Below are 144,179 nucleotides of genomic sequence, written 5' to 3' on the forward strand. Positions count from 1 at the left end.
TGAGTGCAAAACAGGATTTTTTGAAATATTTATTGCACTCATGTTATCACAAAATAAGGGTATGCTATTGATCTTTAATTTGTAATCTTCCAATTGAGTTTTTAACCAAATTAATTGCGAACAACAAGCAGATGCGGATATATATTCAGCTTCAGCTGTGGATAGAGCCACTGTGGCTTGTTTCTTGCTTGACCACATGTTGAGTGAGCTTCCAAGGAAGCAACACATGCCCGAAGTGCTCCTTCTATCCACTCGATCTCCCGCATAATCTGCATCACAAAACCCTACTGCACAAAAATCATCAGATTTTGGATACCATAAACCATAATCACATGTTCCCTTAATGTACCTAATGATGCGTTTAACTACCGTTAAATGGGATTCTTTTGGGTGAGATTGAAATCTTGAACATACACCCACACTTTGAACAATATCCGGTCTAGAGGATGTAAGATACATTAGTGAACCAATCATTCCTCTATACCGTGTCTCATCCACATCTAGGCCATCATCATCTTTATCAAGTTTAGTATTAGGATGCATTGGTGTTCCCATTAATTTGGAATTTTCTAAGCCAAATTTCTTTATTAATTCTTTTGCATACTTGCCTTGGTGAATAAAAGTACCACTAGGAGTTTGTTTAATTTGGAGGCCAAGAAAGAAAGTAAGCTCTCCCATTAAACTCATCTCAAACTCACTAGTCATGAGTTTTCCAAACTCTTCACACAAGGATTCATTGGCCGATCCAAACACAATATCATCCACATAAACTTGAACAAGAAGGATATCATCATTAGAAACTTTAATGAACAAAGTAGTGTCGGTGGTTCCCCTTTGAAAATGATTTTCTAATAAGAAGGCACTAAGCCTTTCATACCAAGCTCTAGGGGCTTGTCTAAGGCCATAAAGAGCCTTTGAAAGTTTAAAAACATGATTAGGAAAATCTTTATGTTCAAAACCGGGGGATTGAGCCACATACACTTCTCTATCAATAAAGCCATTAAGAAAAGCACATTTAACATCCATTTGAAACATTTTAAAACCCTTATGGGCAGCATAGGCAAGAAGCAACCTAATTGCTTCCATTCTAGCTACCGGAGCAAAAGACTCATCAAAATCAATTCCCTCTTCTTGATCGTAACCTTGGGCCACTAATCTAGCCTTGTTACGAACAACTTGTCCAACCTCACCAAGTTTGTTTTTAAATACCCACTTAGTACCCGTTACCTTCTTACCATCCGGATGAGGTACTAATGTCCAAACCTCATTCTTGTCAAATTGAGCTAGTTCCTCTTGCATGGCCTTGACCCATGATGGATCTTCAAGAGCTTGTTTGACATTGTTAGGCTCCATTTGTGACAAGAGAGCAAAATTGCTAGGTTCGGTTTGCCTTTTGGTGGAGGATCTTGTGGATATGCCTTGAGAAGGATCACCAATGATGAAGTTATGAGGATAACCTCTCATGGATTTCCATTCTCTAGGCTTTCGGACAGGTGTTGTGCTTTGATGATCGTCTGATGGTCTCACTGTTTCAGTTTCTCGTGTCTGCTCAGGAGACAAAATGGAAGTTTCTCCTTCAATCTGACGAGATAAAACAGGGCTGACAGATTCTTCATTCTCCACAGTTTTGGAATTTTCTTTACTTGTTCCATCCTCTTCACAATCTGAATCACTATCCTTTACAATACTGGGAATTAAGTTAGAATCACAAAAGGTAACATGTATGGATTCCTCTATGGTCCTATGTTCTTTGAGATAAACTCTATAGGCCTTGCTTGTGGTGGAATATCCAACAAACATTCCTTCATAGGATTTTGGATCAAATTTTCCAAGGTTTTCCTTATTGTTAAGTACAAAGCATTTACATCCAAAAACATGAAAGTACTTAAGATTTGGAGGGGTTCCTTTCCATAGCTCATAAGGATTTTTCTTTAACCCTTTTCTAATGATTGTTCTATTCAAAATATAACATGCTGTGTTCACAGCTTCAGCCCATAAAAATTTGGGAATTTCATTCTCACATAGCATGGCCCTAGTCATTTCTTGAAGGCTTCGATTCCTTCTTTCAACCACCCCATTTTGTTGGGGTGTTCTAGGGCATGAAAAATTATGAGAAATCCCTAAGTCATCACAGAATTTTTCAAAATCTTGATTTTCAAATTCTCTTCCGTGATCACTTCTCAAATGGGCAATTTTCAAATCCTTTTCATTTTGAATTTTCTTACAAAGGGTGGAGAAGGCATAAAATGCATCATTCTTATGAGCAAGGAAAAGTACCCAACCAAATCTAGAGTAATCATCTACCACCACAAGACCATAGTGTTTACCTCCTAAACTTTGAGTTCTAGTAGGACCAAAAAGATCAATATGCAACATTTCTAATGGCCTTTTGGTTGAGATTCCATCTTTTGATTTAAAAGAGGATTTTACTTGCTTGCCCAATTGACATGCATCACAAGTAAGATCCTTGTCAAACTTGATGTTTGGAATTCCTCTAACCAAATTCTTTTTGACTAGCTTAGAAATTTGGTACATGCTAGCATGTCCCAACTTTCTATGCCAAAGCCATTTTTCAGATTCAAAAGATGTAAAGCATGTTACATTTTGTTCTTTTAAATCCTCAAGAGTTAATCCATACACATTGTTGCATCTTTTAGCTTCAAATAAAATATCCCCAGTTTTCTCACAAACAACCAAGCAAACAAACTTCTTGAAGATAACATCAAAACCTAAATCACACAATTGACTAACACTAAGCAAGTTATGTTTCAATCCATGTACAAGAAGGACATCATTTATACAAGATGAGAGATTTTTACCCACTTTCCCAACAGCTACTATTTTTCCTTTTGCATCATCACCGAATGTGACAAATCCTCCATCATATTCATCAAGCTTTATAAAGAAGGCTGTCTTTCCGGTCATATGCCTAGAGCATCCGCTATCCATGTACCATGTGTTCTCTTTTCTTTTGGATGCTAGGCACACCTGCAAAACAATGCTTAAGAGACCTTAGGTATCCAAATCTTTTTGGATCCTTTAACGTTAAACCATCTTCTATGTCCTAAGCCATTGTAATCAAAAATAACTTTACAAACTTTGTCACCAATCATTCTTTCACCAAAGAAACATTGGATAGGAAAGTGTCCATTTCGATTGCATAGTCTACAAAATCTTGGAGTTGCTGTTTTGTTAAAGCAAGTTGGGTCTTGATACTTTGCATCATTTGAAGATGAAGCAATGTTTTCAAAATGTGATTTTTCAGATTTATAAAAGCCCAACCCAGCTTTGTCATAAAGAGGTTTTTGACTAGCCAAGATTTGATTCAGATTTTCAGAACTTTGGGTGAACTTGGCTAAGTCTTCTTTAAGTCTGTTAACCTCTTTAAGCAACTCTTCATTTTGCTTAAAACAATTCACATATGCAAGGACTGAATGGTCACTTTCACAATTTTTAATTTGGGCTCTTAACTGCTTATTCTCTTCAACAAGATCACAAGCAGTTTCGGCCTCTCTCACTTTTTCTTTTAGAAAACTGTTTTCAGCTTGAAGAATGGTGATTTGTTGTTCAAGTTCTTGATTTTCCAGCAGAAAGCATCTTATTTTTTCAGAAAGGTGGTCTATCATAAGATGAAGATCTTCAGTGTCAGGGTTATGAAAGACTACCTGATTTACATGATCTGCCATAAGGCACTGTTGGGACTTGGTTTCTGATTTTTCATCATCATCATCTGAGTCATTTTCCAACTCTTCCCATGAAGCCATTAGTCCTTTCTTCTTTCCTTTTCTCGGCTTTTCTTCCTTCTTCAACTTGGGACAATCAGATTTGAAATGCCCCATTTCCTTGCAATTGAAACAGGTTACTTTGCTAAGATCTTTCTTTATCCTCCTTGAGCTGCCGCCTTTGCTTTTGAGCTTTGCCATTTTCCTGAATTTTTTTGCAAACAACACAAACTCATTTTCAGAAGAGTTATCACTGGATTCATCATCCAGAGGGTTAGTAACAGAAGAAAAGGCAATTCCTTTCTTTTTTGAATCTTTTTTCAAATAGGAGTTTTCAAAAGCAAGTAAATTTCCTCTCAAATCATCAAGTGTCATGGAATCTAAGTTGCTACTCTCAGAAATAATTAAAGCTTTTGTTTCCCACTCTTTTGTGAGACATCTCAACACTCTTCTCACTAGCACAGATTCTGAATGTGTGATTCCAAGAGCATCTAAGTCAACAGTGATGATATTGAACCGTTCAAACAGTTCATCAATGGACTCTCCTTCCTTCATTGTAAACATCTCATATTCCCTGTTTAACATGTCCGTCCGAGTTTTCTTTACAAGAGTAGTTCCTTCATGAGTGATTTGTAACTTGTCCCAGATTTCCTTTGCCGTTGTGCATCGTGATACTCGTCGGTACTCCTCAAAGCTGATAGCACAATTGAGCAGATTGGTTGCCTTGGCATTTAACTCCACCTTCTTCCTATCTTCCTCGGTCCAGCTTGCTTCTGGTTTAAGGGAGGTTACTCCTTGAGCATTTGTGGTAGTTGGAAATTTAGGACCTTCCAAGATGATCTTCCAAAGTCTGTAATCTACAGCTTGTACAAATATCTTCATCCTCTCCTTCCAATAGGTATAATTTTTCCCATTGAAAAGAGGAGGTCTGTTGCTTGATTGTCCTTCGGTCAGATTATAAGACACCACATTTGCGCCACTGTTTTCCGCCATTAGGATCTTTACTCCAAGCTGCAAAGCTTGATCTCTTTGAGACCAAGCTCTGATACCAATTGATGGTTTCAGTGGCTAAGAGAAGGGGGGGTTGAATCTTAGCCCCTTTTTGCTTGCTGATACTTGCTGGACTTAGAGGAAGCTTTTCTGTTTTTAGCTCGTCCCTAGGCACGAGACATTTTCATTTTGTCTCGTCATTTGACACGAGACATTTTTGATTTTTCATCTTGAACAGTAAAAACAGAATTGAAGTAGGAAGAGAGAGAAGATAACACCCAGATATATCCTGGTTCAGCTGCTAAGTGCAGTGCAGCCTACATCCAGTCTCCATCACAACAATGATGGAATTTCACTATAATCATACAGATTACAACTTGTAAAGTGCTAACCCAACTTACAAGGGGATTCCCACAGAATCATGAAACACAACACAGATGTACAAAGGAACTCTAAGACATCTATGGCTTTTTCTTTTAATTTTGCACTCTCTGCCTTTTTCCGCTCTATGGCTTTTTCTTACAAACCTCACTGTTTGCCTTTTTCCATGAGACTCAAGACATGACAAAATTAAACAGAAAAATACAAAACAGAAAACATTGAAGGAGAAGAGAACTGCTAGCTTAGGTAGCTCTGAGAACTCTGTGCCTTGCACTCTCAAATCTTACTCCTTGAATCAAACCATGACTGTTCACCTCTTTTATAGAGAAGTGAAGCCTTCACAGTTGAAACCCAAAACCTGAGCTCAGTTTCTTCCCTTCAACAAAAACCGGTTCGGCCACACAGAGAGAAGAGATAACTCATGCAAAAACCAACATGCAAATACCTCTAGTCCTTCCTTGGTCACCACTCTTCATCAATCCGAGCTCTCCATCGTTGGCTTCCTCTCCAAGATGGATTTCTGGCCCTTGATGCTTCATGATGATGATGACTTCATCTACTTCAATCTCTGCCTTCAACCATCACTTCGCCACTTGATGAGCGGATAATTTGTACGCTTTTTGGCATTGTTTTTAGTATGTTTTTAGTATCTTTTAGTTAGTTTTTATTACATTTTTATTAGTTTTTAGTTAAAATTTACTTTTCTGGACTTTACTATGAGTTTGTGTGTTTTTCTATGATTTCAGGTATTTTCTGGCTGAAATTGAGGGATCTGAGCAAAAATCTGATCCAGAGACTCAAAAGGACTGCAGATGCTGTTGGATTCTGACCTCCCTGCACTCGAAGTGAATTTTCTGGAGCTACAGAAGCCTAATTGGCGCGTTCTCAACGGCGTCGGAAAGTAGACATCCTGGGCTTTCCAGCAATATATGATAGTCCATACTTTACCCAAGATTTGATGGCCCAAACCGGCGTTCAAAGTCACCTCAAGAAATTCCAGCGTTAAACGCCGGAACTGGCACCTAAATGGGAGTTAAACGCCCAAACTGGCATAAAAGCTGGCGTTTAACTCCAAGAAGAGTCTCTACACGAAAATGCTTCATTGCTCAGCCCAAGCACACACCAAGTGGGCCCGGAAGTGGATTTTTATGTCATTAACTCATCTCTGTACACCCTAGGCTACTAGTTCTCTATATATAGGACTTTTTACCATTGTATTTTTCATCTTCGGACATCTTGAGATCTTAGATCATCTTTAGGTCTTTGAATCTTTTGATCACTGGGAGGCTGGCCTCACGGCCATGCCTAGACCTTGTTCTTATGTATTTTCAACGGTGGAGTTTCTACACACCATAGATTAAGGTGTGGAGCTCTGCTGTACCTCGAGTATTAATGCAATTACTATTGTTCTTCTATTCAATTCCGCTTGTTCTTTGTCCAAGATATCACTTGTTCTTCAACTTGATGAAGGTGATGAACCGTGACACTCATCATCATTCTCACTCATGAACAAAGTGACTGACAACCACTCTTGTTCTACAAGCAATCAAAGCTCTAGTGAATATCTCTTGGATTCCTGATAACACGATGCATGGTTGATCGCCTGACAACCGAGTGCTCGCCTGACAAACGAGCCAGCCATTCCGTGAGATCAGAGTCTTCGTGGTATAGGCGAGAACTGATGGCGGCATTCAAGAGAATCCAGAAGGTCTAACCTTGTCTGTGGTATTCTGAGTAGGATTCAATGATTGAATGACTGTGACGTGCTTCAAACTCCTAGCAGGCGGGGCGTTAGTGACAGACGCAAAAGGATCGATGGATTTTATTCCGGCCTGACCAAGAACCGACAGCTGATTAGCCATATGCTGTGACAGAGCATGGGAACATTTTCACTGAGAGGATGGGAGGTAGCCACTGACAACGGTGAAACCCTACATGAGCTTGCCATGGAAAGGAGTAAGAAGGATTGGATGAAGACAGTAGGAAAGCAGAGAGACGGAAGGGAAGGCATCTTCATTCACTTATCTGAAGCTCTCACCAATGATATACATAAGTATCTCTATCTTTATCTTTATGCTTTATTCGTTTATCACTATACTCATTTGAGTCTGCCTGACTGAGATTTACAAGGTGACCATAGCTTGCTTCATACCACCAATCTCCGTGGGATCGACCCTTACTCGCGTAAGGTTTATTACTTGGACAACCCAGTGCACTTGCTGGTTAGTTGTGCGAAGTTGTGTTTATGCCATGGTATTGAGCACCAAGTCTTTGGAGCCATTACTAGGGATTATTTGAGTTGTGAAAAGTAGTGATCACAATTTCGTGCGCCAAGTTTTTGGCGCCGTTGCCGGGGATTGTTCGTGTATGGACAACTGACGGTTCATCTTGTTGCTTAGATTAGGTATTTTTTTTTTCAGAGTTCTTAAAAATGAATTCTAGTGTTTCATGATGATCTGTTGAAATCTGGCTGGCTGAGAAGCCATGTCTAATCTGATTGGACCGAGGTTTCAACTAATCATCACAATAGCTTGTTGATCTCTATCAATCTTGCTATTGGAGCAATGATCTGCTAAGGCTTGGCTGGCCATTGGCCATGTCTAGTGTTTTGGACCGAAGCTTTCTTTGAAAGCTTGGCTGGCTGTGAAGCCATGTCTAGTTCCTGGACCAGAGTCTTAGACTAGCATTGCAATGATTCCTGGAAATTCAAATTGAGAATTCTGAAACCTTTATTTTCTATTTTCATATAATTTTCGAAAAAAGCACAAAAAAAATTTTTAAATCATAAAAACCAAAAAGATTTTATGTTTTCTGTTTGAGTCTAGTGTCTAATCTTAAGTTTGGTGTCTTGCATGCCTTGTTTATTTGATCTTGGTTCTATTTTCAAGTCAATAGTACAGGGAACTGAAGATTCAGAACATGCAGCAGAGAAATTACACAGAAAAAGCTGGGCGTAGAAAACGCCCAGTGAAGAAGGACAGACTGGCGTTTAAACGCCAGCCAGGGTACCTGGTTGGGCGTTTAACGCCCAAAAAGGTAGCATTTTGGGCGTTAAACGCCAGAATGGATACCATTCTGGGCCTTTAACACCAGGATGGCACTAGGGGGAAGATTTTGTTTTCAAAATCAAATCTTTTTCAAATCATATCTTTTCAATCAAAGGTTTTCAAAATCAATTTCTTTCTTTTTTTTCAAAGATACTTGCTAACAATTAATGATTTGATTGAACATCTCAAGTTTGTTGCCTTTTCTGTTGAGAGAGGTTTAATGTTTGAATCATATCTTTCCTTGTTAGGCAAGTCATTAATTTTTGAAATCAAATCTTTTTAAAAATTGTTTTTCAAATCATATCTTCTCAATCACATCTTTTTAAAAAAACCAATCATATCTTCTCAATCACATCTTTTTCAAAATAAGTTTTCAATCAAATCCTTTTAATTTCTAATTTCAAAATCTTTTTCAAAAATCACTTGATTTCTTTTCCACTTTGAATTTTCGAAAATTATCAATCAATTTTTCAAAATGTTTTTGACATCTTTTTAATTAATTTTCGAAAATTCTCTTCCCTTCTTCCCACATCCTTCTATTTATGGAGTACTACTCCTTCTTAATGCACAATTCGAACTCTATCTAATCAAGTTCGAATTCTTCTACCCCCTTCTTCTATTTTTCTTTTTCTCTGACACCTCAAGGAATCTCTATACTGTGACATAGAGGACTCCACATTATTTGTTCTCTTCTCTTTCATATGAGCAGGAGCAGAGACAAAGGCATTCTTGTTGAAGCTGACCCTGAACCTGAAAGGACCTTGAAGCGAAAGCTAAGAGAAGCTAAGGCACAACTCTCTGTAGAGGACCTAACCGAATTCTTTAAAGAAGAAGAACCCATGGCAGCCGAAAACAACAACAATGCCAACAATGCAAGGAAGGTGCTGGGTGACTTTACTGCACCTACCCAATTCTATGGGAGAAGCATCTCTATCCCTGCCATTGGAGCAAACAACTTTGAGCTTAAGCCTCAATTAGTTTCTCTAATGCAACAGAATTGCAAGTTCCATGGACTTCCAATGGAAGATCCTCATCAGTTTTTAGCTGAGTTCTTGCAAATCTGTGACACAGTCAAGACTAATGGGTTGACCTGAGGTCTACAGACTGATGCTATTCCCTTTTGCTGTAAGAGACAGAGCTAGAATATGGTTGGACTCACAACCTAAAGATAGCCTGGACTCTTGGGAAAAGCTAGTCAATGCCTTCTTGGCAAAGTTCTTTCCACCTCAAAAATTGAGTAAGCCTAGAGTGGAAGTCCAAACCTTCAGACAGAAGGATGGAGAATCCCTCTATGAAGCTTGGGAAAGATACAAACAATTAATCAGAAAATGTCCTTCTGACATGCTTTCTGAATGGAGCATCATAGGTATTTTCTATGATGGTCTCTCTGAACTATCCAAGATGTCTTTGGATAGCTCTGCTGGAGGATCTCTTCATCTGAAGAAGACGCCTACAGAGGCTCAGGAACTAATTGAGATGGTTGCAAATAACCAATTCATGTACACTTCTGAAAGGAATCCTGTGAACAATGGGACAAGTCAGAAGAAAGGAGTTCTTGAGATTGATACTCTGAATGCCATACTGGCTCAGAATAAGATATTGACTCAACAAGTCAATTTGATTTCTCAAAGTCTGTCTGGAATGCAAAATGCACCTGGCAGTACTAAGGATGCTTCATCTGAGGAAGAAGCTTATGATCCTGAGAACCCTTCAATAGAAGAGGTGAATTACCTAGGAGAACCCTATGGAAACACCTACAATTCTTCATGGAGAAATCACCCAAATTTCTCATGGAAGAATCAAGAGAGACCTCAACAAGGTTTCAACAACAACAATGGTGGAAGAAACAGGTTTAGCAATAGCAAACCTTTTCCATCTTCTCAGCAACAGACAGAGAATTCTAAGCAGAACCCCTCTGACTTAGCAACCATGGTCTCTGATCTAATCAAAACCACTCAAAGTTTCATGACTGAAACAAGGTCTTCCATTAGGAATTTGGAGGCACAAGTGGGACAGCTGAGCAAGAAAGTTACTTAACTCCCTCCTAGTACTCTCCCAAGTAATACAGAAGAAAATCCAAAAGGAGAGTGCAAAGCCATAACCATGGCCGAATCTAGAGAGGAAAGAGAGGAAGAGGACGCCACTGAGGAAGACCTCAATGGGCGTGCACCAACCTCCTCTGAGTTCCCCAATGAGGAACCATGGGAATCTGAGGCTCAAAATGAGACCATAGAGATTCCATTGGACTTACTTCTGCCTTTCATGAGCTCTGATGAGTATTCTTCCTCTGAAGAGGATGAGTATGTCACTGAAGAGCAAGTTGCTAAATACCTTGGAGCAATCATGAAGCTAAATGACAAGTTATTTGGAAATGAGACTTGGGAGGATGAACCTCCTTTGCTCACCAAAGAACTGGATGACTTGTCTAGGCAGAAATTACCTCAAAAGAGACAAGATCCTGGGAAGTTTTCAATACCTTGTACCATAGGCACCATGACCTTCAAGAAGGCTCTGTGTGACTTAGGGTCAAGTGTGAACCTCATGCCTCTCTCTGTAATGGAGAAGCTAGGGATCTTTGAGGTACAAGCTGCAAGAATCTCACTAGAGATGGCAGACAACTCAAGAAAACAAGCTCATGGACTTGTGGAGAATGTTTTGGTAAAAGTTGAAGACCATTACATCCCTACTGATTTCATAGTCCTAGAGACTGGGAGGTGCATGGATGAATCCATCATCCTTGGTAGACCCTTTCTAGCCACAGCAAAGGCTGTGATTGATGTTGATGGAGGTGAACTGATCATTCAAGTGAATGAAAAATCCTATGTGTTTAAAGCTCAAGGATATCCCTCTGTCATCATGGAGAAGAAGCATGAAGAGCTTCTCTCAAATCAGAGACAAACAGAGCCCCCACAGTCAAACTCTAAGTTTGGTGTTGAACCCCCACATTCAAACTCTAAGTTTGGTGTTGGGAGGTTCCAACATTGCTCTGAGTATCTGTGAGACTCCATGAGAGCCCTCTGTCAAGCTACTGACATTAAAGAAGCGCTTGTTGGGAGGCAACCCAATGATTATATTTTATCTATTTTCCTTTGTTATTTTATGTTTTTTGTAGGTTGATGATCATAAGAAGTCACAAAATCAATTGAAAAAGCAAAAACAGAATGAAAAACAGGAAGAAAAACAGCACACCCTGGAGGAAGAACTCACTGGCGTTTAAACGCCAGTGAAGCTAGCAGTTGGGCGTTTAACGCCCAGTCTGGCACCATTCTGGGCGTTTAACGCCAGAAAGGGGCACCAGACTGGCGTTAAACGCCAAAAAAGGGCAAGAACCTGGCGTTAAACGCCAGGAATGGGCACCAGCCGGCGTTTAACGCCAGAAATGGCTCAAAACGTGATTTGAGCAACATGGTGCAGGGATGACTTTTCCTTGACACCACAGGATCTGTGGACCCCACAGGATCCCCACCTACCCCACCACCACTCTCTATCCTCCCCCATTCACAATCACCTCATTACCTCTTCCCCAAAACCCTTCACCTATCAAATCCCATCCTTCTCTTCACCACTCACATCCATCCTTCATAAAACCCCACCAACCTCACCCTTCAAATTCAAACCACTTTCCCTCCCAAACCCACATAATGGCCGAACCCCATCTCCCTCTCCTATAAATACCCTTCTTCACTCTTCATTTCACACAACCTAAACCTCACTTCCCCCTCCTTGGCCGAATACATAAGCCACCCCCCCTTCTTCATCCTTTCTTCTTCTACTACTTTCTTCTTTCTTCTTTTGCTCGAGGACGAGCAAACCTTTTAAGTTTGGTGTGGTAAAAGCGTTGCTTTTTCGTTTTTCATAACCATTTATGGCATCCAAGGCCGGAGAAACCTCTAGAAAGAGGAAAGGGAAGGCAAAAGCTTCCACCTCTGAGTCATGGGAGATGGATAGATTCATCTCAAGGGTGCATCAAGACCACTTCTATGAAGTTGTGGCCTTGAAGAAGGTGATCCCCGAGGTCCCCTTTTCACTCAAAAAGGGTGAATATCCGGAGATCCGCCATGAGATCCGAAGAAGAGGTTGGGAAGTGCTTACCAACCCCATTCAACAAGTCGGAATCTTGATGGTTCAAGAGTTCTATGCCAATGCATGGATCACCAAGAACCATGATCAAAGTGTGAACCCGGATTCGAAGAATTATCTTACTATGGTTCGGGGGAAATACTTGGATTTTAGTCCGGAAAATGTAAGGTTAGCATTCAACTTGCCCATGATGTAAGGAGATGAACATCCTTACACTAGAAGGGTCAACTTTGATCAAAGGTTGGACCAAGTCCTCACAGTCATATGTGAAGAGGGCGCACAATGGAAGAGAGATTCAAGAGGCAAGCCGGTTCAATTGAGAAGGCATGACCTCAAGCCCATGGCTAGAGGATGGTTGGAGTTTATCCAACGCTCAATCATTCCCACTAGCAACTGGTCCGAAGTTACTCTAGACCGGGCCATCATGATTCATAGCATCATGATTGGAGAAGAAGTGGAAGTTCATGAGGTTATAGCCCAAGAACTCTATAAAGTGGCGGACAAGTCTTCCACCTTGGCAAGGCTAGCCTTTCCTCATCTCATTTGTCACCTCTGTTATTCAGTTGGAGTTGACATAGAAGGAGACACCCCCATTGATGAGGACAAGCCCATCACCAAGAAAAGGATGGAGCAAACAAGAGACCCCTCTCATCATGAGATCCCTGAGATACCTCAAGGGATGCACTTTCCTCCACAAGACTATTGGGAGCAAGTAAATACCTCCCTAGGAGAATTGAGTTCCAACATGGGACAACTAAGGGTGGAGCACCAAGAACACTCCATTCTCCTCCATGAAATTAGAGAAGATCAAAGAATCATGAGAGAGGAGCAACAAAGACAAGGAAGAGACATTGAGGAGCTCAAGCACTCCATAAGACCTTCAAGAGGAAGAACAAGCCGCCATCACTAAGGTGGACCCGTTCTTTAATCTCCTTGTTCTTTATTTTCTTGTTTTTCGAAAATTGTGCTTTATGTTTATCTATGTTTGTGTCTTATGATCATTAGTGTCTTAGTGTCTATGCCTTAAAGTTATGAATGTCCTATGAATCCATCACCTTTCTTAAGAATTGTTCTTAATTGAAAAAGAAAAGAATTGCATGAATTTGGAATTTTATAACAGTTTAATTATCTTGATGTGGTGGCAACACTTTTGTTCTATGAATGTATGCTTGAACAGTGCATATGTCTTTTGAATTTGTGGTTCATGAATGTTGGCTCTTGAAAGAATGATGAAAAAGGAGACATGTTACTGAGGATCTGAAAAATCATAAAAATGATTCTTGAAGCAAGAAAAAGCAGTGAATACAAAAAAAAAAGAGGAAGCAAGCAAAAAAAAACGAAAAAAAAAGAGAAAAAGAAAAAAAAAAGAAAGAAATTAAGTTGTGATCCAAGGCAATAAGAGTGTGCTTAAGAACCCTGGACACCTCTAATTGGGGACTTTAGCAAAGCTGAGTCACAATCTGAAAAGGTTCACCCAATTATGTGTCTGTGGCATGTATGTATCCGGTGGTAATACTAGAAGACAGAGTGCTTTGGGCCACGGCCAAGACTCAATAAGTAGCTGTGTTCAAGAATCATCATACTTAACTAGGAGAATCAATAACACTATCTGGATTCTGAGTTCCTAAAGAAGCCAATCATTCTGAATTCCAAAGGATAAAGTGAGATGCCAAAACTATTCAGAGGCAAAAAGCTAAAAGCCCCGCTCATCTAATTAATACTGATCTTCATAGATGTTTTTGGAGTTCATTGCATATTCTCTTCTTTTTATCTTATTTGATCTTCAGTTGCTTGAGGACAAGCAACAATTTAAGTTTGGTGTTGTGATGAGCGGATAATTTGTACGCTTTTTGGCATTGTTTTTAGTATGCTTTTAGTATCTTTTAGTTAGTTTTTATTACATTTTTATTAGTTGTTTTTAGTTAAAATTCACTTTTCTAGACTTTACTATGAGTTTGTGTGTTTTTCTGTGATTTCAGGTATTTTCTGGCTGAAATTGAGGGATCTGAGCAAAAATCTGATCCAGAGACTCAAAAGGACTGCAAATGCTGTTGGATTCTGACCTCCCTGCACTCGAAGTGGATTTTCTGGAGCTACAGAAGCCCAATTGGCGCGCTCTCAACGGCGTTGGAAAGTAGACATCCTGGGCTTTCCAGCAATATATGATAGTCCATACTTTGCCCAAGATTTGATGGCCCAAACCGGCGTTCAAAGTCACCTCAAGAAATTCCAGCGTTAAACGCCGGAACTGGCACCTAAATGGGAGTTAAACGCCCAAACTGGCATAAAAGCTGGCGTTTAACTCCAAGAAGAGTCTCTACACGAAAATGCTTCATTGCTCAGCCCAAGCACACACCAAGTGGGCCCGGAAGTGGATTTTTATGTCATTAACTCATCTCTGTACACCCTAGGCTACTAGTTCTCTATATATAGGACCTTTTACCATTGTATTTTTCATCTTCGAACATCTTGAGATCTTAGATCATCTTTAGGTCTTTGAATCTTTTGATCACTGGGAGGCTGGCCTCACGGCCATGCCTAGACCTTGTTCTTATGTATTTTCAACGGTGGAGTTTCTACACACCATAGATTAAGGTGTGGAGCTCTGCTGTACCTCGAGTATTAATGCAATTACTATTGTTCTTCTATTCAATTCCGCTTGTTCTTTGTCCAAGATATCACTTGTTCTTCAACTTGATGAAGGTGATGAACCGTGACACTCATCATCGTTCTCACTCATGAACAAAGTGACTGACAACCACTTGTTCTACAAGCAATCAAAGCTCTAGTGAATATCTCTTGGATTCCTGATAACACGATGCATGGTTGATCGCCTGACAACCGAGTGCTCGCCTGACAAACGAGCCAGCCATTCCGTGAGATCAGAGTCTTCGTGGTATAGGCGAGAACTGATGGCGGCATTCAAGAGAATCCGGAAGGTCTAACCTTGTCTGTGGTATTCTGAGTAGGATTCAATGATTGAATGACTGTGACGTGCTTCAAACTCCTAGCAGGCGGGGCGTTAGTGACAGACGCAAAAGGATCGATGGATTTTATTCCGGCCTGACCGAGAACCGACAGCTGATTAGCCATATGCTGTGACAGAGCATGGGAACATTTTCACTGAGAGGATGGGAGGTAGCCACTGACAACGGTGAAACCCTACATGAGCTTGCCATGGAAAGGAGTAAGAAGGATTGGATGAAGACAGTAGGAAAGCAGAGAGACGGAAGGGAAGGCATCTTCATTCACTTATCTGAAGCTCTCACCAATGATATACATAAGTATCTCTATCTTTATCTTTATGCTTTATTCGTTTATCACTATACCCATTTGAGTCTGCCTGACTGAGATTTACAAGGTGACCATAGCTTGCTTCATACCACCAATCTCCGTGGGATCGACCCTTACTCGCGTAAGGTTTATTACTTGGACGACCCAGTGCACTTGCTGGTTAGTTGTGCGAAGTTGTGTTTATGCCATGGTATTGAGCACCAAGTCTTTGGAGCCATTACTAGGGATTATTTGAGTTGTGAAAAGTAGTGATCACAATTTCGTGCACCACCACTCTAGCTACTCCCTGTGGTGGTTGATCAGAAACGAAGACAAGTCATGCCTCCAAGATCTTTCTGCTGGTCGAATCTTCTTCTTTCTTTTTGGGTATGGAGGATCCGAGATTAACTCACCAAATCTAACCATATTTGGTGATTATCTCAGCCACTACATACTTTTTGTTTTCTTGCCATCATTGTGATGGACTTGTAGCTTGTCCTTCCTTCCTTTCGGTAGCCTACATTTGCTTCCATGGAGGCCATTGTTTCCTGTGTATTAACCGAAGAGAAGGAGGAAAGAGATGAGAGAGAAGATAGAGGATGAAGAAAAGCAATAAAGTGAGTTTGAGCGAATTAATCAAAATGAGTTGCTTTTACTTCCCTTTGCATTGAGTAGCGTATACTCATAATGATTCCCATCAAATCAAAGTCAATTTCTCTCTCATAGTTCCAAAGCTAGCATATTAAATTTGAAATCCATTCTTAGCAAGCAATGGAATCCGTTGGAAGCTTCATGGACTTGATGAATGCATGGAAGCATTAATAATTTTGGGCTTGGTTGCAATAAGGATTGTTCTTGGCCCAAATAAAAGCATTTGCTTTCCTGATGCATATTGGATTCGGATCATGCATGGAAACAACTTTGGGCTTATATCAATAATGAGTAAAGCTGGCCCAGATAAACTCAACAAATAATTCAGCCTCATAGTGTGGGAAATATTCAACAAGGCTGAGATAAAATTATTCCAATGGGCTTGCAACATGTTATTTAATTTTCGGCCCAAATAAAACCTGCATTACAAAATTAAATTAATCAATATTAGATCAAAAATTAATTTTGCAATTAATCAAATTAATAATGTTTAGTCATCACAAATATTAATTTAGAGTTTTCCAAACTCATCAGCTTCTTAAATTGATAAAATTCAAATTGTGATCTGATCCACCACCGAACACCTAATCACTACATTACGACAGTGCAGTATGGGAAATAAGAGGAAAGAGACGGATTGGAGAAAACAGAATGCAGAAGATCGTCGTAGAGGGGTGGTATTTCTTGGAGAAGAAGATATCAAAGAAGGGGTTTAGACTTGCGCCAATAGCCTGACAGGCAAACTCTTTGCTAATAGACAATTCACAACTGGCACCATGGAGAATGCGTTAACAGCAATATGAGGTAAGGCGAAAGGATTTAGAGTTACTGAAATAAAAACTAATGTCTTTCAATTCTTTTTTGATATGGAAGAAGAACTACTGAAAATTGAAAAAAGCTCTCCTTGGTTATTCAAGAATTTTGTTCTACACATTAGAAGATGGAATGTCCAGGAGGAGGTTACTGACAATGTAATATCTGAATTCCCAATTTGGATGCAATTGTGGGGGATCCTAAAAAAGTTCAAAACAATGAAAGCAAGGAGGAAAATATGAGGAAGCCTGGGAAAGGTGTATGATTTGGATTTTTTTGAGGTTAGGGGAAAAGAAAACAGAATCCTCAAGATTAGGGTTGATATTTGTGATGAGAAAGAAGTAAAAGACAGTCTGCTGATTGTTGGTCCAGATAAGAATACCATCGAAATAGGTCTCAGGTATGAAAGGCTAGGCACCTTGTGCACTTATTGTGCAAATTTAGGTCATAAGTTCAAAAACTATTCACAATGGTTAGAAGATTCTGTTGCTGGTCATATTCAGGAAAATAAAATTGGAGACTGGGTGAAGTCTGATCAAGTGGGGAGAAGAATTGCAGATAATGAAAGGAGATTTTATAATAAATCAAACCCAGCAAGCTCAATGCCGCCTCACCCAAAGAAGAAACCATCCCCAGCTTGACTAATGGAAGGCTTCTCAAAACTTAGCATGTCAAAATAGGAGACACAAACTAAGGACCCAACAAGTAGCAATGCAGAGGCTAGTGCGGAGGACTCAAATGAACGTATTGATGATTCTTGTATGCCTACAAATGACACTACGTCCCCGATGATTAAGGACGAAGTTCCTATAGCTTAGATTGATGCTAATGGAAATACAAGTAATGCTACTGTGGCTGCTAAAAAAAGGAAGATCCCTAGGCTGAAGCAAATGATAAGTGAAGGAGGTAACTACATCAAACAAGCTAGAGAGAAAAGGAGGAGTGTGGATAAAGAAAATAATGATCAGCAAAAAAAAGTTTTGTCTTAATATTAATCAGATTTTGAATGATCAGGTGGAGGGTGCCAGTCTTCAATTGACATTCAAGGAGATATGAAGCTATTATATTGGAACTGTCAGGATTGGGAAGACTCCTGATAGCCCATCATTTGAAAAGAATGTCAAGATCCCACTTCTCTGAGCTTGGTTTCTTCTGCGAAACTAATAACCAGGCTTGCAATGTGGAATAAACATTAAGGGTATCTGGCTTTAGTAATTGGTTTCTCGTAGACCCTGATGGTGCAGCGAGAGGAATGGCGTTGGCTTGGAGGAAAGGAGTGACAGTGCAGGTTGTGCCATTGTGCAATCTAACCAATTTTTTATTGCAGCAAGAATTACTTATCAGGGTCTTAATGAGAGTTGGGGTTTGATAGGGATGCACTTAAACACCAATGAGTAGATACGTTCATTGCAATTCTCCCAATTACAAATGGTTATTCAACAATTTGGAGAAAAGGTTGTAGTATTCGAAGACTTTAATGCCATCACTTCATAAGTTGAGAAATTGGGAGGTATTGTTAAATTAGTATCTTCTATCACTGTATTTCGCAACTCTTGTTGACTTAGGGATGATAATTATACATTATTACTTAAATGTTAATTATAGTATAATTATAATAAAGATATTTTTATAAAATAAACTTAGAAGAGAAAATAGTGCATTTATTTTAGCGGAAAAATGGATTCATGAGAAATCGATACTTCACTTCCATTAATTAAAAAAAATCCAATTTTAATATATTAAATAGATAGATTATGAACACAATAACTAAAATAACTTAGGATCATAAATCATGTGTCATAAACTTATTATGGGTTTTTCATTCATGATTATATATTAATAATGTTGGATCATGTCTTGGAAAAAAATAAATAAAAGAAAATAGAACGAGAATGTGGATCATAGATTCATATTTAATTTGATTGACTTGGTTATAGTAATAACACAACGAAACACCACTATGTCTCCACCCTCCACCACAAGTCCTTTGTACAACAACCTTCTTGACCTCATTTTATTTTGTCGTTCAACTGTGTTCTGTGGGTCACCACCTCATTTGGACAGGTACACCTCATTTGGACGTCTACTTTTCCAACGTGAAAGTGGGCTTCCATGGAAATTGAAGAAAGTCTCGTATAGTGGAGTGAAGAGCTTGGAGTAAAGTTTAGATTTAACTTTAATTTTATCTATGAGTTAAAATTTATATATATTTTTTATTTTATTTTATTTTATTTAAGGGTTAAGAACTTAATTTTATTCTTATCGATTTTTTTCAAGTTACTAAAAAATGTAATATTATTATATAATTTGATAATAATATAAAATATAATTAATTTTATATAAAAAATATATTAAATTATTAATTAATAATATTTTTTTAATAATTAAAATTTTTTTGTATTTAATAAAAAATTTTTTGATTTAATATTTTTTTTAAAATATATTTTTATATAAGTCACAGACAAATATAAGGAGGGTGAGTGGAGACTTTGGTCCTTTTTTTTCAAATTGTTTTAAAAAAAATTAATAGTAATAAGTTATTAAGTATGATTTAATTTTTTAAAAAAATTATTTAATATTTAGTCTAGTATAAATAAAAATAAAGTTCAACTTAAATATTAATAATTTCTAATATCTAAAAAGTAAGTAACAATATTTAAAAAAAATCTGAAAAAGATATTATTACTAATATTTTTTAATTAAATAAAATTTTTTAAATCCCATAAAGTGGATTCCTCTTCTTCGTGTGACCATCCTTTTTTATTCATTTAGTATTAATTCTCTTTGTTTTAACTGCTACAATTGAGAGATTTTGTTCAGATATGAATATTATAAGAATAACTAAAAAACAAAATAAAAGATAAATTTCTTACTAATTGTCTTTTAATTATATTGAAAAAAATTGTTAAAAAATTTGATACAAATTCTATTATCGATAAATTTTATGGTACAAAGAATCGACCATTTCATTAATAAAAAGTACATACATATTTTTTGTACTTTAAAATATATTTTTTATCGATATATTTTTGTAATATATCTTACATTATATAATTTTTTACATAATTTTTTAATATTATATATATTATTAACTCTCTTGTGATAATATATTTTAGATTTATTTGTAATATAAATATATAATATATATATATATATATATATATATATATATATATATATATATAGAGCGTAAATTGATCGAATAAGATTAAAGTCAATTCGCACCTTATTTGATTAGCGCAAAAATCATACCCGCACTTTATTCTATTCAAATTGCAAATTAAATTAATAATTTTATTTAATTAAATTAAATTGAATTTAATATTTATAGATAACATGCATATTGCCATCTCTAATAGAGTGGGTCTCCTCAAGTCTTCATATGGACTTGGAGACTTCGTGGAATTGTTGTATTTACCTAAAACATATTATAATCAATTAATCATTGGTATTCCTTTGAATCTTTGATACGTGTATGCTGTGTGTCTAAGTTTGTTAAAAGATTAAAAAAACTTCTCTGGAGAAATAAAATCACATGGTAAATATCAAACCTTATCTTTAAAAAAATATATATATTTAGACAATCTTCGAACACGGTAAACGTCAACTTCAATTTTAAATTAAAAAATAAATAAATAAATTCAGATATGCTTTTTTTTTTGTTGACTGAAATAAAAATATGTTATGAATATATTAGTACTAGAGTAAGGAAGAGAGAGAAAAAACTAAAGAAAAACTTCGGTCAATAATTGAGGGTGTGAAACTTAAACAGTAAACAATAACGTATATTTATTTAAATTAATTTGGATTGTTTTAGTGATTAATTTATTATTTTATTTAAATAAATATTAGGAATTTAAATTTTATTTATATATAATAATTTAATAATTAATAACAAATTTTTAATAAAGTTTAAATTTATGATGAATTAATTATTGATCTATGAATATCAAAGATAGCATTAAAAAATAAAACTACAAATTGACTTATTCAGCCCATATATATGTCTATGATTATATTTAAGTGAAAGAAAAAATATATAAAACTAATTCTAAATCAGTCAAGAATAAAACAATTTAATTAATTATAAATATAATAATTAGTTTTATTTATTTATGATTTAAAATATTGGTTATTAAATGTTTTACCACATTTAAATTAGGAAGAGATACGTTCAGTATCATTGCAACGTGAATCACGGAAATTGATTCAATTAGCTTCCGTCTCTTCACCCTCATTTCCTCTCCAAATGCCTAAAACATGATAAATCAGAAAATAGATTCAGAACTATCCAATGTACAAAAAAAAAAACATCATAGTGCCTAGCATAAGCACTATCCACGTAAATGTTTTGGATTCACCTAAAGACATTTTGTTGGTTTTTGGCTGAAATCATCTTGGTTCCCTAGCATTATTGTAAGTGAAAACTCAAGTGCAGTCAACTTTATATAAAGTTGATAGTTGAAAGCCGTTAGATGAAAATTTAGTCAAATCAGTCAAATCATTTAACGGCTCTTAATTATCAACTTTACGTAAAGTTGCCTGCATCTGAGTTTTCACCTTATGTTTATGTTACTATATTTATGGGTAAAAGGCTCTAAAAAACAGATAGTTTGAATTAGTTGGACATTATGACTCATCCAAAATGATAAGGAAGTATTGAATTTAAAGATCTTAAAATTTAAAATTTGGCGTTATTAGGCAAACAATTTTGACGATTTGTACGCAACCTACTCTATTTTGCCAGCAGCTTTCGCACCTCTACGTTGAGGCCATCGTCAGCTTCTGTCACCAGTCGCGCCGTCGAGTTCGAGGAAGACGTAGATTTGAGGCTGCAAATACAAGAGCTCACCCGCAGCCTTCACTAATAGACTTACAAGCTTAATGATTATTGGGAGAGGTATCAGAAGATCCTTACACGCGTGATAGATATGGATGACCTTAGGCTGTAGTAGAGGGAGCAGCTAGAACGGCTTCAGCGGATGGAGGCTCAGATGGAGATGTACCAGACTAAGATGCGCGCCGCTGGCATTATCTCTACTGGTGGCAGCGGTCCTGCGTGATGGTGGCACACAAACATCACCACCTTCTGCGCCGCCTCATCAGGGCCACAAAAACGACAACGACGAGGACTACCTAGATCTTTAGTTATTAGTATTTTGTTTAATTTTATTTTTCATTGTATTTATTTGATTTACTTGACTTTTAATTTATTTAAATATTTTATTATTTATTTTAAATAATATGTTTCTATTATTTATAAATTGACCATTAATTGCGTGAAAAAAATTAAGTAAAAAAAGTAAAATTGATAATTTATTTCACAATTATTTTTTAAAAAAATTGACATTACCGTCAAATTTACTGAGAGAATAATTTGATGGTAATAGTGGAGGAAACAACATATTGTAGCGCCAACATTACCGTAATCTACAGATGATCAAATAATTTTTCGAGCAGGTAATCCGTCACAGAATTCGACAATAATTATCGTCGGACGAAAAAATTTCAACTGTAAATATTTACCGGCGAGGTTTATACCGACGGTAATTTAATTACTGTCGGATTTTGTTCACTTTTATGACAGAAAATCTGATGGTACTAAGTATTTTTTTTTTTTGTAGTGTCTGATGTCATGAAACAATAGAAACACTTATTCATTGTTTGCTTCATTACGCTACAATTAAAGAAGTATGGTCTCAGAGTTATCTTTGTGACGATCTTTTCTCTAAGAATTTTAATTATTTCTGTACATGGTGGACTGCAGCAATGGAGATGCTTAATCTGTTAAAGAATGCTAACCGAAATTTTTAATTGCTTGTCATTATTTGTTGCCACTATTGAAAAACTCACAACCAGTTAATCTTTGAAGGTTCTACTTCGTTGTCGTCTGCTATTCTTGCAAGTTCTGCCAAGTTACTGTGTAACATTCATAGAACCCCATCTTAACTCACATTCTCCATGAGAAAAACTCTTAGATCCAGTTTGGGTAACCAACTTAATTAAACTCCTTTTGATAAAATAACTTAAACAATAAATGACTCTGTTAAAAGTAACTTATAAATAAGTTATTTTGTGTTTGAATTTTTAACTCTGCTTATTTTATAGAAATGTGATGAAAAGTAGAAGTATTATGAGAGAATTCATTTTTTTAACTTTTCTATAAACTCCTAAATAGTTTCCTAGAAAGTTGCAATTTGGTTTTGAAAATTACACCAGACATTAATACTACTACTTTTCATAAGTCAAAAATTAAAAAAAAGTTACTTCTAAAGTTTCCCAAACAGGCTCTTAGTTTCATTCAATTCGACTTATTATTCTTTCTCCTTCTAAATTCTTCTTAATTTTTGACCATGCTCAATTAGATAAATATCTTTAATGTATTATTTTAAAAAAATCTCATTTTTTATTATATTATCTTACTTTTAAACATTCTTATATTTTATTTTTTAATAATTAATAAAATATAATTTACTATCTTTGAAAAAAAAAACTGTCTAACTGGTAGCATGAGTGATTTACAACCATTTTCATTAATAAAAAAATTTTAAGAAATAAATGAAAAATATTGTTTGTTTTGTTTGGGTCAGATATAAAAAAAATCACATTAAATACCTAAACCTTTTTTTCAGGTGAGGTGAAAATATGAAAATCCCACCCGATTTTACGGTTCTGGGATTTTTGTTTTTATATTTGTTATTATTAATCTATATTATCTTTTAGTAATTAAATTTTTATATATGATTAGTAGAAAGCCTTTTAATAAATATAGTTTATTTTAATTTGATTAATTTAAAATTAGTAAATTTTATTAATACTTAATTAGTTAATATTATTTAATATTTAAAAATTATAATTAAAAACTAAAATCTATTTAATTTGAACTAATAAAATACTAAAACAAATATAAGTTCACAATATTAATTGAAAATTAGAATTTTTTGTTTTAAATTGGATCGCTTTATGTGGTTTCGAAAGAAAAATGAAATGTTGAGTTTTTAATATTTTACTTAAATGAATGTTTGTGAATGTAAATGGATTTTTATTTTGTTATCACATTTATAAATTTTAATTAATTTTATTTTTCATACTCAATTTTAAATTCATTTTATTTTTAAAACTAAATAAAGTGATCCAATTCAAACTACAAAATTTTAGATTTTTATTTTTATTTTTATTTTTATTTTTATTTTTATTTTGATCTCATATTTTTCAATATATTTATATTGAGTGTAGTATTTTTTTAGTTTAAACTAAAGTGTTTAATTTTAAATTATAATGTTGTATATCATAAATAATATTAACTAATTGAATATTAACAAAATTTACTAACTTTAACATTAGAATAAACGGTCATTTCTGTTTATAAAAGTTCGGATCATTGATAAATTTACTCATCATAAATATAATAATATGAGAAAGTATGAGAAGCCAATAAAATATTTGTATAATATGTATAATGAAGGTTTATGGAATATTAGAGATATAATTATTAGTGTTATTTTTTTTATTAGTTGAAACTTTTGGGATGAGTGGTATCATGATATGATATTAGAGTGCTAGATCTGAAAGGTCAAGAGTTCAATCTTTAGTGAACCCCAAAATCAATTTAATTTTTTGAGAAGATGTTTATTATCCCTAATACTCGAATGGTTATTCTAGATAATATGAAAGATGTTCATTTTATAATTCAATAACCTATTATACACATTGTATAAATAGTCCATTGTCTTCCTAATAGAATCCTAATATGATCTATGTATTTACAATGGATAAGTAAATTGTCATTTTTTATCATAAAAATTCAAAATTCTAATAAATATACTCACAAAATGTTCAAGGTTCTTAGTTTGGTGGAGTGTCTAGTCTCAGCTATTTCAATGACTTGAGAAGACATGAAAAAATAATATTTAATATTTTTAAGTTAATATAATAATTATTTATATCATGATCCAAAATAAAATTAGACCCAAAAAAAATTAAAGGTTCACATAAAAGATTATGCTTCCTCTATACCTATCCAATTTTTATAAGTTCGGACGCAACGACAATAGAGTAGTTTTATTTATCTAAAAAAGTAACAAACTCTTAAAGATATTTTTTATTTATCTAAAAAAAAAAATTCAACAACTTTCTTAAAAAAAGGAATGGTTATCCACATTCAAGGTGGGACTACTCCAAAAGGTTATTATCTCTTCTACTATAAATACACCGACACATTCAAGTATATTCAAGTCTCAATCTACTAAAAATTTACTTAAAATTTTTGTTAACTTAAGTATCAGAATTTTTTACAGATATTATCCCTCACCTCCTCAAGAGGAACTTGGATAGCAATACCTCAGCGGAGTCTAAACCTTATGTCTAGGTCCAAAATATAATCTAGTTTCAGGTAACTCTCAAAACAATATTTAAACTAGAGTAAAGTATCATTTTTGTCTTCAACGTTTGGGGTAAATCCTATTTGTGTTCCTAACGTTTAAATCGTTCTATTTGTATCCCTAACATTTGAAAAGTAATTCAATGTTATCCTGCTGTCAATTACACATCACGAACGCTTTAGTTTGAGTTTTAAAAATCTCTTCTTGAAGTTAGAATACAAATGTCTGGGATAGAATCGATAATTCACTCCGAAAAATAGCTCATCAAAAGTTGAAACTAATTCCTACTACATTTATATAATTCACTTTTCTAGGAATATAATTGAATCTAAACAAAAATAGTGAGTATAATATTAAAATCGAACATATCAAAGTGAGACTTAATTGAGAATGAATACATCCAAGTGAGAATAATTAAAAAATATAATCTGATTTGTTAGTATAATTGATAGTAGGATAACATTGAATCAGTTTTATAAACGTTAGAGATACAAATAGGACGATTTAAACGTTAGGGACACAAATAGGACTTACCCCAAACATTGGGACAAAAACGATACTTTACTCTTTAAACTAAATATTGTTTGAGAAAATTAGTAAAATATATAAAATTAAATAAACGTCAAAAAATAATAATATCTATTTATACACTTATTTTATTAGTCCCAATTTTCATAATTTTTGAGAATTAAACATAGATATTTTAAATTGAACTAATATATATTGTTGTGTATTTTTTTTAATCCTTATTTTTTACATGATTTTTTATTTATTTTTCTTTAGAAGCTATCTTTTTCAGTCAAATGTAAAATATATATTAGCGTAAGATATTATTAAATGAAAAGATTAAAAAAATTTCTCGTGAAAAATAAAATCACCTGTAAATATATATCAAACCTTATCTTAAACTTAAAAAGAGAAAAATGTATTTAATTATTTATTGATTGGTAGGCCTTTCGTACAAATTGAAGGTAAAGTATTTATTGATTGGTAAGGCTTTCGTATTGAAAACAAGTTAAATGTTCCACGTCCAAAAACAAAATAAGTTATGTTCGTGGGGTCTCCATTATTATTTTAGACTTGTGTTTACTGTTTTCAGCCACGTAATTGGTTAGCCTTTCGTAGAAATTGCAAATAAGTTATGTTAGTGGGATCTCCACCATTTTCAAGTTTCAACATGATGATTTAATTCTCAATTCATTTCTTCGTCCATTTTTGTTTGAAAGTGGTTTATATTACCACGAAGATTCTTCCTAATTATTTTGATGTAAAGATGCTTTATTTTAATTATTAAATAGTAAATTATAAAAATTAATTTTAATATATTATGAAAATTTTATTTTTATTTAAAATATGATTAAATAATTGATAATAATAAAATATATAATTTTCTATTTATAAAAATTAAGAGAATAATAATATTTCTTAAATAAATGACAATAGTAATAATAACATATCAATAATAATAAAAAAATACACACAAAAAATAAAAATAAAAGACAAAATAAAACGCATAAAAAATTTTAACGTAAAAAATCTTTTAAAAAATTACGAGTTACCAACATTAGAAAATAGTTTTACTATAATTAAAATTAAGTACAAGACCATCACAAATTTATTGTATAAAACATACATACAATAAGTCAAATAACTCAAATATCAAAATTTACAAAACAAAAACTAAGAATATAAAAATACCACAAAAGTAGAATTATTGGCCAACATTTTGAACTATAGACCTTATATTAAAGATCCAAACTCTTAAAACAAAGAATTAAGTGTCTGGAATATACTGTTTAAATTTGAGTTCAATCCAACTATTAACAAATCTGTAACAACTAATTTGTAGAGACAATTTTGTATATATACAAAAATATTTTTTTCTCTTTTCTTTTCTATAGTATTTTAGTGTTTTCTCAAATAAATTTTTTCTCTTATAATTTTAACTTAATCTTAACCACTTCACTCTTAGTTAAGAGTAACTATAGGTTTAAATATTAACATTTGAATTTTTTTATATGATTAAATAATTGATAAAAATAATATATAATTTTGTATTTATAAAAATTAAAAGAATAATAATATTCACTTTTAAATAAATGACAGTAGTAATAATATATCAATAATAATGAAAAAATACACACAAAAATAAAAAACAAAGACAAAAATCACACAAAATTTTAATGTAAATTTTTTTAAAAAAAATCACTAGTCACTGATATTAAAAAATAGTTTTACTATGATCAAAATTGAGTACAAGATAATCACAAATTTACTGTATAACACATATATACAATAAACCAAACAACTCAAGTATCAAAATTTATAAAACAAAAACCAAAAATATAAAAATACCACAAAAACAAAATTATTGGCCAACATTTTCAACTATAGACCTTATGTTGAATATCCAAACTCTGAAAATAAAGAATCAAGTGGAACATACCCTCTAAATTTGAATTCGATCCAACAGTCAACAAATTTACAACAATTAATTTATAGAAATAGTTTTTTTTTTGGGTTTACCCAAACGGTATTCCCCAACCCGACAGGTTAAAGACTAATCTGTCGTGGATCTGAGCTCCATTTAAAAGTCTGTCGCTGGCCAATAAATTGCTGCATGTACAAGGGTTCGAACTCCCGACATTTGCTTAAGCGAACGAGTAAGCTGACCATTCGACCAACCTAAGTTGGTTTAGAAATAGCTTTATGTATGTACAAAATACTTTTTCTATTTTTTTTTTATAGTATTTTGGTGTTCTCTCAAATGAGATTTCTCTTTTACAATTTTAATTTAATCTGAGCAACTTTATTCTTAGCAAAGAGTAACTATAAATTTAGATATTAATATTTAAATTTTTTGATATAAAAAAAGAATTCAAAAACTCTAGTACAAATAAATCACTTTTAAAAATTTTTATAAAAGCTATTTTTAACATTTTTATTAGAATAAGTAACTTATTTGAATATCAAATAAACTAAAACAAGTATGCGGTTAAAAAATCAATATTTTATATAAATTAGAAGAGTAAACTAAAAATAAATGGTAAATGGTTTTTTTGGTAAATGGTTTGATCTAATGAAAACTATTATTAACCAGTGAACTTGTTTAAAATTGTAATATAAAAAAATTTAAAAATTAAATTTTGACTTTATCTGTACCTGAATGAATTACATGGTGAGAGACAATGAGCTTTCAAAGAAATATCCCAAATTCAAATAAAACGCTAAAAACTAATCACTAATCTGGTAAGTATGAACTCAATTGTTTATTTATACATCTCAACTATGTGTTAACTACAATTTTTTTTTAGGTAGTTTCTAATAAAAAAAAAACGAAAAATTAATCTATTATAAACCAAAATATTGATCAATAAATTATTAAATTAAGAACATTAAAAAAAATCAAAACTTATTTTATCTAATATTTATTAATTATTAATAAATATTGAATAAAATAAATTTTAACTATTTTTAATTAATTTTTTTATTATAAAATATTTCTGTTACTACATATACAAATAAAATTCAATTTTTTTACACTTAAACAAATTAATAAACTTACTACTCAACTTGGATTACTCCTTTAATTCCATCTATTCTTTAATTCTTGTCTCGCTAACTATTTCTTGCTTTCATTTCCACACAGTAATTTCTCTTGAAGCTTCCCTTTCCCTTTTCTCGTTGACCATTAAACCAAAAGCTAATAACGAAGCTACAGAAGCACCACACTTGCCTTTTATAAAAGAGTGTAACACTAACCAAACTTCACAAATCACATTAGATAAGCATAGCCACACACTCTTCTTCTCTCAATTCTCATTCATTATCCCAAACCACCACAGTCATATCAATCATTTCTTCATTGATCAATGGTGCAAGAGAAAAAACTTGTGCAGAATGTCTCCGGTTGGCTCAGAATTTACGACGACGGTTCAGTAGACCGTACATGGACCGGTCCACCGGAAGCGAAGTTCATGGCCGAGCCAGTACCACCCCATGAAGAATTCATCGACGGAGTTGCCACCCGCGACATAATAACCGTCGCGGAGAGCAACCGCTCCGTCCGACTTTACCTTCCCGAGATTACATCTGCTGACAAGGAAAAGCTGCCGGTAGTTGTCCATTTCCAGGGTGGCGGGTTCTGCATTAGCGAACCGGACTGGTTTATGTACTATAACATGTACACCCGGTTCGCTCGAGCCGCTCGGTTCATTTGTGTGTCTCCTTTCCTTCGTCGTGCACCCGAACACCGCCTTCCGGCAGCCATTGAAGACGGCTTCTCGACTCTACTCTGGCTACAATCTGTTGCTAAAGGAGAGTCAAAGGAGTTGTGGCTTGAGAAACACGCGGATTTCAGCCGTGTATTTCTCATAGGAGACAGCTCCGGTGGGAACGTTGTGCACGAAGTTGCTGCCTTGGCAGGTAAGGCAAGTCTCGAACCGCTCCGGTTAGCCGGTGCTATCCCGGTTCACCCAGGATTTCTTCGATCAACCAGAAGCAAATCAGAGCTTGAAAAACCGCAATCACCTTTCTTGACTCTAGACATGTTGGACAATTTCCTGGCGTTAGCTTTGCCGGTGGGGAGTACTAAGGATCACCCCATAACTTGCCCGATGGGGGAAGCGGCGTCGCCGCTTAGCGGGCTGAAACTGCCGCCGTTTTTAGTGTGCCTTGCGGAGATGGATTTGATATGGGATACAGAGATGGAATACTATGAAGCAATGAAGAAGGCAAATCATGATGTGGAGCTCTTTGTTAGCAAAGGAATGACACATAGTTTTTATCTTAACAAAATTGCGGTGGATATGGATCCAAATACTGCTGCTGAAACTGAAGCTCTTATTGCAAGGGTCAAAGAGTTCATTGAGAAGCACTGATAAGTTAATTAAGGCCAGCGCCATACCTTAAATGAAATTCCGATCCACCAAGAATTAGTCCTTACTACTTTCCGCAACCAAAAAATAAGTTAATTAATCATGCTTTTATTAGCTACTATATTATTATTTAGTGAAAATAAAAAAAATTCTAGTTAGTAGCAGCCTTTGTGTATGTGGAGCCTCTCCGGACATGTCTCTTAGTAATAATTTTTGAATCACTGTACTCTATATAAAGTAGTGGTCGTATGAGAGTGGCATGTCTGTTAATAGTATCATCTCTTTTTATTATTTTGTTTGGTATTTTATTTTCGTGTGTATCTATTATGAAAATATTTGTTTGTTATATATATATATATATATATATATATATATATATATAATTTTTTCTTAAAAGACATAATAGAATATATATTTTTTCACCAAAATCTGAATTTTATACATCTAATTACCATAAAAGATCAAAATATTTGCTATGCATAGTAATTGATATACTATCCACATATTGATATATAAATAAAAAATGAAGTGAATATTAATCCACTAATCTTGTTAATTTTAATCCATTTAGGGAGAATACGAAATTGTGTCGCTGTATAGATATTTGTGATGAAATTCTATTATTAGCATGAGTGGAGTGCTAAAAGAATACATCTCTATTTTATTTTATTTTCTTTTCAATGCAAGTACAAAACTAGTCTCAATTATGAACGGGAGAAAATAAAATGAGGATGGTTAATTTAAACTCCAATTGTTGGCCTTTTGATGCCTTAGAAAAAAATGAAAAAGAACAAGTGGTACTCGAATGTGAAATTATTACGACTTATACACATAATATAAATATACTAATAAAATTAATTATAATAAAATGAAATATTCTTTTAAATTCACAATATCAATAACAAGTTTTCATCTATATCTACCAACTATGAACTATGTCATAACTTTTGTCTATCATTGTTAAAAACTCTAAACAAAAGAAGGAAAATGACCAAGCAACAATATTTGTTGGTTGCAATAAACGGGTATACAAAGTATATTAAGTTCAAAGGAAGCACGGTCCTTTCACAAACAAACAAGCACATGCTCATGAATAAGTTTTGAGTGAATTCACAAATAAACAAACACCTTCTATTTTTTATATTAAATTAATAATAATATTTTTTTAAATTGTAGATTACTGTGATATTTTTTAAAATATGAAATGATTTAATTTAAAGAATAAAAATTGGATCGTTTGACTTTTAAAAAATACAGAAATTAAATTATATAAAAATAAGACCCTCTCATTTATGTAATATAAATTTTATCTAAGCAAATTTAATTTTGTAGTTGTTCAATTTTTAATAATACAGTTTTAAATCGGCTTTTTTTTATAGGTTTATTTTGTTTTGCTACAATTGCAATTTATGTGTAACTATTATTTATTTTAACTTTTAAATATTTTGTTTCAGTAAAATTGTTTGACTCATCATGTGATATAATAATTTTCAATTCATATTTATTAATAACCTATGAAATTACAATATCAAATTGTCTATCGATCTGGTCCTTAATTATATTCTCCAACAAAAGGTGAAGATATTTTTATGAAAAGCAATACACAGAGAACTCCCTCTTAAGCTCAAGCTGCAATCCAGATCTCTCAATGTGAATCCCCAGTGCGGCAGTGCTTTAAATGCATTAATGAACCAGAATTAATTACTCATTGTTTAATTCATTGTCTTCAAGTTGAACAAGTATGAGGAAAATTATAGTGAAAATCAAGAAAAACGACCCCGGAGCCTGCTACAATCACCTTGGGAAAGATTTGGTTGGCGTGTAACTTGCGTCTTCGAAGATAAAACGTCCCCATGCGCTGAAATTGTCAATAGAACCAAGAAACTAATGGAGAAATTCTTCTCCAACAGGGCCCTCACCTCGCTCTAACTCTCTTTTCCCCAAATGTTATCTATTTTTTGTCTATTTCTTTTTTAAAGTTAATTTTATTTCATATCAATCAGTATAATTGGTGGAACCATCTTCTATTATTGTTGTCTACTTTAGACGATCTATTATATTTCAATAAATCAATAAAATCTTTCGTTGAATTAAAAAATATCAAATTGCCTATGTGTATAAACAGTTTGTTTATATAGTAAATCTATTACTCAAAATTTTATATGTAAAAATTCGAGTAAAGCTATATATATATATATATATATATATATATATATATGAAGAATTATTTTACTTAATATTAAGATAGATTAAGTAATTAATTTCTTTTATTTAAAAATTAAAAAAATATACTCTAATAGAATTTATTTTGAAGTTACATCTAACTTATTATATTTAAGTAATAATATAATTTAGTTATATTTTGTTTTGAAATATTAATAAGAATTTTTGTTTTGGACATAAATATGAATAATAATATTTATAAATATTTTATAATTGAACACTATATTCTTTTAGATATTAACAAATATAAGGTTATTAATTCACTAAAACAAATCTGTTTTTTATTACTTCTAATTTTAAATAGAAAATCATACTAAACAAATAACTTTTTATTAAAAAAATATAATTTAACAAATATTATTATTTAAATTCAAATTACCCTTTCTTACAAAATATTTATATAATCCAAAAAAGGTTTAGAACTTTCATAAAAAAAATATAAATTTTTTATAAATATTAGCGGTTATATTTAACAAAATTTTAAAGTTTTGAACAATGACATTTAATTTAGATGTATACAATTATAAACAAAGTTAAAGTTTTTTTTTTCATGTGCATTTAGATTAAGCATTCAGTCTTAAACCCACCACACGTAGGACTAAATATATGCATACAAAAACCAATCCACACGTAAGACTAAAGCTTAAAAAATATCAATCCTAAGCAAATATAGTTAACAATCAAATCCACGCATTGACCACCTTTTTTTTTCTTTTTTAAAGTTAGAAATGAGACTAAAATTCAAAATTTTTTTAAAAGAATATTAAGAGATTATGCCATTTAATTAAACTATAGCTCCTTGAAAATATTTTGACCACTTTCGATAACACATTCTTCAATATAATTATAATCTCGTTTCACTATCAAAAATTCACTCTCACAGAAGGTTAGTGCCTTCGTCTTGTGTGCTACCATTACTATAATACTACCGCTTAATTAAAACAAAATTAACATTTATCTAATTTGTTACATTCATTCCCACATAGTTTATTCCAATCTCCTGCCTATCTTGCTAAACACAAGTTCTACATATATCTAGAATGTCTTTGATCCAAATAATTCCATCCTAACAGTGATTTTTCTTTCAATTTTGTAGATTGAAAGGAAAAAGAAATCGTACTTCAAAAGAAAGAAAGAAAATAATGAATCCATATATATATTGAATAATTTAAATGCATATATGTAACACATAAAAAGCATGGTTAAGACAATATATAAACAAAAATGCTATTTGTACACTAAAATCAGCTATTAAAATTAGTCACCAATATATTTGTGTATAAATATATATGTGGTTTAATTTATGCTTAATGTGTATTTATTTTTCAGCATATACTTTATATTGGTGACTGATTTTAGTGGCTGATTTTAGTGTACACGTAACATAATTTATATATAAAATTCTATTAGCAATATCATAAAAAATTGTACTGAGTATGTTACTTTGCCATTAGTTCCATCACAGACTATACATTTCGATAATAGAGTAAAAACAAAAATTATTTCCTTCAAAAACTGAGGCCATACTGATCCATCAAAAAACGATAATTAATAGTTTTAATTTAATTATGAAGCCAACAACCATTATAAGCTAATGTTCAAAACAAAAGTTTGCTGAGATTAATACTTTTTAATGATAAAGATCAATTATGACTGATGAGCAACAAAACACAGACATCAATAATCACTCATTATATTTAACGAGCTTATTACTCTTTAAATGAGCTTAGTTAATGAGCTTATTATTTAATGAGCTTATTTGTAAACTAGCTTCTTGAAAATGAGCTTATTACTCTTTAAAGCTTTTGTATTGACTGCAGAATATTAATATTTGTTTCTTAATATCCATTAATTGGGAAAAAGAGCTTATGTTTATATGATTTTTTTTAGATTTTATATTTAATGTGTTGGCACTTGAGTTTTGGTGGATTTTGACTCATTTTAAGTATTGATTTATAATATTGCAATGATGGAATAGCCTTGTATTTTGCCCTACCACTTAATTATTGTCTTTTGATTTTTCTATTTCTTTGAATTCAACATTACGTAATATAGAACAATCTTTTGTGAAAAATATTCTTCTTCCCTTTTTTAACATTTTTATTAAAATAATTGTGTTATCTTTCTGATTTTTAATTAGTTCATAAATTATCTGCTTGAATTTTCTTTTCTTCTGCTATACATGCATGATGAATGTAGCTTTCAAATTTTTATTTTGCATTGCAATTTCTATTAACTCAGTATATACTACTGCTGTAGTTTTATGTTCCAGTTTTTTACTAATTTTTTAATTATTGAACCATGCTCTTGACTATTCTTTATCACTATAACAAATTGAAAATTGTACATATTTCCTTTCTCTCATTTTGTAAAACAAACATTTTTTTTTCTTTTTTAATACAGAAGGGAAATTGATTATGTGAGGGAGCTCAATATGCCATATGGTTCGTCCATCAAATATTTTTATTGTGTACAATTTTTTAACAAGAAATCAATTAGGAAAAATTTGTTGGAGTCTATTATTGTTGATTTCCATGTAGATGATGAAGCAATTAGTTTTTGTTAGAAATAAGGATAATGCTAAACTTATTTTGTAATGTACCTTTCTGCAGATCACCTTGGTCGAACAAATACCATCCACCACTTGAAGATGGATCCCTCCATTCTTAAGAGTTGAAGAACCTTGAAATTGAAGCAAATGATATATTTGCAATATATCGTGACCACCGAGGTCCTTTTTTTGCCAGGTCGCCGGCTTATATTTCCTGGTGTTGGAGCATTTGGTAATGCCATGGATGTAGGGGTGGCAACGAGGCGGGTAGAAGTGGATTTTCGCTCTACTCGATTTCGTCCCGCCTTACAATAACTCACATAAAACTCACATCGCTTCTACTTATGGGTAGTAAATGGTTGAACCCTAATTTGCTTCTACAGGTACTCGTCCCGCTTCTACCGGCCTCTATAATTATTAAAATCTAATAAATAAAATTAAATTTCAAAAATTATATAACCATTATCACATACATAACATAAATTAAAGTAAAATTTTAAATATGATACAATATTATTAATCATTTTACTAATTATTTTATATATATTACACATATTATATATCAAAATTATATATTATATAGATATTGGGGGCAGGTAGTACATAAGCCTGCCCCGCCCCGCTCAAGAACCCACCCCGCTAAAAATCTGCTCCAGTGCAGGACGGGTAATTACCCGCCCCGAGCGGGTAGAGACGGGATGGGTACTCGCGGGTTTGGGTGGTGTTACCATCCCTACATGGATGTGATGAGCAGGCTGGAAGTGAGTCAAGCCAACTCATGAGCCAGTTCGAGTTTGACTCGTTATTAGTTCGATAAGCTAAACTCGTGAGCTGGTGAACCAAGTTTAAGCTTGGAATTGAACTTATAAATTAAATGAGTTGAGTTTGAGTTTGGATAAGTTCAGCTTGTTAGCTCATGAGCTGGTTCAATTATATATATATATATTAATGATTTTAATTATTTAAAATTTTATATTTACTTTTTTATATATAGTTTTGATGTAGGATATAAATAAAAAATTTATAATTTATTGATAGATAAATAATATATAAAATTGATCTTTTTAAATATTTTTTAAAATATATTATAATTTATTGATATAGAATTATAGATTATGTTCCTATTATTTGAGTCCGTTGGTGAGCTTTCGATAAATCGAGCTTGAGTTTAAGAAATAGGCTCGATTGTTAATGAGTCAAGCCGTGAACCAAGCTCAATTTCGATGAGTGAACTTGAGTTTGAGCACATGGTTTTGAAAATCGAAGCGGACCGACTGGTCGGACCAATCCGACGATGAACCGACAACCTTACGGTTCAGTTCATCGCCTCGAATGGAGATTCAATCGAAAACCAGAAGGGAATCGCTGAACCGGATGGTTTCAGTAAAACGACGCCGTTTGGTTCGCTTTCAAAAGAAAAAAAAACCGGAGATGCCAACCTTCCCAAGCCCTCGCTTCCTTCAGTTTTCAGAAAGCAACAACAACGAGCTGCCCGCAACCCTAGCCTCCACCACCGCCGCAAGAAGTGAGCCATTGCCGCCGTCCGTCGCACTCGGGTGGCTTCTCTCTTCGTCCTGTCGGCGTTCTCCAAGTCTCCAACCCCTGTTCGCTCTCAGACTCAGCAGTTGCAGGCACGCAGCTTCTTCGTCGAGCGTCCGTCATTTTCGTCTGCTTGCCGTCGTGCTAGCTGTCGTCTTCGTATGCTCGCCGTCGTGCTCGCCGTCTCAGACCGAAGGTCAGTGCTCACTGCTTACTTGTTCTTCGTTTTTTTTTTAATGCTCTGTTCGGAAATCAAATTATTGAAGAAAAACCTTTCTCCATTCCAATCTCCTTCCTTCGAGTTCACAGAGCAGAAGCTCAACCAAGAGAAAAACCGTAGCCTCCACCACCGCGGCAAGGAGGAGCCGTGTTTGCCGCCGTCCGCCGCAGTCAGGGGCTTGTCTCTTCGAGTCTTCTTCCGCCGCAGTCAGTGCTCATTTGTTCTTCGTTTTTTTATGCTCTTTTCAGAAATCATTGAATGATTATTGAATGTTTTATGTTTTTATTAAATGATTATCTGACTAATGATTATTGATTAGCTCTGACTGCTCTGTTCTGCTGCTGTTTTGCGTTTTGTGATATTTTTGGGCAGTGATGTACTGCTTTGTGTTTTACTGTTTTGTGACTTGATTATGCATAGATTGTGACTGTCTTAATGATTACTTGAACTCCAATATTTTGTTCAAAACATCCCCAACCTTGCTGTCCTTTGAATGCTGGAAATAGACTGCTTCTACCTGGGTTGCAGAAATTAGAGGTTTTATTCTAGCACAATATCATTAATAAATCTGGCCTTTGAATTATTAGGGATCAGGTTATACTAGTGCTAGGAAATATGAATTGTGTTCTATGAGCACCTTTTTATTTGGGTCTTAAAACTGACCTTCGTGTGTCATTGAGCTTCACAAATTATGCTGGCATTATGATCTTTGTCTTAATTCAATTGTCTTAGTTTAAGGTGGATATATGAGTTTTTAAATATGGTGATATGGTGAAAAATGTTATTGCTTATCACTTGCACAATGCACTTGAGATTCTGATTTTTCTTCCCATTTAGAATGAAGTTGTGTTATGAGTCGGGTTTTATGTCCTTTATGGTGACTTATTACTATCCCTTTGAATGTGATTGTTGTTTTAAGACAAAAAGGTATACAGTTTTAGGTTCTATGTTCCAGTAATTTGAAAATATCAAGTAGTTTAGTTTATTTTTTATTGAAGCATAGTATTGTTTTGTTTTTTAATTTTTGTTTTTTGTGATATGAAAAGAAGAGTGTTTAGGATTTATGCCGTTTCGATATTGTATGCGTTATTATACTTTTAGTTGTCTTAAATACTTAATTTGTTGAGTAGAATATGTAGGATTCTTGTCATCCATGTTTCCCTAAGTTATGTCTGTTAGCACGTAACTGATTTGTGCGGAATGTGTATCTCAAGTTATGTTTCTGCTTTCGACTCAACACATGGTTCCACTCTTTATGGGTGCTGGGTGTTTATACCTTGTACTGTCTCCGAGTTTCAATGAAGTTTTGTTTAGCCAAAGTGAAAGAATGAAATTGATACTTGTAAACGCTAGACTGCAATATCTTGCTCTAAAAGTTTGTCCCCAAATTTTTCTATAGGTTGAATGGAGGAGCATTTGGTAAATGATGATACCACCATTGGTGGTGAAGCTGAAGATCTTAATGAGGAAAGGTCGGCATCAGAATCTGAATCAGAATCCGACGAAGATGTGAAATTAACTGAACCGTCTAAAACTGCAGTTTATAACAGAGATGCTCTGTTGGATAAACTTGGAGACATCAGTTGGCCAGAGAATGTGGGATGGATTCACACGCTCTCCATTGATATTGATCAAGAGCAAGAAGTAGATGTGAATGATGACTTAACACGTGAGCTTGCGTTTTACAACCAGGCATTTGAGGGAACAAAGCAGGCATATCAGAAACTCCAGTCACTGGGTCTCCCCTTTCTGAGACCTCCAGATTATTACGCAGAAATGGTGAAGACTGATAACCACATGCAAAAGGTGAAAGGACGTGTACTGGCAGAGAAGCGGAAGATGGAAGAGGCCGAAGAGAGAAGAAAGGCCAGGGAGGCCAAGAGGTTGGCGAAAGAGATTCAAGCCCAGAAGATGAAAGAACGGGCTAAGCAGAAAAAGCAAGACATTGAATCTGTTAAGAAATGGAGGAAGCAAAGGCAACAGAGTGGGTTTGCTGACCATGGCAATGATGCAGATTTAGGTTTTGACTTTGAGGATGGAAAGTCATTTGAGAGGTCAAAGGGCAAAAGGCCAGGAGTGTCTCCGGGTGATCGGTCAGGAGGGAAGGGGAAGCAAGCTTTTGGAAAAGGAAAGACACAAAAGAAAAGGGAATTTAGGAATTCCAAATTTGGCTTTGGAGGCAGGAAGGGAATGAAGAAGCAGAACACTGCTGACACGACTTATGATGTTAAGGGATTCAACAAGGGCGAAGGCAAAGGAAATAAGAAGAGAAAGAGGTAAGATACGCCCCGTTTTCATGTTTCTCGAGGGATGGATATTATGGAATCTGCCCATGCTGGTGGTACTCCTGAAATTTTATCTGCTCCAGTTCTATTTTAGTTTATCTCATTGTAACTTTTTTATCGACAATTACAAATTCTTAAATATTTACTCCAGTTTTGGCGTTTGGTAGTTCAATGATCTATTACTATATGCGGTCCTTTGCATGGCATGAATTAATTGTAGCTCTTTTTTGTGTTCAAGACAGTGTAACTTTTAGACGCATGTTGGAAGTGATTTATTTACTTTTATCTTTTGGTTCAGTTCTTATATTTGTTTAGCTGGATCAAATATATTTTGTTGTTTTTGCTCAGATAAAATATTTTTTTTTTAAACTTGACAGTTGACAGCATCCTTGAACTGTTTACAAACCCAAAATCAGATTGGATAAGAGTTATAACTTATAAGAGAAGTACTATTTATCGAAGAAAAAGTATAGGTAGACAACAATATTGCTGAATAATGGGGTCAAAAAAGTAAATTAATCTTAAATTTAATTAGTGGTATAGTGTGTTTTAGTTAAATTGGACTAATTATAAAGTCTATTATTCATGTTGTTCAAAAAAATTATTGGTTACCTAACATAACCCTTAATTAAATTCAACAGGTTGTTTGATGGTACATCGGATATCATAACATTTGACAGAGTAAAGATTGTAACAGTAGAGTATAGGCTAATAGGAGCTTTGGATGTCATTGTATAAGATATTACATTATATACTTAGTTTCATTAAAAGAGAAAATGTTTAACCAAGTTGAAATGATCTAGACTTCTAGGGGTGGCAATGGGTAGAGTAGGGTAGGGTTTGAATTCAACCCTAATCCTACTCGCGGGTTAAGATTTTTATATAAACTCAATCTTATTCTATTCGCAGGTTGAGAATTTTTCAACCCTAACCCTACCCACTCTTAACCCGCGGGTACCCGACTCTATCCGCGGGTTATAAAAAAGATACAATTTTATTATATAATTTAATGATAATTTAAAATATAACTGATTTTTATGTTAAAAAAATATTGAATTATCAATTAATGATTTTTTTTAATGGCTAATAATATTTTACATTTAGTGAGAAGTATTTGATTTAACATCCACTTAAAACATATTTTTATATAAGTATATAAGTATAACATATACATACATATATATATATATATAGTGTGGGTTGGTCGGATAGGATTGAGCCTCAACCCGCACCCTACCCGACCCGCACGAGAACCCTACCTGCACCCAACCCTACCCGTTGCGGATCGAGTTGGCAATCCCTATCCGACCGGGTGGAGTCGGGTTGGATACCCACCGGTACATATTGCCACCCCTACAGACAACATTATCAATGGCAACAACACTCAATTGAAGTAGATATTCAAAAGATCATCAGAAATGAAATTCAATTTTGAATTTGGCTTGTGAATTGATAGAGAATAGAGCGTTGAGAAGAGAGGGAGAAAGCTTCGCATCATATCATAACCAGTTCAGCGCGGCAGAATCCTTTGCAGCAATGTCAGAATCGTGAGAGGCTTTGGTATCACTGCAATCAATTTCGATAATGCTTAGTCATTCAATTTTAAACCGTGAACTTACTTAGTTCCTCCTTTCTGCCAGTTGCTAAGTTAATTGGTTGATGGAAAATATACGAATTATCTTAGATTATGGCCAAAACCCTAAAACATACTGTCACATGCATCTTGTTGTACAAAATACATGCTATAAATATATAACTTCTCCGCAAACAAAATTTCAAAACAATTAGATTAATCTAATTGTTATATCTCAACTGAGAGAATCTATTAGACTCTTATTATATCTGTGTACTATATATTTGGTTATCTAAATAAATCTTCTTTTATAGAAGGAAGTACCACATAAAAATAGGTTGTGTTTCTAGTCCTTTTGATGTGTTTATTTGTAAATTTTACTTATAGATTGTAACTTATTTGTTACAGCCTCTTTACACCAACATAAACCCAGGTAGATATCTAAAGTTCCATCCCAGGTATATGAGGACTGCGATCTGCGAATTTGGCCTTTATTAGCAGTATAGCACATGGTCTTTTTATTGGAAACTTCTGCTTAGATAATAGTTTTTTTTTCCGTCTTTTTTACACCCTTGTTTTAATCTTGCAATAGTAACTAATTGTATGCTTCTGATATTTCCAAAAGAAACACACCACAGTGGAAATTACGTCACAAAAACCTGTTGTTAGAGACCACTTTATTAATTTGTCTTACAGCATTAAGGGCATCATCAGGTTATTTAAATTCTCAATGCAGATTATGATATGAGACTAAACAAAGAGAATTTTTCTGGCAAGAAAATTGAACTTGCTAAAAAAGTGATCCTCCTACATAACGAATGTAAGTTAAAAAAACCGGCACATACAATAAATACCCTGTCTTGTTCAAGTTTTTTCTTCTCTAAAAGAACTAATAGAAGCAGTAGCTGCTGTTTCTCGTTCTTCTTCTGTTCTTTTCTTTTGGACGAATTTCTTGTTCTTCTCAGTGGAGTGTTTCTTCCTTCTTTAGCTTCTTGAGTTCGCTTTCCTAACCTATCAGCGACCAAAATGAAAAAAAGAGTAGAAGGTCGGAGGACGGCGATGGCGACATTGTTTACAAGCCAGCGAAGAAGTGGCGAGGACGATGCAATGACCTGCGCTGCCGAAGTGAAAAATTTTTTCTGGAGTTTTGCACTTCTGCAATTCTGATGTGATGATACTCATGAAAATTAGCAGAAACTGCAAACAACATAACGTTGCATTGGTTTTCCCCTTCGCAGACCCAAAACGACTGAATTTCAAAAATCGGTCCGTTTCTGGTTCAATCCAACGACCGGTTTTTAGACGATTTTCCAGTACGTCGACGGTTCTCTTGGTGTCCGTTTTTCTTAATAGCCCAAATTGCTATTTCAATCGGTTCCAGTTCGACTGGTTCAACCAACTAATTCCAACTAATTTTCAGAACCTTACTGTTTTGCTTCATGTTGCATTGATTGACACGTTGATTCATGTCATCCACTACACCTATCTAAGGGTGGCAAAAGACCAAAATCTACTAGGCCGGCCTGCATAACTCGCCAAAAAAGGCAGACCGAGTAAAAAATTTGAGACCGTATAGTAAAAATTTGCTTAACTTGTACCGTCTAACTCGGGAGTTTTAGCGGGGGCAGGACGGACTTATTCGGTGTGCCTTCCATTCTATGATTTTGCTTAAAAAAACTTGGTTAATAATTATGTTTATTAGATATTTAGAATTATAAAAATTTTAGTATTTATGACTTTAGAAATTATAATTTTTGTTTTTACAAATTATAAGTTTAGTAAAATGTTTGTGAAATTATATATATTTTTTAATATTTAATATTTAAAAAAAAACTTGCCAACTCGCCAATGTGTTGTTAGGAGGGGTAAGATAAAAATTTAGTACTATCTCATTAAGCCGAACGGAACGGGTTTTGGTTTGACAGGGTGGGTGAAATAGAGTGGACTAGCCTGTTTGCCATCCCTTACACCTCCCTATTTATACAACTCTTTGTGGTTAAATTTTTGTCATTTAAACTATAATTGGTTGGTCCATTATATCTATTACTTACTCTCCACGTATTTAAATTCCATTATAAACTGTTGTATGATATTTTATTTTATTTTTATTCTTATTACTCTCATTGTTTTCAATAACTATTCTTATTCCATATGAATCATTTACATGTGCTGTCTCTTTTAAAGTCATTCTATATTAATATATACAAACATGTAAATAAAAGTATTGATTGACTTTAATAAACATAAACTTTAATCATACGTATTAAATATGAAATAAAAAAAGTATTAATAAATTGTAATAAATATAAAATATATTAATAGGTAAATAAAAAAATAATTTTTTATACATAATTTAAACTAACAAATATAATTTTTTTATTTTTAAATAAATAAATATAACTTATAAAACCTCACAAAAATAAATATTTTTTATTCATTATCTATTATTATTTCGTAAAATTTTTATAACATTAAAAAAAATTTATATTAAAATGTTATTTTTAATTAGAAAGTATAAAATATAAAAAAATTAAATTTTAATTTATATTATTTGAAAAATGATTAGATTGTTTTTTTTTTAAAGTCAAAAATATATTAAATGACCAACTTTGTTAAATGGTGATTGCTTCGATATGTTTGTTAATTTATATTGAGTAAAGTATGGTTTTTGTCCCAACGTTTGGGTAAATTCTATTTGTGTTCCTAACGTTTAAATCATTCTATTTGTATCCTTAACGTTTGTAAAAGTGATTCAACCGGTCAATTACACATCATGGACGCTTTAGTTTGAGTTTTAAAAATATTTTCTTAAAGTTAGAATACAAATGTCTGGGATAGAATCTATAATCCACTCCGAAAAATAACTTATCAAAAGTTGAAACTAATTTCTACAACATTTACATAATTTACTTTTCTAAGAACATAATCGAATCTAAACACAAATAGTGGGTATAATATTAAAATCAAACACATCCAAATGAGACATAATTGAGAATGAATGGATCCAAGTGAGAATAATTGAAAAATATAATCTGATTAGATTTGGACCCTTTAAAGTTTGAATTTCACTTTAGAGAATAAAATGTGATTTCTCACTATTGATTTCATAAGTGGGACAAAAAATAAATATAAAAGGGAAACTATTTAAGGGTAGAAAATTATATTTTAGTCTTTAAAGTAAAATTCAAACTTTATAGAATCCAAATCCAATATAATTTGTTAGTATAATTAATACTTAATAGTAGGATAACATTAGTCACTTTTATAAACGTTAGGGATACAAATAGGACGATTTAAACGTTAGGGACACAAATATAACTTGTCCCAAACATTTGGGACAAAAACGATACTTTACTGATTTATATTATATTTATCTTTGGCAACATTTATTTTTTATTTATTTTTTAAAAATATTATATTATTATATATACAAAAATATCCTTATAAATAATTATAAAAAGATAATTATATTTTTAGAATTAATTTTATTAAATGGTTAAATAATGTTTTTTATTTATAGAACAAAAATACTCTTTTTCAATAACAATTAAAAATTTAAAACTAAAATCAAACCATCAAATTATTTCAAAAAACAAAGAAAAATAATCCTAATTTAAAGATGTTTGAGTTTATTCTTAATCAAGTTCTAGTCGGATCGAATAGTTTGACTGGGTTAACTGGAGACCGGGGCTTCTGTCCAGTCCAATTGACTTCCCCAATTGTTCTAGAAAAAAGGTAAAAAATCGGTTGAGCCAACTGAATTGGATCGGTTTTTTGAAGGTCCGGCTCTCCTTCAAATGAAGGGAAAAAAAAAAAAGCACCCTCAAACAGCAGAACACCCGACCGCCTCTCCTTTTTCTCTCACTCTCATATTCTCACCAAAATCTAATTTCACTCAATACCTAACCCTATCAGAGCAAACACCGCCGCCACCGTCAGCCCCCAGCCTGCCTGCTTCTCGTGAAGCCCCACCAGCCACCGTCAGCCCCCAGCCGCCGCCACTCTTCTCTTCCTCACCGTTCCTGTGTTCGTCGCGAAGCCCCACCAGCCACCGTCAGCCCCCAGCCGCCGCCACTCTTCTCCTCCTCACCGTCTCTGTGATCGTCGTCGTCGGCAGTGACAGAGGGTGCCGTCGTCGTCCTCGATCCTCTTCTCCTCTACGTCACGCGAACTGTTGCTCTATCCTCTTCAGGCGCGTCCTCTCCTCCGTGAATCTCTGCCCGGAGCCTCGCCGTGGAATCTCTTCTCGGCGCCTCGCCGTCGCAAACTGATCCACTCCCGAGGTCACTCTGTCACCGCCGTTCCTCCCTCGCCGTGTCTCCGGTAAGCCATTGCTTCTTCAGTTTCAATTTCTAAGATTCTGGCTTCTGAGTTGAGATTTTGTACTAGATTCTGAGTTGGCATCTTGTTCTGAATTGAGTTGTTGCTTATGTGATTCTGAATTTAGTTTGGATGTTCAGTTTGGATTTTTTTCTTAATTTTTCTGTTCCTGGATTCTCTGGATTTGGATGCTGAGTTTTCTGTATTATGAGTTTTTGTTGTTGAACAATTGATTGGAAGGTTTTTGTTAAAATTTGTTGTGATGCTGAATTTTTTGTTGCTGATGGTTTGAGTTTGTGTAAATTTTTTATTCTAAATTTTTGTTGTAATGAGTATTCTTACTGATTATTTTATTAGAATGTAGAAGTTAATTAAAAAATTTTTATTTTATAATTTTTAATGATAAAATATGAACAAATTATTATGTCAAATTATAAAAACTCTGAATTTTATTAGTTTAGAAATCATCGAATTTGTATATTTGAAATTATATATTGAAAACCACGTTCTTAATTGTTCATCATCATCCTCAAAATTGGTAAATAAACCCTAGCCCACTCAGAACCAGACCCCTCTCAAAAAATAGTCAAGACAATGGTGAAACAGTACATTTTTTTTTTTGAAAAAACAAAATCGTAGCCCCTGAACTGTGAACTGGAGAACTAGGATAATTCTTGGCCCTAAAATGCCAAATGCCTAAACGATACTTTGGCCCCCAAAATTTTTTGCTTTCTCCTCTGAGTGTTCTCCATCGCGCTTCAGTCTCATTTTCTCTTCGCTCATTCTGAGTTCTCTGAGTTTGTCTCTCTCACACACACTCTCTCCGCTTAGTTCCGCCTTTGTCTCAATTTCGGCAGCTCCTTTGTCCTGCCGGTGCCACTTCTCTCTAGTCTCGTCTGCCCTTTGGATCTCTGGTACATCTTCGCTGCTTCCCCTCTTCGGATGGTTAATTTCGTAATTTGTTAATTTTTAGTTTACTGTTTACTCTGTAATATGTATTTGAAACTTAAATTGTAATTTCAGAATTTGTTGAATTGTTATTTGTTTGTTGTTGCGCTATTATGTTATAAACTTTTGAGAATGTTTATTTGAGCCTAGGTAAACCTGTCGAACCCTAAACCTCTAACCTAGTATCCTGATCAAAGACTGGTTCGCTTTTCAGAAAGGGGCAGCTGCTAATGAAGTCAAAAGGGGATAGGGACAGGAAACGCCATGATTCTGAAGAAGACGATAGCAATCTGCCCAGGAAATCAGGAGGAGATATGGATAGGAATCAAAGAGCTGAAAAGGGACTACATACGACCCAGTTCAGAGGAGAAGAGAACAGAGAGCTGCAGAGGAAAACAGAAAGGGATGGGAATAGGAGGCATAGAGATGGAAGGGATGGTGCCCATCATGATTCGGGGGAAGAAGATGGGGAGCTGCCCATGAAATCAGAGAAGGATAGGGATGTGGTGCAAAGATTTGAAAGGTATGGTGCACATCATGATTCAGATGAAGAAGAGGGTGAGCTTCGCATGGACTCAGAAAGGGAAAGGAAGCGTCATGATTCGGAAGATGATAGGGAGCTGGTTAGGAAATCAAAGAGGGAAAGAGATAGGGATAGGACACGTAGAGTTGATAAGGATGGTGAGGAAAAAGATGATAGGAAGCATATCAGTAAATCAAGAAGGGAAAGGAGGCAAAGAGTTGAAAGAGATGGAGCAAGCCGTAATTTGGAGGGAGAAGTTGATAGGGATCAATTTAGGAAATCAGAAAGGAATAGGGATAGAAGGCATAGATCTGTAAAGGATGGTGCCAGGTATGATTCAGAGGATGATGATGAGGACCTGAACAGGAAATCAAAAAGGGATATGAGGTATAGAGGTGAAAGAGATGATGATGATGATGAGAAGGGTCAGAGAGATAATGGGAGAGAAGATAATAGGAAGAAAGAGGATGGACCTCGAAGGATAGTTGAAAACACAAGACATCAAAGACAGTCAACAATCCCAGAAGGTAACCTGAATGGTGATGCATCTAAACTGGGAAAGAGTGGTGGTGTTTACATTCCTCCATTTAAGTTGGCTCGGATGATGAAAGAAGTTCAGGACAAAAGCAGTGCTGAGTATCAACGGTTAACATGGGATGCTCTGAGAAAGAGCATTAATGGGCTGGTGAACAAGGTTAATGCTACTAATATAAAAAACATAATTCCAGAGTTGTTTGCAGAGAACTTGATTAGGGGAAGAGGCCTATTCTGTCGGTCATGTATGAAATCTCAGATGGCATCGCCAGGATTTACAGACGTCTTTGCGGCATTGGTTGCTGTTGTGAATACCAAGTTTCCCGAGGTAGGCGATCTTTTGCTTAGAAGGATTGTTTTGCAGCTCAAGAGAGCTTACAAGCGGAATGACAAGGTATGTATCTTTTCTGCTAATTTAATATTCGCTATGTCTAAGATCATTGGTTTCCTTCCAGTTTGCCTTTATTCTGTCTGTCTTTTTGTTTCTCCGTTAACAAAACCACTCTGATTCTAATTTTATTTTTATCTGGCTTTCATGATTTTTAGCCCCAATTACTAGCTGCTGTTAAATTTATAGCACATCTGGTGAATCAGCAAGTGGCTCATGAGATCATTGCTCTAGAGTTGCTCACAGTTTTGCTGGAGAAGCCTACGGATGATAGTGTTGAAGTAGCGGTTGGGTTTGTAACAGAATGTGGGTCAATACTGCAGGATCTGTCACCCAAAGGTCTTCATGGTGGGTATTCTCTCAATCTTTGCTGTTTCTCTGTTTTCGAAGTACCTTTTACACTTCTTATTGCATCATGAATCCCATATATGAAACCATTATACTGTGTATTCGCTTTGTTAATGGCAACTGACTGAGAGGTCCTAGTAGAGCATATCTTAGTGAATGAAATACTGGTTTCCAGAATCAGGACATTGAAAAAGCTTGAGTAATGCCATGTCCCCATTTGCACCCTGACTTCTCAGCCAATGCTGCAGGAATCCGTTTTCCTTTTTTTCTGTTTTTAATTCTTTTTTTTTTTACTTTATTCAGATGTGTTTGGAAATAAGAGAATCTGTGTAAGCTTGTTTATAATAATGTGTAAATAACATGATTAATTATTAACAAGTTACAGTTAAAAGTGCATCAACTCAACTTGGGTACTGTGTTGCTAAATACTTCTACAGATTCCTTGATGATTGTTGAAAGATTCCATTAGGAAGCACTGACAACGATTGATCTCGGTATTCAATAATTTTTCTGAAGTTAGATTTGTAATTTATAGGTATCTTTGAGCGTTTTCGTGGAATTCTTCATGAAGGAGAAATTGACAAACGTGTTCAGTTTCTGATTGAAGGCCTATTTGCTATAAGAAAAGCCAAGTTTCAGGTATATTCTTTTATTCTATTGTTCTGTAAAAAATATTTCGACACTTCTGCAAATCAGACTATAAAGAATGGTTTCAATTAACTTGACTTTTTTATCTTTGATTTCACAGGGTTATCCAGCTGTTCGTCCTGAACTAGACCTTGTGGAGCAGGAGGATCAATTAACTCACGAAGTCTCATTGGATGAGGAAATAGATCCAGAAATTTCTCTTGGTATGATTTTCTTATAGAATATATATATATATATATATATATATATATATATATATATTTGCACATTCTAATTTGTCTCTCTGTTTCTCAGATATTTTCAAGCCAGACCCTAATTTCCTGGAGAATGAGAAGCGTTATGAAGAGCTGAAGAAAACTATACTGGGTGAGGAATCTGAGGATGAGGAAGGCTCTGATGCAGAGTTGGACGATGATGATGTTGAAGATGATGAATCCAATGAAGAAGATGATGAGGAAAGCATGCAAATCAAAGATGAAACAGAGACAAACCTTGTTAACCTTAGAAGAACAATTTACCTAACAATTATGTCCAGTGTAGATTTCGAGGAAGCTGGTCACAAGCTTCTGAAAATCAAGCTAGAGCCTGGGCAAGAGGTTTGGAACCAATCTTGGGCTTTCTGTTACTATTCTATTGTCAAAATTTCTTCCAGCTGTTATGTTATTCTGATCTTTTCTTTTTTGGTACATAAACTTTCAAGTTATTTGAAGGAATGAACAGAATCTAGTTTAATGCAAAGATATTGAACAAGTTGAAGGCTCTCTATTTCACTCTCCTTTTCTTTTCTTTTTTATTTTTATTTTTGGTCTGCAATTTAGTGTGCTTCAAGAGCATTTTCTATTGTGGGCGAAGTGTCTATCTTGGCAATCACTGATTTTCAGGTTGGGTTTAAATAGGAATCAACTGGGTTCAATGCTTCTGGCTCTTTTCTTTTCATTATTATCTGATTTTGATGTATTTTTGGAGATGTGGGGCTTTGATTACTTCAGTTTTGACTATTAAAAACAGTAGCTACATTGGTTAATCTTTATTGGCTTTTTAAATTGTTTGTTTTCACGAAAATTATGCTCCCTCATACCAAGAATTGCTTACACTTCTCTGATTGATGGCAGATGGAATTATGCATTATGCTTTTGGAATGTTGCAGCCAAGAGAGAACATATCTCCGATATTATGGTCTTTTGGGGCAGCGTTTCTGCATGATCAATAAAGTATATCAAGAGAATTTTGAGAAGTGCTTTGTCCAGCAGTACTCAATGATTCACCGGCTTGAAACAAACAAGCTACGAAATGTGGCTAAATTCTTTGCTCACCTACTTGGGACAGATGCTCTACCTTGGCATGTTTTATCGTACATACGCCTGACTGAAGAGGACACGACATCTTCCTCCCGTATATTCATCAAGATCCTCTTCCAGGTACCATTAGTCAAAATCAAATGTTACCTTCCTTTTCTGCTTGTACTTGCTCTATGATTTCAACTAGTTTCAGTTGCGTTTTTGAAATACCATAGTATGTCTGTCTGTGCGGAAGATGTTGATTTTACTCTATTTCTTCTGCAGGAATTATCAGAGCATCTTGGCATCCGACTGCTAAATGAGCGGTTAAATGATTCAACAATGCAGGACTCCTTTGAGTCGATCTTTCCGAAAGATAACCCAAAGAACACCCGGTTCTCCATTAACTTCTTCACATCCATTGGACTTGGTGGTCTTACAGAGAACTTGCGTGAGTATTTGAAGAATATGCCGCGTCTCATCATGCAACAACAGAAACAAGTTTCAGATTCTGAATCTGATGATGAGTCAGGGAGTTCAAGTTCATCTGATTCAGGAACAGCTAGTTCTGAATCAGAGTCTGACTCATCAAGTTCTGATGAAAGTGATAGTGATAGGGACAAAAGGCGAAGAAAGCGGAGAAGAAAGTGAAGCAAACGAATTTATTTCCTTGTCCAGGGTCCTTGCTTCTGTAAAACTGTATTATGAGGGCTTAGTATGCTGTCCGGTTTTGAATTTTGTTAAGATCATATTTTCATAGAACTTGCTCTGCTTTGATGTTTTCTCATCCCAAACCACCGAAGTAGAATTTGTAAGCTGTAGTAACTTGGGGTGAAATAATAATTTAGTTGATCGTAGTGTTCAAGCCGTTTTTTTTTGTCATGCTTAGTTGCTACAGATGAGGTTCTTTCTTCCTTGCACTGTCATCGTTTCTAACATTGGTCATTAGTTTTGCTCGAGGCTTGTTGACGTGATGTGATGATTGTGTTGCACAATTATATTTCAGTTCTTTCGGCATTTTCATGTCTTACATGTATGTTTGCATTAATTATATTTCATATGATTTTTAGTTTAGTTTTGAAGCAAAGTAAATTAAATATATTTTGAATGGCAGTACCATCAATGGTTGGATCGTTGGGACATAGGTCATTCCTATGTTTCAGGGTCTTTTAAAACTGAATCTGATTCAAGGTTAACCATAAACTGGGTTTAGGTTGAATTAGTAACTGGGTTTTCTTTCTCAAGCTTTGCTGTGCCGAAAGCTACCCCCATTAAAACTTTAACCTTATCTTCTCACCTTATTGTAAAGATATTTTGTCCCAGCCTTGCTCTTTCAACCTCAGACCGATTCCAACTTTATTACATTTTATTCTTTTATATCTAATTTATGATTTTAGTTTTATATAAAGTCAGTGTAAGAGTCGCTCATCCACAATTATAAATGGCCATACTAGTTGCCAAGTTATTTAAAAGAATCACACATATGGTGGCATATAATTAGATAAATATAAATTGTTATTCTAATAACACATTCAAATTAATTTCTTTTAAAAAAAAATAACTTCTCATGAAGCTTACATGAAAAAAAATACAGACATCTTACGAGGTAAGTAGTGTACTAAAATAAGTTAGTGGGACAAATTTGAACCAACAGATTATCTTGATAGCATCTTGTTCTCTATAACAATTTCTTCGAAGCTATCAAATGTCCATAACCAATCAAAACACAAATAATATCAAGAGTCGGTAATGAAACAAAATTCATAAAGGATAAATTTCAATTAAAGAGTTCATTTTGTAGTGTAGAACAAACATCACTAGTAAAATGCATTTCACGTTACATAGCAATTGGACAAAGAAGAAACTTCCAAGTTGGAACATAGTCCCCTAATTACATTATTGCCCTCCCTCATAGGTCAGGAAATTGTTGTGTTACTTACCAAGAAAGAATTAGGCTTCAAGACTACGAAGAAGGATTCAGATTTCTTAGCTTGGCTTTGACTGAATCTAGTTGCTCTAACCAACATAAATTCAGGGGGAAAATATGTTATTAGAATTGTTTGGCACCTTCAAACATGGGTATCTCCTAAGAATTACATAAAAACATGTGAGAAAAACAGAGTCAAAGGTGAATAATTCTTACTTTGTTCAGTTGTTGTTGCTTTCTGGATGGTTGTGCGAAAATATAAGTTGCAATTTTTCTGATACACAGCCTGCAGCAAGAAAACAAAGCATGTCCTTTTAGACCTATTGGGTAATTATTTTAGAATAGAAATTGCCATGAAATATAGAAATATTAGAAGACACAAATTTTTTTAGAGGCTTCCTTCATACATGTACGGATTTTGTATAGAATGACTAAATTTGTCAAGTAATGATCAGGAGGATGAGTCACCACTCCCAATTATTTTTCAAATTCGTCACTCTTTTTTCAAAGGTAGAAACTCAAGTACAGTTAACTTCATGTGAAGTTAATAGCTGAGAATCGTTAAATAATTTGATAGGTTTGATTAAATTGTCATCAACTTCATATGAAATTAACTACAAATGAGTTTTTACAATAAAGGACGAATTAAAATTGCAAAGAACCACTTTATCCTCCATGTTCTTTGGTCAGGGACAAAATCAGAGGTTTACTCTTAAATTAACCTCCTAAGGACAATGGTTACAAATTTGATAAAAATGTGAACTAGTGCTACATAACATTTCTCAAGGGAATAAGAGGATAAAAGTAAGTCACAGAATAAACACATAGAATTGAATTCTCATTGCAACTAAACTAGTTTTCCTAACTCAAGAAATAACCCAATAGCAAGCTAGCAACATATGCTCCAAAATTGTAACTATTCTTATTCCAATTAATTTGTATAACTACACTTAGGTCCAGTACAGTTCCAATAGAAGCCAGAAAATAATTTGTTGTTCCCATCAAACTCAAGAAAGTGGGAAGCATAAAAACCCTACTTGAATATCAACACCCTAGAAGTATGGAGAAAGAGTAAAAAGGGGGTAGTAAGGTAATTACGGAGGAAGAGGGAAGGTTGTTGAGCTCAGCAATGGCAACTTCGTGGCGCCTCAGTTGCTTCGTGCATTCAGCAATGGCATTCGTATTATCGCTTGAACTCATCGTCTTTTTTTTTTTTTTTTTCCGATTGAGATTTTGATTTGAGGGGTGGATGGGGTTTTCCAAGGTTCTGAAAACCGAACCGGTCATCGAACAACTCTAATCATTGGTTTACTGGTTCATTGGTCTAACCGGTTCAACCGTAATCTAACCCGAGAAACTGTATATAATAAAATAATAAATAAATTATAAATAAATACTCTAAAATATAATTATAGTCTAATATAAATTTTAAAATGTCTACCAAATATAAAGTACTACATCAAGCAAAATCTAATATAATTTTTGATTTCATTAATTATTAACAATTTATCACTTATTAGTCATTATATCACAATTGAACTCATTAATATAGTTACAAGAAACAAAAAAAAAAATTCATTGAATTAACCAAACCAATAATAAAATATTCCATCATCTATTTATCTAGTTAATTAAGTTAATTCAATTCATCTATTTCTTCATTAAAAACAAAAATGACAAATTTATTTGTTCTATAACAAAAGACTAATCATGATGAACAAATAGAAGCTCTCACAAACTTTTAACAAAGTTTTCAGTATAATTTTAATAAAGATCAACAAGATCTTCAGCTGATTATAATTTTAGCCAAATTTGCGTACAATTTTAACAAAGATTAACAATTTTTTTTCCAAAAATTAACCAAGAAAAAAAAAACAGCAGTGAACTAATCATTCAATGATTCAATCAACACCAAGAATACAGAGTATAGACCATAGAGTACCGAACAGCACTGGAGTATAGCTAATCATTTAATGATTCAAGTTATGGAAGGAAAAGCTCTAAGATGGTTCAATCATCGCTAACAACAAGATATGTGTTCAATCTTGCTAGAATCAAACAACAATTCAACAATCATCAACCATCAACCACAATCTCAAATCTAATATCAGCAACAACAGAAATTATAGATTGCAAATTAGTAATTACGATGAAGCAGCAACACAAATTTGGCAACAGAACCAACTGCAACAACTAAAAAACTGCAAGCCAAAATTCAAAAATCAGAGATGCAGTAGAAGTAATAGAACTGCACATTGAGAGTTTAGATCTAAGAAATTCAATTGAGCGAAACATGACCACACTCACTGTGGATCTGTTGTCGCACGGCGGAGCAAAGCGATGGCACCGAGGTCGGTGCCTCGGTGAATGAGGAAGGAGAAGATACCGTAATTGAAGGCAGCGACAGGGTGCCGAATGGCAATGAGGACGGAGGTGCGATGAACGGTGGCGCGATGAACGAGAGTGGCGCTAGTGGTTCTGCGGGGGTTCTTCACCGTGAACCCGCGAACAAGCACGCCGGCGTTCACGCTACGCAAAAAAGAGACAACGGGAGCACTGAGCACTGACCTTCGGCGAGCAGAAGAAGACGACGGCGACCAGAGGGCAGACGAGGACAACGGCTACCAGAGGGCAGACGAGGACAACGGCAACGAGAGGCCAGACGAAGACGAAAGCGACCAGAGGGCAGACGAAGACGACGGCTACCATGATGCAGCTGCTCGACGAAGACGACGGCGGTGGTGGAGGCTAGGGTTGCCATTTGAGCCTTTGGATTTTGGAGGCTAGGGTTGCTTTTTGATTCAGGAAGGGGGCTGGGGGGTCACACATGGTCTTCCGTTTTCAAAGTTCAAAGCAAGGTTCAGAAAACCGTACCGGTCATCTAACCGTTCTAGTTATTGGTTCACTATTTCATTGGTTTAACCGGTTCAACCGGAAAAACTGTTTTATAATAAACACCTGATTCTATAAAAATTCAATGAATAAAGCAACTGGTTCTAAACACTCTTCTACTGCATTTTTTTACTTCAAAAGGGGATCATAAACAACTAGTTCTATGAATAAACAAACTACAACGATATGCAATGCCAAAAATAGGCCAATGATATAAAATAATAAAGGGTTTCTCTTTTCAATTCTATGTTCAAGCTTGTAGCATACCAGAATCAACAGAATAATACCGTTAAAATAGTCTTCCTTCTTAATTCTTATATACCTCAGAATTTCCTACAAAATGAAAATTGAACACAACACAGCTTTAAAACAAAAACAAAATAACACTCAGAAATCAATCACCTCGTCTAAACACAGCCTTAAAACAAAAAAGAACAACATTCAGAGTATGAGCATTAATCACAAAAAATTGATTTCTGAAACAACAAAAACAGCAGAACAACATTCAGAGTTTGAGCATTGATCACAAAATATTGATTTATGAAACAAAACAAAAACAGAAGAACAACATTCAGAGTTTGAGCATTGATAACAAAAAATTGATTTCTGAAACAAAACAAACACTGCAAAACCAACAGAACAGCATTTAGAGTTTGAGCATTGATCACAAAAAACTAATTTCTGAAACAAAACAAACAATCAACAAAACAATGAAAACAGAATTTTTTTTCTTCCTTTAGAAGAAGAAGAAAACAATGAAAACATGAAGCATATAATAAATCAATGATCACCAATATCCAGCAAGAATCTCAAAGACCGTAAATATACAACAACAATTTAGCAAATAAACAAGAACAAAACCTAAATAGAAAATCCAACAAATTAAATCACAGAAACCGAACAATTTAGCAAATTAAAACAACAGCAGCCCAACAATTTAGCAAATTATCAACTTAACAAGTTCAAGAACAGAAAACCACAAAATAAAATAAAATAAAATAAAAATAACAGAAGAACAACAGAACAACAACACAAGAACAATTAGCAAATTAACAAGTTCACACTAACAGTTAAAATTTACCAGAAGAACACTAATACAAGTGGAATCATCGTGCCAATATGTTTTCTACAAAGATGCTATTTGTGCAGCTAAAATTTCCTAATTACTAAGATCCAATTATTCTAATTTCACATGCAATCAACTTACTAAGTTTCTAAAAGCTAGAAATGATAAAACCAACCCGAAATATGGTTAAAGCATTTCATCAAACATGTTGAGTGCGGTAAACTTGAAACTAAATAAGAGAATTCAAAGCTTAGTATCAATGTGATAGAGAAGAGAACATAACTATTGTATACTTTAATTCAGTCTATGAAAAAATCCAAACCACTGCCAAATCAAATAGTTACTTATTGTAATAGAAATAAGAAGTTGCAGAGTTTGAAGCAGAGTATTGGTGTTGTGTGAGTGTATTGTCTGGTGGTGGGTTTAGGGAACTCACGGCGGCTCGACGGCTAGTGGAGCGCGCGGGTTGGTCGCAGAGTTTGAAGCAGGGCAACGTGGCTTCCAGACGAACGCGAACCCGAACGGTGAAGGGCGAGTGAACGCGAACGGTGAACCCCGAGCAAACTTGAACGGCGAAGAACGCGAACGAAGACGACGGCTGAACGAAGACGCGAACGTTAACGGCAACCAACGGCGGCGGAAGCGCGGCTGAGCAGACAAAGACGACGGACGCCGAGCTCGAGGAAGCAGCTGCGATCGGTGACAGCGAACGGGGGTTGAAGACTTGGAGCACGAGGGAAGCTAGATAGACGGACGGACGGCGGCAGTATGCCACTCCTTGCGGCGGCGGTGGTGTAGGTTTACAGTGCTAGGGTTTTTTGGCTGAGTTTCTGTGAATGAAAGAAAGGGAGGGAGAAAGGGACGAAACGAAGGAGCTTCAGAACCAAGAGTGAAAGTAAGCAAATTTGGCAAAAACGACGCCGTTTCTTTTAAACCGGTCGGTTCCTTGTCCGGTTCAACCGGCCGAAAACCGGCCAGTTCGACGGTTTTCCTCTGATTTTTTGAGAAGCGGTTTTAAAAGGCAAATCGAACCGTAATTGCTGCCGATTCACAGTTAGACCGGTCGAACCGGCCGCTTTGGTTTTTAAAACATTGGTTCAAAGACTCAGCAAGCCTAAAATGGCGTCGATTTCTTCAAACCGGCCGATTTCTTGATAAACGGTTTCACATGTCTGCCAGGACCAATCCAATTAATGAAAATGCGATTCCAAAATTAAATTGGAAGTTTGGAACCAACATTCAGATCTTAATTGGAGGAAAAAAAAAAAGAAAATAAACATAATATAAAAAAAATACAAAAGTCAAGAATATTTTTTGAAAAAAATAGGGGAATTTCCCCTGATTCTCATTATTATTTTTTCTTTCAAAATGACGAGCTAATAATACCATAGAAGGAAGAAGAATTAATGATGATCAGTATTTTTTTCGTATGACATATGAAGCATGGACATTTTGCTGAGTTATCGTGTTCACGTGTTAGACACATTTTGAATACGACATTCACCGACACTCGTCGAACACGCATATTTGTTGTGTCTAAATCGTGTCTTAATAAAAAGTAAAAAATTTTTTACTTTAGACACACCTAAATACCATCACGTGTCAGCGTGTCCAATCTTATTCTTAACGCATATTTTTGAAATAAATTTAAATATAGTATATATTATTATTTATTAAAATCAAAAAATATTTTAAATGCTTAATATAATTAAAGTAAGATATTAAAAATAATTTAAAAAATTAATTTATATTTTAATATTAACAAAATATCAAAACATTATTATAATTTATTTAAAAAATATTTTATATTTTATATTTTATATGTATGCGTTGATTTTAAAATTTACGTATCCACAGGCACGGACCTACGTGCTATGACAGGGGCACTTGTCCCCACTCCGATTTCAATTTCTTTTAAATATATATATATATATATATATATATATATATATATATATATATATATATATTTTTATTTTAAATTTTAAATAATTCTATTATAAATAAATTAAATCCAATTATTTAAATTTTTAAATTTATTTTATCTTGACTATTAAATAATCTAATCAAATTTAATCTTCTTTCATTTTCAAATTTCAGCCGTCACTACTCTTTTATTTTATTAAAACATTTTTCTTACTTTTCAACTTTTTTTTTCTATTCATTTTTCAATGGTCATTTTTTTTCATCAAAAAATAAATTTTAAATATTTTTTATATAATTTTTTATGACTCTATGTATCTTTTAATTTTATTATTTTTCTTTTTGATATTTTCAATTGTAAATTTTAATTCAAACAATTATAGTTTAAGTATTAATCTAATTTGTTATTCTCTTCATAAATTTATATATTTTATTTTATTCTTAATTTACTTATCCTTATTATTTATTTGTTTATCTTTTGTTCTATTTTATTAGTAATTATGTTGCATATAAAATTCTGAAGTCAATTGATCAATTTATTAATTTAGAATATATACTTTTTTATTTTTAGAAATAATATGAAAAATATTTTAAAAAATATATTTCGTCTTATTTTATTATATGTAATTTTTTTTTCTTGTATTCGAATAATTAATGTATATTTTTATTTTTTAAAATTTAAATTAATATTTTTTTAAATGTAATGTATATTATTTTTGTCCCCTAATATAAATTTTTTGGGTCTGTTACTGCTATCAACATATCCTGTGTCTCGTGTCGTGTCATGTCTCATGTCCGTGTCCGCACAATATAGCGTACGACGGAACCAATTTTTTTCATAGAAATTGAATAAAAAGTGTGAAATAAAATGCAACAGTCGTAAATATGGACAATAACTATACCGACATAGCTATAATTTCTATGCTAGTCCACCATCGCCGAATTAGGGGGTCTGTCCAAAATGATATCTAAACATAATAATGAGATAACTAGAAATATATTTTAGGAAGACACTTCTTAGTTCCAGTCTTCCCAAGTGATCTTTCCTAAAAATATGTTTAGATATTTTGATTAAACTCATAAGTGGAGAATATATAAAGATTGAAATCTTTGTTGAATAACCCCCTCCACTCGATCAAATAAGTCCATGATAAAATCATCCCAATTACAATTGTCAAAAGTTGCTTTTCAGTAAAAAAAAGTGGGGAACAACAACATAGTGGAGGACAACATTTCCACAAGCAAGGAACCACTATCGTAAGTTCGTAACCACCAGGAGAAATTTCCAAATTAGAATCAATGTCCAATTCCATAAGCAAAATTGGCCAGCCAATCACCGACCACAATGATGAAAAGCAAATAGTTAATACATGCAATATATTCATATTAGTAAGATTGACCAAATCTGTATTCTATTGCTTATTTTTCTGGATTTAATTACACACGGAGGAATAAAGGGGGGAATAGATACAAAAGGCTGTACATTTATCTGCAAAAATTACACCTACAAATATTTTATTCCAATTCTCAATTTCCAATATGTCATTTTCCTATCTCAAATATGCCATACCATATGCAAAGTTCACATTCCCCTACTCTCACCCAGTTTTCAACATGCTTTTGAAACCAAAATAACCAGGACCTAACTTTATATTAGACGCTATAATTATCAAGAATTGTCTAGCTTTTTCCGAGGCTTAGCTGATTCTATTGTTTAAAGAAAATGTCTAAACCCTTGAATCAATGCATTTAATTCAGGGCTTACAGATTGGTAGACATCTAAGACTCATGCTCCATATAAAATGATATCGAGCTTGTAATTTAAATAACTTGTAATAATAAGCTTGAAGAGAGAAAGGCTGATAATACAGCCTTGAGCAAAGAAAATAGAAGAGAGTAAAACGAGATTGAGATTGAGAGAAAAAGAAATTTTGGAATGATTTAATTAATTCAGGGAACTAAAACTATGTGCAGTGTAGATAGTTGTACAAATAGGAATAATAAATAACTAACTAGTGGTGTAGAACTTAGATCTAACAGACTAACTAACTTGCCAGCTACACAAAACTATTCTACAACTATACAAAAAAAACTCTAACAAATTACTATTTTACTGCATTTTCAGTTTCATTTGGCAATGCAATGCATGCAGCTGTATTATGTTACAGTCCCCTGCAAGCTGGTATTACTTGGGTTGTGCAAATCAAGTAAGCCCAGCTTGGAAAGCAAGTGAGAAAATGGTCTGAGAGCAAGGGGTTAAGTGAAAAGCTCTGCAGGTTGCTCACTAGAGACAATGTGCCTGAGATTAGAAATCCCTTCTTTAAATTTGTTTCGAACCACATGACAATCCACCTAAACATGCCTGGTTCTCTCATGGAATACAGGATTTGATGCAATGTAGATAGCTGAATTATTGTCACAAAAAATATCGACCGGAAGAGGAGGGTGAATATCAAATTCTTTTAACAGCTTGAGTAACCAAATAAGCTCACAAGTGCCATTAGCAAGGACACGATATTCAGCTTCTGATGAGGACCTTGAAACTGTGGCTTGCTTTTTACTCTTTCAAAAAAAGAGAGTGTGGCCAAGAAAGAAGCAATAGCCACTAATGGATTTTCTAGTGTTTTTGCTAGCACCCCAATCAGAATCTAACCAGAGAGTTTAAAAGAATTGTTGGCTGAGAAGAATAGGCCTGTTGCAGGGGATTGCTTTAGATATCAAAAGACTCGATAGGCTTTCGTTAAGTGAGCATCAATGGGTGAATCCATGAACTGAGATAAGCACCCAACTGAATAGCTTAGGTCAGGTCTTGTATTTGTAAGATATAGAAGTCTGCCCACCAATCTGCGATACATGGTTGCATCAAGAAGAGTAGAACCTGAATCCTTAGACAGGGAGGTAGTATACTCCATAGGCATAGAAGCTGGCTTGGCACCAAATAAGCCACAATCCGTGATTAAGTCTAATGCATATTTCCTTTGATACAGTGCGATACTGATTTTGTTGTGCGCCACCTCCATACCAATAAAAAACTTGAGGATGCCAAGATCCTTAATCTTGAATTTATCATCTAAGAAAACCTTAACGGCCTGAATTTCATCCGGATCGTTTCCTGCCACCACTAAATCATCCACATAAACAAGGATGGCAGTAAATCTTGTACCGGTGGATTTAGTAAACAATGAATGATCATTTTTAGATTGAGTGAACCCCAAGTTAGCAAGAGCAGCAGAGAGTTTGATGTTCCACTGGCAACTAGCCTGTTTCAAGTCGTACAAAGATCTCGTCAACTTGCAAACTAACTTGGGATTTGAACATTGCAGTCCCTTTGGGAGTGGAGGTCGCCATGAAGGAAAGCCGTATTCACATCAAGCTGATGAAGGTGTCAGTTCTTCGCTGCGGCAATGGCAATGCAAGGAGAACTCTCATAGTGCTCATCTTCACAACGGGACTAAAGGTGTCAATGTAGTCCACTCTAGGAATTTAAGTGAAGCCTTGGGCAACAAGCCGCGCTTTGTGTCTCTCAATGGTGTCATCCGGATTGAATTTGGTACGAAAGATCCATTTACAACCAACTGCATTCTTTCCAGGAGAAAGAGGAGTGATGATCCAGGTCTTGTTTTGCTCATGAGCAGTGAGTTTTGCCTCAATGGCCTTCCACCAGCAATCATGCATGACAGCCTCAAAATAGTGTTTGGGATCTGGGTTATTTATGAGTGAAGAAGTAAAGGCCAGGTGCTTGGGAGAGAGAATAATGCATATGACAAATGATGAGAAAGAGGATACTTACAAGTTGGAAGGTAATTGGATAGCATTCATTGGATCTCTATGTGATGAAATGTGGAAACAATGAAAATCTTTAAGATAAGACAATTGTTTTCTTTCTTGTTCAAATCTTCTAAAAATTGGTACAGTAGGTGGAGGTTCAATGTTAGTGGATGTATGGTCTAATGGTGCTTGTGCTAATGCTGGTTCCAATGCTAAGGATGATGAAGAAGTAATTATGTCATGAGAGATGCCATTGGCAATGTAGAACTTATAGATGAATCTGATGCAATGCTTATGGTGGGAGGTGCTGGTGTGTTATGATGAGATGCAGCTGTATTATGTGTGAAATTATCATAGTAAAATACAAAAGGGTCAGAATTTGACGACTTCAATGGATGTTGATGTATGGAAGAGAGATCGTTTGTCACTTGTTTAAAAGAAAAATGGTGCTCATAAAATTCAGTGTTTCTTGATATGAAAAGTTTTTTTTGTTTCAAGTCAAACAGAATGTATCCTTTTGTGCTTGATTGATATCCGAGAAAAATATATTTTCGAGCTCTTGGATCTAATTTTCTTCTATCAGCACTTAAAGTAATGGCAAAAACAAGACAACTGAACACCTTGAGAGAATTTAAATCTGGTTTAGCGTTGAAAAGAGCTTCATAAGAAGTTTTATGATTTAAGAAAGTGCTTGGCAGTCTATTGATTAAATGTATCGAATATTGCACTCCATAGTGCCAAAAATATTTTGGAACATGAGAATGAAATAAAAGTGTTCTTGCAACATTCAATGTGTTGATGCTTCCTCTCAACAATTCCATTTTATTGAAGAGTCTCAACACAAGATGTTTGATGCAATATTCCTTTTGAGTTGTAGAAAGAATCCATTTTAAACTCCATTCCATTATCTGTTCTAATTTGTTTAACGATTTTATGAAATTGGGTTTGCACCGGTTGAACAAAATTTTCACCAATTTTGCAACTTCTGATTTCAATTTCATGCAATAAATCCAAGTGAACCTTGTTTTATTTTCTACAATAGTAAGAAAGTATTTATAGCCAGAAGTTGATAGAATTGAGAGTGACCCCAAAATATCTATGTGTATTAAGTCAAACACTTTCAGAGTGTGTGTTACTAGTAGAAAATGACAATTTCTTTTGTCTAGCAAAGTGACAAGAATCACAAACATGAGATGATGAGATGCACTCGATGAATGAAAATGTATTTTTCATTATGGACATTCTACTATATGGTAGAAGACCTATTCTAGCATGCCATAAGGTTCCTAGATTTTGCTGCACTATCAGATTTATTGAGGGTGTAGGAACCGGATTTTTCACGGATAAAATCATTTAAATGTCCAAATTAAATTCCGGAAAGTTAGGATGAGAATTTGGGAATTTAAATATGATTTTTGGACTCAGTAGGTCCTTCCGAGTCAGAAAATGTGTTTTCTGCGAAAAATCGTGAAAAACTGCGAACCGACAGTCGAACCGGTTCAAGTCTGCCTGGTACCGCACGAGAAAAAGTAGAAACAGAAAAAACCTTAGAAAAACATTAGTAATAGAAAATCGGGCGTTAATTTTAAAGGTTTGGCTCGAAGTTGGGCCAAACAGGCTAAAAATACTAACGGGTTGGACCGGGCTCAAGTTGGGCCCAAGCCCAACATATATAAGGTTCACTTAATGAACCAAATCAGCAACAACACTCAAACACACCTACACTCACGCTGAAATGAAGAGAGGAAGAAGAAACCCTCTTTTGGCACTATTCATCATCTTCTTCCCAAGCTCATATCTTGAGCTATAGAGCTCCGATCGTCGCACCGTTTGCGACTACGCATTTCTTGTGAAGAGCTCTACAAAATCCATCTAAAAAACTCTTGAGATAATCATGAAATCTTCCTAGTTCCTCTCTTTAAAGTTTCGAGTTTTTAGGGTTTTGGCTAAGTGAGGTTTTGTGATTTTTGGGTGTTTAGGTACACTCTAGCCTTTGATTGATATTGGTTTTGCCTTTCAAAACTGTTGGATAAGGTAAGAGGCAGTGAAACTCTTGTAAAATTTCAATTGTAATGAGCTCTATGTTGATTTATGATGGTTTGTGCACATATAGCTTGGTTATGGTGAGTTTGGAGTTTGTTGATGCTTGTTGGAGAATCTTGGTGGCTTAGATTGTGCTTGAAAGCTTGTCTTGGGCTCAATTTAGGGTTTTGGTGCATATTGGGGATCGACCAAGGTATGGTTTTGGTTTTCTCTATGTAGTATATAATATTCATGGACACTTAGGCTAGTGACTTATAGGATAGGTATGCATGATAATGGTTGATGAGTTGGGAATATTGATGTATGATGATTTATTGTAAATTGGTGATGATAGGGTGATGATTGACTATGTGAATTCGACAAATGAAGTGTGATGATATGTGTGATGTTGGAATTGATGAATTGGTAAAGTGGTTGGAAAATGTGAAAGAAGATTGATTAGCCTGTGTGTTAGGTGATATATGGATGTTGAGGAAGAGGAGAAGGTTATGTGAATGAAAGTATGGTAATATTGGTGTAATATGGCGCAATAGGTTAATCTTGATGAAAAATGGAGTTTTTGAATGGTTTGGTATGATTTGGAATGTGTATGGTAAGAAATTGTGGAAATTGTGAAGTTTGGTAAATTTAGGTTTTTGGGTGAACTTTGTTCGATCATAATTTTTTTCTCGATTTTCGAAATTGATTGAAATTTGTTTATAATTAAAGATCTTTGAAAACCCTTTAAATCGATATAAAGTTTGAAGAATTTGGAATTTTAGGAAGGAAGTTATGATCATTCAAAGTTGGTGTTAAAAATATGAAATTCTGCAAAGTCACAGAATTTTATGATTTCTGATGTGTGCGCACGCACAGCTTTGTGCGCGCACATAACCCTGCGAAAATTTTGATCTGTGTGGACGCACACACCTGTACGCATGCACACACCTGTGCGCACGCACAGGCAGAGAAGTGCCTACTGGTTGCAGCGCTAGCACAGTTGGTGCGCACGCACATTAGAGGAAGAATTTCAACCTGTGCGGACGCACAGGCCTGTGCGGATGCACACGTTGGGGAGGCCAGTCTGTTGGAGGCGCTGACACAGGTTGTGTGAGTGAACAAATCCTTTTGAGTTTTGACCCTTGTGCGTACGCACACCCCTATGCGTACAGGCGCAAAACCCTGGATAGTGATCCGAGCACTATATCTCGGGGGTTCCCACACCATGAATCCGAAGGACAACATCTCCATGGAGATGTGTCGGGTTGGCAGTTGAATTGACAATGTGATATCATAGCCAATAGAGCAGGCATTCATCATATATATTTTCTATCTGTTTGTATGCTTTGTTTACTTGTAATGGCTTGCCTAATTGAATAACATGCTTACTTGCTATCTAAATTATTTGTCTTATATGCTTCTACTTGTGCTTTACTTGCATTGTATATTACCTGTGTTTTTTACTGGATTGAGGAGGTTTGGAAGGCGGTGGCGATGGGATCGCATGGAGGATCAGTTGGTGAAGGCTGTAGGATAGTGGTGTTTGGTTAGAGTAGAAATCCCCTAAGATAGATGACATGGTTTATTTAAGTCAATGTTGGTATATTATGCTTATCTGTTTTAGAATGCTTAAGTTTGAAATCTTGTGATGGATATGGAGTTTAAGATTGCCTTTGGCGTCCCGGGGTCTTATATCCTACATCACTGGGCACTGTTACCATACTGAGAACCTCCGATTCTCATACCATAATTATGTTGTGTTTTTCAGATACAGGTCGCAACCCACCTCGGTGAGTTGTTTTGGATGGTGACAGAAGCGGAAGATCTTGGATTCTTTTAGAGTCTTTTGGTTTATTTTGTTTATACATCTCTCCTTTTGTATTTTGTTTTGCCTAGAGGCATATATTTGAGAGAACAAAATATGTATAAGTTGTTTGCACTGTATAATTCTGTTTACCTGTATATGGCTAGCCGGCTTAAACTCCGCGAGTCGTGACTAGTTTCCTATGATATTATATACTTATCTTTTGTTATATCTTATCTGTTTCTCGTGCCTTAAGCTAGTAGTTTCGTTAGTACGTTTTGTGCTTTTAAAATTCTGTTTTTGAGCTATATCCTTCATCGGACTTCTAGATTATACTATTCTTTCTATATATATATATATATATATATATATATATATATATATATATATATATATATATATATATATATGTATGAGTTTAAAACTGTTGTAATCTTTGATTAACCTTTACTTTACGGCACGACATAAGGCTTAGGCTAATTAATGTGTTACAGAGGGTATATGAACTGCTGGTGTAGTTAGTTTTCAAGGTTGAGCATTCATCATATAGAGATCACCAATGACATTTGTCCAATCATCTTCAATGATGGGAGTACATGTATCTCACAAGAAGAATTAGTGAATTTTAATTCACAATGCAATGATTTTGTGAGTTTAGAAACTGAAATTAAATTATATTTGAAGCGAGGTATGAATAAAATATTGGTAAGGATCAAATTGTTCGAAAGTTGTACAGTGCCACAAATGTTTGTAGTGATGGTGGAGCCATCAGGTAGATTTACTAAGAATGGCTTCATGTAAAAGAAAATTTTAAAAGACTCTTGAAGGTACGATGCATAATCAGTGGCTCCACTGTCAAGTATCTAAGAGGTTTTATTAAAATTTGATGACATATTCAAGAAATGCCTACTTTTTGGCTGAGTGAGGGTGGCCGAAGAAAAGATGTGGTTAACACTATTGGAAGCTGGCATGAATGGTTGTTGGAGGAGAGCCAGTAAAGTTTTATTTCTGATCTGGAGTTAACACAAGTAATTTATCGCTACTCTTTTCATCCGAGCCAGAATCAGTGATCTCAGCACTGGAATTCTCAACTGGAATTCTCAACTGTCCCTGTAGTGCTGATTTGATTAGCTACTCGCTGTTTTAAGTGAGCAGGAAAGCCTTTTTTCTTGCTGCAAGTTTCTGCTAAATGACCAATTCGATTACAATAGCTACAAAGCTTGGAAGTGTATTCTCGACCATATGATTTCTGAGTGCCTCCTCTACCTGTACTTCTCCCATGGCTTCTGCCTCTCGCTGGGAATGAACCACCTCCAGCCGAGTCTTGCACTTCCAAAGAATTAGTTACAATTTTAATATCAAACAACTCACAATTCAACTGTCGTTCCTGTTGAGTTGGCATAACTAGCACAATATTGATTTCAGGCAATGGCTTCATAAGCATAATTTGTGATTTAACAGTGGAATATTGTTCATTCAAACCTCTCAAAAATTTAACAACATATTCTTCAGATGCATGATCTCGAACGATTTTTAATCCACAAGAGCAACCACTCACACAAGGAACACAATTAAGGATGGCATGTAAATTTTCTAATTCTTTCCAGATAGCCTTCAACATTGTAAAATAAGAAGTGATAAAGAGATCACCTTGTTTGAGTGCATAGAATTCCTCTTTCAACTCACCTACTCAAAAAACATCTCCATGCAAATAACGATGCCTCAAATCGTTTCACAAATCTGCATCTGAACTAATCCACATCACGCTTTTAGCAATCTCAGGACTGAGAGAGAGGTTGATCCAAGAGAGAAGAAGATTGTTGCACCTGTCCCATGCTTTGAAAGTAGGATCGCCTTCGGTCGGTTTCGAAATCAATCCTTCAAGGAACTTCACCTTGTTCTTCGATCTCAGTGCTCTCCACATGTCATGCGACCACTGGTAATAATTTTGCGGCGTTAGCTAGAGCAGAATCAGAGGAGTTCCAGGACTTTCTTCTAGATGAAAAAATAAGGACTGATCGGATCGGAAATGGTAGAAGAGGAGCCGGATCTGCCGATGTGTGCTTGAAATTGAGAGAATTGACACATGAAACTAGTGAATCTCTCAAAATCTGCAGTGAAATTCGATGAATGACTTGCATTCGGATCTGGTGAGTGATCTGTCATTTCTGACTTTGGAGGCTCTGATACCATGTAAAATAATATCGAGCTTGTAATTCAAATAACTTGCAAGAACAAGCTTGAAGAGAGGGAGGCTTGTAATGCAGCCTTGAGCAGAGAAAATATAAGAGAGTAGAACGAGATTGAGATTGAGAGAGAAAGGAATTTTGGAATGATTCAATTAATTCACAAAACCAAAATTATGTGCAATGTATATAGCTGTACAAATAGGAATAATAAATAACTAACTAGTGGTGTAGGACTTAGATCTAACAGACTAACTAACCTGCCAAGTATACAAAACTAACTCTACAGCTATACAAAAATAACTCTAACAGATTGCTATTTTGCTGCATTTCAGTTTCATTTGGCAATGCAAAGCATGCAGCTGTATTATGTTACACTCCAAGTGCACCCATATTTTTAAGCTAAGCTCAAATTCACATGAAATTCCTTTCCACAACAGTTTTAAGGACCTCCAATTTTTGGATGACCTCTGGATTCAGCATATCCCTTGCTTCCCTAATAAGGGTACCTTCTGTGCTCAAATGATAAGTATCCACCACAGTCTTTATCCATGTGTGAAGTTTCTCTGGTGTCCTAAAAATTAATAACGAAATGGTTAACACAACTGTAAGTAAATTCTATTTCAATAAGTTAAAATCCTAAAATTAATACATACGTATACAAGTTATCAACATCGATTCCTTCAAGTTCTTCTCCAGGTGTAAATGTATCTTTGAGAGCACACAGTTGTTCCTCAGGATCCTCAATTCTAATAAGATATTTGATAATTCGAATCTCTTTTGGCACAAGTCTCTGTAGGTTTCCCACGGCAGTCTTGTATAAATGATAAAGTACATCTTTTACCTGCATACAATAATATAAGAAAATGGCAAGATTTACATATAATGTTATGGCAAACATAAATCTGAAATGAGTAGACCCTTTTATGACATCTCTCCTTTAACAAAAATGGAATTCCCATGTGGTTACACTACCAGTGTACCCTAAATAAACTATATTAGTTGCAAACTTGCAATAATCATACAAAAATTTCTTAACCTTCGAGCTCATAAAGTTAAGTAGATATATCAACATAGATAGGAATAGGAAAATGCAGATTTCATCATCAATACCTCATCTTTCATCATGTTTGATTCCTTAGCAGCCGACCAAGCTTTGGTGATCATCAATACCAATGTGGAATCAAGTTCTTTTTTTTCAGCCAAACTGTCTATTTTTCTGCAGGCAGCATCAAGTGAGGGCGAATTGAAAATATCTTGGAATTTCAACTCTGCTTCATTTAACTTTTCCATGCTTTCGGTTGCATCGTCATAGGCTTGTACAGCAGCCAAGCAAATGTTCCCAAGCTTTGCAAGTTCTTGTCACAAAAAAAAGGAAGGTTATAAACAAACAAATTAATTAAATATGCAGGACTGAACTACCGCCATTAGTATTCTGAGGATCAATTAATATTATTCTAGTTTTTAAGTTTCGATCAAGGGTACTAAAATTTACACAAATTTAAGAGTCTAAGTTTCTTCTACCTCATTAAAGTTAATTTATGGCAAATAAGAAAAATAATGTAATTGTTCAGAATACATCCAAAACTCAGAACTGAATGAACTAAATGTGGCTTGATAATTTACAAGACAAGAAATGAAGATGACACATTTTGATATGAGATTGGAAACTAAATCCAAAGTGTTATAGAAAATAGACAAAGATGCTATAAGCCTGTAAAACAAAATCCTACCATTTTGCATTTCAGCATTGTCATAGTAGGATTCAGCTACAGTATGAAGGTGCACAAAGAATTCTTTTGTAAAATCTTTACGACGCTTGGCGACAATGTCAGTAATTCCTGATGGGTCCCCTTTGATAACTTCAAGTAGATCATTATGTCTTTGCACATCCTCATCAATCTGCACAAGAACTTTTTAATAAAATTGCAACATTCCCTACTTTATGCCTCCCAAATAAATACAGCTTACAGTAGGACTGCATTACAAAAATACAATAATGATCATATCCCATTCAAACTGTGGCAAAACAAAAATGGGGGACTGAAAAGCAAGGACATATTATTCCGTCCTTCCTTTCTTTCTTTCTTTCACACCTTGTCCGTGCACATAGCAATATGGTTACACCCTATAAACACTACAAATGGTATATCCTTAAACTCTTAAAGTGCAGGACTATTTCCTTGATACAACCATCTGTCTTGTTAGGCCATTACAAATGGTGTTTCCAGGGCTTCAAGCTTTGACCTGTAACAAATTTCCAGTATAACAGTGTGGTTTGTACTATCTAACACCTTTTTTATTTCATATTCATTTCTTGTCTTACAAATAGTGCACATGGTAATACCTCTTTAAGCTTCCTTCCAAGGCGGAGCAGCCTCTCCTTCATTGTGGGATCAGCCTCGACATCTGCCCTATCCTGACATCGCTTGAAGAAATGGGGCCTAATGCTGTCCCACTCCCTGCTAAAAGCCAGCAACCTCCTCCAATCGGTAGGTGTGGGCTTGTCAACCATGAAAACACCAATAAGCTTATCACACACCCTAACCATTCGACTCTCATCCAACAGTACCTCTTCTTTTCCACCGCCACCGCCACTGCCATCATCAACATCAACACTGCTTCCAGAGGAACTGGCAGAGGACAAGCCTTCACTAACAGTTAGACAGTGCCACAACCTTCCCCCTGCTTCATATCAAAAATAAAAAAAATTGTTCACAATGGCAGCCCTATGATCTCTTGAAACATAGAAAACAAACAAAACAAAAGAAAATATGGATAAATTTTGCTCTGCAAGTTTGTTATAGGCATTTATACAAACAGATGGAGCGCAAACTTGAGTACTAGGGTAACTAACAATTGTAACTAACTGAATAATTAAGTGGTTAATTACCTGTGGTTGGAAAATTGAGGCGCGGAAATGAAAGAGAAGTTTTTGAGGGAAAAGCAAGAAATGGAAGAGTAGGTTGGGTAGTGGACAATACTAGAGGAACTGAATAATAGCGCGACGGAAGAATCATTGCATGTGACTCCATTTAGCAATAACACAATCCTGAAATACACAATGCTCTCTTAATTCCAAATTAAACTTGAAAAGTTCAAAATCACACCATGTATTCAAAAGATAAATAAATAAGGTAATCATATTCTGGTACACATAGAAACCTGAACAGGAGTGGTTAAGATAAAAGTTAATATCAAAGTGGTGCTTTACAATCCTAGACTACCTACAGCCATCAAATACGGCTAAAATTCACATCAGGATGTGTAGCATCATGTAATTCACTCAAGTGAATCCTATTGAAGAAAACTTGAAAGTTGAAACTTGAAACCAATCCAAAAATTGATAGTCCAACATAATGCTGCTCAATGTAGCTAGACTAATACAGAAAAGTCACAGAGTTTAGCAAATCATTGAATCAGAAGACACATCATTAGACATGTACAATTTTCAGCAACAAAGTTCCAAGCAGTGAACAAAAAGAAACCCAACATGCACTATCCTTCTCTAATTTACCAGACAAAAATGCCATCAAATCCTCTTCTCACCCCCACAACCCCTTGCAAAAATAATCAAGAGCATAGTGGAGGGTGGGATCCTGATCATTGATCACTAATGGTAGGGTGCATTTCAAAACAGGAGATTTCAAAATCAATGGATAGATCCCTCAGAAAGCCAAGTATCAACATAGTAGGGGACACAGCTTCAAAATCGAAAACAGGTTTCTCAACCCCTTCACAAGCAAGTTGCGCAGAGGGAGCCCCCATGTTTGTTTTGATTTCGATTCCGGTACCCATTAAAACAAAGTAACAACCTTCAAGATTACTAAAATTTTTCTCACAGGGAAAAATCCACGTACTGACGGAGAATAGAAAAACAGAAAAAAAGGCAGAACCAGAGCTAATCAACAATCAAATAATCACTCAATAAAAAATTAGTACCACAAAAAATTCAAATTTTTAATAACCATTCGATGACTTTTGAGCAAAGAACGAAGAACAAAGAATGAAAAAAAAAATGAAGTCATTGCCTTCGTTCTAAGCAGTCTGAGCAGAGGGGCAGAAGCGCGACCGAGACGGAGACCAGGAGGCGAGCACGACGACTAACGGCGGCAGAAGCGTGGCTGAGCAAACGAAGAGAAGACGGCGGACGGCGTGCTCGAGGAAGAAACTGCACTTGGTGAATGAGGAGAGGGGTTGGAGACTCGGACTCGACGCCCAAACGAAGACGGTGGTGTTGAGCGTGACGGATGCCGGCAGAAGAGCGGCCGTGGAGGAGGCTACCGCTAGAGTTTGGCTTAGTTTGATAAAATCTTTATTTTTTAAAAGTAAAAGCTAGTTTTTAAAAGATAATTTCTTAAGAAATATAGTATTTATGTTTGATAAATTAAATTAAATAATTTTAAATAAATATAAACAATAATAATTATATTTGGTAAAATAATTTTTAAAATTTAAAAATATAAAAAAATATAAATTTAAACGTTAAATTTAAAAATTAGTTAATATATGAAGTTATATTATATTTTTTTATTTTAAAAGATACATACTAATTTTAAAATGTTTCGCCTCAGATGTTTTTAAAAATATTTCAATTTTTTAAAAGCTACAAATACAAATACATAGTCTTTTTATGCTTTTAAAAAATACAAACACCTATTTAAAAAAATTTATCAAATTAAACCTTTTCTCTTGTTTTGGAAGAAATCTTGGTTTGAATCAAAGAATGAAACTCAATTGTCCTATTTTTATTATAAAATTATTTTTGTGAAATAATAGAAAATTATTTTTATCTTATTTTTATTTTTAGTATTTATTTATAATTTATTTATTATTTTATTATTTTTTTAATTAAACCATAATTAGATCAATAAACTAATAAACTAATAACTAAAACAGTTTAATCACCAATCCGATTTTTAGAACCTTGATTTAGCTTCAGCTTTGGTTCGAAAGGACTTTGAATTGGTAATTTCCTTTGCTTTTCTCATATTATTATATAAGGACTCCATTTTACGCTGTAGTGCCTGCTTTACCCTCTATTCTTCTTTTTTTCCCTTTAATTTTAGGTTAACAATAATCTTGTAAATGTTATATATTTCATTTTTATTCTCTTTTTGTAACAAAATAATTTAGTTTAGATTCTTATAGTAATATTGAACTAGTCTTTATTATTCTCCTGAAGCGAAAATTCATTTTATTCAGTTCAAAACAAGATAGTTTAACAAAATTCAATAAATAAATTCAGTTCTATGTAGGAGAGAAGACTCAAACATATAGACAAAAGCTCATGCTTTTATATTGAACAAATAAAAGCTCATGCTTTAGTATAATTTTAACAAAGATTAGCAATATTTTAATTTTCAACAGACTGGTCACAATTAAGAAACTACACTAGCAATGCCACATCACATCACACCACACAATTTATACATAATTCCAACCAAGTTTGGAAAACCAGATCTCTTAGCGGCAATAGATAGAGGTCCTTGTAAAATAGCACCATTAGTAGTGATATTATGTTTTCAAACACATAATACCATAAGCAAAAAGCTAATTCTTATCGAAATAATCAAATTTTAAAAGGTTGAATAATAGACTAGAATCAACTTTGCCAAACCCAGCAGATAGCATGTTTTCAACTTCAGGACATAAATCCAATTACAAAGCCAAAGCTAAAGAACAAATATGGAAGTAAAATTTAACAAAATTTTGTTATACTTTGGCAGGAGTCTCATTTGAATAAACAAACCATTTTCTCATTTTGATGAATTTATATTTTTTCATATGATTCGGAGAGGAACGAAGTTAATCATTCAACAAGTTAATCATCCAACAGTTCAATCTGAGTAGCACTAGCAGTAACAAAGAACCAAGAATGAAAAAATAAAGAAAAAAAAGCAATCTAAGTAGCACTAGCAGAATCCTAAACCTTTGTTCTCACATCTGAACAGACCATTAAAAATATGAAGAACAAGCCCTAACAGTGAGCACTGACCTTCGATCTGAGCAGCAGACAAGGACGGCAATCAGTTGAGTGCGACAGCAACCAGGCAACTGCGAGCAGACAAAGACCAGACGACGACCACTGTTATTCCTTCTTCTTCACTTCACCACTGACGACTCACGACAGCACTCTGCCAGATCGAACGAGAAGCAAGGGGGCAGAAAAGGTAACTTGTTTGAGAGTACGATATTTGTAATTTATGTGGTGATTACCACTAGGTTTTTGTGTTTTGTGTATGTGGTTTTTTCTTTTTCTTCTTTTCCTTACCAATCATTTGCGTTTCACTACTTACATTGTACATACATAAATTTGTCTCCCCTAATATACAACCACCTGTGGATTTAACAGACCTCAAAGAAGCTCTCATCAAAATCAATCACAATCACTTCCATTTTCACTTTCAATTTTGCTCTCAACTTCATTATTTTCTTCCAAGTTGAATGTGATTTTCATCTCTTGGCCAACTAACTCAGCCAGGTCCTTTCTATTGCAAACTCTGTAACCATCTATAATAGCCTTGAACAAAGACTTGCATGGCTCGATCTCTCCGCCTCTTAGTTGGGTAAATATCCGTTTCACGCCTTCAACCATGCCGGCTTTTCCATAACAACCTACCATATTAATCTGAGTCACAATGTCCGGCTCCAAATGCTTATCCTGCATTTTCATGTATGTCTTCAAGGCCTTGTTGATTTCTCCAGCCGAACCATATGCATAGATTGCCACATTATATGCATAGGAGTCAAGATCAACCTCGGATTCTATGAATGTCTGAATGGATTTAAGCGCCAAATTGTGCATACCAACTAAAGAATATAAAGCAGTGATCGCAGCTTGCGCGCATAAGGCTTCCCCTCCTTCAGAGATGATTCCAACTGCACAACTGCTTCAATTGGAAACCCTCCCTTCTTTAATACAGTGAACAACACTTTAAAAGTTCCATCATTTGGCAAAAGCTTCTTAGATATCATCTCATGTATTAGTTCACCACACTCATAAAGCTGTCCATAAGTGGTATAACAAACCTTTACCTTATTATATGAAACACAATCCCTCAGTAAACCTAAAAGCCTCATCTCCTCCGCAATCTCAATGGCCTCGTCGATCCTTCCCATATCTTTATAAAGATACATCATTGTCACGTATGAAATCCCATCTGCCCAGCCCTTTTCTCTCAAATTCTTGAAAGCCATCTTGGCTTCGGATACCAATCCGAGATCTGCAAAGAGACTGATCATACTATTGCACGCAACTAAATCAAGACCACCTTCCAAGTTCTGCATCCATTCATAAATCGCTTTTACTCCTTCCAAGTTCCCAACCTTACAATAAGACTTTAGCAAGGATGTCAACACAACTAAATTGGCAGATAATCCGGATTCTTCCATAATGTTGAAATACCAAAGTGCCTCCTCAAGACTACCGTATTCTGCAAATCCGTTTATTAAAGATCCATACACAACCTCATTTGGTTTTACTCCGGCTCGTAGCATTTCCTGGTACACACTGACAGCATCAGAAAGCTGACTGAGACAAGCATAGGATGCAATAACAGCAGAAAAAGTCTGACAATGCGGCTTAAATGACATCCCTTGCATTTCAACCATGAGATCTCTTGCCTGATAGACTAAATCAGCACCGGATAACATCTGAATGAGAGAATTATAAGTGCAACCATCAGGCCAAGTCCCATGATTCTTCATTCCTCTGAAGACAGAAACAGCTTTGCTGTAAAGTTTTCCTTTGCCATACACTTTGATCAAGATATTGTATTCTATGACATCCCTTCTCTGCCCTGACACACCTCTTTCCCTATAAAACACATTCTCGGCTTCAAGCCAATGTCCCTTTTCAGCAAAAGCATCCATAATTGCAGCACATATACTTGATGATGGTACACCGTTCATTAGAAATTTCTGAAGCATATTATTTGCTTTGTCAAGGGCTCCTTCGTTAACATACATCTCGATGATACCAGGAAGAGAGTGCCCATCGACAGAAACAGAAGATTTCTCCATTTCATCAATCAGAGTTTTCACAACTTAAACCATATTCTTTGAGCATAACGCACCAAGAAGAGCTCTGTGAGTTACATCATCCGGAAAGAGCCCAACATCTCTAATCCTTCTATAACAACAAACAGCAGCATCAGTATTCCCCGAATTAGCATACAAGGACAGAAGGATATTGTAAGTTTTCGTATCAGGGGATATACCCTTTTCTTCCATTTTATTAAGCAGAGATTCAGCTTCCAACAAATTACCATGACTTCCACAGATGAAGATCATAGTATTAAAAGTGATTGTATCCATTGCCACTCCGGATTTTAACATATCAGCAAAGACTTCGGCAGCATCCTTTAGCCGTCCAGCCTTGCCAGAGTAAAAGATTTACATAAACAACTAGTCTTATATTGCCATATCAAAAAAAAAAAAAATTCAGACCTAAACATATAAATCTAATTAAATAATCATATAAAATATTTTACACTATTAGTATATCAAAACTAAACTCTTTTCTATCCCTTAAAATATCACAAATTTTCCATTTAACCCTTCTATTTATCCTATATTCCATGCCAACTAATGCAAGGACTAAACAGAGATAACAATACCTTTTGAGGGACTAATCTGAATCTGCATTGCAAACATAAATATTTCCTAAACACATTTGTAAAAGATGTGAGCTCATTTTCCAAATAATGCCATTCTTCTTTCTTGGCGTGCAAGATCCAAATCTGTTTGCAATGGAACTGGGGATACAAAAAAATATTTGTGGCATGAATGGGGAAAGAGCATCCAATTCAGCATTGCCTCAAAAAAACACAAGATTTCAACTTATGTTGGCTTGTAACCACACTCAAGAGAAGCTCTTCAATTTCTGATCTTTCTATCAACTTTCTTCGTCTACAAGGATAATTGATTCATTGCCAATTCCAAGATCCATAAGAGATGATGTGTCGTTGTCGAGCAGCACAGGTAATGGAGAGCCCTGCAAATTCAAAGACATGGCACTACCTCAATACAAACTATATTCTACTTTTCCAGCATATCAGTTTGAAAAGCTTTGTGTCAATCAAGGGAAAATGAAATGATTTTTCAAGATTAAGTCGAGGGTAACTGAATCAGGCAATCGTGATTTGAACAACACATGCTATTTTTTTTTTTAATGAAAACAAACCTCTTCTTGAAGAAATAACTTTAGCTTCAATGACTTCAGCTTAAAAAAGCTCTCGCAGAGAAATTTCAGCTTACCAACCTGAGAAAAACAAGTTAATTAGAAAAACTGTGTTAGGTCTAAACAGGGTGAACATTACATTAATAAAAGAATAGATTTTCAACCGTAGCTGTTGCTGGCAGCTTCTTTGTCAATGGTTGCTTCTCACCCATGGATGCTCCAACACACTTCAAAGTGATAGCTGCATATCCCTATATCAAGTTAATAAAGATATTGCAAGTTTGGAATTTTTTAATTTATTTATTTATTTCAAAAAAAAAAGGATTGAATGCACAGATTCGTCCATAGGTTCATACACAAGAACCCTGAGCCTATTGTTTGTGGGCCTGAAGCTCCAGTTGATGGTCTCTCATCCTCAATTCCATACAAACTCTTAAGCTCAGAAAACCTGTAATGAAGTACATCAGAACATTCACAAAATTATTGATAAATATACAACACGTGTGAATATGCTGAATAATTCTCTTATTCAATTAATTTTATCAAATACTACTCAATAAGAATGCTGGACCAAACCTTCCAAAAACTACTCAATTAATTTTATACCTGGGATGCTGTTTGATTTCTTCAGCATTAGCATGCAACCTCGAGATCACAAGTCGAACATACCTGCATGATAACTGTTAAGTTTTCAAAAATATAAAAAAGAGGATGCCATTTTACATTCGAAGCATGATGAGACGTGATCCTTTAATTGAATTCAGAAACTAACGGTAAGCACATTTGCAAAAACACGTGTAAATATTAGAAATATCAGAAAGGTAATTAGAGAATAATCACCTAATCTCAGAGTCCTTCCTTTCACGAGGTGTAACCTGGAAGGTAATTAGATATGAATACATTATATCTGATACATGAAGGTATTAAAGATTAGGAGAGATCATCCATCACTTACCTCACTTCCATTAAACACCTTGATTTTTGCTAAACGAGCAATCAAAACAAATCTTGGAACTCCACCACTTGTAGAATCAGCTATTGGGTTCTCAGAAAGCCTAGTTTCCTTTGATGTTGATTAAAATAAAAATGAAAATAAATAATTAGAATAGAACGTTCTCATATGTAACAAACTACTCTAGAAAATCAAGCAAGTCAAAGGTCGGAGAGAGGTGGAAGAAAAAGAGTAACAGAGGAAAGAATAGTCTCTACAGTGAAAAGGAAAGAATAGTCTTACAAGACAGATTAGTTATTTTCTCAATGTAAACTTGCAAGGATAATAGACAAATAAAGAATTAAAAATAAAATGATTCATTACTGAGAAATAGAGTGCAGTTAAGGATAGATCATTGCAACTGTCTGTTTTAAGATTACTTTTCTTTTTTTGAGTGTCTGTGTCTCTGCGTTTTTTTTTTTCCGGGAAAAGGGGGGGTTCTTCAAACTTGCTCGGCTTTGGAATGTTGGATAAGCTTCGAGAAGGGAAAGCTTTAATTTATGTTGCTGTCTTTCCTAGTTTCCATTTTTTGTTTATAAATAAATTTCAGCCTCAAGGGTGAGTCTTGGTGTTATGGTAAATTATGAATTCATAATCCGACTCCATCCATGTGATGTAAAGAAAGCAGTTCCAGAGGAATATACACCAAAAAAAATGTGTTTACAAGAAGCAAGAGATACAATAACTCAATCAGACATGAAAGACATGCTCAAAAAATACTCAGACTAATTATAGCTACAAAATAATTTGAAATATTGCATCCCCAATTCATCATTTCTAACAAATTATTTGATATAACAGTCAATGGCCCCGGCTCATTGTCATAGATACAGCACAGCAGCCATGCCATGCCATGCATAACTAAGAAGTACACGATGCAAGGTATATGAAACTTCACAGTATAAAGCTTACCACCAAGTTAGGGAACAAGTTTAATGAGTCAATAGAGACTAGATCACCGATGTTGTTATCACCTGAACGAAGAATCAGAGATTTAAAGTCAATAGATGTCCACAATCTGTATTTCGTGCAGGATGATGAGCATCATCAAGAGAAATACTACCTAATAGAAGGCAGTGCAAATTTTGAAAGGGCTTATAGCTTGTGGCTTCCAATTCATTCTGCTGGCCGTTATCTGGATATAAGATAGAATTCAAACAATTCTTGTCCAAATAAAGCTGTTCCAAACTGAAACAAAACATAACAAACCATGAAAATTTAGAACAGTAAGAGACTTAAAACCAAATCTACTCAGAAGTAGAGGTAGTGATTAGTGAAGAGAATACATAAATCACAAAGGAGGTAAATACTCGTTGCCAGGTCTAAGATACAATCTATCTGTACTTCCAGTAATACAGATACCACCTATGACTTTAACCACATTTCACTTTAATCATACAATTTCACTCTGGTGCTAAGCACTTAAAATAAGTAGTTACCTTAAATATTAAGTGGTTAGATAAATAAATAAATGGTCACTAAAGTCAAATGTGGTTAAAATGGTATCAGTCCAACCTGGAGTTAAGAATGTATTATAGAATTGAAAACATTTTGCCATAACCAACCATCTTAGTTGAGAAAGCTTCATGACTTCATCCCATTCAGCTATACAATTATCATCCAAATTCAATAGACGCAAAGAATTAAATCCTTGAACAAAGGAGGATGACATAGGCTGAAAAAAAAAAAGATAGAAGGCTAAAATTTTGTGTACTTCATACAAATGACAAAAGGAAAAACATAGAGCAATATAAGATTAAACATTAAAGTAAAAACCAAACTACGCTTATTATTTCCATCCAAAAACAATTAAAATTAATACACTTCAACATCAATTAAGTATCAATAATAATAATAATTAAAAAAAAAAAAACTTGCTGCCCCGCTACATGTAAAACGACAAACCTTTGAGGAGATGAGCAATAAAGGCTGAGAAAATGCTAAAGAAAGAAGAATATATCAACAATGCTATTCCCTCCTTTAATGGGCTTCCATTCTAAGACTATGATTTAGAGAAATCTTGCAGTGTGATTGAAATGATTCAATTTCTAATGTTTATTAAACTGCTCTCCATAGTTTAGAAACGGGTACTCATGAGAGGATATCTAAGTGTACAGCCGTTAAGATATTTAACAAGAATAATGAACTAAAAACAAAATGTACCAGTACTCTGCTTATATTGTTTCTGATAAGATGTAGCTCTGCAATAGCTGTCAATGATTGTCTAAGCAATTCAACCTGCCCAGTTAAACAGGAAAATTTTAACGGCTCCTAACTAACATGATGGGAATTTAAGTAGCAGATATAAGTTCGGGAAAGATATAGAAAGGAACCTGCTCCCAATCTACACCAGTATTATTTAAAACTAGAATGCTGATGCTTTCCAGTGGTGGAAGTTCTGATTTATATGGTGACATTAAGTTGTTAGATAAGTTGAGAGCCTGCAAAGCAGGTAACTGACCACAAATTTTGCCAACATCCTGCAAAAACATAAATAAAAAAGATACTGAATAATAATTGTTGTCAATCAATATATTTTGCTATACAAAATAAGCAGAAAGAAATTTACATATAATCACTTACTAATGAGCTCTCTAAGAGATGAATAGAGGGAAAACTAAGCCAATAAGAGAGGAAGTTGGGATTGCTTGTTTTGGTTTCCATCTATTATTTTTCTGAAAGTGAAAGAAATACTGAAACTAGAAAAGGAAGCAAGGAACAGGATTTTAATGTTTTTACAGTTTTAAATCTTCTGTTTTTCAACAAGATCCTCAAAAGGCAAAACATCAAATGTGAGAAATGAAAAGAAAATAACTATAAAAACAAATAGTAGGACCAGCCATTAATTAGTTCCATTAGTGTGAGAAACTTGGGCAGTTTGCATGAGGTCATAAGTTTACAACTCAAGGCAACAATTACACCATTTAAGAGCTGTTAATAGTATAGAAATTGAGGTGGTGGTAAGAAAATAACATATGTCACAAACCTTCTAACCACAATCTGAATATTTAAACATAAAGAAAATTTCTTAACACAAGATTCAGACTAAATATATTTGAGTTTACCAACTACCAGCAAAAGACCATGTGTAATTTTCATGAATAAAAGCTCTGGGTAAGATATGAATGGTGTGTTAAAAATTAGCAGACTCAATGCTACAGCCTTAGTCAAGATACAATTGTGGAAAAAAAAACCAGGTTACGTACCTTCCAATCCGAAAGCAGGTTCCCAGTCAGGTCAAGTTCCTTCATATCTATTGGGGAAAAATGGGGAGAAAAAGAGTTTCCTCGTCAATATTGCAGTTTGATATTTTGGACTTCTTTATATGATAAAATGAAGTTTCTAGTCATAACTTAAGGTAGAAGTAGATGATAAGAACTTCAGGTAAAAGCAACTAATTCACCACTACTACAATTTTATCATGAAAAAAGAAAATAGTGAAAAAAAAAAAAGAAAGAATACTTCTAAAATGGATCGGGTTATGTTTCATTCAATTTTTATGAGAAATGAAACAGAAGTGTTCCAGAGTCAAGCTTACTTGGGACTGTAGTATTAATCTGGTATGGAATTCCAGGGAAACTAACACCCATATACGCCAATGATGCATTGGTTAACTCCTCAAATCGACTTAGTTTATCTTGAATTTTATCTTTACCCACAAGTTGAATAGATACTCGATTGTTGCTAGTTGAAAGGACATACATTTCATCTGCTAAAAAAAAGGGGGGGAGTACTATCATATTTTATGTTTGGTGGGAGTCACATGTGAGAAATTATATACAGAAGAAATATTAAACTGTCATTTGTCAGCAAATAATTCTAGAATGAAAAGAAGTTTGAAAAGAATAATATATGCCTTATTATTTCTCACCCAAGGCTTCATATCATACCACTAGCATTGCATTTTTATTCCATACTACTTTAGGAAACCAGAGCATGGATGTGTTAACAAAACTTAAATATTAGCAAAAGGCATACCCTCTTCATCACTAGTTGATTTACTTCGGTATCTTTTTTCAAGAGCCTCAAGCAATGAAATCCCTTGGCTCAAATTCGGAGCACGAACCAATGACCCCGATCTTTCAGACTTTGCATGAAAGTATCGGACACCATTGATGGATCCATCATGTTTGCCTTCTCCATTATCCCAGTCAACTCCAACCCATGTGCCTGAATAGCCTTCTACAGGCCCCACATACTTAACTGTACCAATTCTCCTTGAATCACCCGATGAATGTACTCGTTGGCCCACCCTGAATCCATGACTTGAGTCAGGGGAGTCCTGCATCTTTTGTTAAAGCTGGTGAGAATTCCTCTACTGAAAATTTAATAAGTCAATGAGATGAATCAGTGAACAAGCTAGTGATTATTTAATAAGCAATCAAGTTAAAATAGCAAGATGACAGGAACATCTTCTGGAATGTTGTAAGCCAATAGTATGACAATATAACCTACAACACCATCAATTATTCTAACACTGAATACAATATTACCAGTAACTTATCACAAAAAAAGGCCACACATAAATCTCATGAGAAGTACCAAAAGAAGTGAAGGAAGTTCTAATTAAAGGAGTGGCTGAAGCTATCCCAACCTACTCACCTATATTCCATAGATTGAATTGAAGTCCCCCTCTCTCAGCCACCTCCTCCTTACTTAGGCATTCTAAATTTAATAACCTATTGACTAATGTAGCTCAAATCAGGACTAAGGAAATGGCAATCAGTTAGAATTCCAACAGAATAAAATCATATCATATCTATTTTTCAAGCAATCTGATCACACCCCAGAACTCAAATCTCGCTTTGAATTGAAATTTCAAAGTTGGAATATCCAAATATAGGATTAGATTATGTTAGAATAGGACGCTGCAATTAGAGCTAGCATAGAGTAACCCCCTTCCAGGCTTCTACAGCTGGAATAGGGAACTCAACAAAAACCCACATCAGAAGCGTTCAAAATCAAAGGAAGAACAACACAAGCAGCAGTGTTTGTTAGGTTTTCACAATTAACTTTGAGCGGGGAGTGAGGGAGTATTACCTTTGCGGGGAAACCTTCTTAGAGTGGTTGAGTATGGTAGCAATGGCTGGTGAAGGTGATGGTGGGGGTGGCGATGGAGAAGGGTATTTTTGGTAATTAAAAAAAAGGAAGGGGACGGAGTTATAACTATCTATTGTATCCATCGTTATCAGAACTGAACCGATAATTAAACCGATCATAGTACTGGGTCACTGCTTCAACCGATGAGCTACTAGTTGAACCGGTTGACTGAGCCTCAAATCAAACAAAAAAAAGAGAGTAGCAATAGCAAATTATGTAGTCAGAACTGATAAAAACACAGCAAAAGCATCCATGAGATAAAATCCATTCATAGCTTCTAAAGCATGAAATGGGAGGTATAAAATGAAATATATATTCTGATATAGTCATCAAATCTTGGCAACTGGTCCAATCGAGTGTGTGTCCAGCAAGATCTTGAGGACAGATCAGTGGAATGTTTACCTGCCCTATTATACATCAAAGCAGTCTTTTGGATAATCACAAAAAGCATGGGACGTGTATATCTCCATGGATTTAAATGCTTACAGCAATCTCACCAAGTAATAGATAACCACGATACCAGTATGACAGTAAGCAGCTACATTATAGGCAGTAATCGGGCGTTCTTATCTAAACAGATTCACAGTCACAGAACCTATTATCTAATCAGTACAAGTAATCATCAATTTATCTAAACCTATTAGCATCAATTTATCTAAAGCTACATTAAAAATGAAGATACTAAGCATTAAAAATTAATAGAGATCGAAGAATAACTTAAAAAAATGAAACAAAACTCACCTACAGAAGCAGAAGCTGAGTCAGGGACGGAGCAGCTTCGGAGTTCGGAGCTTCAGCACAGCCACGCGCAGTGGACGACGAGACACACGGCACGAAGGAGCCAAGACGGAGGAAGGAGAGCGGAGACTGGCGACTCGGAGGAAGGAGAGGCGACCTCCGTTGGCTGACCGGCGCGGTGAGTGAGATACGAAGGACAGAGAATCGGAGATGAGTTGGGGAGAGAAACCCGAGGGTTATGGGCTGGGAAATTGGATTCTTTTCAAAAAAAAAAAATTCTTGAAAAAATTACCAAATTTTACTGGTGAAAACTCGGGTGTACTTAAACGGTTGAGAATTATTGAATTATTTAACAGATTTAATTAAATTGTTATTTATTAATTTTACAACAATTGAATGCACATGAGCTTTTAATGTTTTTAATTATTAAAAAAAGATTTTTATCATTAAAATTATTTTAAAAAATAACTAAATTTTTTATTAAAAATAAATATTTTAAAATTATTTATTTATTATAAACATATCTTTTATTTAATTATTTATTATATTCAAATTGTTATTAATATATTTTTTATTTATACCAAAAATTTATTGTTCTAATTTACCAATATACCATTATAAATTTTTTAACTTTTTAATTATCATTGTGATAAGACGCAATTGCAACTTTTACATATTTATGTAAATCGTTACTGGCAGCTGCGGATTTTAGATTAACGTAAACTACCGTAGTTTATTTCTGTGCTTTGATACGAGAGTGCATTTTTTTTTTTACTTTTTTTTTTCAAACTTCTCATTTAATAATTCCTTCAATTACACAAATAAATATATATTATTATTCCACCCTGAGTCGTATCACCTCAATATCGTTGACTTATGACTCGAGTATAAGGATCTGTATATTAGGGTATTATATTATAGTATCAAAGCAGTTTATCCTCATGAGCTTAAAGGATGGAACTGCTTATATTTCAATGCATAATCTGAGTCTGTACTTGCTAATTAGGAATCTAACTGATAGATCTAACATAAAGTTCATGAGCATACCTTTGATAAATTAAAGTACTTAACTCGAGTATAAAGATCTGTATATTAAGCTATTATATATGGCAAATTGAATATTTGAGCGAGGGTGTCGTGTTCTTCCCCTTTTTCCTTCATTATTCAGCGTGTTTTCCTTGTGTTTGGGGAAGAAGAGCTTATGCTTTTAATTAATGGGTAAGTGGGTTGGGCCTTGAGATTGATTTGGAACTAATTCAATCGGTTCGATTCGTTTGGTTTAATTTTGAGTCAAAAATTTAAAATTTTTAAAATTAATGTTAAAATTTATATTTTAATTATTTCTATTTTATTAAATTAAAAAATATAATTTTTTAATTTTTTAATTAATAATTAATTTATTGATTAATTATTTGTTAATTTTGCGGGTTTTACATTAAACTTTATGTATTCTTATTATAATTAATGTTCATCAATATTAAACTAATAAAAAAATAATTTAAGTAACATTTTTTTAGAAGAAAAATGAGTTCTTTTCAGTTTGAAAATATACTCATTACTCTTTTAAAATTATATTTTGTACTATAATCAATATTAAAAATAATTTTTTATTAATAAAAAAGTTATAAATTTTTAAATACGGTAAATACTGTGTTAACTAAGAGAAAACTTACATCCTCTTAATGAATCATGAAAAAAGGGCTAATAAAAAAGTTAAGGGAGGGTTCAGTAAGGCAGTAGCACTGCCATGATATTCAGTAGTAGAAATTACGGAAATATAGACGATAACATAGTTCGTACTCATGGAGAAGAAAAGAGAGAAAAAAAAAACATATTTATTATTATAAACTTAATGCACTAAAAAAAAGTGAAAAAATTTATAACATAAAAAGACTAATATGAAGTGTTATCTAAATTATTTTTTTATTAATTTAATATTGATGATAATTAAATATAGTAAGAATACATAAGTAGTATATAAATCGATCTAGTCAAAAAATTTTCAATGCTTTTAAATTCAACAATAATAAAACTAACTCTTATCTTTCAATGCTTTTAAATTCAATTAAAAAAATTCAAAAAATCCAACAAATACAAAGCCCATACTCATGTTCAATAAGGTGAATTATATGTTAAAGATGTAAGTTTACAGATTTTTTTTATGGAATGAAAGAAAGATTAAAAAAGATAGGATCCACACTTTGAATAACAATAAAATAATAAAAAATAACTATAAAAAGAATTTATTTTTTTCTTTATATCACTCGATCTGTATAGTAGAATGTCCCGTTTAATATTATATAGATTTTTTCAGTTTTTCTATTTTATTTCAAAATCGAATTGATAAGATAAGTATGTAAGAAGCTGCTCTAGTCGACGATTTTAAAAGGTTAAATCGTCATCATTACCAGATTTTTTTAAGTTGGTTGTCTCAGTCTTCTTCAAAACAACAGATTCAATGAATAAATATATATGATTCATTTTAACATATATTTTATATTAATAGACTAATTTTAATGGTTAATTTTGGTGTAAACATAAAAATAATTATAATGTACAAATGCAGATATTTAAAGATTTACAGATATTCTTAACAGAAAAAGGCAGTGACAATATGTATCCATGAGCTATGAGAATGGGAACAGCGTGAAATTATGCAGAGAAAGATTTGTGCAGAACCTACCTCAGAGCCGAGTTTCCTACATTGGAACGGTATATGGCTCCGTTTGGTTTTAATTTTTTTTGGACAATGTCCAAATATAGTTGGACCATTGCATGCCTTTGCCTTTGCAATGAATGGGCCCGAGAATAAAAAAGTAATCAAATGAAGGTCTTGGGTGACATATCCGGTTTTATGGGCAGGAAAAAGGATGTTCTATGAAGGGTGTGTTTGGAATTTGTTGGAAGAAAAGAAACACGTTTAGACTTTTTGAAAGCTTCAACTTTTGGTTTGACAAATTTTTTTTCATGAACAAATAAGTGATTTTGTTATCAAAACCAACGTTTACACGAAACAACTATTTTTAGCTTTTGTGTTTTTCTAACGGGCTTTTAGTCATGGATATTAACCATGTATTTATCTTTTACCAACTTTATCCTTCATGTATGTTATTATATTATTTATAAAATTCTTGTTATTTTTATTTATATGAGCTCTATTTTTCTATTTTTTATTTTTTTTAACTGTTTGTTTGATATTATACACTTTTATAATTGTGATTTTTGTGTATTATGTTTGTTATTATCTTTTTATAATATGATTTATTAATTCTATTAGGTAAAGTAAATTAAACAAAAATTTAACTGTAAATAATAATAATAGTAAAAAATTATAGCATACTAAAAAAAGAGTAATAAAAATATACTATATAAAAAGATCATCAAGAATTTTCAGATTTATTTCAATTACTATAAAAGTAAATATTTAATTTTTTATTATTTTTAGTACTCTCCTTTATAATTGTAATTCTCATATACTATGTTTTAATGTAATTTTTTATAATATAGATTATGCTTCCATTAAAAAAATCAATTAAATAAAAAATTAATCATAGATAATAATAAAATCATAAACGTTGGATTCCAAATTAATATTAAGAATAAGATTATTGAGAGTACTAGAATAAAAGTACGATGTAAAAAAATACTAAAATACATTATTAGTTAATACTTAAAAAATGTAACATATTTGATTAAATATATATATATATATATATATCTAAAATTTATATTATTTTATTTTTATTTAAAAATATATTTGATCTATTTTTATATGTTATTTTTATTTTAGTAAGTAAATATTAATTTTTTTATAAAATTAACTAATAAGATCTATTTAAATATCTAAATTAAAATGATAGGATAATATAAAAAATTTATTTAAGTTGAGGTCTATTTTAGTAATTTTTTATCTAAAAGTGATTTTGAATAGTATAAGCCAAACAACATTTATTTTACAATAATCAATTTTGATACAAAAATTACCAAACATAAATCACTTTAACACAAACTTATTTTTTATCAAAATCAAGTTTGCAAAATCAATTTTATGCAAACTCCCGTTGACAAACTGTAATCCAAACACACACGAAATAGTTGAAGAGCTTATGACCAAATGGACCAAAATATGTATATATATAAGGCGAAAAAAATTAATAATTTAATATGATAAATGTGATTTAACAAACATTTAATATGTGATTAGACACGGTTGTATTAATAATAGAAGTATGACCAGTTTATATTGTTAAAAAATTGCAATAAAAAACTCTTTTGAAGGTAATATAATTTAGAATTTAGAGTTTGAATTTTGAGATTTAAGATATAGGGAATAGAAGTTAGAGTTGAGAATTTAGGGTTTAGAAATATAAATTATTTTAATATTTGGATAAACTATTAAATTGGTCTTCTACATTTGGGTGTAATTCTATTTTGGTCATTCAGGTTTTAAGTATCCTATTTGAATCCAAAAAAGTTTTATTTAGTTTTAATATAGTCCCACTGTGAGATCAAAGTTAAATAATTAACAGAATGTCCTACATAACAGTAGCACAAGAACAATATCGATAATATGGAGAACAAGTACAAGCTCCAGAGGCACAAAATCAACCGTGAATGCATCAATACATTTATTTATCATTATCTTTAGTTCTATAGAAAATATTTCATTTAAATTGTAAGAAAAATAATAAATAAATGTAATGATGCATCTACGGTTGATTTTGTGCATCTGGAGTTTGTACTTGTTCTCCAGATTATCGACTTTGTTCTTATGCTGCTGTTATGTAGGACATTCCGTTAACTATTTAACTTTGACCTCATGGTGGGACTATATTGAAACTAAATAAATTTTTTTTAGATTCAAATAAGACACTTTAAACCTTAAGGACCAAAACAGAATTACACCCAAATGTAGGAGACGAATTTAGTATTTTACCCTTAATATTTTCATATAGTACTTTTTACTCCGGAGTCTAAACTTTTCGGTGCTCATCACTGATTGGCGCTATAATTACTGAATGCAAAACACTTAGTCCAATGTGTTGTGTTTCGGTGTCTTTTTTTTCCCTAAATTTTACTGTTAATTAAAAGAAGGCAAAAGAAAAAGTTACTTTGGTTAAAGTGGATGTGGATACACCTCCAATGTGAAAATAGAATTGTTGATATATAGAGTAAAATAAGAAAATAGTTGGTCTTTAAAGTATTCTGAGTGAAAATTATGAAACAGTGGAAGAAATAAAGACGAGATTTATGAATAATGTAAATGAGTTGTTAATTCGTTGTGTTGAAATTAAATCGCCACACTAAACCGTAAACACGAAAGTGTAAACGCTGAACCTTGAACTTGAGCCGAGAAACATGAACTATGAGCCTTGAACCCCAAACCTAGAAGACCCAAAGAACGAAAATCATAACCCTAATCCACAAAACACAATTCGTATACCCTTGAGAGATGAAACGATATAGACACAATTCGTATACCCTTGAGAAATGAAAAGACAGTTGATTTGGTTATTCTTTTTTGGGATAGTATATGGCAAGATTAATTCTAGAACCTGAACCTTGCAAGCCAAACCCGAAAACTCGCAACTGTAAAAACGGTGAACCATGGTCCGGGAGCCGGAGAACCAAATTCTGTAAACACTATACCTGAAATTGTAAATCGCAGTTGATGTGTTTATCTCTCTTGGTGGAAGGACATCGTATCAATGTACGCTGAACTGTGAACCCTGAACCATGGAGGATGAGATGTGAATGTTGAATCCGAATCTGTAATTCGTATTCCGAACTTTTAGGGGATATTTTTATTATAAATAATTTTTGTACATATCAAGTGACACGTGGCGTATTAGGTGTTACTGACTTGACACGTCAACCAATCATCTTATGACACGTGGCATTAACCTACCACGTCATCATCTGACTAACGCAAGGAGCAATTTGACTTACGTTTTATTTTTCAATGACTAATATGACTAAAAAAATTATTTGATGACTAATTTAAAGAAGGTGGGTACTCTAATAAAGATTTTATAATTGTCTTCATGTGAAAAAAAAATTTTTTCACCCTTAAATGATGAATTGTATGATTAGATTTTGATATGTTACAAAATTAACAGGAAGTATATTAAATAGGTGGGTGTGTATTTATATTTTTACATATATCTAATACTAATAGATTAATTTTAGTGGTTAATTTTAGGAAAAACATAACATAATTATTTTAACATAAGCATGTGAATGGTGCCCTTAAAAAAATTATTAAACATCTAATTTTAATCTTATGTACTCTTTATGTACTTTTATTATAGTTAATTTATATTAATATTAAATTAATAAAAAAATAATCTAAGTAATTAATAAATATATAATTAAAATATTTTTTAGATATAATTAACATATGATTCTTTAACGTTACTGTTTACATATTTTTAATTTATTTATTATAAAAATTTATAATTTAATTATTTATTTTTTTTATTTAATTTCAGGTGGACGCACACCTCTATCGTTGATTCCAACCTAGTTCTGGCGTCATTGACTACTACGCAGCTACTAGCCCCTACCACCATAACGCCATTGACACGGCCGCTCGGTTCCTGCCATTGCCTCACTAGGCAGTCTCGTGCCGCCGCCTCGCCGTTTCCACCGCCTTATTCTTTGTGTTAGTTTTAGTGTGTCTTTTACCTTATTTTTCAGTTAATTTTACAGTTTATACGGCACAAAAATTTAAGATTTTTTCTAAAAAAAATTTTAAATATTTTTTATTTTACATCAGTTACATTTAATATCATAAGATATGGAGATATTGTCTCTAATTTTTTATTAAGTAAAATAAGAATTATTTTTTATTTTTTTATTTTTTATTGTCTTTTTGTTTATAATATTTTTGAAAGTTTCGTGAGATGTTTTTTAAGAAAAGTTAGAAACACAGGAAGCATATTAGATAGTATTTATATTCTAATAGACTAATTTTAGTGACTAATTTTGATGTAAATATAACATAATTATTTCGACATAAACATATGAGTGGTGCCCTAACGAAAATTGTTAAATATCTAATTTTTAATCTTATGTACTCTTTATGTACTCCTACTATAATTAATATCTATCAATATTAAACTAATAAAAAATAATATAGATAATTAATAAATATATAATTATAATATTTTTCTAGATATAACTAACATATAATTCTTTAACGTTGCTGTTTACATATATTTAATTTATTTATTATGAAAATTTTTTATTTAATTACTAATTATTTATTTTTAGTTTAATTACTCTGTTGGTCCCTATAGTTTTGCGAAATTTTTTATTAGGTTCCTATACTTTTTTTCTTTTAATTGGGTCACTGCACTAATTTTTTTTCAATTAGATCCTTCTTAGCAGTAATTGACTTAATTTTACAAGGACCCAAAAAAAATTGGTGCAGGGACCAAATAAAAGAAAAAAAAGTGTGGGGACCAATTAAAAAAAATTTAGTGCAAGGACTCAATTAAAAAGAAAAAAAGTATAAGGACCTAATTAAAAATTTCGTAAAACTATAGAGACCAACAAAATAATTAAACCTTTATTTTTTTATTTAATTTTAGGGACATGCTACCACGTTATCTTTTGTGTTAGATTTAGTGTGTCTTTTACTTTATGAACCGCTAGGGCTGGAAGTGAGTCAAGCCAACTCATGAGCCAGCTCGAGCTCGACTCGTTAATAGCTCGATAAGTTAAGCTCGTGAGCTGGTGAGCCAAGCTTGAGCCTGGAATTGAGCTCATAAATTAAATGTGCCGAGCTTGAGCTTGGATAAGTTCAACTCATTAGCTCGTGAGCTGGCTCGATTATATATATATATATATTAATACACATATTCTATATGCATTTAGTCTATACTTTTAATATTATATATATACATATGAAATAGTAATATATAATTATATATATTAATGATCTTAATTATTTAAAATTTTATATTTATTTATTACATATAATTTTGATGTAGGACATAAATAATATATAAAATTGTTCTTTTTAAATAGTTTTTAAAATATATAAGTTACAATTTATTGATATAAAATTATAGATTTTGTATTTATGTTTCTATTATTTGAGCCAGCTCGTGAGCTTTAGGTGAGCCGAGCTTGAGCTTAAGAAATAGGCTCGATTGTTAATGAGTCGAGCCGTGAGCCAAGCTCAATTTTGGTGAGTCGAGCTTGAGCTTGGTCTAGCTCGGCTCAGCTCGGCTCACTTCCAGCCCTATGAACCGCTATAGACAATAGCGGTTTATGTGAAAATGTGAATTGTTGTAAACCGTTGGAGGTAGTCGCGATTTATGTTAGATGAGTTGTCTATATATATACCCCTCAAAGGCAATGAGATAGTAATAGAGTGTCATTTTTCACAAATGGATAGTGAGGAGTGCTTCCTAACTCTAGTGCATTGCTCCGGTAAAATTCAGAAAAGCAAAAGGCATAGTGTTAAATTTACGGATAGGGAACCGTTGAGCATTTTTATTTGATCATCGAATACGTTGCCGATATAAAAAGCATCATATTACAAAAGCTGGGTTTATGTGGGATAAAGTGGGTGAAAAATTTGTTCTACAAGATCCTTATTGCTGTTATGTCAACCGGTGTAAAGTATGAAACATTTATGATAGGATCCGATAAAGATACACAGGTCTTGTTTCACTGCAGGCGAAGTTTTTTCGAAATTAGAATACACGAGTTGTTTGCTAAGTTGGAAGATGGCGTCGACAGCCCTGGGGCATCAGCGTCGAATCTTCAGTCGACGATGATGGGGTGCTCAACCTGGTGCCTATGGTTGCACCAGCTTGTCTGTTAGTTGATCCTGCATATGTTGCAGTTGGTATTGCTAGTTCATCTCGTTTGAATCCCGATTTTGCAGTTGAGTATGGACCGGATCGAGTTGAAAATGCGATGCGAGAGGATGAGCCAGTGGACATTGCTGGGTACAGTGACGAGGATACTCTGAGCAATCCACCTATACCCCATGGGCCAACCTTGAACTTGGAAGCAATAGGCCAACAGCCGAGCGTCGATGTAACCTTTTACAGTCAGGGACTGCATGATGCAACCGCTTTAATGGAAGATTGGCCAATCTTTCTAAAGTAAGGAGGAAGCTGTGTTGAGTGTAAAGGATTACCGCATTCGGCATGGAGTTGAGTATAGGGTGATGGAGTCAGACCATCTTAAATACCATGGGAGATGCAAGGAGTTTGGTAAAGGTTACACGTGGATGATTCATATCACGCTCTGGCAAAAGAAGAGCACTTGGGAGGTAAGGAGGTACAACGGACCATACACATGCTTGGCCACATCGATCTCAAGCGGTCACAGGCAGCCTGATTATCTTGTCATATGTGCGAGAATCTTTCCGTTGGTTAGAGCCGATGCGGTAGTTACGATAAAGGTGTTGCAGCAAGCTACTGAAGCAGCCTATGGATTCAGGCCTAGCTACAGGAAGGTCTGGATGGCGAAGCAGAAGGTAATAGCACAGATCTACAGTGACTGGGAGGAGTCCTATGGCAAGTTGCCCTGTTGGATCCTTGGGATGACGTCCACCATGGAGGGTACCATTGATCTGCTGAAACCTCTCCAGTTAGAGTTGGTGATTAGGTTGATGAATCAACTGTCTACTTTCATCGTCTTTTCTAGACATTTCTTCCCTTTATTGAGGCCTTTTGACACTGCAAGCCACTAGTCAGCATCGACGATAGTCACTTGTATGGTAAGTATGGAGGGACTTTGCTGCTGGCGATTGCACAAGACGAAAACTCAAACATCTTGCCCATTGTGTTTGCACTTGTGGAAGGGGAGAATGCAGAATCCTGATCATATTTTCTAACCAACTTGAGAAGACATGTGACTCCACAAGAGGGTATTCTGGTGATATCTGACAGGCACAATGGCATCAAAGCTGCACTAGAGGCACCTGATAGTGGTTGACTACCTCCTCATGCTTATTGAGCATTTTGCATTCGTCATGTTGTGGTCAATTTCGCTCTCAGCTTCAAGTGAATATTGGTTTGATATTATGAGGACTGAAAATCTGACCATGTATGATTGGGCAAATAGAATGGAGTACGAGAGGTAGACCCAGCACAAGAATGGCGGCAGAAGATTTGGACACATGACGACCAATATATCTTTTGAAGGGCATAAGAAATCTATCAGTGACTTCGTTGGTCAAGTCGACATATCTACAGCTTGCAGAATTGTTTGAAATTCGAGGTTAGACAACAAAGGTGCAACTGGGGTCTGGGCACCAGTTTTGTCAAGCGTTGGAGAAAGTCATAGAGCGAAACTTGAGAGATTCCAAATGCTTCACAGTCACTTTGTTTGACAAGCATCAGTCTGAGTATACCGTTAAGGTCGGCTCTAAACGCATATTGGGATGTACCGTCTATGGTGAACAAAGTGTCATATGGACTACCTACAGGCTCGTTAAGGTCGACCACAAACTGCGGCTCATACTCTAGTGCTTGAACCTGGACCTTTGGCATCTACAGATGGTAAGCAGGTACATCTTGTCCTCTTGTTGGCGCCTATAATGATCCTCTCTGAAAGGCTTCAACCGGTATTTTCACCGGCCTAGGATCAGCGAATGTGATCTTCGGCGACATAACCCTGTGCACCATATGGTGCCACCAGTCTAAGAACTCTGCGGAAGGGCCTGGATCAGGAACTCTATCGATACTAAGGACAGAATCAACTCTGTTCTCCCAGTGTAAATGCCATGGCTAATAATAATGGGAAAATCACCTATCTTCGTCCCTACCGTCCTTAGCATGAAACCAGTCTATGTTCAAAGCTCGCTCAAGAATGTGCTGCACACTGCCAAACTGTGGGACCATCCTATCAACTTGATGCCACTCAATTACAGCAAAATATATCAAACTAGTGACTACTCGCCATAATTGACAATGCTCTTCCGTAAGTATCTTCGGATGAACAATAGCATATACGTCAAGGGCGGCATAAGTCTCCCACACAAGGTGAAAAAGTTGTTCAAATAGAGATCTTATCAGGAGACAACACTGGTGAGAAAGTCTTCATCCTGAGGAATAGTGAGGATGACCATGACTGCATCTAATACAACACTACCCTTTAAATTTTAATGGAGACAACTTCCCTTGATATTGTCTTACACCTTGACTATTAACAAAAATCAAAGACAGTCTTTAAATCAAGTCGGATTGCTTCTTAAGTAGCCTATTTTCATATATGGTTAACTTTATGTTGCAGTATCACGTGTGACAAGTAAAAATAGCCTAAAGATTGTCATCTCACATGATACTTCAAACAACTCAACGAAACAAGCAATTTGGTTTATTATGAAATCTTTTGGAACATTTGATCACATTCTCATGAAGTATATTACACATACTAAACAATGAGGTCAGGACAAATTTCACATAAAATATGGTAAGCATAAAACATGAATAATACCTATGTGTGGTTATACATTTGTAGCCTGTAATATTAATTAGTATAATAATCTTTGTAATATAATATTATAAAATGTTTAAATTTAATTAAAATATTCATTGATAGCTCATTCACGAACAACAATAGATGTTTTTTCCATGTTATAATTATCTTGTCATGCTCATGTTTTCTTCTCATACAAATAATAGCTATTTCTATTAATCGCTGCTTCACCATTTACTGTGCATCGCACGAGTTGGCTGCTAGTTATTATTATTTTTTTTTGGTAATTAGGCTGCTAGTTATTGTTAAAGTAGACTAGTAGTACCTTTTACAAAGAAAAAAAAAAAAGACTAGTAGTACCTCCAAGATGCATATTCTTTTATTTTTGATATTAGGTTGACAATGGTATTTTTTGGATTATGAGTTGTTGTAGTGTTAATCTCAAATGTGCACCATTTAATTTAGAACGTAAAAATTAAAACTTTTAATTTTTGGGAGATACAGAAATTAGATCGTCCGATTTTTGTTTCAAAAAATAAAAAAATATGAGTTACAAAAATTGAATTTTTTGATTTTGGTTCCTCCCACAGTTTTGAAAAGTTCAAAAATAATAATGTTAGAATATATCACTCATCTCATTTTTATAAAAAAAAAATTAGCCTCAAAATGTCATTTCAATTAAGTTAATATTTTCATGGGTTTTTCAAGGCATATATAATTTTGTATTTTGTTTAAAACTTTAAATAGACATTATTATTAATAAAGATAGGATACTAGTCAAGTCATGCTTCATTTGAAAGAGATCTAAGATTCATATTTATAAGGACAAAATATTTTAGATTTTAGTTATTATGACAAAGTGACAATGATACAAGAATATATATCTAGCTAGGTATAGGAGCTTATCTCTTCCTGATTTAAAAAAAAAATAATTTGAATATTCAATTTATCCTTTTTCTCAGATCAAATGTATAAAACAATGAAGATGGTTTGGTTGTTTTTGAAGATGAAGTCACTATTTATGCAGAGTCCATAATCCACTACACAGGTTACATTGAAAAATTTAGACATTTGATATTCCATCTTAATTAATTACTATTTATCTAATTTTAATTTGTGGAATAATAATCATACAAGAATCAGATACCATTCCTAGAAATGAATGGAGTAGTAACCAATTAATGATAAAGAAAGTCTAAGTGGCCAACACTTTTATTAAAATTTGGCCAGTACTTAATTAATAAAAGAAAAATGAATAATCCTATACTATTAGATGTAATCTCACACCATTAAAAATATTAATAATGACTAATTAATAGTTACAAATCACAAAACTTATTGGTTCCTAACACTTCTTTTAGAGGATAATCATGTTGGGCCACTGTTGTTTATCACTTATCCTTTATTTTTTCCAATCATATTTATTTTAGTTTCATATTGATATGTTTAGAAAGTAAGATTGATCTTTCGATAAATATAGAGAAAAAGAAAATAAAGGTTGTTGAAAGTTTGTACTGGGAAGTTAGAGAATGTTAATGTTCAACATGTTAATGTTCTTACACACTAAGTCTCTTTCTATAATGATATTATCATAGATAAAGCTTCCAAATACTATGAAATAGATTTGGAAGGTAAATATTAGTTATTTTTGGGGTAAGTATGGTTTTGATTCTTAAAGTATTTTGCCAGAATCAAAACCGCCCCTCATCTAATTTTCGATTTAAAATGGTTTTTAAATTTTTTTTTTTGTTTTAAAATCGTCAGTTTAATTTTTTTTTAGACAAAAAACTTTAAGGACCAAAACTGCCAACTGTTTTGTTGATCGTATGACCAAAATAACTATCTCAAAGGCAATGCAGCATGTGGAATGACTTCAGCCTTAGAATAAGCTTCATCGTCGTATTGGCATTGTCTTTTCTTTTGTTTCTTCTTTTTTGTTGTTTCTTTCTTTCATTTTTAGTCACCAAAAAAATCATAAATCGTACTACATGACCAAGTCTTTTTGGTAGCTAAAATCTAACTGAGTTAGTCTAGTCCAATCAAATTCATTATTTTCAACCAAGGGCTTCACTCACTTCCTTGGTTCCTTTCAGGTTTGCATACACCAGTTGTTTTACTCATTATTATAAAACATGTTAAGTACTTACAAAAAATCAGATTTATGTATTGATAATTAAAAACAAAGGAGCAAGACAATAAGAATACATACAAAAGGTAGTGTATGTTTTGCACAAGGAATATTAGAAATTATAATTAAAAATAAACAAATAAGAAAACAAAAGGAACATAGCTAAACTGAAGTAGTTGAAGCTGTATTCTCAATCTCATGAGTTGTGTTGATAAGGTTGAAGTTAAACCACGAAATGCCAGAGCCCTTGTTGATCCACAAGCTCAAACTGCCTTCTTAGTTTCTTCTTCATTCGGGATAATCCAAAGTAGACTTCTTGAATCATTTTCAGGATAACCTTAATTATAAGTATGACATTTCTTGAAGTTAAGGTAGCTATATTATGTATAGTACAATAGCTAAATTATATTCTCTATAAAACAACAGTAGCTATGTAAACTACATCTACTTAATGAAATGTTACGAAATGAAATAATTGTGCAAATTTTTATTACAAGCTAATCCACATTAATTGAATGTGAAATTTAAATCAATAATTTAGTAGATGGAAAAAGATTTGAGATTTTTTACCTATATATGCAGTGATTTATAGTGCTAATTTTTTATGCTTAATATTTAATACCATATTTGCAATATTCAAAACAACCAATTTGTACCTTCAAGTTGCTTGGTGCAACCGAGAACAGACCTTGGCATCTTTATATAATATACTTTTCCTTTATAAAATTCATTGTATTCAAGAGGCAATAAAGCTTTAACAAAAAAAATAAACTATTCTAAAATGACAATTCGACACGATAATGAGATTTTTATTGTTTTATGAAAAAGGATAAATAAATAATTTTTAATCAGCTAACTTTAAATAATTATAATTAATAATTATTAATTATATATTTTTAAAATAAAATTTAAATAATCACTAATTAATAATAATTGATTAATATAGAGTACAATTTAAAAATATTCGTTGATTTATTGTTAACTAGACTTTTGTTGATTAGCTAAGGATTGTTGTTTTATTTGGTAAGTTATACCCTCTTCGTACAAGGATGATATATGAAATAAGTAAGAGATGTCCTAATTCTAGAATTATATTACACATAAAAATGTTAAAGAATGTTTTAAGTTTCCATGAACTTTTTTGAGTAAATGTCAAATTAGTTCCTGAAAAATTATTTATTTTTTAAATTGGTCTTGAAAGGTTTTTTTTAATTAAATTTGTCATTTAAAAATTTTAAATTAGTTATGTTAGTTTTTCTGTCATTTTATTTGTTGATAATGTTAAAATTTGTTAATATAAAACATTAAGTGACACTTCAACATACATCTAGGAGTCTTAATTCACTATTAACATAATAAGTTTATGAAATTAGATCAAATCAATTCTAAATTTAGAGATTCTAATGCCTCAAGTTCTCCCCACAATTAGGTTTTGATTTGATCTAATTTCATAAACTTATTATGTTAATAGTCAATTAAGATTTCTAAGTATGTGTTAGAGTGTCACTTAATGTTTTACATTAGCAAATTTTGACACCATCAACAAACACAATGATGGAATGACTAACATGACTAATTTAAAATCTTTAAGGTAGCGTTTATTTTGAGGTATTGAGACAAAGACTGAGAGACTGAAACTCAGTATCGTGTTTGTTAGTTCAGAGACTGGTACTAAAATTTCTGTCTCTGTCTCTAAAATTTCAGTATTTCAGTACCTCCAAAAAATAGGGACACAGGAGACTAAAATTTTTAGAGATGGAGACTGAAATTTTAATAACATTTTATACCTAAAATACTTTCATTTCAATTAATTAATTCTAATTTTACCCTTTGTGCAAATTAAATTAAAGTTTCATTCTTGTTTCAATTCCTGTCTCCCATTTTGCACCAAACAGAATACTGAGATTTATTTCAATCCCTGTCTCTTAGTCTCTGTCTCTCAGTATCAGTTTTTTCGTCTCTGTCTTTTCACCAAACCCTACCTAAAAGACGAATTTAATTAAAAAAAATTTCAAGGACCAATTTAGAAAACTGAATAATTTTTCAAAAACTAATTTGAGTATTTACTCAACCTTTTTGTCTTCATTAGCAGTTGTTAGAGCAAGTCCAATGCATGAGTCCCAATTCTACTTTTTCTGACACAAAGAAATCCTAGCCATTGGAGCAAAAGAAGAGAAGGTTTTCACACGGATTTCTAGAGGAACCAAGCCCTCTGAATGGGGACTTTGAGAAGCCAATAATAACTTGGCAAATGACAAGTTATTATTTAAATAAATAATTATATAAAATTTTAATTAATTATATTAAATAATTATATTATAATAAATAATTATATTAAATAATTATATTATAATAAATAATTATATTAAATAATTAAATAATAATTAATTTAGTAATAATTATAATAATTATTTATATTAAATAATTATATTTTTATTTAATTAATAATTAAAATAATTAATTAGATTAAATAATTAAATTATATTTAATTAATAATTTATATTATTATATTTAATTAGTCGTTGCAAAGCTAGTCGTTGCAAAATTAGCCGTTGGAAACTAGCCGTTACTATGTTACCGTTATTATTAATAAATTAATATTTTGTTACTCTATATATACCACTTAGATACACTTCTATTCTCACACTTTCTACTACTCTTCTTCTTCTTCCAAATTTACGAAATCAAAATTCTGCTAATATTATTTTTTGTTCAGAAAAATGGATCCAAACCAAAACTCAACTCTTTCTTCAATTACTTACAAAACTTTTCTCAAATTCCAAATACCCAACAATCTCAAACTTCAAACTCTCAAGTCCCAAATCAAAACTTCACACTACCAAATACATTTAAAAATCCAAATCTACAAAATCTGTCTAATTTCAATTTTCAAACTCCTTATAATAATCAATTTCCTATATTCTAGCCGCAAAATCAAAATTCACAAACACCACATTTTATATTTTCATCCATATTTAACCCCTCTATTGGAAATGTTACTCCAACTTCTTTGCCGTTTCCAACTCAATTCAGTGCATCAAGACATAACTCATCTGATGTTGGTGGCTCTTCTAACCCATCCTCTTAAACTCCTATACAATATAGTCTAAATTCGCAATATTCAGATTTTGCCAACCCTCATGGATTAGATGCTATCGACCTCAATGATGATGATATTGAAGATCAGAGGCAAGATAGTATTCAACACTGACATTGGAAAGAGGATGAGATGCTGATTAGTGCATGGTTAAATGTTTCAACTGACTCTGTAGTTGGTACCGATCAAAAGAGGGAAACATTTTGGAGTAGAATTCATAGCTACTGTGTAGAATTTTGCTCCGACATTTCAAGTGGGGTAGTTGCATGTAAGAAACGATGGTATAAGATCAACAAGGCTGTTGCACAATTTGCTGGTTGCTACGATCAAGCTAGTCGAAACATAAGGAGTGGTTCGAAAGCTGATGATATAAAGGAGTTGGCTTATAAACTTTATTCCACAAATTATGGTAAAAAATTCACTTTTGAGAGGCATTGGAACATGCTTCGGTTTGAGCAAAAATGGAGAAGCCAACTACCTACACAGAGTGGCGGCTCAAAGAGAACCAAGGTTAGTGCAACTAGAGCATACTTATTCTCATCAAACCCAGAAACACCGTTAACTGACGAGACCGGTGTGGACTCTCCTGTTCGCCCACAAGGATCAAAGAAGAGCAAGCAAAAAGGTAAGGGAAAAGCACAAATGTCTGAAAATTTTAGCGAAAGGAAATCATCGGTTGTTAAAAAATTATCCCTCATGGAAGATATTAAGAATGTTAGAGAAAAGGAACTAATGGATAGGAAAAAAGAAAGAGAAGAGGAGAAGGAACATAGAGCAAAGATTATGGCTATCAAAGAGAAGGAGTTATAAATTCAAGCGGCAATGAAAGAACAAGAGTTACAAGCTCAAGCGGCAATGAAAGAACAAGAATTGCAAATTCAGATGTATATTAAAGAAATGGAGATAAAAGCAAAACAAAGGAAAATGGAAAGGATGGCCAAGGAAAGGGAAAGGGAGATGGATGAATACTTGCGAGAACCCAATCCAAATGATGTACAATGCTTGCTACAAATGGCGGAGGGTCGTGGCTTCCCTGGCATGTTGGGTAGCATTGACTACATGCATTGGCAATGGAAAAATTGTCCGAAGGCGTGGAAAGGTATGTACATGAGTGGTTATCGTGGGGTTGCAACCATAGTACTTGAGGTTGTAGCATCTTCAGACCTTTGGATATGGCATGCGTTCTTTGGAGTTTCTGGTTCAAATAACGATATCAACGTGTTAGATCGTTCTCCAGTGTTCGATGATATTCTAAATGACCGTGCTTCGGAGGTAAATTATACTATTAATGGTAATAATTATACTATGGGATACTATTTAGCATATGGTATTTATCATGAATGGGCCACATTTGTCAAATCAATTTCAAAGCCACAAGGAGAAAAACGCAAGTTATTTGCACAATACCAAGAAGGGCAAAGAAAAGATGTGGAGCGAGCATTCGGAGTGTTGCAAGCACGCTTTGCAATTATACGTGGTCCAACTCGTTTTTGGGAAAAGAAGAAGCTTGCCAACATAATGAGAGCTTGTATTATATTGCATAATATGATTGTTGAGGATGAAAGAGACACTTATGCAGAAAATTTTGCTCAAGGCCTAGAGTATGATGATGTCAAAAATGGCTTATCACAGGAAATAGATCCTCTCCAGTTTTTTCAACACTTGACAAAATACAGTACAATCTCTCACCTTTGATTTTAATAGTGGGATCAGAAATAAATAAGAGAGAGAGAATGGTGAATGATTAGATTAAACACTGCACACCATCCAGTTTTTTATTCACCGGAAAGGATCTACTCCCCTTATCACAACCTCAGCTGAGAGAAGAAGATTTTGCACCATACCATCAATTTCTCCAAAGAAATGCCCAACTTCGAAATAGGCAGCAGCAAAGACAATTGAAAGAGGACTTGATTGAACACATATGACAATTTCACAATACTTGTCGTCAACTATAGAGCTTAATTATGTTTTTTTGTATTAAGTAATTTTACAAATTAGTGTAACCCCGAATTATATATTGTGTATTATTGTTATATATGAATTTATTTAATATTAATATCTTTTAATAGTGAATTATTTTTAAATTTAAATATTAAAAAAATTAATTACATTAATTTTAAGTATTTTAATTAATTAATTAAGCGGGACCACAATAGGGACTAAAGTTAGTTCCTCCTAATGGAGAACAGAGATGCTTTGAGTTCCTATTTACTGTTTATGACACAAAAACTGATGTAGAATTACTTTTTATGACAAATGGACCATAAACAGAAATTGGGATAAGTTCCCTACTAAAGATGGTCTTAGCCTTTCTGACAACAAAACCAGACATCGATCAGTTACTAGGCTAGAAGTGTAGGATTTGACCGGTTTAACAAGGCTCAAACAAACATTTTATAACATAATAACGCAACAACAAACAAATAACACTTTAACGAATTCTAACATTACAATTGAAGTTTCAAATACATGTTACAGAAAAAATAGTAAACTAAGAATGAGCAAATTACGAAATCAACCATCCCAAGAGGGGGAAGCAGCCAAGACGAACCAGAGGCCCACAACGCAGATAAGACTAGAAAGAAGTGGCACCGGCAGGATAAAGGAGCTGCCCAAACTGAGACAAAGGTGAAAGGAGCTGAGGGAGAACTAAGCCGAGAGTTATTTAAATATGTAAGTTATTACATAAGGAAAGTTGTGGGTTCAACTCTCACTTGCATTACTATATATCTAATTTTTATAAAATATGTATTATATATATAGAGTGCAGATACGGTAGGAAAGGGTACACCACCCTACCCTACCCGTAAGCATATCCGGACCGATTTTTATCCTACCCGCAACGAGTTGGGTAGCTTACCCTATCCGAACAGGTTCGATCAAATTGGATACCCGCGAGTAGTGTATGAATTGCCAGCCCTACCTATATATGTTATGTATTATGTATATTTTCTCTAATGCTTTTTTCACTTTTGGGCTATTTGACAAGCATGACAACAAGACATATTTTTTTTGTAGTGATAAACTATTGTAGATATTATGAGTTTGTGACTTTGTCAAGTTACAATAATAAGAAAAGCTCTACAAATTTTTTATGAATCAAATTAATAAAGTCAAATGAAAAAGAAAAAATTCCAATAATAGTTTAGTGAAATCTATTTATAGAAGTGATGTTCTTTATTTTTCATAAAACATCAATGGTCAAATTAATAATCTTTTTTAGCAGCATCTAATTTTAACATCAATCCCACAATTTTTGGCATTTTATTCTTGGTAGTTAAGATCACCATATATATACATACCCAGTACCTTTCAAAATTAACAAAATCTTTCTCATCACGTTTTCTCTCTTCATCAACAACGAGGTCATTGGTCGTTGGTCATCAACCATTGACCATTGACTATCATAACATTGCCCTAGCAAGTTATTCCTCCAGGTTAGTTTGTTTTGAATTCATTGAAATGTTGCAATAACTTCTCATATGTAGATGCTTGTTATTGAGGTTACTATATCAACATTAATAATATTTATGTATTTTTTCATGCTCAAATAGGGCTTGATATTGGAATCGTTCTATAAAGATTAATAGGAAATTATAAGAATTGTAAAAGTTTATAAAGATTAGCAATGGGAGCAACAAATGAAGATTTTTATGCGAAAAGCCCTATAAACAAGGTAGATTATCTTCCTAAAGAGGCAAAAGAAATATTGAAATCATTGGCTAGTAAATGGAAGAATGTACTTGATCCAAATGCAATGGAGGTTATCAATCTAAAAGGGGCAATGACAAATGAGGTTTTCAAAGTCAAATGGCAAACACCAACTGGGGAAACTTCACAAAGGGTTCTGGTTAGAATGTATGGCGAGGGCACCGAAATTTTCTTTAACCGAGATGATGAGATTCGAGCATTCGAATGCATATCCAAATCTGGATATGGCCCTCGTTTGCTTGGGAGGTTTGCAAATGGCCGAATTGAAGAATTCATCAATGCTCGGGTAAATTTTAATTGAAAATAATTCTTTAAAAAAAATTAATAGTCAAATTAGTCATTGAAATATTTTTTTAATTAAATTAATCCTTTAAATATTAGAATTAATCATATATGTCCTTCGGTTACTCTTCTCACAACTGACACCTAACATGTTTAATTACACGTTGATTAAATATGTTTACGAAAATCTATCAATTTAGTCACTAGGTCATATTAGGAATATGATTTTTGTAATTGAAGAAAATGACTAAATTAATAAATTTTCATAACTATATTTAGCCAATATCTAATTAGACTTATCAAGTATTATATATGTTATCAATTAACGTTTTACAATATTAATTTTTGAAAAAAATTGTTAATAAAGTAACTAGAGAACAAATATGATTAATTCGCAATTTTTGAAGACCTAATTTAACTAAACAAATCTTTCAAAAATAAATTTAAAAAATGTCTTATCTTTCAGAAACTAATGAAACTATTAACCCAAAGAATATTGGTAAAGAAATAAAGTAAAAATTAATTACTATTGAATTTGTAACTTCTATTACATATGAATTTCAGTGACTAATCACTTACTATCTCATTTTATTAATTTTTTCACTTAAAAAAAGATTGATCTATCTTAATTACTGTATTAATTATATTTAATGTGTTGATTATGGACTATCTTATCTATGAAATTAATATGCTAAATATATATATAACAATATATGTGGTGGATTGAACAGACATTATTAGCATCAGATCTACGAGATCCATCTATTTCTGCTCTTATAGCTATCAAGATGAAAGAGTTCCATGATCTTAACATGCCAGGACCAAAGAAGGTTCACCTTTGGGATGTATTGCGGTATGTAATTAATTATACATAAAATACTAAAATAAAGGGGGAAAAAATCACATCATCAAACTTTCATTATTTTGATTTTTTTTTTCAATAATTTAGGAAGTGGCTTGTTGAAGCAAGGAAATTAGCTTCCCCTGAAGAAGTTAAAATGTTTCATTTGGATGCAATGGACAACGAAATCTCACTTTTGGAAGAGAGATTATCAACTACTCACCAAAAAATAGGGTTTTGCCACAATGATCTACAATATGGTAACATAATGATTGATGAAGAGACCAAATCATTGACTTTAATAGTAAGTTCATCTTTTATGAAAATTCATGGTACTAACAGCACATTATAAAAAGATAATTAAAAAATATTCTTATTTATTTATTTTGTCTAGGATTATGAATATGCAAGTTATAATCCTATAGCATATGATATAGCAAACCACTTCTGCGAGATGGCTGCGAACTATCATACAGAAACCCCTCATATTCTTGACTACAGTAAATATCCTGGTATGTTGTCTTATACGTAGTATTAGCATGGTTTCAACAAAAATAATACGGTTTTGTTAGGTAAACAGGATTTTTATACACAGCGTGAACATTAGGCTCTAGGATTGACCCAATCAAGTAAAAAAATATTCTATTTCTAAATTACTTTTTAAACCTTAACATTATGATAACTATTTGCACACCTAATGAATTGAACATCCAACTATTGTTAACTGTGCATGAGTAAATTGAATAAAAAAAAATAACCATCCAATTAAAAATAATAAAAATAATCATCTGCATATCTATTAAATTGAACATCTGACATATCCATTATTCATATTGTTTAGTATTCTCATTGTCTACCTATACTTTTCTAAAATAATATGTGTACATAAAAATTAGTCATTAAATTAGAATTATTTAATTTATTTTTAATATATTTTATATTTTAATATATATTTTATACAAATAATAAATTTAATGGCTGATTTTTTTATGTAGATATAATAAATAATAAAATTGTTTTTTCAAAAATATCTATTATGATTTACGAATAATAATTTTAACTATTTGACTATTTTTCTTAATAGATTTGGAAGAACGTAGATTATTCGTTGAAACATATTTGAGATCTTCAGGTAAACTTTAATTAAACAATAATATAATCAACTAGTCATATAATAACATATGATATTATTGGACTTGAACTCAGGTGAAGAACAAATTGATAGCAAAGTGGAGCAACTACTTGATGATATTGAGAACTTTACACTTGCAAATCATCTATTCTGGGGATTTTGGGGAATAATTTCGGTATCGCCACTTTTTCTTCTTAATTAATATTTTATGTTTTTCATGCACTTAATTGATGAAGGCTCCAAAAATGTTAAATACACTTTTCATTAAGAAAATTACGAGTTACCATGAAAAAAATTTGTGATCCTATCTTGAAATACATTTTTTATCTAAAATATAAATATGTAAAATTAACTTTTAATTAAATAACGTTAATTAATTTTTTTATATTGTAAAATTAATTTTTTAATCTTCATTTGTTTTTTTTTTTTTTGAGAAGTTTAGAATTTAGAGTTAAAATTTATATTTCAAAATTTAAAAAGATTAATTGATATGAACTAAAAAAAAAATTAACTCTCTAATTAAACACTTTTATGTTTTGTCTATTGACACACTAAAGAAACTTCAAGTATACTAAATTATTCTTTTGTCTTTGGCAGGAGCATGTAAATAATATTGACTTCGACTATAAAGAATATGCAAATCAACGGTTTCAAGACTATTGGTTGAGGAAACAATACCTTATGAGTTCTCCTGCATCATCCCATGATTCATCTGCTAAAGAAGGTAAGGTACTTCACTAAATTTTTACTTTCTAGGTGTGGTATGCAACTTGATTCATTTATCCTTCTAATACTAGAAGAATAAAGACAAGAAATAATGATTTCTAAACATTATTGTGTGTATTATATTTAATTTCTAAGGATGGAAATTAAAAGAAGTCACCTAATTATGATACTATAATTTTTTTTGGGGCGTTGAAAAATGTTTTAACTTTTTTATTATAAAATAATGGATAAATATACTTTTTTATTTTTGGAGTTTGACAAAAATTTTAAAAATATTTTTAAGTTTTATTTTGTTTTATAAATCTTTTATTTGCATCAAATATATTATCATCGGTTACATTTTTAAAAAATTTAAGACCAATTTAATAATTAATTTTTTAAAAAAAATTAACCGTGAGAAATATATTTGATACAAATTAAAAATTTTTAGAATAAAATTACAACAAAATAAAATTTAAGAATTTTTTTAAAAATTTTATCAAATTTCAAGGACAAAAAATATATTTTAACTTAAAAAAATTATCTTATATACCAAAAGTTTAATCTGATGAAAAGATATTCATGAATAATTATATCTAGGAATAATTTGGTGGATATTAGATGAATAAGCAATGTCGTTTTATATTACTCACATAGCTTGAATATTGAGATATTATGATGATTGGTTGCACATATTTTTTTTTTTTTTTCAGAGGAAGCATTAACGCCAACTATGAAAGCAACCCCGACAAAAAAATCAAATGGACTTGGAAAGTTGAAGAAAATGTTTAGTGTTAACAAGTCAAAATAACAGAGCCCTCATCATAAGTAATGATATACATTGTAGAAGGGACAAATTTTATGAGCCCTCATGTATTTTTGCATTAGTACTTTTCCTAAAAAGTGTTTGGATATTATTTTATGATATCTTGATTCTTTTCTGTAAGTCCGCTTATTTTTGTATTGGACCAAGTATTATTTTTGTCCTGATATTTTGGATGAATATTAATTTTGTATTTAAAAAATTTTATTTTTATTTATATTTTAAATATTTTAATGTTATTTTTCATCTTTATTTAATATCGCCTAAAATATTAATAAAAGATATTTATTTTTTCAAACCCTAAGGTTTTCTATCGTGCAGTAAAATAGAAACACAATAATGATATGAAGTAGATTGAGTGTTAATGGTTAATAAAATTGAGTGTTGATAGTTAACAACTTAAATATAAGCAAATAATTTTATTAATGGTCATATAATAATATTTGCTAAAGAGTGTAAATGTATTAAGGAAATTTTCTGTAAGAAACATAAACAAATTAGATAGAAAATTAAATTTGAAAAAGCATAAAATAATTCCAAAAATTAAGTCTGTGTGAACTTGATCATCTCAGAAGCAGATTTAATAGAGCGCATCCATTTTTTATGTGCAAAAAAGTTTAAAGCAGGCACGTAGTGTTTACCTTGAAATACATCTAACAAAATATGTATTTTGACACCAATGTTTAAAAATAAACATGTCCAACTAACAAACATTTACAGAATATCTTTTCTTTCACCTCTACAGATCAGACTACAAATATAATACAAAAGTGTTGAACCTAAATTTTCTTTTCTCAAATCCTAAGAAAATATTTGATGATCCTAATTTTTATTTTTATAAAAAAAATATTATTTTATTAAAATGAATCTCAATAAAAATTATATATTTTAAATGTTTTATTAATATAATTTTTATTTTAAAAAAATTGTTAAAAATGAATATAAATATTGTCTTTAACGTTTATATTTTATTTTAATTTTATTTTTAAGTTTTGGTTTCAATTTTTCTTCTGATGTTTCAAACTTTCAATATGTTTAATTACATTACCTTTTGAAACATCATACAATGTGGCAATTCTAAGATGATGTGTCACAGTATCATTACCACGACAACATTTAAGTAATATTGTTAATGATCAAGGGTATAATTGAAAAGTATTCAAAATATCAAAAATATTATTCATATATTAAAATTAATTATTAATATAATTTAATTTATTTTTAATATATATTTATATTTTACCATATAAAATATATCGGTAATTGATTTTAACAATTAATTTTATTATACATGTAATATAGTCGTTGAAATATTACGAAAAATTAGAACAAATTTAATATTAAAGATATTTTAAAATTTTTCCAAAAGGTATCCTTTAAATTTGTATTAAGTAATTTTAGTTAAAATCTAGATTTTTATTATTTTTCTAAAGATATATTTTGATTTTACCAATTATATCCTTGTCATTTTAACGAGTGTGATGCAAAGGATCTCTATAAGCAAAGCTCGACCACCAGACACTAATCCTGAATCCTGTGCTTTGTCCTGCTTCCACCTTGCTTCCTTCACTCCCACCCAACAATTCCCCCTTCTCTCATTCAAATCCCTACCAAACAAATTTCACTTCATTTTTTCAGAAACAAAATATTCTTATATAATAACTCTATTCAATTGCTTTGGCTTTTAACCACACCTATGGCTTCTGCATTGCAAGCAAATGTTGCTGCAAACACGTGCACGTTTTCTGCTGCCAGAAGCTTCTTCTCTTTGAAGAACCAAAGAGCTTGTCACAGGCGAAGTTCTTGCTTGTTCATAGTGAGAGCTTCTTCATCTGATGACTCTGATTGCAATGATGAAGAGTGTGCTCCTGATAAGGAAGTGAGTTCATTTTATTCCAACTTGCCACTTTCTTTCTTCCGATTCTTTCAAATATGTTCATATTAGATGAGGTTAAGATTAATTATACCGTAAGTACGAAATTTCCACTCCAATTTTCAGTTATTGATTATAGGTTCTGCAAATAATACTTCCGCCTATAGAATCATATGTGTAACAAGGTTGAGAGATCAGAACTGGAATTAGGATGAATTAGTGGAATTTGTGTGTGGATGTAGGTAATTGAAAACTGAGAAGGATTGATGGAACAGAATTATTTGAATCAGAGAGAAAACGATTATAGAGAATAGAAATCAGAGAATAGTGAGTGTTTGTTTGATTGTGAATGGAAAATATGATGATGAAACGAGTGTGAATGTGCAATTTAGAAGGTAAGGGAGTAATTACACTCTTCTGATGGTGAGTATGCAATTTAGAAGGTAAAGGAATAATTAATGACAAGTAGAATACAGAGATATAGAATTTCAGAGAGAGGAAAACTTCACCTCGGTTCACATAATGCTCTTGCTTTTTTCTTTAGCCCCTTTTTTGGGATCTACTAGGTGTTGATCATCGGGTATCTGTGAACCGATAGCCAGTGACTATCCCTAGCTCCATTGGAGTTAATCATTAAGTGGGTAAGGAGTTTGCCACGAAACATGTTGCATACACAACATCCAAGGATTGGACGTCATGGCCTTGCTATTTATGCTGTTATCTTTCTTAAGTTTTATACATGTTACACTCTTCTGATGGTGAAATGTAGACTCCATTCACAATTCACAACATCCGGTTTGTTAATTTACATGCTAGTTCAGATTCTTTATAGAGCAGCACTGAGAAAGTGATTGTAGAGAAAAAGTTGATGCTAAAATGAACAGAAGAGTAAGATAGAACGATAAAATAAAGAAAAACCTACATGATCTTGAGCATACAGTTTTGCAGCCACTATATTTGGTTTTGTTCTGGATCCATATTTGGTTTCCTTGCCATAAATTAAGGTGTAAAACATGAAACTAATGGACTAGGGAGGATGGTTTCAGATGAAGTTATGTGTTGTTCACATCATCCTTTGTCTTGTAGAAATTGCTAATTTTCACTAAGGACCTTGATACCATCATACTAGAAATGAAGTGAGTTTTAGGGACACCCCAGGGAGATGAGCAGAAAGTGGTTAAACCAACTGATGGTTAACCGTAATTTACTCTTCAAAATCATTCTATGAACAAATATTTCACTCACAAATGTGAAATTTCTGCGCTGAACAATGTGAATGAGAAGTTTTAAAGGTTTGCAAAATGCAATTCCTCGGAAGTTTTAATATGTTCAAGAGCATAATTTATCATGGCTATTTTTATAGTGGCCTATCTGTGAATTGTATACTCTGTTTGGCCTTTGAATGGACAATTTTTGTTCTAAGTGTGACAGGGCATCCATAGCGTTTATTAAAATCCGAAATTATGTTCTTGAAATTTTTGCTATGATAAACTTCACCTTGTTTGCAATGGGCTTCCAATCAAGCTCGTTCATGTTTACTGAAAGTGTGCTTGGTTGAGCTTCATCTAAAGTTTAATGTGGTTCTAAGCATTTTACCATTTTATCCTTTATTTGACATTCTGAATTTCTGATCATGCCTATCTCTTTACTTACTAGCACCAACCTTTTGGCTTTCTCACGTATATTGTAGTATCCAAGATTTAGTAACTAGCTGCATAAGATATTGCTAAACATGTAAATAAACTGCTATTCTTCGGTTAATCTTGACTCAGGTTGGAAAGGTCAGTATGGAATGGTTAGCAGGGGAGAAGACTAGAGTAGTGGGTACGTACCCTCCTCGGAAGCAAGGCTGGACTGGCTATGTTGAGAAGGACACTGCTGGGCAGACAAACATATATTCTGTTGAGGTTAGTGTTTCTCACACATATATATTAGTTTGCTTGGGATGTCGAATTACATAATTAACCCATTTTGTTTTTAAGTTTTAATGTATTTCGGTCTGGGGAGCGTGTAACATGTAGAAAAGCCAGCTAGAATATTAAGATATTATGATTGAGGTGACTGTAGCTATGCAGTTTGATATTAGATTCTGTTTCAAGGTTTGCTGGGATTTAATGTTTTATTTATTTATTTTTCTTAATTCCAATTTTGACATTCTAATCCTTAATTGAATCAATTAGAAATCCCATCCAATTTGTTTAGGGGCCAGTTTGGATGTTTACTATCTAATTTATTTGCTAGAATGATGTGGCATGTATGTCGGGCATTGGAAGAACATGCAGTACATAAGACTTAATTTCATAAAAAACACTCTTTGTATTCTGGAAAAAATTTACAAAATAAAAAATATGTATCAGAAAGTAATATGCATGATAACACCTTTCTTGGGGGTAAGATGTTTGTCTAATACTCAAATAATCTATTCCAGCCAGCAGTTTATGTGGCAGAAAGTGCAATAAGTTCAGGAAATGCAGGCTCTTCTTCTGACGGAGCCGAAAACACAGCAGCAATTGCTGCAGGCCTTGCCCTGATTTCAGTTGCTGCAGCATCATCCATATTGCTCCAAGTTGGTAAGAATAGTCCACCACAGGTGCAGACACTGCAATACTCTGGACCATCACTTAGTTACTACATCAACAAGTTCAAGCCACCGGAAAGTGTTCAAGCATCGGCACCCGCCAAGATTGAAGTATCATCACCATCAGAACCTGTCCAACCTGAAAGTTCGCCAGAAGTAGTTTCTGAAGTTCAGGTTGAACCTGAAGTTCTAAAAGAGTCCTCAAGTGAGAACACAGTGTCATAGGGTGATTGAACTTATATCATTCCTTTTGTTGCAAAGAAAAAAAATATATCAGAGCGCTGTATTTTCTGCCAATAATTTTTTTTAAAGTATTTGACATTGTGGCTTATTGACTCATTGTATACTTGACTATATGTTAATGATGTATTGAAATGAATTTAGCTAGTAATTGAGTGTGTACCAGCTGAAAGTATACTTATATCTAAGATTTGAATTTAAATTAAAAGAAAAATATTAGGAAAATAAGTGTAAATATGTGTAAATTGAAGTTAAATTTAAAAGGTGTTTTATTTTAAATAATTTGTAATACAAAAGATTTGGATGTTGGAGTTATACAAAGTGACATTTTTATTTGGTGGTTTGATTTTTGAATTTGTTTTAGTCGATGAACTTAGTCATCTTATGTGGCGCTCGTCCTCCTTTTTTTTGTTGGTTGTTAGAGTTGCTGACTTTCTTTTTTTGTCATAGGTTCTTGTGAAGACATGTTAATTGTTGAGTTTGATGCAGTGATAAGAAATTAATATATATAGTTTAAATAGTATGGAATTTAAATACTTATAATGTAAAATTTATTATGATTAATAATATTATTATGACATTTGTAATATGGATATTTATTACCTTTAGTGAGTTATTTATAAAAATTAATAAATTAATTGTTGCTGTTATAAATTTATTGTATTATTTATAACAGTAAGATATAATAAATATAGAAATATGAATTCAGTGTATTTGTAGGTTACAAATTTATTGGATTCATTTTTTTGGTTTTTTATTTATATATTTTATTTTTTTACTGATTTGGAAATAATAGTTGATTTGTCAAGAATTGAATGGTTGATTCTAAAGTTGTGCCAAATAAATAATATTGTTGACATGACATTAGTAAGAGAAAAAAAATATCTAAAAAATAATGTAATGTATGATTATGTATCTACTTTTATATGTTAAGAATAGATTTTATACGATTATATGAAGTGGTTTACGACGCACGTTTCTCCAAGTGGGAATGTTTGCCACGTGGCACGTGGGTGACAACAACAAACCACGTCCTAGCGTCTCAACTCAACTCATCTCAAAATTCATATGAAGACCTCGTGATCGCCGTGGGTAAAAAAGAAATATTAAACTTAATAATTTCTAATTGCAAAAAGGTCCTATAAGTTTGTTCCAAATATAGCTACTTTATGAGTTACGACAAATATGGCTTCTGCTCTCAACTACTTGCTAATAACTCTAATCATCTCCATCTCCTTCACTACCATTACCCATGGAGCGTTTTCAGAACAATCCTACATAACTTTACCCTCTGAGAAACTAACCCATCTCCACTTCTATTACCATGACATCCGAAACGACAACAACCCAACGGTGGTGCAAATTGTCGACACACCCAAGAATGTTCCCAACGGTTTTGGGTCCATTTTTGCCATGGATGATGTTATGACTGAAGGGCCTGAGTTGACTTCCAAACAAGTTGGAAGAGCCCAGGGTCTGTTTGCTCTGGCTTCTCTGCAGGTGAAGTACTAACATAGGTTAAGGTAAAATTAGCCATGGAATAAATTATGAGAAAGAAAAGAGTATCCAAAATGCTTTATTGATTTCACTGCTTCATCTAATTAGTGTTTAATTTTTGTCGTAGATAGTTTTGCTGTTAAGGTTTTAGTTTGAGAAAACGATCAATATGGTTCTTGAATATTACAATGTTGACAATGTAATTTGTCCGCATGAATTGCAAAATTCACAAAAAAAGCAACCACCAAATCAGTAACTGATTTGGTATCTGTTTTTTTGCATACTTAACATTGTTGAATTAAGTATTATATTTGATCCTAGAGAAAGATGAAATTAAATCTGAATCCGTGAAAAATATCATTAAAAATTTCTGGATGTTTCTCTAAATATTGATTTTGGTTATGCAGGATCTTGGGATGACAATGTTGACGAATTTTGCATTCACGGAAGGGATATATGCAGGGAGCACAATAAGCATGCTTGGGAGGAACCCTATCTCTGAGGAGAATAGAGAGATGCCAATAGTGGGTGGTACTGGTGTATTCAGATTTGCAAGGGGATTTGCCATTGCAAATAGTGTTATGCCTATTTCTACTCCTCAGCACTTTGTTGTAGAGTACAATATCACTCTCTCTCATCCCTAGTAACTAAAAAAGAAGAGAACTTGACTCAATCATCAATGTACCTTATGATATGTAATGAGACTTTTGTTAGAGAGATTGTGTAGCGGCAAAAGCTTTGGTCAATAAATTTTGGTGTGAAATGGATAACTTGGTGAATAATACCTCACATTGAATTTAGATTATGTAAAATGAGAATATTGGTAAAGTGATAAAGCTAGAAGTTAATCAATGTTGAATTTGTGTAACTCTCATTATATGCGAGTTTTGCTATTTTAATTTAAAAATAATTAATTCTATACTTTATGACTTTATTAACTTTTTTACTTTAGAGAATTTTGACCCTTCAAATCTGTTATTAATTTTTACTCTTTAATCATAGTTCTTAAAGTCCACATACAATTTTTTTGGCCTAAAAAATGCATATTTTAAAAGATTTAGAGTCACAAGCTATACATAACCCAAACTTTAAGCTTAAGGAAGTAGGCGAACTCATATTTCAACTAAAAAAAGTTATTTCCAAGATTTAGTTATTTAAAATGTACCTCTGCTATTTACATGACTATATCTGGATGAGCTTGGTATCACTCAAGATTCTGTCACCTAAAAAAATCTAAGAACATCAACCCTTTAGTTGTAAAAATGAAATGTTATATAGGCTTCATCACTTGATACAATAGATAAATATAATATAATGAACTATATATAGTCGTGGTACTAAAACTATATTTTAAACACACAAGTAATGGGCAAATCCTTTATGATTTAATCTTCTCATATCATAACAGTTGCATAATTATAGTTTCAATAACTTGCCTCAAGTGAACTAGAAAACATTAAAGTGCAAGGCACAAATAATCAAATATCACACCTTATATTTCAAAGGTTTTGGCTTTGTTTCTTTCTCAGCTTGATTATTGATCCCTGATTTTCTAGCTTTCACCACTTTCTCTACCATTTTACTTCCCATAAAATGTGCTCCATTTTCGTTGCTTCCACCTGCCGCAAGAGTGAACTTTTCCTTTTGTGCCCTCAAACTTTTCTGGGTTTTCTCTAAGTGGTTCCAACCACCATTATTTTTATTATTAGACACACATGGTGATGGTGACCTTGATGGTCTAACAATAGATCTTGGAATAGGATCTTGATTCTGAGTCCCTACAAGTTTAGAACCTCTAGTAGTGCTTCTTCCTCTTGTGGTTGAGCTCGCTCTTCGTTCCGTCCTAAGATTCGGCGGTGCCTCATTCGGAAGATCAAGATCAAGGACAAAATTACTTGCAATCCTTGTTGATCTCACGGATGGCGAAACGCCCCGAGTTTTAGGCTTCATCCCTAAAGACTCATTTGCCTCCATGCTCTTCTTTGGTTGCTTTTGAGGAGCAATAGAATTGGTATCAATAATGCTCTTTTTGGTGATGATGTTATTATGATTGTGATGGTGAATGTTGGGTAATTGCTTGTGTTCATTATTTGTGTTAGTATTATTATTCTTAATGATGCTTGTTGTTGGTCTCTGCCTATTGTGACTTGGGGTTATTGATCTCATTGGAACTTTTGCTTTTGATAAGTTGCTATGATTTGGCTTTGGTTTTGCATCAATAATTTGTTTCGATTTCAGTTGCTTCTCATCATTCCCCGCAAACTGAGTGGCCAAAAGTCAAAACAAACGGTTATCCATTTTAGTTACTTTTTACTTTAGACAAGCATGTAAGCTAGAATAGCTAATGTATGTTCTTTCTTTTAAAGAAAGAGGAAATTGATAATTTAGTTCATGAAGAATTTTGCATCAAATAAATTCGAAAAATGAAAGAGAGAAATTAAAATAAGTTTTAGTATTGTATTTGGTGTAAGGTAAAAAACAGAAATTAAAATAAGAATGAAATTCTAATTTAATTTGTACAAAGAATAAAATTAGAATTAATTAATTAAAATGAAAGTATTTTAAGTATATAATGTTATTAAAATTTCAATTTCTGTCTTCAAAAATTTTAATCTCATGTGTTTTTACTTTTTGAAAGTACTAAAATATTAAAATTTTAGTACTAGCTCCTAAACTAACAAATATGTCAGTCTCTCAATTTTTATCTCAATACTTCAAAATAAATACTACCTAAAAAATAAAAAATATTAGATAAATTTTTAAAATTTACTTTGGTTAGACACGTCAAGTATCCGTTAAAGACTTATATAGTACTGTTCATTCTTCAAGAATAAATTTATCTAACATGAGATTTCTAAGGACTAAATATAAAAAGAAAAAAAAAATGATTGGAAGCGCTGAAAACTACTTCCTCGTTTTTCATATTTGTAGTTTTTTTTTTTTTGATATATCTGTTATTATCACATTTAAATATAATATTTATTGAATATTTTCTATTTTTATCCTGCACATATTTATAAGACAAATTAGCTATTAAATATTTTACACTATAAATTAGTTATTAATTAAAATACTTTAGTGACAAATTTTCTAATTAATTCTTTATTTTAGCTTTCTTAATTAGTATACAAATGACTAAAATAAAAATATTATGAATGACAATTATTAGAGTAGCATAAAAGAAAATATTATACTAAAAACTATTGAAAATATATTTATATTTTCAATAAATTAGATACATAGAAAACTTGAAAAGTTTTTATTACTACACTCTTAATTAAATAGCTAAATCCTTATAATAATATAAATGTCTTATAATTTACATGTTTATGTAATCTCTCAATTCCATACTGATAAATCGTTCTAATCTTTTGGAAAGTTAGAAACAATTTCAATGCATTAATTTATATAAAATACACTAAATAATAATAATAATAATAATAATAATAATAAACAACTACTAATATGAAAGACACGAGTGTCATAACTCATATTTCATATTAGGAGAATTCTATAGTGCCTATCAATTGTTACTTAACTTTTGCCTAACTTACTTTTTGTAGTAAGTTTAAAATTTTTTAAAAATAATGTATTTTATATTTTTTAAATTAAATATTAATGTTTAACCTTTTTTAGTAAATAGGCACCACTTTTTAGGCTCCATAGATTCACCTTTATATTATTTCTCTACTCATAATTATTTATCATTATATTTATTTAATAGTTGAATATCTTACCCTCGAGATAGGCTGAGAGATTGGTATCTCCTTTTGAAGGACAAGATGAGCGTTGGGTTCCATTTCAAGGGATGGAAACAAAGGAGTTGCAGGAGGTGTTTTTAACCTGTTTCATTTTATTTTAATTTACACATATATACATCAATTATTATGAAGCAAAGACTATAATAATTAACGACTATGTTACCTGGACAATAGAAATCAATCATCAATAAATCATTTGTATAAGAATGTGAATTCATCCTATATTTATATTTAAAATCAAATTTTATAAACAATAATTTCCAACTAGATTTACATATATAATCAAATTTCATAAGTAACGTAATCAAATTGGATTCACATTAAAATCAAAATACAAATAAAATTAAAGAAATATATTAATGACTAATTTTAGTGATTACGATAAGTTTAGACATTTTGTTGTAAAATTTTTTTGATGACTTTAATAATTAAGTATATTGCTGTATAAAATGCATAATAATGTGCACAAAACAAATTTTTTTTTTTGGTTCGTGTCGAGTAAAAAGTTTTTTTTTCTGGGACAGGGAATAAAATGTTTTTGTATAGAGAAAGTAGCAAGGATCACTTTCAACAAGTTATGGATTAAGAAACTGTTATGGAGGCCCAAATAGGCCCAAGATGAGCATAGCCCAAAAATGAAAAGGAAACATACCAATCATATTCGTTTTTGTTTGTTTCCGCTAGATACTCATATTCTTTCTTCCCAGAAGGCACTCTATAGAGTGAAAACTTTGCTGCAATAATAGTTTTCTTCTGTTAGCACTAATTAAAAGTAACCTTAAGGACAACTTTTTTTAATTATATAAAAAAATTCTTCTTAATACATGAAACAAAAATATTATTACGTGTTTAAGCGCTTAGTGCACATAAAATTGTTATTAAAACGAGTATTTTATTAAACAAAAGTGGTTAAACATAATTCAATTCTAAATCCTAAATTCTTATTAAAGGAATATCTAATTATCTAAGTATCAACTGAAGAATTAAAAGATTCTAATTCTCCTAGTCATCATAACACATAGTTCATTGTTATATAGAAACATTTTAGTATTACACTGGTGTAATCTCTATTAACATGGATGATATTTACTATAAATAAATATAGCGTATTCTATTAAATTTAGAAGTGTCAAAAGAGCAATGCTACATAATAATCAAATATTATTATTTTGGGTCAGTATTTGACCAATAATAATTTACACTTATATTTATAAAAATTTACAAATAAAAAATATATAATTTATATTTATTTTTATTAGAGTTAGTACACATGAGTTAATACAGTTTGTATTAATATTTTTTAGAATTTACATATATAAATTAATAAAATTTATTTGTTGAAGACAATTTAATATTTATACTGATCAAAAGATGGTTAAAATTATAAAAATTAATGACCCTAGAGTTTTTCGTGTCAAAATAACATAATTATTTAAGAAAGTTCAAAAGTAATTTGTACATACTCAAAAAATTCAATGGGATACAATATAGTTAATTTCAAATAAAACACACACTTTGTAAATTTTAGAGATTCCATATGTTAGAAGATAAGATGATTATTGAATGTATACTCACCATTATTTGAATCAAAATCATAGTCTTCAGAAGCAAATTGTAGGAGACTTGAGACACGTTCACTCTGTCTCTTCCTTAACTCCCTGAAAAGGCTGAGATCCTCTTCTCCACCTTCCCTTTCCATGCGCCCTTTGATCTTCATTGTTGACTTCTTCATCATTATTATTTTCTCTTTCAACTATTCTAACTTGTATGTAATAACAATATATGATAATAAAGATTCCTACTTAATTTGGTTAGACTCTCAGATTCTGTTTTGTTGTACTGGAGGATGCCTATTGACACTAAAGACAATGAAGAAGAAATTCAATATAAGTACTTTATTACATTAACGTAGGAATTAGTGCCACGTGGAACTTTAGCCGGCAATTTGATTTTTCTTCTATCTTTGTATAATGAAAGCAGCAATTTAACATTATAATTCACAAACTATTTGTATAAAAAAAAAATGCTTTATTCCATTGATCAAATTTGACTATTGTTGCCGATCTCCTGTGGCTAGTGCTAAAATAAAATATTGGATAGAGGACAAATTCGTCCCTGACCTTTTAAATTTGGGACTTTTAACTCCCTCAAGATTGGAAAATACAAAACGACCCCTCACCAGTGGAAATGGCGTACAAATCGGTCCTTCCGTTCAATTTGGGTTCCAAGACGTAACGGATTGTGTTTACCTGGCGCCTATGTGGCGTGGATATGTGCACGTGTCTTCAGGGTGGTAGTAACGGGGCTGACGTGGTGCCAGTAGAGAAAGTAATGGGACATTTTAGTCCTTGGTCACGCGCACGACGTCGTTTCCGGTGTGTGCCCTATTTCTTCAAATGGAATCTGTCGCCATAGCCGTTGTGATTTGTATGAGAGGTCGGGGCTGGTGATACTGTGGAGTGGTAAATGGCCAGCGATGGAGCTTCATCCAGCGCAAGACGCGTACCACTACCGTCGACCATAAAATGCGTGGAAGCTGCAGAGGAGAAAGACGACATTGCTCCGAGGTGTAGATGTGGAGTGTACGCCATATTGTACAAATCGAGGACGACGACGAACCCCAATAGATTGTTCTTTGGATGTCCATTCTTTAAGGTAAGTTGGTGGTTTTATTTGATTGATTTTGATTATACGGGCGTAAGTAGTTATTTTGATTATAAGTTGGTGATTTTTTGTTTTGCCATGATGAACATGCAGCTGAAAAATTCCAGTCACTGCAAGTTCTTCTTATGGCTGGATGACCATGTTTCAACAGTAAGAGTTCTGGACAAGTTTATGACTGAGAACGAGGTTGATGATCTGAAACTGTATCTTGGAAAGAAGGTGGTGGAACAGAGACTCACTGATTTGGAGAAGAAGCTGGTGCATCTAGAGAGGAAGAAGAATGTTAATTTGTATTATGTTATTGTTGTTGTGGTTAGTGTAATTTTGGGTTCTGTTGTTGCCAAACTTGGCTGAAAAGTGGAAAAGCAGTTTAAGTTATGCCTTTGGAACACAAGTGTTGTATTAAGTTATCCTTTCATGAATGATGATATGCTGTTGCTGTAACATGTTGGAGTTGGGTGGGTATATGTAATATGATGTTGATGGGATTAGAATGAAATAGACATTAAATAGTTTGGATCATTTAACATTGAACGAAAGTTTAAGTTTAAGAGATTACAATCCTAACAAAACATGGTATACAGTTTAATAAAGGCTCACAACCTTAGTGGTGCGCGAAATTGCAATAACACTTTTGCAATCCCGCACAACTAACCAGCAAGTGCACTGGGTCGTCCAAGTAATACCTTGCGTGAGCAAGGGTCGATCCCACGGAGATTGTCGGCTTGAAGCAAGCTATGGTTATCTTGTAGATCTTAGTCAGGAGATCAGAAATTATCAGGATTGATTGTGAAAAGCAAAAGAACATGAAATGGTTACTTGTTTTGCAGTAATGGAGAATAGGTTGGGGTTTTGGAGATGCTCCATCTTCTGAATCTCTGCTTTCCTACTGTCTTCTTCTTCAAACACGCAAGTCTCCTTCCATGGCAAGCTCGTGTAGGGTTTCACCGTTGTCAATGGCTACCTCCCATCCTCGCAGTGAAAGCTAATGCACGCACTCTGTCACAGTACTGCCAATCACCGGTTTGGTTCCCTCCCCTACCGGAATAGAATCCCTCTTTTGCGTCTGTCACTAACGCCCAGTAGGTTACAGGTTTGAAGCACGTCACAGTCATTCAATCATTGAATCCTACTCAGAATACCACAGACAAGGTTTAGACCTTCCGGATTCTCTTGAATGCTGCCATCAGGTCCTGCCTATACCACGAAGATTCCGATTAAAGAACCCAAGAGATAACTACTCAATCTAAGATAGAACAGAGGTGGTTGTCAGGCACATGTTCATGGTTGAGAATGATGATGATTGTTACGGATCATCACATTCATCCGGATTAAGAACAAGTATTATCTTAGAGTGGAAGCAAGCATGATTGAATAAGAAACAGTAGTAATTGCATTAATCCATCAAGACACAGCAGAGCTCCTCACCCCCAACCATGGGGTTTAGAGACTCATACTGTGGAAAGAAACGTGTAAAAATGTCATGAGGTCATTAGGTACGGATACAATGTCAAAAGATCCTATAAGTAGTAAAAACTAGTAATCCTAAGGTTTACAGAAATGAGTAAATGACAGAAAAATCCACTTCCGGGCCCACTTGGTGTGTGCTTGGGCTGAGCAATGAAGGAATTTCGTGTAGAGACCTTTTCTGGAGTTAAACGCCAGCTTTCATGCCAGTTTGGGCGTTTAACTCCAAATTTTATGCCAGTTCCGGCGTTTAACGCTGGAAATTCAGTAGGTGACTTTGAGCGCCGGTTTGGGCCATCAAATCTTGGGCAAAGTATGGACTATTATATATTGCTGGAAAGCCCAGGATGTCTACTTTCCAATGCCGTTGAGAGAGCGCCAATTGGGCTTCTGTAGCTCAAGAAAATCCACTTCGAGTGCAGGGAGGTTAGGATCCAACAGCATCTGCAGTCCTTTTCAATCTCTGGATCAGATTTTTGCTCAGGACCCTCAATTTCAGTCAGAAATTACCTGAAATCACAGAAAAATACACAAACTCATAGTAAAGTCCAGAAAAGTGAATTTTAATTAAAAACTAATAAAAATATACTAAAAACTAACTAAAAGATACTAAAAACATACTAAAAACAATGCCAAAAAGCATACAAATTATCCGCTCATCACAACACCAAACTTAAACTGTTGCTTGTCCCCAAGCAACTGAAAATCAAAATAGGATAAAAAGAAGAGAACATACTATAGACTCCAAAATATCAAAGAAACATAGCTCCAATTAGATGAGCGGGACTAGTAGCTTTTTGCCTCCGAACAGTTTTGGCATCTCACTCTATCCTTTGAAGTTCAGAATGATTGACATCTATAAGAACTCAGAACTCAGATAGTGTTATTGATTCTCCTAGTTAAGTATATTGATTCTTGAACATAGCCAGTGTATGAGTCTTGGCTGTGGCCCAAAGCACTCTGTCTTCCAGTATTACCACCGGATACATACATGCCACAGACACATAATTGGGTGAACCTTTTTAGATTGTGACTCAGCTTTGCTAAAGTCCCCAATTAGAGGTGTCCAGGGTTCTTAAGCACACTCTTATTGCTTTGGATCACCACTTTATTTCTTTCTTTTTCTTTTCTTCTCTCTTTTTTTTTTCGAATTTTTTTTTTTGTATTCACTGCTTTTTCTTGCTTCAAGAATCAATTTGATGATTTTTCAGATCCTCAATAACAGTTCTCTTCTCTCCTCATTCTTTCAAGAGCCAACAATTTTAACACTCTCAAAGCAACAAATTCAAAAGACATATGCACTGTTCAAGCATTCATTCAGAAAACAAAAAGTATTGTCACCACATCAAACTAATTCAACTAATTTTCAGAGATAAATTTCGAAACCCTGTACTTCTTGTTCTTTTGTGATTAAAGCATTTTTCTTTTAAGAGAGGTGATGGATTCATAGGACATTCATAGCTTTAAGGCATAAACTTAAATTTTATTAATTATGAACTAAGAACAGGACTCAAATATAGATATAAGATGAAACTAAAAAAAAATAAATAGAAAATAAAAAAACGCAAACATAGGCTCCTAATGATAGAGGTTTTCACAGAGTTAGAACTCAACAACCTTGATTTCGAGAAGTGGATGCTCCCTCAGCTTGAGAGGAGAACTTTTGGCGTTTCATCTCTTGAATTTCACGCCCCTGCTTCTCTTGTTCCTTCAGCAATTTGCAGAGCATGCAGTTCTGATTCTGCTGTTCTTCCTTCAGTTGCTCCATAGTCTCTTGCAACTTGTTAATAGATGCTTCTAGGTTGGACCAGTAGTCAATTCTTGGAAATTCATGGAGGAATTCCTGCGCCCTCCTCTTGATGGAGTTGTCTTGCACTTGTCCTTCCATTGACTTCTTGGTGATTGGGTGTTCAATGGGTATGAACTCATCCACTCCCATCTTCACCCCAGCCTCTTTACAGAGTAAGGAAATCAAGCTTGGATAAGCCAATTTGGCTTAAGTGGAATTCTTATTTGCAATTGTGTAGATCTCACAAGCAATCACATGATGCACCTCCACTTCTTTTCCAAGCATAATGCAATGAATCATCACTGCTCTCTTGATGGTGACCTCAGAACGGTTGCTAGTGGGCAATATGGAATGCCCAATAAAGTCTAGCCAACCTCTTGCAATTGGTTTGAGGTCTCCCCTCTTGAGTTGGTTTGGGACACCCTTAGAATTGGTTATCCACTTAGTTCCAGGGAGGCATATGTCCTCTAGAACTTGATCCAACCCCATATCTACTCTCACCATCCTCCTATTAAAGGAATCAGGATCATCTTGCAGTTGAGGCAGCTTGAAGATTTCTCTTATTTTGTCCAGATGGAAGTATATAACTTTCCCTCTGACCATGGTTCTGTAGGTATGGTAAGCAGTTCCAGTCATTCTCTGCTTATCTGTTAGCCACAGATTTGAGTAGAATTCCTGAACCATGTTCCTTCCAACCTTTGTTTCAGGATTGGTTAGAACTTCTCATCCTCTGTTTCGAATTTGCTCTTGGATCCCCGGATATTCATCTTCTTTCAGATCAAATTTAACTTCCGGGATCACTGACCTCAGACCCATTATTTTGTGATAATGGTCTTCATGTTCTTTGGTTAAGAACTTCTCTTCATTCCAAAGATTCTTTGGATTATTCTCTTTCTTGCCTCTTAAATTGGTTTGTTTTCCCTTAGGAGCCATGATATTGATGAATCTTGGCTTAGTGATCACGGAAAAGCACACCAAACTTAGAGGTTTGCTTGTCCTCAAGCAAAATAAAAGAGAGAAGAGAGGGGGAGGAAGAGGAAATTCGAATGGTGTGGTGGAATGAGGGAGCCAAACGTGTATTTATAAGGTGGGGAGGGGAGTTTTTTCGAAAAAAAAGAGAGAGAGATTTGAAAAGATATGGAAAGAAATTGAGAAAAGGGTGAGTTTTTGAAGAAGATTTGGGATTAATTTGAAATAGATTTGAAGAATGGTTTTGATTTGTGAAGATTTGAAAGTGAATGATGAAGGGTTGAAGTGCATTTATGTAGAAGAGTATGGTTAAAAAGAGGAAAGTTTGAAAAAAATTGAGTTGAAAACAAAAATGTGGTCCCCCCACCTTTCTGGCGTTAAACGCCCAGAATGGCACCCATTCTGGCGTTTAACGCCCATTTGCTACCCTTTTTGGGCGTTTAACGCCCAGCCAGGTGCCCTGGCTGGCGTTAAACGCCAGAAATCCTTTATCACTGGGCGTTTTTCCAAAACGCCCAGGATGCTGCACACCTGGCGTTAAACGCCCAGAATGGTGCCCATTCTGGCGTTTAACGCCCAAAATGGCACCATTCCTGGCGTTAAACGCCCAGAATGGTACCCATTCTGGCGTTTAACGCCCAAAATGCCCCTTACTGGCGTTTTTTCGCCAGTAAGCTCATTTTTTCTGCTTTTTGAGCTGAATCCTTCTGTAACTCTGTGAATTCCTTCATTTTTGATACTTGCCTCTGCAAGAACAATTCATACAACTTTCCTAATGACTGGGTTGCCTCCCAGCAAGCGCTTCTTTACTGTCTTTAGCTGGACTTTCACTGAAAATTACTCAAGTCTCAGTTTTGAGCATTCCTGCTCAAAATTTCCTTCAAGATAGTGCTTGATTCTCTGTCCATTAACAATGAACTTCTTGTCAGAATCAATATCCTGAAGCTCAACATATCCATATGGTGATACTCTTGTAATCACATACGGACCCCTCCACCGGGACTTGAGTTTTCCTGGAAACAGTTTGAGCCTGGAGTTGAAGAGCAGAACTTTTTGTCCTGGCTCAAAGACTCTGGTTGACAATCTCTTGTCATGCCACTTCTTTGCCTTCTCCTTATAAATTTTTGCATTTTCAAAGGCATTGAGTCTGAACTCCTCTAGCTCATTTAGCTGGAGCAGTCTTTTCTCACCAGCTAACTGTGCATCCATGTTTAGGAATCTGGTTGCCCAGTAGGCTTTATGTTCCAGTTCCACAGGCAAATGACAGGCCTTCCCATACACCAGTTGGTATGGAGAGGTGCCTATAGGAGTCTTGAATGCTGTTCTGTATGCCCACAGAGCATCATCCAAGCTCTTTTCCCAATCCTTTCTTCGGGCTATCACAGTCCGTTCTAAGATTCTTTTTAGCTCTCTGTTAGAGACTTCAGCTTGCCCATTTGTCTGTGGATGATACGGAGTTGCCACTTTATGGCTGATTCCATATCTAACCATAGCAGAGTATAGCTGTTTATTGCAGAAATGAGTGCCCCCATCACTGATTAGCACTCTGGGGACGCCAAACCTGCTGAAAATGTTTTTCTGGAGGAATTTCAGCACGGTTTTGGTATCATTAGTGGGTGTAGCAATTGCTTCTACCCACTTAGATACATAATCCACTGCCACTAGAATATAAGTGTTTGAGTATGATGGTGGGAATGGTCCCATGAAATCAATTCCCCATACATCAAACAATTCTATCTCTAATATCCCTTGTTGAGGCATGGCATATCCGTGAGGCAGGTTACCAGCTCTTTGGCAACTGTCACAGTTACGCACAAACTCTCGGGAATCTTTATAGAGAGTAGGCCAGTAGAAGCCGCACTGGAGAACTTTAGTGGCTGTTCGCTCACTTCCAAAATGCCCTCCATACTGTGATCCATGGCAGTGCCATAGGATCCTTCGTGCTTCCTCTCTGGGTACACACCTGCGGATCACTCCGTCAGCACATCTCTTAAAGAGATATGGTTCATCCCAAAGGTAGTACTTGGCATCTGAAATTAGTTTCTTTCTCTGCACATAACTGTACTCTTTGGGTATGAACCTCACAGCTTTATAGGTTGCAATATCTGCAAACCATGGAGCTTCCTGAATGGCCAAGAGTTGCTCATCTGGGAAAGTCTCAGAGATCTCAGTAGAAGGGAGGGACGCCCCAGCTACTGGTTCTATTCTGGACAGATGATCAGCTACTTGGTTCTCTGTCCCTTTTCTGTCTCTTATTTCTATATCAAACTCTTGCAGAAGCAACACCCATCTTATAAGCCTGGGTTTTGAATCCTGCTTTGTGAGTAAGTATTTAAGAGCAGCATGGTCAGTATACACAATCACCTTTGATCCCACTAAGTAGGATCTAAACTTGTCAATGGCATAGACCACTGCAAGCAACTCTTTTTTTGTGGTTGTGTAATTCTTCTGTGCATCATTTAGAACACGGCTAGCATAATAAATGACATGCAGAAGTTTGTTATGCCTCTGTCCCAACACTGCACCAATGGCATGATCACTGGCATCACACATTAGTTCAAATGGTAATGTCCAATCTGGTGCAGAGATGACTGGTGCTGTGACCAGCTTAGCTTTCAGGGTCTCAAATACCTGCAAACACTGTGTGTCAAACACAAATGGCGTGTCAGCAGCTAGCAGGTTACTTAAAGGTTTTGCAATTTTCGAAAAATCCTTGATAAACCTTCTATAGAATCCTGCATGCCCCAGAAAGCTTCTGATTGCCTTAACATTGGCAGGTGGTGGTAATTTTTCAATTACCTCTACCTTTGCCTTATCCACCTCTATTCCCCTGCTTGAAAGTTTGTGCCCAAGGACAATCCCTTCAGTCACCATAAAGTGACATTTCTCCCAGTTTAAAACCAGGTTAGTCTCTTGGCATCTTTTCAGGACAAGTGATAGGTGGTTAAGGCAGGAGCTGAATGAGTCTCCATACACTGAGAAGTCATCCATGAAGACTTCCAGAAATTTTTCTACCATGTCTGAGAAGATAGAGAGCATGCACCTCTGAAAGGTTGCAGGTGCATTGCACAGACCAAAAGGCATCCTCCTGTAGGCAAACACACCAGAAGGGCAGGTGAATGCTGTTTTCTCTTGGTCCTGGGGATCTACTGCAATTTGGTTATAGCCTGAATAGCCATCCAAAAAGCAGTAATAATCATGACCAGCTAATCTTTCTAGCATTTGGTCTATGAATGGTAAAGGAAAATGATCCTTTCTGGTGGCTGTATTGAGCCTTCTGTAGTCAATACACATGCGCCACCCTGTGACTGTCCTTGTAGGGACCAGTTCATTTTTTTCATTATGAACCACTGTCATGCCTCCCTTTTTGGGAACAACTTGGACAGGGCTCACCCAGGGGCTATCAGAAATAGGATAAATAATCCCAGCCTCTAGTAATTTAGTGACCTCTTTCTGCACCACCTCCTTCATGGCTGGATTTAGCCTCCTCTGTGGTTGAACCACTGGTTTGGCATTATCCTCCAACAGGATCTTGTGCATGCATCTAGCTGGACTAATGCCCTTGAGATCACTTATGGACCACCCAAGAGCTGTCTTGTGTGTCCTTAGCACTTTAATCAGTGCTTCCTCTTCCTGTGGATTTAAAGCAGAGCTTATAATCACTGGAAAAGTGTTACCCTCTCCCAGAAATGCATATTTCAGGGAGGATGGTAGTGGTTTGAGTTCAGGCTTAGGAGGCTTATCCTCCTCCTGAGGAATTTTCGAAAATTCCTTTGCCTCCTCTGGCTCTTCCTGATCAGTTTGAGCATCTTTGAAGATGTCCTCAAGCTCTGATTCTAGGCTTTCAGCCATATTGATCTCTTCTACCAGAGAATCAATAATGTCAACGCCTATGCAGTCATCTGGTGTGTCTGGATGCTGCATAGCTTTCACAGCATTCAACTTGAACTCCTCCTCATTGACTCTCAAGGTTACTTCCCCCTTTTGTACATCAATGAGAGTTCGTCCAGTTGCTAGGAAAGGTCTTCCTAGAATGAGAGTTGCACTTTTGTGCTCCTCCATTTCCAGCACCACAAAGTCAGTTGGAAAGGCAAATGGCCCAACCTTGACAATCATGTCCTCTATTATGCCTGATGGGTGTTTAATGGAGCCATCAGCAAGTTGGAGGCATATCCTGGTTGGTTTGACTTCTCCAATCAACCCAAGCTTTCTGATAGTGGATGCAGGTATTAGATTGATGCTTGCTCCAAGATCACATAAAGCTGTCTTGGTGCAAGTGCCTTCCAATGTGCATGGTATCAGAAAGCTTCCAGGATCTTGAAGCTTTTCTGGTAAGCTTTTTAGAATGACTGCACTGCATTCTTCAGTGAGAAACACTTTTTCAGTTTCTCTCCAATCCTTCTTATGACTTAAGATTTCCTTCATGAACTTAGCATAAGAAGGTATTTGCTCAAGTGCCTCTGCAAACGGAATCTTTATTTCAAGAGTCCTTAAATAGTCTGCAAAGCGGGCAAATTGCTTATCCTGTTCCGCTTTGCGGAGTTTCTGAGGATAAGGCATCTTGGCTTGATATTCTTCAACCTTAGATGCTGCAGGTTTATTCCTTACAGAAGTGGTTGAAGAAGCCTTTTTAGAGGGATTATTGTCAGCACTCTCAGGTGTCTGATCCTCCCTTGGCGTTTGGACGCCAGAATTGGGTGGAAAATGGGCGTTTAACGCCAACTTTTCCCCCTTTTCTGGCGTTTGAACGCCAGAACTGGGCAAGGAATGGGCGTTTAACGCCAGCTTTCCTTCCCTTTCTGGCGTTTGAACGCCAATATTCCTCTCTGGGCTCTCACTGTCCTCAGAGGGATTTTGAACAGTGGTTTGGTTGTCCTCTGTCAATTGTTCCTTGTTTGACTTTTTGCTCTTTTGAGCAGTGTTATTCAAGGTCTTCCCACTCCTCAATTGAACTGCTTGACACTCCTCTGTTATCTGTTTAGATATTTGCTGTTTTGCTTGATTCAACTGTAGTTCTATGCTTTTATTAGCAACTTTAGTTTCATGGAGCATCTCTTTAAATTCTGCTAACTGTTCTGTCATCAGGAGTAGTTGTTGATTAAGCTCCATTATCTGTTCTTGAGGATTAGAGTCAGTGACTATTGTCATGACTTCCTCTTCTGGAGAGAACTCATTGCTAGAGTACAGATATTGGTTTCTAGCAACAGTGTCTATAAGCTCTTGAGCTTCTTCAATTGTCTTCCTCATGTGTATAGATCCACCAGCTGAGTGGTCTAAAGACATCTGAGCTTTTTCTGTAAGCCCATAGTAGAAAATGTCTAACTGTACCCACTCTGAAAACATTTCAGAGGGATATTTTCTTAGCATACCTCTATACCTCTCCCAGGCATTATAAAGGGATTCATGATCCTCTTGTTTAAAGCCTTGGATGTCCAGCCTTAGCTGTGTCATCCTCTTTGGAGGGTAAAAATGATTCAGGAATTTGTCTGACAACTGTTTCCATGTCTTTATGCTTGCTGTAGGTTGGTTATTTAACCACCTTTTAGCTTGATCTTTTACAGCAAATGGAAACAGTAATAGTCTGTAGACATCCTGATCTACCTCTTTATCATGTACTGTGTCAGCAATTTGTAAGAACTGTGCCAGAAACTCAGTAGGTTCTTCCTGTGGAAGACCGGAATACTGGCAATTTTGCTGCACTATGATAATGAGTTGAGGATTTAGCTCAAAGCTGCTTGCTTTGATGGGAGGTATACAGATGCTACTCCCATATACAGCTGTAATGGGGTTAGCATAAGACCCCAGAGTCCTCTTGGACTGATTAATTCCACTTAAGTCCATAATGGACAAAAGGGAAATGAGAATGATTGCAAAGAGATAAATTTTGTTTATTTTTATTTTTTTTGAAATAACCGAAAAAAAAACAAAATACAATAGAATAAAATAAAAAGAAAATAAAACAAAATTCGAAAATTAAAAATAAAATAAGATCAAAGCAAATTGAGAACTGAATCAATTAGTGAAAAAAAAGATTTTGAAAACAGCAATTAAGAAGATATGATTGAAAAAAAATTTTTATAAAAAAAAGATTTGATTTTTAAAAAGAGGAAAGAGAAAAACACAAAAAGACACCAAACTTAAAATTTTTAGAAAATCAAACACTAAATTTTCGAAAATTTTAAGAGAAAAACACAAAGAGGACACCAAACTTAGAATTTTTATGAATCAAAAAGGGACTAAAATTATAAAAAAAAACGAAAATTTTAAAAGAAAAACAAAAGCATGCAATTGACACCAAACTTAGAATATAAAACTAGACTCAACTAAAAGACTCTAAACCAACAAAAAGAAAACAGTCCTAATCTAAGCAACAAGATAAGCCGTCAGTTGTCCAAACTCGAACAATCCCCGGCAACGGCGCCAAAAACTTGGTGCGCGAAATTGCAATAACACTTTTGCAATCCCGCACAACTAACCAGCAAGTGCACTGGGTCGTCCAAGTAATACCTTGCGTGAGCAAGGGTCGATCCCACGGAGATTGTCGGCTTGAAGCAAGCTATGGTTATCTTGTAGATCTTAGTCAGGAGATCAGAAATTATCAGGATTGATTGTGAAAAGCAAAAGAACATGAAATGGTTACTTGTTTTGCAGTAATGGAGAATAGGTTGGGGTTTTGGAGATGCTCCATCTTCTGAATCTCTGCTTTCCTACTGTCTTCTTCTTCAAACACGCAAGTCTCCTTCCATGGCAAGCTCGTGTAGGGTTTCACCGTTGTCAATGGCTACCTCCCATCCTCGCAGTGAAAGCTAATGCACGCACTCTGTCACAGTACTGCCAATCACCGGTTTGGTTCCCTCCCCTACCGGAATAGAATCCCTCTTTTGCGTCTGTCACTAACGCCCAGTAGGTTACAGGTTTGAAGCACGTCACAGTCATTCAATCATTGAATCCTACTCAGAATACCACAGACAAGGTTTAGACCTTCCGGATTCTCTTGAATGCTGCCATCAGGTCCTGCCTATACCACGAAGATTCCGATTAAAGAACCCAAGAGATAACTACTCAATCTAAGATAGAACAGAGGTGGTTGTCAGGCACATGTTCATGGTTGAGAATGATGATGATTGTTACGGATCATCACATTCATCCGGATTAAGAACAAGTATTATCTTAGAGTGGAAGCAAGCATGATTGAATAAGAAACAGTAGTAATTGCATTAATCCATCAAGACACAGCAGAGCTCCTCACCCCCAACCATGGGGTTTAGAGACTCATACTGTGGAAAGAAACGTGTAAAAATGTCATGAGGTCATTAGGTACGGATACAATGTCAAAAGATCCTATAAGTAGTAAAAACTAGTAATCCTAAGGTTTACAGAAATGAGTAAATGACAGAAAAATCCACTTCCGGGCCCACTTGGTGTGTGCTTGGGCTGAGCAATGAAGGAATTTCGTGTAGAGACCTTTTCTGGAGTTAAACGCCAGCTTTCATGCCAGTTTGGGCGTTTAACTCCAAATTTTATGCCAGTTCCGGCGTTTAACGCTGGAAATTCAGTAGGTGACTTTGAGCGCCGGTTTGGGCCATCAAATCTTGGGCAAAGTATGGACTATTATATATTGCTGGAAAGCCCAGGATGTCTACTTTCCAATGCCGTTGAGAGCGCGCCAATTGGGCTTCTGTAGCTCCAGAAAATCCACTTCGAGTGCAGGGAGGTCAGGATCCAACAGCATCTGCAGTCCTTTTTAGTCTCTGGATCAGATTTTTGCTCAGGACCCTCAATTTCAGTCAGAAATTACCTGAAATCACAGAAAAACACACAAACTCATAGTAAAGTCCAGAAAAGTAAATTTTAATTAAAAACTAATAAAAATATACTAAAAACTAACTAAAAGATACTAAAAACATACTAAAAACAATGCCAAAAAGCATACAAATTATCCGCTCATCACTTAGCATCATAGTTTTGGCAAAAAGATTCCATAGTGTATAACAAACAAAAATAAGTTTGATCCAACTTTTACATCAGACTCATAAAATATGAACATCATTTTTTGGAATTGTTGGTTCCTGGGGTGGGGATGAACTGAAACACCCTTTTAGTTCCACTGCTTGCTGCAGCCAGAGCCTCATCAGATGGTCCTTCAACTGCTTCCACACTTGGCTGCTGTGACTTCTAAACTTGTTGTTTACCATCACTCTTCCTTCTAATTGGTTGTTTCGGTCTGAATGTTTTGTTGGATGGCCTTGCTGGAACTCTGGCTGGAGGTTTGAAAGGAACCTGACCTTGTGTTGCAGGTGCTGCAGTAGTGGTCACAGATGCAACTTGTGGAGCAGGTTGTTGCTGGGCCACATCTGGAGTTGTGAAAGTGGTAGAATGGTTCTGGTTGGTTGGAGTAGCTGAGTCATGCTCCTCACCCTGAAACAAAGAAAGACAATAAAGCCATGAAACAAATTTAAAAAATACAAATGGGTCCTTTAACATTTTTAAAATGGACAACTAAATCCTTAAACATATTATCGGGGGGACATAAAGATCCTTAGTCCAGCCAAGTACCTCTGCCTCAGGTGCTGATTGTGACAGTGGTATAACCACAAGAGAAAGGTTGTCTTGGGTCTTCTTCTTTGGTTTCCTGGTCTTAGGTTTCCAATTTGGATTGGATGGCGCACCCTTACAAGTCTTATAGTTGTGTCCTGTTTGACCACACTTGCTGCAGGTCACATAGAAACTTCTCCTCAGTTTTTCACCTTCGATAACAGTTTCTGCTGGGTCCTTCTGCCTGTTATGTACCTTTGGACGACCAATTGGCCGCTTAATGACAGGTGCAGCCGGCCTAGTCTGATCAGACCGTATCCAGAACTCTTCACTTGTAACGGGTTGAATGAAGTGCTCGTAAGTCTTCTTCAGTGATTCCATGCATAACCATGGATGCACATAATCTTCCATGTTGTCATGTCTTTTTCTGATTGCTGCAACTGCATGAGTGCACGGCATCCCTTTTCCAACAAATCCAACAAGTTAATGATAACAATTAGACATATACAACTTAAACATATACAACTGGACATATGCAAGTAAGGAAACAGCAGCAGCAGACAAGCAAATCCAGCAACAAACAATCACATTAACATAATTACAGTAGTAGCAGGCAGGCAATTCCAACAAGAAACAATGTCATAAGTAAGTAAAATTACAGCAACATCTTGCAGGCAAATCCAACAAGAAACATTTAGAGAAATAAAATTACACACTTACCAGTTAATTGCCATCTGTTACATGTACATGTATGTTTAATCAGGTCCACATCCAACTTAGATCCCTTGTATGTGACCTCAAATCGCTTGCGCTCGTTATCACCTATCCACTCCGCAGTCCATTTGTTACTTGGCTTAACAAGTCTCTTCAACCTTTTCTCCTGAACCGGTGCAAGCTTTCCATGATGGCAATCTATCAGTCTCTTGTGCTGAACCATACGCCTCATGAGGTAGCAGCGCACTTCTTCGCACATTGTCAGTATAGGCTTGCACCTGTACTTGGTGATCTTGGAGTTGAAAGACTCGCACATATTGTTAGTCAGGTTGTCCACTTTTGGACCATGACTGAAATAGGCCCTTACCCATGTTGCACGTTCAAATTTCATCAGGTATGACCAGGCATCCTGATTAACTTCCTTCAGCCTCTCCATTTTTGTCTTGAACTCAGCCACAGTTGTGCATTTTGCACATTCCCACACAGTTTCCCTGATATATAAGTCCTTGAAACGGTTGATGAAATTCTTCCACATGTGCATGACACAATTGCGCACATGTGCATTCGGCATTATCTCCTTCAATGCAGGCATCAGTCCCTGAAACAGAATGCAACAAGAAGGAGTTTCATCATTTTACACCATATGTACTTAAATTAAGTAGAGAAACTTGCTTACTAACCTTTTGCATGTCGGACATAAAATTCCAACCATGTTGTTGCACATCTCCAATGTCCTCTTGTAATAGGGTCAGAAACCACTTCCATGACTCTTTCGATTCGGACCTTGCCACAGCAAATGCAACCACATAAAACTGGTTATTTGCGTCCTGTGCCACAGCAGACAGCAATTGGCCCCCATGATAGGTCTTCAGGAATGCTCCATCCAAGTGAATCAATGGCCTGCATCCACTCTTAAATCCCCTCTTGCAGGCATCGAAGCATATATACATTTTGTCGAATGTTGGGGGTGCTTGTGGCTGGGGAATAACGTCCAACAATGCAGTAGACCTTGGATTGCTTCTATGTATCTCCATTAGATAATCTCTAAGCTTCCCATACTGTTCTACCTCGTTTCCCATGATCTTGTCTTTGGCTTCCCTCACAGCTCTGTAAACCATTTTAGGGTGTAGTACTAGATCAAACTCTTCTTTTAAAAAATCAATGGCCTCGTGTGTGTTCATATGGGGATGGGTGGTCATCCTTTTCTCCACTTTTTTGCTGATCCAGTGTTGGTCAGCCGCATTGCTTCCCAGATCTCTTGCGCATGTATGTTCACTCCTATAGGTTTTTACTTGAAAACACTGCAGCTGTTTATTGTATGATAGATGAGCAATCCAGGGACAATTCTCATTCTTGCACCCAACTCTAACTCTTTCCTTATCATTTTTAATCCAAACCAACTCCCTCCCCTCAGCAATAAACGAATCCTTCACAACTTCCTTGAACCTCTCTATTGTAGCAAATCTTGTGCCTAGCTCAAATCTGCCTTCTCCAAACCCATAGTGTTCATCAAACTCAGGCCAGTGTGGTTTGTTCCCTTCATCCTCTGATGAGACAGGGGTATGCAGCTCTTCAGACTCATACTCAAACACAATGTCCTCATTATCAGTGTCTACATCACTGACATAATCTGCAACGGCTGGCCTCATGCTGGGCTCCCTAGCAGGCCTAGATCTGTTGGGCTGGCTTCCAGGCCTACTAGTGCTGGGCTGTTTAGCAGGCCCAGTAGACCTTGAGGAACTTTCACCACCTGAGCCCACCCTTCTTGCTTTAAATCTCTGCCTTTTAAACTCATGGGTTGCTTGTTTTTTTGGCTTTTCATTGGGATCAACCTCTTTCCTCGGTGATAGAGACACATGTTTCCTCTTCCCTTTGGCAGCTCTAACCCTTCTGCCCTCATCATCTTCACCAGTATCACTCCCACTTTCATAACCAGCTGGTGGTGGTTTATATAGCTCATCTTCATCACTGTCAGTGCTACCATCCGACTTCTCCATGTCATTTGGATCGGCTTCTTCCTCAACCTCAGCATTTTTCTCAAAATCATCATCTGCGATCTCAGGTTCGTCAACAGAATGGTCAAAAAAAATGTAAAACTCTTCAGTATCTTTGTTCCTCAACTTAGCCTGTCGCATTTGGTTGATCCCTGCGTCCCCCCTCAGTACATGCAACCCTGACTCCATATCTTTACATTTTGGATCATACCAGTAAGCCTCCTTATAGGATTGATATCCTAGTCCTTTGAACATGGTGACCAGATCGCCGAAATTGACAAAATCCAAGTCCATCGGAGGAAACTTCTCAACTTGACCATTAAGATACACTAACTCACCGCTAGCCCCCCGTGAGAAGTTACCCCCATGATGGAACACGGGAACACCAAAGACATCAACCATCTGCAAAATTTTTCAATCCACAACAAAACACAAAACCACCCCTTATTATCTAAATGTCCAAAATATCTCTAAACAACACATGGCAAATGACTAACCCCACAACTAATCACCTATGACAATCAGTTACAATCCCTATTAGTCTCATCCTACAACATTGATAGCAAATAACGGCCATAAGCAGAACGATTGAACATCAATGTACTTACCCCTCTCTATGGCAGACGCAGGTATAACCACGGAGCTTCAATCTGGAACTCCTCCACGGAACTGCAACGACGACAAAGCGGAGACGAAACGTTGTATTTTTTGGAGGGAAAAGCTTAGTAGTGCTAGGGCTTCTTGTAATTCTTTCTCACTGATATGGGCAGCTCTGGCATATTTCATAGCTCACACTCACCATTGCAAAACATTAACCCGAAACGACGTCGTGCGCGTGACCAAGGACTAAAATGTCCCATTACTTTCTCTACTGGCACCACGTCAGCCCCGTTACTACCACCCTGAAGACACGTGCACATATCCACGCCACATAGGCGCCAGGTAAACACAATCCGTTACGTCTTGGAACCCAAATTGAATGGAAGGACCGGTTTGTACGCCGTTTCCACTGGTGAGGGGTCGTTTTGTATTTTCCAATCTTGAGGGAGTTAAAAGTACCAAATTTAAAAGGTCAGGGACGAATTTGTCCTTTACCCTAAAATATTATTAGTGATGTGCACATAGATGCTCGTTAAAATATAAAATTAAATAACTAAAATATTTTCACTGTGTCTGAACCTTTGTAAATAAAAAATGTTTTTGTTTTCATTTTTCACTCACAATAGTTGTTAGTAAAGTTTTTTTCTTTTCTTTTACATGCTATATTAATCATAACAGAATAAATTATAAAGTAGAAGGATTATTATACTTTTTAATTACTAACAATTAAAAAATTAAAATAATATAAACAAATAAATACAATAAAATATGAAGGCTTGGTTGAGGAATTTCGCTTTCGTCCACATCATGGCGCTCGTAGATAGAGGATTGTCTGAAGGCTTGCATTTGCTGAGGTGGAGGACTGGAGGGGGCATATGAAGTTTTGTTGGAGGTGAGTGATTTCTTGTTTTGACTCTAGTGAGTTTGCCTCCATTCGTCGCACTCTCATTCTTTGCTAGTCTTATTGCTCCAGTGATCTACACTCACGGGATAATGGTCTCCATCATCGCAACACCATTGAATTTAGACGTAGTTTAGTGTTCCATGTCATATACCCTCTCATCTTTGTGACCACCAACAATTAGGGCTGGCAATTTATACCCTATTCGCGAGTATCCAATCCGGTCCTACTCATTCAGATAAGGTAGGCTATCCAACCCACTGCAGGTAAGGTAGGGTACGAATATACTTGGAGGTAGGGTAGGGTACAGGTTTAGAGTGTACCCTACTCTACTCTACTCGCACCTCATATATAACACATATTTTATAAAAATTAGATATATAGTGAAGGAAGTAAGAGTAGAAGTGAGAGTTGAACGCACAACCTCCCTTATGTAATGACTTACAATAAGTAAACAACCACTAAAACTAGTTAGTTAATTTAATAATTTAGAGCATTAGTTTTTTATTTTTTATGTTATTAATATGTATAAAATTCGAAATGATTAAATTTTATATTTACTTTGAAAAAATTTGATATTTCTGCGAGTAGGGTAGAGTTTAGAATTTTAGGGTGCGAATAGAGTTAGGGTGCGAATAGGGATAAGGTAGAGTTTTAATAAAATTTTCAACCCGCGGGTAGGGTTAGGGTAGGGTCCAAACTCTACACATTGCCAGCCCTACCAACAATAAGAAGAGTAATAAAAGGAGTAATAATATCCACTTAACAATAAATAATAGCAGCACAATAACAACAAAAAATTACATAAACTAAAAAATAGAGGCAAACTAACACACTAAAATTTATAACATGAAAAACCTTTTCAATGTGAGAAATAAAAATGACGAGTCACCAAGACCAAAAAATAATTTCACTATGATAAAAAATAGGACACAAAAGAGTCACAAATTACTGCACAAAACGTGCCTATAATAAGCTAGTGCAAAATTTCTAACCACAATTTACCGACAAGTGCACCGGGTCATACTAAGTAATAAACTCAGGTGAGTGAGTGTCCATCCCACGAGAATTAATGGATTAAACAAGCAATTATTGATTAATTGTTCTAGTTAGACAAGTTGAAATGAGAGTTTTGAATCACACTTAGCATAAAAGACAGTAAATTAAAGGCAAACAGTGAATGGTTGAGAAAATGGTATGAGAATAGAGTTAAGACTTTGGAGATGTTTAAATGTTCGTATTAATATTCAATGTCAACTACCTTGATCATGTAAAGATCAAGTTTATGACAAACCCTAGGTGATTGGATTCCTATTCCTAGGCAATTTAATCTCCTTTAATCCAACCAACCGTCAATTTCTTGATCAATCAATTGTATTGGAGGGTTAAGTTCAAATTTTGATTTATAGGCCACACAAACCTTAAGAATCCAAAAATGATGCAATTATATGTCACGTATCACATTAAGTCCATGCGATCACTGCGTCGAGCTCTACAAAACTCACTGAACAATTTGGTAAGTATCTCACTATTTCTTACTCAGCCTTCCTCCTTGTAATTTTGAAAATTAGAGGTTTGATTTTGAGAGATTATGTGGTTTCGGTGCTTTAGAGATAAATTAAATTTGGATACTCGTTGGGTCTTGTCTCAAACGACCGTGGGTAAAGTAAGGAAACTCTAAACTCTTGTGAAAATGTTGATAGCAAACCCTATATTGAATTTTTGATAATTGTGTGGAATTAGAGTGAATTATGTGGGTTGGTGACAAATTGGCTACATTAGAGGCTTGAGACTGAACCTTGGGAGCTAAGTTGGTGATTGGTAAGCATTTGGGGCTTGAAGATCGTAAATTGAGGATCTTGGGGTGTTGCGAGCATTAGGGAAGAATTAGTTTAGATATGATTTTGGTTTCTTGTAGATAATGTGTAATGTAACGTGAAATTTATGCTAGTTGACAGTTGGATAAGTTGAATTGGAGTATGATGCATATTAGTGAATATAGGACATAAATATTAAAATTATTGTGGTTGGTTGGAATTGAGAAGTTGTGACATGTGTATGTATATGTAGTTAAAGAAAAAAAATTGATGATTTGTTGTTGAATTTGGTGGAAAATTCATGATGAATTTATTGAATGGGTTGTATGGTTATGAATGCTGATATGTTTGGAATTAATGGAAGTGTGTGACATTGTGTGAGTATAATTTGTATTGAAATGATTGTGGTGTAGTTTGAGATGGTGAAATTATTATGTATATATGTGAATATGATATTGAATTGACAAGGAAGTGTTAGTATTTTAGGTAATTAAAGGGTTGATGAGTGATGGGTTGGTGTTTGATGAGCTATGATATTGCTTAAAATGGTTTTGATTAGTATTTGGTTGGATTTGATTTGGAAAACTTGAGTTTTGAACTTTTGGTAAAAAATAGATTTTTAGCGAATTTTGTCAGACTATAACTTGAGTCTCGAATTTTTTATTTGAATGAAATTTGTTTCACATTAAAGATAATTTCAAAATCTTTAAAATGGTATAAATTTTGTAAAAGTCAAAATTTTGTAGAGAAAGTTATGAACGTCGAAAATTAAGTGCCAAAAGCTGAATTTCCTAAGTTGCAGAAAACTAGAATTTCTGGTGTGCGTGCGCACGCACAGACCAGGAAGTGTGTTTGGGCTCGTACGTACGCATGAGGAAGTGTGCACCCTGAAGATTTTGTAAGTGAGTGTACGCACACAGTGATGTGTACGCACTGGATGAAAAGGTCTCTCTGTTGCATCCGTTTACGCACACTTTAATAAAATTTGGTTGTGTGTATGTATGCATACATGATGCGTATGCACAACACCCTGTTTTACATAAAAATTTTGTTTTTCACTGTTCGACTTTTTGGTAAGTTTGTAAACTTTTGAAACTACTATTTTGATAGAAATTTATCATTTTTAAACTATCGACCATTTTTTTTATTTTTCAAATTTCTGAAAATTTTATTTAAGGTTAATTAATTAGGTTTTGGGTTATAAAACAAGGTTTAGTGAGTAAAAGAAGATAAAATTGATATCGAAAGAATTTAGAGAGGGAATAATTGATTTGATAAGATAAAAAAAAGTGATGAACGAGACAATTTTAAAAATAATGCAATCTTAATAAATGAGATATGATGAAATAATTGAAATGATGATAACTAATTGTGATATGAGACTGAATAAGATGTAATGACATTATCGACTTGAAATGGCTGATACACTTACTATTTAGTATTATAGGAAGCATTTCAAGTGTACTAGGAGTATTGGTGCACCAATTGTTTTAACCGTTGATCTGAATTATAAAAAATATATATAATATATATTAATTGAAATCAATGGTTAAAACAACTGGTACACCGGTGCTCCCTGAAGCACTTGAAATGTTTCCAGTATTTATATTTACTACCCATCAGGTTAAAATCCAAATCTTGACCCAACACCATTCCTTTTGACGTGGCAGTATATTTTGTAGAGGCGCCAATATAATGTAGAATGACCTTCCAATGCAGGATTTCTGATTAACTTTGACTTTGTAGTTTGTATCTTGGTATTATTCTTCTGTGGTAAAACGAAAAATGTTTCTGCAACATACAACAACGAAGAGAAGCATAATAATTACTTTATAAAAGTTTTAAATTAATTAATATTATAAATTTTAAAATAAACACATTTATTTATATTTTCAGTAGAAAGAGTATAAAGTTGTATTGAGGAAGAGTAAAATATCAAAGATACTAGGATGCTTGTTAATGCATCCCGAAGGGAGTAAGAAGTATAACTAACGTTCTTTGAAAATTAACTTGCTATTGAAAATAAGAAAAGAAAAAAAAAACACTTTAAATTTTATTTCTAAATTTGAAATCTTAAATCCTATACTTAAATATAAATTATTGATATAAAACATAACAAGTAAAGAATAAAACTTTATTTAATTAATAAGAAATAAAATACTTTTTATTTAATAAGTAGCGTTTAAGAATGAACAAATTATATTATCCTTACATTAATTAATTATCTAGTTTTAACAACACATATAAATTAAAATCAGTGACGGACTTAGAAAAATTTAATTAATAATAAAGGTAAAAATATACAAAATGGTATAGATATTTTTTTGGTTTTGCACAATTAACAAATAAATTACTATATACATAAGACAAAATTAAAAAAAATTGCCACTAACCTATTTAAAATTTTAAATTAAAACTATATATATATATAACTAGAATTACAGGCATATGCACACATTCGCATACTCACTTATTATAATATTTAAAATAATAAAAAAATAATTTTGTACACAGTATTATAATTTTTTAAATAATAAAAAAATTTGTAATTAATTTTTTATTTTTAATATGATTAAGTATTTTTTTTTATATATATATTCTTAAACAATTATTTAACTATTTATTATCTTCTATTCAATTTTAAAATCTACTTATGATGGTATTTTCTTTTGATATAAATAAATTTTTTAACCAAACTAATTACTATAATCAAGACTATTTTAATAAAAAAATATTAATACAATATATTAATATACATATAATATATTTTTTATCTTAAATAAATTTTTTTAAAAATCACTAATAATTTAAGTTGTATTTAATTAAAAAATTAAATTTCAAGTTAGTTACTAACTAATTAATTAGTATTATAAAGTTAATTATTACTATTTCTTTTGGAGGTGATTTATTTATTTACTTTAAATTTTTATACTAAATCAAATTTAACAAGATAATTATTATATGTTAAGTTTAACAAAGTATTTTTAATATAAAATACAAAAAAAATATTTATATTTTATGTTGGAGATAAAAATAATATAATTAAGGGTAAATATATTTTTTGTCACTGAAATTTGGCAAAAGTTTCAAAAGTATTCTTAAATTTTATTTTGTTTTAATTTTGTCCCAAAAATTTTTTGTTTGCATCAAATATATCATCGACGGCTAAATTTTCAAAAAATTTAAGACTAATCTAACAATAATGCATGAAAATTATGCTTGATTTACTTGTGTTGAGGGTTGTCCTTATGAAATTGTTCTTGAATTGGTATTAAATTTTTTGAAAAATTAGCCGTCAGAGATATATTTGATGCAAATTGAAAATTTTTGAGACAAAATTAAAATAAAATAAAATTTAAAAATATTTTTAAAATTTTTATCAAACTTCCAAAGAGACAAATATATACATATATTATTATTATTATTATTATTATTATTATTATTATTATTATTATTATTATTCTCAAAATTTTTGTGGACCAAATGTCCGTCTTTCTTTTTTTTTTTTTTTAAGATAGAGATGCTCAACACGTCTTTTAAGTATAGAAAGATGATTCTCACCTTTTTTTCATCTTTCTTCTGGGTGAGTTTGTGGTTAAAATATCGATGGAACTGGATAGTTAAAGAAAGAGATTATCTATAAAATTGTACGTAATAACGTTAATAATAATAGTACGAGAAGAACATTTAATTATATAAAAAAATATTAGTCATGCTATCAGACTATCACATATATATTTATCTACATTTTACCTATATTATTTCATATATTTTTCGACAAAGTTACCAATTATTAGAAAAAAAGAAATTTTTCACTTAAACTTAATTAATTTTTTTATAGTAGAATAATCAAATATTTTTAAAGTAACATAATTAAAATTTAATGAACACTAAATATGTATCTCTAACCTATTTGTATGCATAAAAAAAGATACATTTGATCAATTTAAGAAAATGTTGCATAAAAGATATCCTTTATTATATATAATCTATATAAAAAATATTTTATTATTTCCAAGAGCTGAACCTACAACTTTTTAGTTTTAGTATATGTGGTATTTATGATTTTAACTAATTTCAAATTTATTATTATTATTATTATTATTATTATTTAATTTATAAAAAGATGGATTAATAGATACGTTAATATTTATTAATGCCGTAGTAGTATATATAATTTAATTAAAAAAATTAAGAAGTTTACTAACATGTATCCTATTATACTAATAATAATCTTAGTATATGCACTTAATTAATTAGTCAAACTTAAAAATTAATATTACCTAAACTTTTGATAGACATGAATAAAAATTTAAAATTGAAACTTATTTGATAGAAAACATTTTAAGTGCATTGGGGAGCACTGGTATACCAATTATTTTAACCGTTGATTTTAATTAATATATATTATATATATTTTTTATAATTTAGATCAACGGTTAAAACAACTGGTGTACCGATGCACTTAAAATATTTTCTATTTGATATTGTCCGAATACAAGAAGGAAAAGAAACGGATTTGACATTAACTGTCCATTCTTGAAACAATTTTTTTCATTACATATTTTTGCTTTCAAAGGAGAGAGGGTGACAAGAATATAGAATAGTAATGGCAAAGGTATAAAGAGGGGACAGAGAGCATATAATTAAGGATGTAATAAAGAAGATGGATGAAAGAAATGCAATAGTAGTAGTAGGTGGTTTAAATTAAACTTTGAAAGAAATATGTACTAGTTTTGCGTGTAATGCATATTGAAGGATGAATTTATATATATAGATAAGCGTGCAATGCCAAACTTCAAGAAAGAAGTGTAATATATTGATTGATAGGAACAAGGAATAGTCATATACTGGAGTACAACATAACAAGGCAGAGAAGAACAGAAGAGAAGAGATGGATATAAAATTAAAAGGGTAAAAGGAATTGGTCAAGTCAGAGTCATTGAATTGAATTTCATACCCAATGGAATTAACAAATGCGTTCAGAATGAATAAGAAAGAACAGGTCCATAGTGTTGGCACTGTCTAATAAATGCAAATTAAACGTAGGGTATTGTCATTGTGGTTGAGTAGTTTAATTCACTCTAGACCAATTTCAAGCAACTGCTATAAATGCGCTTCTTCTCTTTTTATTATTAACACCATACTTCTCTTCTATATCTTCAACTCATTTCAAGCTATAGAACAACAACAATAAACAAATTATTATTTCATTTTATTGAGTGTTCAGGAGAATTTGTTTATACTACATATATACATGAACACATATTACAGGAAAAATGATCACTTTTTCACCTTTTAAAAAGTGATTTTCTCTTTAAAATCTTCAATGTTTGAACATATTAAAATCTTCGACCATATCATGGTCAACTTAGTCATCATATAGAATATATGTGAGAATATAAAATATATAGTAA

The 144,179-nt window shown here is 33.8% G+C and overlaps 12 protein-coding genes, 1 long non-coding RNA gene and 1 other non-coding gene across 29 annotated transcripts; 8 read left to right on the plus strand and 6 right to left on the minus strand.

The window, feature by feature from the left end:
- Positions 1–9,379: 9,379 nt before the first annotated feature.
- LOC130947056 (small nucleolar RNA R71) lies at positions 9,380–9,487 on the minus strand. Its single transcript, XR_009072469.1, has one exon. It is a non-coding gene; the product is annotated as a small nucleolar RNA R71 (small nucleolar RNA).
- A 19,608-nt stretch (positions 9,488–29,095) lies between these two features.
- LOC130944879 (probable carboxylesterase 15) lies at positions 29,096–30,523 on the plus strand. The gene has a single exon (XM_057873455.1). It carries the CDS (start codon positions 29,211–29,213, stop codon positions 30,216–30,218), a length of 1,008 nt encoding a protein of 335 aa, XP_057729438.1. The 5' UTR covers positions 29,096–29,210; the 3' UTR covers positions 30,219–30,523.
- Positions 30,524–36,448: 5,925 nt separating this feature from the next.
- On the plus strand, positions 36,449–39,320 carry LOC130943901 (probable rRNA-processing protein EBP2 homolog). Of its 2 annotated transcripts, XM_057871985.1 has the most exons (3): positions 36,449–36,724; positions 36,838–36,954; positions 38,148–39,320. In XM_057871985.1, exon 3 carries the CDS (start codon positions 38,153–38,155, stop codon positions 39,026–39,028), a length of 876 nt encoding a protein of 291 aa, XP_057727968.1. In that variant the 5' UTR covers positions 36,449–36,724; positions 36,838–36,954; positions 38,148–38,152; the 3' UTR covers positions 39,029–39,320. The 2 variants fall into 2 exon arrangements, with proteins under 2 accessions (XP_057727968.1, XP_057727970.1); XM_057871987.1 differs by lacking the exon at positions 36,838–36,954.
- A 5,126-nt stretch (positions 39,321–44,446) lies between these two features.
- Positions 44,447–50,622, plus strand: LOC130943491 (uncharacterized). Of its 2 annotated transcripts, none has more exons than XM_057871392.1 (8): positions 44,447–44,929; positions 46,072–47,325; positions 47,478–47,667; positions 48,203–48,306; positions 48,416–48,518; positions 48,610–48,911; positions 49,428–49,733; positions 49,878–50,622. In XM_057871392.1, exons 2-8 carry the CDS (start codon positions 46,105–46,107, stop codon positions 50,241–50,243), a joined length of 2,592 nt encoding a protein of 863 aa, XP_057727375.1. In that variant the 5' UTR covers positions 44,447–44,929; positions 46,072–46,104; the 3' UTR covers positions 50,244–50,622. The 2 variants fall into 2 exon arrangements, with proteins under 2 accessions (XP_057727375.1, XP_057727374.1); XM_057871391.1 differs by having other exon boundaries at positions 44,448–44,929; positions 46,089–47,325.
- Positions 50,623–51,328: 706 nt separating this feature from the next.
- On the minus strand, positions 51,329–56,348 carry LOC130943492 (uncharacterized). Of its 4 annotated transcripts, none has more exons than XR_009071829.1 (4): positions 55,914–56,348; positions 52,618–52,876; positions 51,736–51,805; positions 51,329–51,608 (listed from the first exon to the last, which is right to left on the minus strand). It is a non-coding gene; the product is annotated as an uncharacterized LOC130943492 (long non-coding RNA). The 4 variants fall into 4 exon arrangements; XR_009071830.1 differs by adding an exon at positions 54,699–54,744 and having other exon boundaries at positions 51,329–51,805; XR_009071828.1 differs by having other exon boundaries at positions 51,329–51,805.
- Positions 56,349–67,319: 10,971 nt separating this feature from the next.
- On the minus strand, positions 67,320–71,503 carry LOC130944236 (uncharacterized protein At4g37920-like). Of its 2 annotated transcripts, none has more exons than XM_057872457.1 (7): positions 71,212–71,503; positions 70,074–70,232; positions 69,528–69,865; positions 68,914–69,082; positions 68,294–68,538; positions 67,837–68,024; positions 67,320–67,754 (listed from the first exon to the last, which is right to left on the minus strand). In XM_057872457.1, exons 2-7 carry the CDS (start codon positions 70,213–70,215, stop codon positions 67,595–67,597), a joined length of 1,242 nt encoding a protein of 413 aa, XP_057728440.1. In that variant the 5' UTR covers positions 70,216–70,232; positions 71,212–71,503; the 3' UTR covers positions 67,320–67,594. The 2 variants fall into 2 exon arrangements, with proteins under 2 accessions (XP_057728440.1, XP_057728439.1); XM_057872456.1 differs by having other exon boundaries at positions 69,528–69,868.
- A 1,412-nt stretch (positions 71,504–72,915) lies between these two features.
- On the minus strand, positions 72,916–83,459 carry LOC130944235 (tubulin-folding cofactor E-like). Of its 10 annotated transcripts, none has more exons than XM_057872446.1 (19): positions 83,197–83,459; positions 81,334–81,673; positions 80,894–81,067; positions 80,562–80,608; positions 79,939–80,019; positions 79,689–79,835; positions 79,519–79,593; positions 78,921–79,030; positions 78,419–78,543; positions 78,268–78,329; positions 77,320–77,427; positions 77,205–77,239; positions 76,971–77,033; positions 76,721–76,812; positions 76,529–76,605; positions 76,368–76,445; positions 75,802–76,178; positions 75,403–75,559; positions 72,916–75,314 (listed from the first exon to the last, which is right to left on the minus strand). In XM_057872446.1, the coding sequence occupies exons 2-17, from the start codon at positions 81,641–81,643 to the stop codon at positions 76,080–76,082; spliced, it is 1,683 nt and encodes a 560-aa protein (XP_057728429.1). In that variant the 5' UTR covers positions 81,644–81,673; positions 83,197–83,459; the 3' UTR covers positions 72,916–75,314; positions 75,403–75,559; positions 75,802–76,079. The 10 variants fall into 10 exon arrangements, with proteins under 10 accessions (XP_057728429.1, XP_057728437.1, XP_057728436.1 ...); XM_057872454.1 differs by adding an exon at positions 82,396–82,629 and having other exon boundaries at positions 72,916–75,559; positions 80,894–81,064; positions 81,334–81,637; XM_057872453.1 differs by having other exon boundaries at positions 72,916–75,559; positions 80,894–81,064; positions 81,334–81,637.
- Positions 73,994–75,205, minus strand: LOC130946058 (pentatricopeptide repeat-containing protein At1g73710-like). Its single transcript, XM_057874738.1, has one exon. The coding sequence runs from the start codon at positions 75,203–75,205 to the stop codon at positions 73,994–73,996; it is 1,212 nt and encodes a 403-aa protein (XP_057730721.1).
- A 16,539-nt stretch (positions 83,460–99,998) lies between the features above and the next one.
- Positions 99,999–100,676, plus strand: LOC130946059 (glutathione S-transferase T3-like). The gene has a single exon (XM_057874739.1). The coding sequence runs from the start codon at positions 99,999–100,001 to the stop codon at positions 100,674–100,676; it is 678 nt and encodes a 225-aa protein (XP_057730722.1).
- Positions 100,677–100,688: 12 nt separating this feature from the next.
- On the plus strand, positions 100,689–101,794 carry LOC130946060 (uncharacterized). Its single transcript, XM_057874741.1, has 2 exons — positions 100,689–101,515; positions 101,638–101,794. Exons 1-2 carry the CDS (start codon positions 100,689–100,691, stop codon positions 101,792–101,794), a joined length of 984 nt encoding a protein of 327 aa, XP_057730724.1.
- A 1,703-nt stretch (positions 101,795–103,497) lies between these two features.
- On the plus strand, positions 103,498–107,351 carry LOC130946061 (probable choline kinase 2). Its single transcript, XM_057874742.1, has 8 exons — positions 103,498–103,866; positions 104,594–104,715; positions 104,812–105,007; positions 105,098–105,215; positions 105,788–105,835; positions 105,910–106,010; positions 106,433–106,559; positions 107,254–107,351. The coding sequence occupies exons 1-8, from the start codon at positions 103,498–103,500 to the stop codon at positions 107,349–107,351; spliced, it is 1,179 nt and encodes a 392-aa protein (XP_057730725.1).
- A 1,524-nt stretch (positions 107,352–108,875) lies between these two features.
- LOC130943464 (protein MAINTENANCE OF PSII UNDER HIGH LIGHT 1) lies at positions 108,876–112,216 on the plus strand. The gene is made up of 3 exons (XM_057871350.1): positions 108,876–109,242; positions 111,009–111,143; positions 111,665–112,216. Exons 1-3 carry the CDS (start codon positions 109,060–109,062, stop codon positions 112,037–112,039), a joined length of 693 nt encoding a protein of 230 aa, XP_057727333.1. The 5' UTR covers positions 108,876–109,059; the 3' UTR covers positions 112,040–112,216.
- A 987-nt stretch (positions 112,217–113,203) lies between these two features.
- Positions 113,204–114,425, plus strand: LOC130943521 (dirigent protein 21-like). The gene is made up of 2 exons (XM_057871430.1): positions 113,204–113,554; positions 113,959–114,425. The coding sequence occupies exons 1-2, from the start codon at positions 113,240–113,242 to the stop codon at positions 114,193–114,195; spliced, it is 552 nt and encodes a 183-aa protein (XP_057727413.1). The 5' UTR covers positions 113,204–113,239; the 3' UTR covers positions 114,196–114,425.
- A 503-nt stretch (positions 114,426–114,928) lies between these two features.
- LOC130943520 (uncharacterized) lies at positions 114,929–119,087 on the minus strand. The gene is made up of 4 exons (XM_057871429.1): positions 118,888–119,087; positions 117,965–118,046; positions 117,289–117,394; positions 114,929–115,813 (listed from the first exon to the last, which is right to left on the minus strand). Exons 1-4 carry the CDS (start codon positions 119,045–119,047, stop codon positions 115,037–115,039), a joined length of 1,125 nt encoding a protein of 374 aa, XP_057727412.1. The 5' UTR covers positions 119,048–119,087; the 3' UTR covers positions 114,929–115,036.
- Positions 119,088–144,179: the final 25,092 nt, after the last annotated feature.

This window comes from Arachis stenosperma, chromosome 8 (genome assembly GCF_014773155.1).
Source record: "Arachis stenosperma cultivar V10309 chromosome 8, arast.V10309.gnm1.PFL2, whole genome shotgun sequence".
NCBI classification, from domain to species: domain Eukaryota; kingdom Viridiplantae; phylum Streptophyta; class Magnoliopsida; order Fabales; family Fabaceae; genus Arachis; species Arachis stenosperma.

Bases quoted from the DNA above. Each gene is read 5' to 3' on its own strand.
- LOC130943901 (XM_057871985.1), top strand. From the start codon at position 38,153: ATGGAGGAGCATTTGGTAAATGATGATACCACCATTGGTGGTGAAGCT.
- LOC130943521 (XM_057871430.1), top strand. From the start codon at position 113,240: ATGGCTTCTGCTCTCAACTACTTGCTAATAACTCTAATCATCTCCATC. The intron at 113,555-113,958 runs GTGAAGTACTAA...TTGGTTATGCAG, and splicing joins TTGCTCTGGCTTCTCTGCAG to GATCTTGGGATGACAATGTT.
- LOC130943491 (XM_057871392.1), top strand. From the start codon at position 46,105: ATGAAGTCAAAAGGGGATAGGGACAGGAAACGCCATGATTCTGAAGAA. The intron at 47,668-48,202 runs GTGGGTATTCTC...TGTAATTTATAG, and splicing joins GTCACCCAAAGGTCTTCATG to GTATCTTTGAGCGTTTTCGT. The intron at 48,307-48,415 runs GTATATTCTTTT...TTGATTTCACAG, and splicing joins TAAGAAAAGCCAAGTTTCAG to GGTTATCCAGCTGTTCGTCC.
- LOC130946058 (XM_057874738.1), bottom strand. From the start codon at position 75,205: ATGGAGAAATCTTCTGTTTCTGTCGATGGGCACTCTCTTCCTGGTATC.
- LOC130946060 (XM_057874741.1), top strand. From the start codon at position 100,689: ATGAAAGAACAAGAGTTACAAGCTCAAGCGGCAATGAAAGAACAAGAA. The intron at 101,516-101,637 runs GTTTTTTCAACA...CACACCATCCAG, and splicing joins CAGGAAATAGATCCTCTCCA to TTTTTTATTCACCGGAAAGG.
- LOC130943464 (XM_057871350.1), top strand. From the start codon at position 109,060: ATGGCTTCTGCATTGCAAGCAAATGTTGCTGCAAACACGTGCACGTTT. The intron at 109,243-111,008 runs GTGAGTTCATTT...ATCTTGACTCAG, and splicing joins AGTGTGCTCCTGATAAGGAA to GTTGGAAAGGTCAGTATGGA. The intron at 111,144-111,664 runs GTTAGTGTTTCT...AATCTATTCCAG, and splicing joins CAAACATATATTCTGTTGAG to CCAGCAGTTTATGTGGCAGA.
- LOC130946061 (XM_057874742.1), top strand. From the start codon at position 103,498: ATGGGAGCAACAAATGAAGATTTTTATGCGAAAAGCCCTATAAACAAG. The intron at 105,216-105,787 runs GTATGTTGTCTT...TTTTCTTAATAG, and splicing joins TGACTACAGTAAATATCCTG to ATTTGGAAGAACGTAGATTA. The intron at 105,836-105,909 runs GTAAACTTTAAT...ACTTGAACTCAG, and splicing joins AACATATTTGAGATCTTCAG to GTGAAGAACAAATTGATAGC.
- LOC130944236 (XM_057872456.1), bottom strand. From the start codon at position 70,215: ATGGAGTCACATGCAATGATTCTTCCGTCGCGCTATTATTCAGTTCCT. The intron at 69,869-70,073 runs GTAATTAACCAC...TTTGATATGAAG, and splicing joins CCTCAATTTTCCAACCACAG to CAGGGGGAAGGTTGTGGCAC. The intron at 69,083-69,527 runs GTATTACCATGT...GTTCTTGTGCAG, and splicing joins TTGGAAGGAAGCTTAAAGAG to ATTGATGAGGATGTGCAAAG.
- LOC130946059 (XM_057874739.1), top strand. From the start codon at position 99,999: ATGCTGATTAGTGCATGGTTAAATGTTTCAACTGACTCTGTAGTTGGT.
- LOC130944879 (XM_057873455.1), top strand. From the start codon at position 29,211: ATGGTGCAAGAGAAAAAACTTGTGCAGAATGTCTCCGGTTGGCTCAGA.
- LOC130943520 (XM_057871429.1), bottom strand. From the start codon at position 119,047: ATGATGAAGAAGTCAACAATGAAGATCAAAGGGCGCATGGAAAGGGAA. The intron at 117,395-117,964 runs GTATGTTTCCTT...AAAATGAAACAG, and splicing joins AACAAAAACGAATATGATTG to GTTAAAAACACCTCCTGCAA. The intron at 115,814-117,288 runs GTAAGATATTCA...TTGGCCACTCAG, and splicing joins TCTCTCAGCCTATCTCGAGG to TTTGCGGGGAATGATGAGAA.
- LOC130944235 (XM_057872449.1), bottom strand. From the start codon at position 81,643: ATGCAGGACTCCCCTGACTCAAGTCATGGATTCAGGGTGGGCCAACGA. The intron at 80,020-80,561 runs GTACGTAACCTG...GAAAAATAATAG, and splicing joins ACCTGCTTTCGGATTGGAAG to ATGGAAACCAAAACAAGCAA. The intron at 76,606-76,720 runs GTATGAACCTAT...AGGGATATGCAG, and splicing joins AATAGGCTCAGGGTTCTTGT to CTATCACTTTGAAGTGTGTT.